Raw genomic sequence first — 144,179 nt, 5'->3', positions numbered from 1 at the left:
AATGCTTACAGCATCAATGTGCTGCGATAGTGCCACGCAAACCAACATGGGGTGCAAGGGCCCTCCATGAAAAACACGACCAAACCATAGCACCACTGCCTCCGAATTTTGCTGTTGGGGATAGACACGCTGGCAGATGACGTTCAGTTGATACTCCTCATACCCACACCCTGCCATCGGATCGCTACTTTGTGTACCGTTATTCGTCACTCCACACAATGTTTTTTCAATGTTGAATCACCCAGTATTTACGCTCCTTACCACAAGCGAGGCGTTGTTTGGCATTTACCGGCGTGACGAGTCACTTATGAGCAACCGCTCGACCATGAAATGCAAGTTTTCTCACCTCCCGCCTGACTGTCATAGTACTTGCATCGGATCCTGATGCAGTTTGGAATTCCTGTGTGACGGTCTGGATAGATGTCTGCCTATTACACATAACGATCCTCGTCAACTGTTGGCGGTGTCTGTCAGTCAACACACGAAGTCGGGCTGTACGCTTTTGTGCCGTACGTGTCCCTTCACGTTTCCGCTTCACTAACTCATCGGATATAGTGAACCTAGCGATGTTTAGAAGTATGGAAGTCTCGTGTACAGGCGTGTGACACAAGTGGCACCCAGTCACCAGACCAAGTTCGAAGCCCGTGAGTTCCACGGAGCGCCCCATTCTGCTCTGTCACTATATCTAATGACCACTGAGGTTGCTAATACGGAGTACCTGGCAGTATGTGGCAGCACAATGCACCTAATATCAAAAACGTATGTTTTTGGGGGCGTCCGGATACTTATTATCACATTGTAGGTGCAGATGTAGAACGTAACGTATCATCTCTATAGCTCCATTTTCTCATTGTTTGTAAAATCTTCAAAGACTACCAAGACTCAATTAAAGGGCTGTAAATCCAATTAGCTATCGTAATTTACACAGTTATAGAGTTACCATTATTTATCAACAGATAAATGTATGTACAGAAATGATCTTATTGCTGTTTCTTTGAATGTGGCAGTGCTTAATGAACACTTAAACTACGTTCTTGCAGCACTTTCGCGGCATCTGTGGCGTCGTATTGATAGCGTCGCACCGAAAGGAACATTTGCCACTAACACAACCATGTCATACCTATTGTTACACACTTTCATTTGAGGATGCGTGTACTCAAAACTTTTCTACCACACATTAGGCCTACAGTAACTGATAGCAATAATTACTTGAATGGAATCCATTGTACTCAGTTTTTTCCTTTCTTTTTCAACCTTTATTCGGAGTGCATGACACTTGCTCATCGTTCAGAACTGGAATCCATTAAAACACGACTAAAGACCTTGATGAGGTCACACATAACCCCGTTAGATCCGATTTACGCTTAATTACTTTTTTTCAGAGGTCGCATGGGACAATGTCCGAGCTGGCTGCTATGTGCTATGAGTCCTGGTGAAATACAAGAATCTTTCATTCTTGTTACCGAATGTTGTTCTATGAGTCCTGGTGAACCACAAAACAGGTTTTCTTTCTTCTTCAATTTCATACAAAAAAGGATTAATACAATGCTTTGTGAAATCGTATCAAGAGGAATGGCAGTTTATAAATTGTGGATGTGCTGCACATGAAAAATATACACATGCTTCATCTGCATCTCTATCAGAAACCTACCTTATGAATGGCAAATATTTCCCATTTCTTATACTTTAAATTCAAACTTAGTTAGCTATACGTTCCGTAGACTAACTGAGCGAATCTTTTAACGCAATGAAGTGGAATACGTCAATTTCTAAGGTGTGTATACAACATTAGTGTTAACATTAATGAACGCCTTATTTTCGTCCTTGGAATAGAAGGAGCTGCCCAGGAGAAATAATTTGAGGTCTATTAGACATTTTGTTTTTTTGTACAAATGACCAAAATGTTTGTTACTGCTTACTGAAATTCTTTCTGACCCACTGACATTTTTAAGTATAGGCAATAAACGTCATTTCTTCCGATAGTGTTGTACGTATGGAGATGACTGTTCTTCTCAAACTCTTATAGATTATTTTAGACGAATATCAACAGCGAATGTATTTACTGTGACGGTGCAGTTAAAATCCCTATCTCCTACAAGGGATACCTCCGTAACAACTGCCGGTGAACGCAACATATCATTGATACTGTTCGTCTTTGCGGAACCAATCCTTTCTCGGTAGTGAGTTGGCACAGAAAATTGCTCCATACCACATTATTCAGTGGAATACCGCTGAATGTGTTAGCAGGTTGGTATGTTTATTTCCAAGACTAGCCGTCACATAATATGCAGAAGTAGATGGACTTAATTGATTGAAATTTTCAGCAATATTTTTCCCCCAATTCAACTTTTTATCAGTATGTACAAACAAAATTGTGGAGCATTACACCTTATTTACTCATTACTTTTCACGTGTTACATCAGATGGAGGTATGGCTACATTTTTGTGCAGAACTGAGCAAACTGTGTTGTCTCAAAATTCTGGGATAGCCCATTTTCACGGCATCATTTAATAATTCTTAGAAAAACATCATTAAAAATTTCTTATGTTGCTTTCTATGTAATGGGAATTACTTTTATACTAGCATTGTCTCCAAATAGCACCAATTCTGGTTGATGAATGTTAAGCAGGAGCTCGCTTAACATATATAAGGATGAGAAGTGGACCAAAAATTGATGCCTCAGGGATTTACATTGTTATTTTTCCAAATCGGCAAAACTTTCTACCCATCCAGTAATTTTTGAATTTTTCAGAATCATTTTTAGCTTTATGCTTGTTAAGGGTAGTTAAAATCAGTAGTGTGAAAAGATATGTGTTCCACAAAACTTGAGTTTCTCCGAAAGAGTAATATGATCTGCACAAACAGCTTGGAAAGATCACAATAGATACCAATTGGCGATATTTTATTCAGTGTTTACATTATTTTTAGGAGTTTAAATTGGTTAACGTAGGGAAAAGTGGGTGAGTTTCCGATAATTGAATAACTGATAGACAATTTTAGAGAAGAGTGACTCAATGGTGATGACATTTGTCCTAAAATCACGAGAGAGTAAAGGTTATAAAACATTTTAGTTGGATCTGAAACTGTTGTACTGAATGTGCATTTTGTACACCAGAGTAGTAAATAACAGGTACGAAAGACAGTAATTATGCCAAAACTGTTCATGCAACGCAGGAACGAAAGTTAACTCCACCATTTATAGAACACAATCAATGTTATGAGATGCCTTAAAAATACACATTAATACAATTAAAAGCAGGATAAAAAAAGGATTAGATGTGAAAGCATGCTGGAGAAGATCTGTTTTTATATAGGGATAGCAGAGGAACAAGAGAAACATTTTTGGCCCGGCATGTACTATTGGCGAGAATAATGGATATGAATGGATGGACTTTTCTTACATTCGCTCAGTTAGAAAAATATTTTTGCAATGTGAACAGGCAGCTATTTTTTATAGCTATGAAGAAAACAGAAGTGGACAGGAAGAATACTGTATCAGAGCTTTAGCACAAGAAAACATTGATAAGATATAGGGACAGGCCAAAATTCGGATAGGTGTTTAAGAAAGATATGTTTCCCACTTCCGTATTTATTTAATGTACTCATTGAGGAATCACCACAGGAAAAGGTAAATGGAATAATAGTCAGTTGTGGTGGGATACGTTGTATAAGATTTACTGATGTTATTGTAATAGTTGCAGTCTCCGAAAATGGAATGAATAAAATGCTGGAAGTCCTGTCAGACAATTGCAAGCAATGGAAATCAAAAAAGAACAAAAGCAACACGAAAGTAATTGAACCATGGCAAAATATGTGAGAAATTTAAAGCGATTAAAAATTGATTACGACAGGACTGATCAGGTGAAACAATTATGTTATCATGATAGTTTAACAAAAACATAATAGACGCTTGAAGGAAGTGGACTGAATTGGCAAAACAGAAATTTATGATTGAGAAAAACATCTGTGTGAATATCGTTTGCAAAGTCTTATGTATGGAGTACACCGCCATAAGGAAGTGTAACTAGGACTTTGGGTAAATTGGAACAGAATCTGAGATATAGATACGGCAGAAAACGTCAATAAAGAGCTGGATGGAGGGAAAGCTAACCTGAAAGTTTTGAGGGAAGTCAGTAAAGAGAGAAGATTATTAAAAGGAAGTAGAGGAGAGAAAAATAAAATTTATGGAACATGTTATAACGTACATTTTCGATAGAGAAAGTACTGGGGAAAGAAGGCAGAGGACGACATAGGAAGACGTATTTGGAAGAACAGGATAACATGTGAACACTTGCGTGGAACTGAAACAAAGAACCAATTACAGAAGAGAGTTGGTACATCGACATTTGGACTGATCCCAAAAACATTAATTAGGAATAGTTTTACACTTCAACATCGATACGAAAGACGATGGTTAACAGAAACATCGTCAAAGACAGTACTGTTTATATCGCAAAGTTATTACATCATTCGAAGGAAATTTAGTTTCCGCTTCATAAATATCTCATAGTAATCGTCGCTAGGAACTATTAATACCTCCTCTCAGAAGCACAACGAACATCTAAGTTTTGAAGATTGCTATGTTTATGTAATTCTTGTCGTCGACCTCTTTCTCACATAACGTTACCTCTCAGATGACAATTGCATCCCACAATTCACCGTTCCGACCTGAGGCCGCTTCCTGTTGTATTTTGGTCACGGAGCGCGACGCTAAATGACTATCTGTGCGCCTCGGCGGTCGCTGCAATCTCTTCATCTCATTTCATTTAAGGTATAATGGGTGGCATCGATCGCCTCGGGAACGGCGTTCAGGGTCCGCTGCTAGTTGTGGGAGAAAGGCCTTAGGCGATGCTATCGCGTCTCCCCCTTCAGACTCATAAATGGAACGTTGCACCCACCTGTGGCAATACCAACTAAAGTAACAGCCCTTTCTGTGTGTAAATATTGTGGTTATAGCTTGGTAATATGATAGCCAGCTTCATGGATAGATGGTACACAATGGAAAGCCACAAATTTGTCTAACATTTTTTTACGTGTACATGCTTTGGAAAAAAAAGTATTTTGGATCAATATTAGATTCACAACAGTAAAGTAGATGACAACTGTGACTCATGAAAAGTATTTTATGAAAAAAAAATTGACAAATGCGTGAAAGAAAAATGAGAAAGATAGTTAAAAACTGTTGTTGTTGTGGTCTTCAGTCCTGAGACTGGTTTGATGCAGCTCTCCATGCTACTCTATCCTGTGCAAGCTTCTTCATCTCCCAGTACCTACTGCAACCTACATCCTTCTGAATCTGCTTAGTGTATTCATCTCTTGGTCTCCCTCTACGATTTTTACCCTCCACGTTGCCCTCCAATGCTAAAAACTAAGAACTTAAAATCTTCGAAGTAAATTAAAAACATTTGTGGTTTTGGTCATTCCTTCAAAGATAGTTTTACAGATAGTACGAGAACTTCATACTAACTTGATACTACAAAAACGTGCCACATTTCTGCATACAGCTGATCGAAACTAGTATATTTCTAATTACTAACATTTAATGTAAACTGTGTTTCGAATTACAAAGAACATTTTGAAACAGACGTAAAAGCGAAATGGAGATATTAAAAGCATGTGAGAGCGTCACATGTCCCCAAAGAATAACACTGTTGAGAATGATACGCAATCTGCGTAAATGTGAACTGCATCATCATTACCAGTACGTAGATAAAAACGTCAATACAATTGGATGAATAAACGTCTGCAGAAAAGTCGAAGAGAACACTCACATACCTGTAGCGAACGTGAAAGTGGACCCTTCTTACAAATATAAACTTACAGCTTTGAAAACAAAATTTCTGTATTTCTGCGGTCGTTTCCCTGTAAAAATTTCAACAACAATATTTAAAAGTGGTGAGATCTACATATAGTTTGTCTGAAATGGCATAAATGATAATCCCCACTAAGAACGTAGAACGCTAAATTCCGTACCCCTGTATCTATACCTACGCTGTGGTTGTTTGTAGTTCAGGAGATGACTGACGAGTCCTTCACTTTAAAAAATAAGTACGAAGACATTGATCAATATTTTGTTGTTTTGCCTCGAAAATGAAAACTAATGAGATTCACACAGCTGCGTCAATTCACCTCCTGGAAAAACATTTTCCTGGTTGACCTGATGGACTGAGAATATGTTTCTCTATGACACATTTACTGGAAAACTTTACACGCTGCTTGCCGACCTTGTATTTTCGAAAGGAATGATGCTCTAGCAGGCAACCTCAATATGGCATAATCTTTGACTGATCCAGTTTTCAAATACTACTGAATGTAGATGCAAAGGAAAAGAAATTCTTTCCCCTATAGCAAGTCAGGATGTTTAGTCTATAACCAGAGACCTGCCTGTGTTATGATCAACAATATCGAGCCGTATGAAAGGGCGACAAAATTTTAATTTCGTCTCCGACTAGAAGATTTTTTTATGGTTCGTTGCTGATGTTCTCAGTTGAACAGAATTTTTAGATGTTAGAACAATGATGAACGATAAGTTGTTGTAAACAAGACAAATTACCGAAACAGTTTGTTACTTAACCTATGATTAGACAAGTGAGAGCAGTGAGTCAGAGCAACACAACAAAGCGATGATTAATAAAATTTTATGTCTGATTTCGCTTAGATACAACAAACTGAAATGATTAAAATTTAAGAAGTATATTTTTACATCACGTTGGCGTTTACTTCCTCCCACAGACGTTGGTCACACTGAGACACGATAGACATTATTATACGCCGTACTGTGCATTTACCTCTCGCTATGTTGATGTAATGGTAAAACAGTATTTCTCAACTTTATTCAAACGTAGAATGAATTCTAATTGGCAATATGTAAAATACTTTCCGCGCTATTGACTACTTCAGAGCTGAAATGAATTTTTGTTTGAGATCTGTTCCTCAACGAATTTGGTGAATATGTATGAAAAGTCGTTTTGGGCAGCTCATTTTCTTTCAAGAAAAGAACAACAAATATACAGTGCGTCTGTATACGTAATGAACGATAGTGTTACTAGCGCCGAATGGATGACAGATATTTCACAACAAAGGGAAGGCAATTTAGAATGGAATGTGGAATATATTTTGCAAGTCAAAATGGCGTTTGAACAGTACGAAAGAGGATAACTAGCTTTTTAGCATCAAAGTACTTTCAGAACTTGGAGAAAGGTTTTTATTTCTAGGGAACAAGACTGGACAAACATGCTGGAGAGCAGTAAAATGATAAGGAATACGTGTGGTGTCCCAGAGTATCATGGTCTACGACAAAATGGTGTTAAAATTTTGTGAACACGCAAGATACATAACGTAGAAGTAACAGAATTTTACAGCATGGTTCATACCAGTCGGAAACGGTGTGCTCTATATGTAGGTTACAATACTGAAGGATGCCCATTCCTGAGAGCTTCCTCCCTTTCATTTTTGTAACTGTTAGGATGTTTAATGAAATTGGTTCAGAGAGATTGCGTACTATATGGCTCACCATCTAGTTGCAATATACACTACTGGCCATTAAAATTGCTACACCAAAAAGAAATGCCGATGATAAACGAGTATTCATTGGACAAATATATTATACTAGAACTGACATGTGGTTACATTTTCACGCAATTTGGGTGTATGGATCCTGAGAAATCAGTACCCAGAACAAGGACCTCTGGCCGAAATTACGGCCTTGATACGCCTGAGCATTGAGTCAAACGGAGCTTGGATGGCGTGTACAGGTACAGCTGCCCATGCAGCTTCAACACGATACCACAGATCGTCAAGCGTAGTGACTGGCGTATTGTGACGAGCCAGTTGCTAGGCCATCATTGACCAGAAGTTTTCAATTGGTGAGAGATCTAGAGTATGTGCTGGCCAGGGCAGTAGTCGAACATTTTCTGTATCCAGAAAGGCCCGTACAGGACCTAGAACATGCGGTCGTGCATTATCCTGCTGAAATATAGGGTTTCGCAGGGATCAAATGATGGGTAGAGCCACGGGTCGTAACACATCTGAAATGTAACGTCCACTGTTCAAAGTGCCGTCAATGCGAACAAGAGGTGACCGAGACGTGTAACCAATGACACCCCATACCATCATGACGGGTGATACGCCAGTATGACGATGACGACTACACGCTTGCAATGTGAGTTGACCGTGATGTCGCCAAACACGGATGCGACGATCATGATGCTGCAAAGAGAACCTGGATTCATCCGAAAAAAAATGACGTTTTGCCCTTCGTGCACCCAGGTTCGTCGTTGAGTACACCATCGCAGGCGCTCCTGTCTTTGATGCAGCGTCAATGGTAAGCGCAGCCATGGTCTCCGAGCTGATAGTACATTGTCTTGCAAACGCCCCGATCTGTTTAGTCAGGGATCGAGACGTGGACGCACGATCCGATACAGTCATGCGGATGAGATGCCTGTCATCTCGACTGATAGTGATACGAGGCTGTTGGGATCCAGTACGACGTTCCGTATTACCCTCCTGAACCCACCGATTCCATATTCTGCTAACAGTCATTGGATCTCGACCAACGCGAACAGCAATGTCGCGATACGATTAACCGCAATCGCGATAAGCTACAATTACACCTTTTTAAAAGTCGTAAACGTGATGGTACGCATTTCTCCTCCTTTCACGAGGCATCAAAACAACGTTTCACCAGGCAGCGCCGGTCAACTGCTGTTTGTGTGTGAGAAATCGGTTGGAAACTTTCCTTATGTTAGCACGTTGTAGGTGTCGCCACCGGCGCCAACCCTGTGTAAATGCTCTGAAAATCTAATCATTTGCAGATCACAGCTACTTCTTCTTGTCGGTTAAATTTCGCGTCTGTAGCATGTCACTTTCGTGGTGTAGCCATTTTAATGGCCAGTAGTGTATTAAATACTTTCTGCGCTATGAACTAAATCAGAGGTGACGGGTTTTCCCTTCTGATGACTAAGATTTTGTGATCTGTGCTGCGTTAAGGGGAAGAGACGCGCTGGTCGTAGTGCAGGACCGAGCAAGTGGGCTGGAGTTCTGCGAAGCCGGAAGCGGCTGGTTGCAGGTGGAATGGTACGCGGCGTGTAGGGGCTGGTGGCTGCTATTACTCACAGGGCGAGGTTTGTGCAAGGGCCGAGTCGACGAGGAGTCGCATGTCACCAGATGTGGCCCTCTGTTAACACAGTACGGTATATTGTTCCCATCGAATTTTACAGCCTTCAGGCCCTCTCTCTGGAAGGAGCGGCACTCTACAAATTGTTCCCCGTTGAGAGAAAAATCTTTTTCCGCATATGCAGGTTGTTTTTGGGCCAAATGACCGAGGACCTTATTCAGAGAACCGAATCTGCTATCATTGTAAAATGCTTCTCAGTCACAGATGGTCCCACACCACTGGCTGATCGACAATTTGTTGCAGGAGTATTGTTTGAGATGTTTTGGTTCACATGCTAAATGATTTCCTTGCACACTGAAAATAAGCTTTATGACTGGAAATAAGATAGTAACTTTACAAGATGTACCAAGGATGTTACTTATGGCGGCAAGTCTCTTCAGTGGGGAAGGTTTTTCTGCCGTCTCCTGGAAGGAGACGAAGCACAGACTTTCGACTACAAAATTTGCCTTAAGGAACTCCTGCCACGTGCAGTTAGCGGTTTCAGATTTTTCGAGATGCTTCACGGCAAGTGCTTTTTAGGAGATGTGGGGATGCCGATCTAGGGGGAGCTTTTTTCAGTTACGGCCTGGAATATAGACCACAGAGTTCACCTGGAAGCAGAGACTGAGGGTGAGTGCGACGTTCGAGTCTGAGGGCAGGCGCCTGGGTCGCAGACTGGCAGATTTCTGGACCACTGAGCACGGGGTTCATTAATGATGGCAGCTGTTTATGGTGAGAATATTTGTAGCTTCAGCACATCGGTAAGTTCCTGTGTTACTTTACACCTTCAGCAGCGTGTTATTTCCACCTGCAGAACCAGTTGTTTACTTAATGCACATAGAACAGCCGTACAATTTAGTGGTGCACCGTCACTGTCGTATAAGATAGAGTCATTGAGATAGCATTGACCTCCATACTCACAGAGGGACACAGCACATAGAGATATCCAAACCTTAAAGCCAACTTTTCCAGTCAACAACAACTACTAACGTACTTGTGATTTACTGGTGTTTTATTTGATATATGTTTCTTTTGAATTATCATGTTGGAACATCATACTCCATTCACGTTTATATTATAATAAATCGAGCTTTTCCATGAATAATCTTTCTCATTCAAATGGATTCCTTGACGGTCTTGTGGGGTACTTCATTTGTTTATTGTTTTATTACAACTTGACAATTTGTGTTTGACTCTTAGGGCTACATAGTATCAACGTGTATTCAGATAATTCACTGCACGTAGATTTTAGTAGTGCAGGATGGTTCTTTGTCAGTGGTCAATCAGGGCAGAAATTAATCACAGGTGTTTACCACGTTACCTTACAACTGGGTCCTCCTGTAATACATTTAACAAACTTGTGAACCATATGTTTCATGGAATGTGCTGCAAAAGGGAGAAAACAAATTCCACTTCACAATATTTCAAGTAAGTAGTGTCGAAAAGACGTCTCAAAACGGAATATCTAGTGCCTCAAAAGGTGTTTTTTTTCCTATCTTGCACTGTTGATATGGATATCTATACTTATAAATCATCCATTTCATTATATTCAATTATATAGGATTTGCACATTGTTTATACAAAAAACTTAAATAATTTCGTCTGTATACAAATCATACAGATAATTAATACATAAACATAAACAAATCACATAGACACAGTTACAAATAATGCAGGTAACGAAATAGATTAGGCAAAGAAATTCTGAGCTTACATTGTGCCCAGTATATCCCAAAACACATGGCTACCTTTCACTTGTCTTATGAATGACCTCGAATTTATAAAATTCATGTTCTCATCAACATTGTAAAAGGATGACTTATAAGCTGATATCTTCTTAATTCTTAAGGGAAGGATACTAAAAAGAATATTGGGATAGTATATTACACTACTATGTTACTGGGCTTCTTCTGTTCTGCGTCTAGTCTTGTAGTCATGTTCACCACTGTTCTAAGAAATGAAATGATGGGATTTCAAAAGTGTATACTTTCATAGATGTATACAGATGGAAGACTCATAACATGCAGTTCTTGGAAAATGTCCCTACAGGACTTCCTAGGTGTATCCCTTTTATAATTCTTATTGCTCATTTTTTAATAGTAAAAGAGTGTTTTGCTAGACTTGAAATACTCCAAAATAAGACACCACACAGCAGTACACTATGCATGAATGCATAATAGACACTCAGCACTGTTATTTCACTGCAGGAATTTTTGGGCATTCAAAATATGTAACAGAGTTTACAAGATACCTCATGTGGGAGGGAGAAAGAGGTGTGAATTTTATTTAGATTCTATAAATGAAATGCAAGGAGTGCTCTTGAACATATATGTGGTTTATTCAGTGAAACTGCATTAAACTGCATATGCAACCATTAATGAAATTTTAACAAATTCGTTAAACATACACTCACAAATCATTCAAATAATGATAAACAAAAATAAAAAAATTTGGGTCGCCTGATACGTAGAACTATATATATATATATATATATATATATATATATATATATATATATATATATATATAAATTTAATTGACACCATTAGCTCTTAACAAGTGAATTATAAAAGGTGCCTGCCCTGGTATTTGCCTTTTAACATGAGCATTGTATGACTTCATTCAAATTTAACATATAAATAAATTACACGAGACGGGTTGACCTGTTGTAATAAATGAGGAAGGAATAAAAAGAAAAAAAACAGCTGAACATATGACTCTCTTAGCGGGCAAACGGTGAATACTGTGGCTTGCGTCTTTATGAGCATCTAACACATTGCAAGGAAATTGAAGAAAGCGAAAGAAGAATGCGATGCTAGGAAAGGGGGCGTTTTCTGTGTTACCCTGTTCATAGCGTGGTCGGTGTGGCGGTGGAGTCGGCTCATTGCGTACGGCTGCAACAAGACTCTGCCGGCGACGTACTTGATAGCGTCTAACATGCCCTACACTGAAAATAGTGACCGAAACCTGCTACTGGACGTTATCGTTACTGGACGACGGTATGCGTCCACCTGCAATTGCAAACCTACTTGAAACTCCGTTAAAGTAAGCTCAAAACTGTTCTAACAGTACTACTGTCATCGGTCATGTAGTAAATCAAAATGTGATCCTGAGTGAAGCTCTTGGTAACGCACACAGTGAGTGGAGCTCGCCTGCTTGAATCCTACATACTTTGCTCTCTACGCTGTTTGCGTCGAATGCAAAGTGCATTGTCTCAGGGCAAGCGAGAAGAGAACCCTTGCGACACATCGGAAGCAGTCAAGAGTGAACAACAGCCTCCTCAGAAGCAATATTCGGAATACCCCGTACTAGTGCGCTCCTCGCACCTGGAGAGAGAGAGCCGCTCCCCTCCAGCGTCTTGTCTCCGCCCTGCCGCAAAGTACGTAGCTCGTATTATTTTTCAAAGCTAACATTAGATTCTTGCCAATGAAGATGTCCCTTTGAAAGTTTACTCCCTCGTTGCCGTCGCATTCCGCGAGGAAAAGAGAGCGATACTCTGTGTGAGACGGAGTATACACATAAACCAAGACTTCTCCTTTTAAGTATTGCCGCTACGTTTCCAGGTGTTCTGCTCGCGGGAAACGGCCAAAATTCCCCGGGCCACGTTAGATTCTTGGACACCCAAGTCGTGGTGTTGCTATTCAACTCGCCGCTCTGTCTGTGTTACCCAGAATCGTGAAAAAACTGTTTTTCGCTCTAAGTTTGTAGTTTCCGCTGCCTCGGGCAGAAGTGCAAATGTTCACGGCTTCCCTTCACAGCGTATTGATGTATGCCTGTCGCTAATCCTCTGGGGGGAGAAGAATCTTAGCCCCTTACGGACGCTTAATGACACAATAATTCACCTATATCACACTTCATGTATTGCAATAAACTAATGACTGATTTTAAAAGCAATTATCTCCTTTAGTTATAAACATGGAAAGCTTTGACGCTTTTCATCACACTCCCGTTTAAAGAATTTTTATGGGGAGTATGACTTACTTCATGTGTAGTAAGTCATACTTACGAATAAAAATTTTAAACCACCTATCTCTTAGTGTGTAAGACGAATTTCTATCACAGAACTGCTTTTTTTTTTGCGGATTTGGAAAGGATTTACATCTGGCCAACACCAGAATAAATAAATACCTACTCAGCTCCCACTCAAATACCGCATTCATACCTTTACAATGACATCCTATCAAAATTTTATTATGTGCCTAAATGATTCTATTGAATGTCTAACAGAAAAACATATGAAATTTCTTTAAAACTGGCAGAAATGCTTAAAAAATGTGAGCATCTAAAGCTTACTTCCTATCGTCACCAAGTCATAAGGAACTTCTATCCATATTTACGTTTGTATTAAAAACTGAGTTTCTTGGCCAATGCCTTAAGGAAAAAATATGATATGAAAAGCATGTCTATTATTGACTGACAAGAAAACTTTACCTTCTGCAAAAACATTAATATTCAAATTGCACTCTTCAGTGCTAATAAAGCCTAAATTGAAACTGAAGCAAACATAATAGAAATGCAGCAGACCGCCTAATATTGTATTTAACAGATTACGAACATCGTTATTAGTATTTACATACGATGACATGAGCAACACTTGTTGCATGTCGTACGCTTACAGCATCCATAACAACTCGGCATTCTGTTTGCAGTTATATATTAATTATAATTTTTTTTTCAGTGTAGACAATTAATCACATATACTACACCAAAACAAAAAACTTGAAAGGCCCCCTTTGAAAAATTGTACAAGACTTTGCTTAAACTGACACACAATATTTTTTAGCGCAACGCAATCTGACTTTCAAAAATCCCTACAAAAGAATGGCCCTGACTAACATTAACCTATACGTTTCACAAATCACTTACCCCATAAAAATCTTGGTTACTCGAACTACTGCAATACAGCGAGCGCCACTACTGCCAGCTAAATAAAAGATTCAAACTACGAAAGGCACTAACTACTGATAGGCATAGTTAGCAAATGAAAGATTTTAATAGAGAACAAACAATGTATTTACCTTAATAGTCATCAAACGTCATAATATATATAGCAGTTGATGACATCCAGTCTTACAAATTTCAAAACTCTGCCATTTCTCTCCCCACATCCACCACTGCTGGCGGCTCACCTCCAACTGCGCAACGCTACGCGCTGTTAACAGCCAACAGCCCAACACTACAATAGCCACCCACCCAGCCACAGACTGCACACAGCACAGCCAGCGATTTTCATACAGAGCGCTATGTGGCGTTACCAATATAAAAACTTAGACAGCCTACTTACATAGCCCCCATGCTCCCCACAAAAAATTTTACAAATTGTTTTGGGCAGTGGCTAATACATATTTGTTAAAAAAATTTTCACAATTGCAATAACAAAGAAATCATATGCACACACTTATTGATACAATGTTCGTCAAAAGCTAAAATTTTCTCACAGTCTATAAAGACAGTCCTGATCATTCATCACAGTGAAATAGCAGTGTTTTTCTCAAAGTCTGAGCAGTAAAAGAAAATGCACATGGAAGTAGTGGATTTCCATGCAGTCATGAAGAAGTAGTGTTGTCCTTCCAACGGAAAGACAGTGCTGACTCTCGACATGCTGACAGGTAATGGGCCACAACAGAGCAAACCCACAGCAGAGTCATTCGACGTTTTGAAGAATATTGGTAGGTAGGTCATCACAGAGCAGACCCACTGTAGTCCTGGTAGAGATTACCGTATTGGTGGGCCACCAGAGGTGCAGACCCACTGCAGTCCTTGTAGAAATAATGGTATTGGTGGGTCATCAAAGATGCAGACCCACTGTAGTCCTTGTAGAGGTGGCCAGCAGCCATCTGTTGTAACTGTGCAGGTGCTCAATCACAATTGAAGAGTCTTGCGGATAATATAGCAAGTCCATAACCACCACTTGTGCACTCACAAAGTTTTTGGATTTGTCCTTAGAACTAGCAATGCTGTTATCCAGTCCCTTGCTGAATTATTAACACACGTGCAAACACTAACAGTCCCAATTTCTCATCTATTGTGCATATACTATGACCAACAGAAACAGTGTGCAGTGAAATGCAACTTAATTTGATGATCTGGTGTCTATACAATTATAAATTTACAACATAAGGATACAATTACAAAGGTACAAAATACATAATTAAAAACATAATAATACAGATAACATTTGTAGTACAGGCTTTACAAAAGAATCGAAATAACATATACATCAGTGTTACAGGAATTATGACATGAGTACATACATAAAAGACCAGAATAACTTTCGAAACATCAACTTCACACATGAGCATTAAAACAGACCGGAATAAATAATGTCTAAACATCTTTACAAAGAAAATAACAAATCAGAAAAATTCTACAACATAACTCTTATTAGCCAAACACGTTAAGACAGGAAAAAGACAAATACACAAGAGTACACAAACACGTAGTGGGTTTACACAAGGAAAGGACAGGGTTTGTTTTACTGCAGTATTTTGCTGACAAAACTTTCTTTACTTCTTGGAGATCTATCTTCATTCTTCATTATTTCCAAAAAAGTCCTATCCAAACATGCTTTCTGTATTTTGTTCATATCCTCTTTCAAAAATAGTTTATCTCCACTGTACAGTACTTTTTTTTGCCAAACCATTTTCTTATAGCTTCTCAATGCATTTCTTCCAGTTCATTATAGTTAGTTTCTTATATAGTCTACCCCCTCCTAAGCTAATTTAAATCTACTGAGCTCAAATATATATACCAAGGGATGAGGCAATGCAGCAGCACATAACAAATTAACACAAACAGCAATGACAAACAAATTCAAATTGGCAAAGCAAGCAGCACTAAAATAAATTAGCAGGGCAATTGCAATATTACAACTAATATAAGGCAATGTGCAGCAAACAATAAAAATAAATCAGTAGTAAAACTGGCTTAACAGAGTAATACGAAGTCAAATTCAGTGACACTATGCCTGGCAACCTGCAGCAGCAAATGAAATAACTTATACCTAAACATGACAAAGCTCAAGCAGAAAAAATATTACACAAAAATGGCCATGTCTAATACCTATGTTACATCTTAACACTAGAGTGATGCATCACAAAAACTTACTCTGCAAGAAAGTTACCAAGTCATTAAAATAATTATTTATGCAATTCCTGTGAAGGGAAATGTCTATTTGTGCTCTCTTTCATAGGAAAGTACATCATAAACGTATTCTTTACTGGGTGTCTAGACAGAAAATAGTGATATTAGTACATCTATTAAATTTTATAATAACCAATGCTGCAGTGCAGCTAGAAACTAGATATTAAAGAAAATGAGCATATATGTACAAAGGAAGGCATGAAAGACCATTCATTAGCCATATGACATTTCATAAGATAGTAAAAAAATCTCCCAACTAGAAAGACAGTAGTCATAATCAGATGTGTAGACATAAAAATATTTCTCGTCATTTCATTAGGCATTTCAGTAAATATCATAAATTAAGAGCTCCACAGTGTTATCAAATGTTTTCAAGTTTGAGCGTGTTGTATTTGCGATGCTTTCTACAAAGGAATGTCAATGGCGAGGATAATGGCCCCCTTTTTTTTCTCCACCTGTGCCTCTGAAAGGCACACACACTAATGGCTTTTTTCCAGGCGACCGTTGCGCAGGTGGGTGCTTACAGTTACCTACCTTCCTTACCGAAATATTTACAACACCAGTTTGCACTACAGTAACAGTCTCATATAAAAAATTTCAAAGGTCGAGAATTTGCGTTGCAAATGTGTAGAAACAAAATCCTATGAATATAACAGTGTTCAAAAAGTTTTCGTCGGCATTGAGATACATTCGTACATTTACACACATTTCATAACTCTTGGTTTCCAACATCCTTTTCCACAAATCAGAGTCCCTAACCACTACTCATTATTCATATACATATTCGTCGACACTTCTTCAATATTTCATCAAAATAAATACGTAGCATAATCAGATTCCCCATTTACGGTAGCATCATCTTATTGATCATAAACATACCTCAACAGCATAATACACATCGTCATTGTAAAAATAACATCATAACACCTCAGTCAAATCTCAAGAACATCGTAGCTTTCTGCAATAATGTCAAAACTTAAAAATATTATCTGCTCATTTCAATAGTGTCATCTACCTCAAACGTACTATAAAATCATGCTCCCTTACCAAATGCATCATTCAAAGCTCTCATAGTATCACAGTGGCTCTGAAAAAATATGAACAGTTCACAAAGTACAGACAAAATACAATTTCGTAAGTGTGAAGTTACCCAACTGTGTAATTGCGTAAACATGTGTCACTGATGTAGTAAAAAAATGTTTATCTCTCAGTTAAATGATCAGATAGCTGCGTAATTTGTGTGTTAGAGAAATGTGATACCTATGTGTAAAGTTGTATACGCAAATACCATATTAACTAGGGCTCCTTGTGCTTGCCAAACACATGGTACACAAAGTAAGCGTGTACCTCCTGAGGATTAATGTAATTATACCCTCAGGTGTTATAGATTACAGCAATGGAATAAAATGTATCACGGAAAACTTTCTTTGCAATTCAAAAATCTTTAAAAGTAAATGTCTTAAGTACAAAATTAATCACTCAAATGCGTCTTCTGTAGCGCTAAACTGTGCTCTTGTTGTAAGATAATCTCTGTGGAAGTGTTGTAGTTATCGTCCTCCGAAAGCTAAGTTCTGCAGAAGTCAATGTACTTACCTCATGATAAACAAAAGTGAAATGCTTTGCATATAGATATCGTAGTTATTATGTACCTTACCGTGATCAAGAAAGTACTATAATGTAACGTATTGTTGTGCTATGGAAAAGGCTGTCTCACTGTAGCTATACCACAAAAGTTACTACTAAAACATGTTTTACTTTCCAAAAGAATTCAGAAAAACTGAGGAGATATAAAACAAATACACCGCAAAATCAACAATGTAAATCGTATCACATATTAGTAGCGTCATGATATAATCGTGTAGCTGTCAAAGAAACCAAATACTAAGTCATCGGTAATCTCACATAAAGTACTTCAAATAAAGAATGTCTTTTCAAGTAAACCAAAATGTTGCATTAAAATCTCATTAACAGTGTATGTTCTAAGTATGTAAGCCATATATTCGTTACATAATCATGCAACTAACAAGGAAGAATGTACAAATAACAACACTGTGTCGTCTGTTCACTATAACAATTCATTCGTAATTACTTGTCTAATTTCCCTAGGTTCTTGACTGGATATTTAACTTCAAACATTGTTGCATGTTAACAGAGCATACTAGTAACGTAAAGTGAAAAGTTATATGGCAAAGACAAAGTTAAAAAGCAGATTATCTTTGAATAAACGGTTTTACATGTGAAATGTGGTGCAATCCTTTACTCTTCACAGTACTCAGAGTTTCAACTTGAACGTAATTATCATGCAGTATACGTCGGTAAAGAATACTGGAATTTTTCTCAAGGTTAGCTATGTTACTTTTCTCTGAGCCAGCCGGCGCACGCGGCTGCCTGCGATGCGAGTCATTGTATGTTCCTTTGTTGGCGCTCGTCGTTATTGGGATTAGGAGACCTAACTTCTACAAATTCACCTTGTCGAGAGTGCCCTGCTCTGTTTGAATCTCGCCAGTTCTGATGCAATTCAGGTCTGTCGTTACGATTATATCGTCTGTCGTCGTGTCGGTAGATTCCATAATTTCTTTCTTGTTGGTCACATGGTGGAGAATGTCTCCCTGAATCGTAACTGCACTCTGAACTGTTGCGTCTGAAGTTATTCTGTCTCCCATGATAATAATTGTTTAGGTTCCCATATTGTCTGTTGCTGTGGTTACCTCTGTCATATTCATTACTACGGAAATGCGATCTTTCTCTGTAACTATTATTCTGCCAACGGTTGTCATACGGGTAGCGTCTGTTTTGGTCACGATTTACGTTGTAAGAATAGCTTTGTCGTGTCCAGTTATTATTTCTTTCGTCATGGAATTGTCATGGATGTGACCTGTAATTGTTGTGTTCCTGTTTTCGCGTCCTGCGATTGTCAGTATCGATTTCCAATTCTTGTAAGAGCCCCTGAAAAGCTTCAATGTCATCTTTGCAACGTCCTGCCAAAATAATATGTCGTAAATGTTCAGGTAGTTTGATTAAGCAAATGTGGATGAGTTCTGAGGGGCTGTGTGGGTTTGACAGGTACTGATTCTTGTGCAACATGTCTTCAAAATATTTCACAAGACTGGAAAATTCAGATAGTTCGAAATGTTTCATCATTAAGATGCTATGTTTTACTCGGTCTTGTGTAGCTTGAGACCAATATGCTGAGAGGAAGGCATGATAAAATTCTCCTTCACTGTGGCAATCATGAATGACCGATCGCATTCTTACAGCTGGTTCATCTCTAAATAGCCACACATAAATTCTAATCTGTGCCCTAATGACCAGTTGGGAGGAAAACAATGAGAGATTTGATGAAGCCACGCTTGTGGATGAATTTTGTTGCCGGAATTCTTAAATGTTTTGTATTTACATGTAGTAATGAACAGCTTATAGTCAAAATCATCGTGTCGGCGAGTAGCATATCGGTCATTGTTACGTCGTGTCGGCGGTTCCATCTCAAAATTCGGTGCACCTTGCCAATTTCTTTCATAATTTCGGAAATGCCCTGTGTTATTATTTTGTGGCTTTTCCGTATTTCTAAGTTCCTCTTCCCGCGTTGAAGCGCAAGTGTCCTCTGAAATATGTAATTTTTTTATTACTTGTGCCAACCGATAATGTACTTCCCGGATTTCTCTTTTGTACTGTGTATTGATTTGGTTTTGATTGTGTTTGAATTTTCTAATTTGTTCATACTCTTCAATGTCAGTGAAGGCTACAGGTCTTGTGTCATTCAGATCATCATCTACCTTTGTAGATAAGTTAGTGAGCTGAACTGAAAGTTCGGCTACTTTTTCTGATAGTGCATTAATTTCCTCCATGTGTCTTTTTTAACCAATTTTCAGAGTATCTACTGTGTCCTTTAAGTTTTCCTGAGTTTTTGCAAGTTGCGTGACCGAATCAGTAGATGCAACTGAGTCAATTTTAGCTTGCAAGGGCTCATGATTTTCATGAACAATAGTTTGCAGTTCTTTTATGGCTGCTTCGTGGTTCTGTAATGCATTTTCATGCCGCGAAAATATAGGTTGAAAATACTCACAAATTTGTGTTTTTACGTCATTACAGACTTTTTGAAATTTCTATTAAATGTTATGTAACTCAGTAGTTATAGCTTCACGTGTTTGTTCAAGCGTGGTGTCTAACTTCCGAAGATTTTTTTCCATTGTGTCTAACTTTTGAAGATTTTGTTCTATTGTGTCTAACTTTTGAAGCTTTTGCTGTGTTTGTTTTTGATTTTGTTCCATTGTGTCTAACTTTTGAAACTTTTGTCCCATTTGTTGCATTAATTGTGATAACAATGCACTGGTGTCTGAAACATGTTCCTCAGTGCTTTTCGGCAGTGAATTTGCACCGGCAACATTCACATTTTGACAAGCAGCAAATGTGTCTTGACTCATTTGAGAAATCGGTGAGAACCCGAAACCTGGGTCTACTGTATTTGCAATATTGTGTTCTGTCATTCCCGATTCCTGAGGCGAGCTGTTGCCGACCGATCGATCGATAATGCTTCCCTGTTCACTACCTGTTTCACTGTCTACACCATTATTTGACGCCCGCTCCATTTCCCTATGCACTGTTACCAAATTACTACTTTGAATGCCTGTTAATTCATTACACAGTGGTGTTGGTAAGCTACGCTCGTCGTCGCTATTATTTCTCAGTTTACTTTGGAGCCTAGTGTTACGTTTTTCACACGCCATTATTGTCACAATATTTCACAGTATAACATAGAAAAGCACAATTTGAAGAGAAAAATAAGAGATCGCATTAACATAACATTGAAAATAGTATCTCGTTAACTGCAAGCGCAGCTGCGAAATACTTTGTGCAAATCTACATGCATGCCACAACTGTTTTACTGTACAAGAGTGAAAAACTACAACTACAAAGGAAATTCTCTCTACAATTAGGCGGTAGCAATAAACAAAGGCTGCACTAATTGCACAAACTACAAGAAAAAATCAGAAGATTCCAGTGAGGTATCGTCGGCCAAGGGTCGACATATGAAACGTCCCCTTTGAACAATTATAAAAGACTGTGCTTAAACTGACACACAATATTTTTTAGCGCAACGCAATCTGACTTTCAAAAATCCTTACAAAAGAATGGCCCTGACTAACTGTAATCTCCCCACGGAAAATTACCCTCTACCACGCAATAATTAATAATGGTCAACCAAATCATCCACATGTATTTACGTTTGAAAAGTATCTGATCAGATTTTCTAGTAATATATGCGCCGACAGCTCGTCGACGCCAAGGTATTTTTCTAGTACGTTTATTCTTTGGAACAACGGAGGTACAGAAATGTATGCTCCATGGTTATTATAGAGAGAGAGAGGAACAGCTTCGGAAGTATCGGTTGGAAGATTGTCGGATTGCTAAAGGAGATTTATTTACTCTTCCTCGCGCTAAAGCGAGCTAGGAAAGTTTGTGCCGCTAGCGTGATAGATAAAGAGAAAGAAAAACCTGTAAAAGAAAATTACATGAGACCAACAGAAAACGGAACATGTACGGAAATGGATTCAATATACAATTTTCCTCAGAAATAAAGTTTGTGACCATTTTATTCTAGAGTGAATGACGAATGAGTTCTCTGTCTGAACCATTGATGATTGTCTGGGCCCTGTAATTAATTGGGAAGTTTCAGCTGTGACGAAGAGAGCCTGCAATCTCTGAGTTTTTTGAAATCGTCCAAAAAGGCTTCGTCCACATCTGAAATTTTAGATCTGTCGTAAACTGAACGAATTGTTCAAACGATCGATTTTCCCAACTGAATGCAGCGCTCAATAATAATAACAAATGTAAAGATCTTTTCTAGCAAGCCAGCCGCTGAATATTAAGACGAAGGGCTCCACCAGAGATTCTACTAGGCTGATTTCACGTAAATAATATATTTAAACTGTACACAGGTAAAGGACAGAGAGAGAGAGAGAGAGAGAGAGAGAGAGAGAGAGAGAGGGAGTGAGAGAATCCCCCATTAGCATAATTGTTTCTCTGTCTTTTCACGGGTCAGCCTAACTAGAAAACACGAAGCCCTGACTTTATTGTACCGATTTATGTGTGAGAGGGAAAGAGCGATAAAGGCGACAGATACACTTCTGTACAGACAAAACATTACACCAAGTTAGCGGCAAGCTGCATTCACATAGACTTTCATCATTTACAAAAGCAGAGTAGAATTCATTATAATGGCCAATCCGTGACCGGACACGTTTTTGGACGTTGTTAAAATAATTTTGTTCTCTGTTTCATGTGAACTACGACGAGACAACTTAACTTGGAAAAGAGAAGAAATACTCGCAGGCAAATTAAGTGGATCTACAAATAAAAGCAGCACGCTAGGCGCAGAAAAATGGCCAGATCTATTACTTTTATTAAAGCTTGCTAGTATTGAGTTCCTTGCCAGACGTAGTTTGATTGACCTGACCTAGTTGCATTTACCTGTATAAGTACCATAAGAAAGTAACCACAGAAGTATTCTTGTGTGAAGGGAGATATATACATATTGACTGTAGAACATTTATATGGTTTTAACTAGGGCAATGTTTAAGATGAGTCAAGCAGAGCAGAGCAACACGCAACAGCCTTCAGCTGTGAGCACGGATAATAGTGATGTAGTAAGAAGTGTTGTAGAACCGATCGCTACAGATAGTGCAATAGAACGCCCGGTAGACACGGCTGGAGATGTAGCAGCAAGTATGCAACATGGATTAGATCCATTAGTAATTATCATGAGACAGATGCAGATGATAACCGAGAGCATGAATAATATGAAAACCGACATTAATGCGAAGTTAGCCTCAGTTACCGAGGGGCAAAATGATTTGAATGCGAAATTAGCCTCAGTTACTGAGGACTTGTTGAAAAAGGAAAGCCTTACCAGAAAATATAATAGTGGGATCAGTGTGCAAGTAATCAGGACTGCACAAAATTCTAAACAGCACGTAAGTAGTGAGTTCCAAGTCAAAGGAGACTTCGGTCAATTAGTGTATGAGAAGTTAAATGAATCCGACTGCATTATTGAAGAGCAGAAGAAGCAGCTCAAAGAATTATTATTAGTGTATGAAAACGTGTTTGACGAAAGGCCAGGAGTTATTAAGGGATACATATGCCATCTCTACGTTAAGCCACACGAAACGTATTGTAGAACTTTCTATCCTGTTCCCTTGAGGTTAAAGGCTCAAGTTCAAAAAGAAATAGATCGCATGTTGAAATGGGGTTTGATCGAACCCTCTACAAGCCCATACTTCTCCCCATTGTTGGTCGTGCCAAAAGCAAATGGAACTGTGAGACTGGTACTCGACGCCAGGGAAATAAATAAAATCATAATTCCAGTGAGAACACATCCGGAAAACATAGACGAACTGATACAACGGTTCCAGGATGTCCAATATTTGACGAGCATCGATTTGCGGAGTTCGTATTGGCAGGTCAAGCTGGATGAGTTATCAAGGAAATATACAGCTTTCATTTATGCCGGAAGAAGATACCAATTTACTGTAGTTCCTTTCGGACTCAACAATAGTGCTGGAATCTTTATAGCAGCTCTAGATTATGCTCCAGGCCCAGAATTAAGAAGCAGGATAACAGTATTTGTTGATGATATGCTTATTGCATCGAAGACCTGGGAGGAGCATGTTACCTTACTGAGTCGGGTGTTGGACGTGTTCAAAACCATGGGAATAACTGCTAACCTACAGAAATCCCATTTTGCACTAAACAGAATCAAGTTCCTGGGGCATATAGTTGACGCAAAGGGAATTTTACCGACCAAGGAGAAGCTAATTGCGATTAGTAAATTTCCAACACCGAGAAATAGGAGGCAATTAAAAGGGTTTATGGGTCTTGCCTCATTTTTTAGAAGATTTATAACGAATCAGGCCATGAATGCAGCAGCTCTAAATAGTTTGCTGAAGAAGGATGTGCCCTGGCTCTGGACATTAGAGTGTCAAGAAGCATTTGAAGAGATAAAGAAGCAATTAGTAAATGCACCGCTTTTGTACCATACGGACATGCAAGAGGAATTCTACTTGTCAACAGATTCGTCAAATGTGGGTCTTGGAGTGTGCCTTTTCCAAGTACGCAAGATAAATGGACAGCTTAACTTTTGTCCTATTGCGTTTGCTAGTCGTGTTTTGTCCAACTGTGAACGAACGTACACGACGACAGAATTAGAGGCTCTTGCGGTCGTCTGGGGATTTAAAATTTTTTATTATTATTTATATGGGTCGAAGACTATCGTATATTGCGATCACCAATCATTAACGTTTTTACAAACGTGTAAACTGATACACCCCAGGCTGGCTAGATGGACGCTCGCTCTGCAACAATACCAGTTTAAGATCGTACATGTCTCAGGGCAGCAAAACATTATTGCTGACGCTCTATCAAGGTCACCACAGGGTTTAACAAAAGAGATTGAAGTAAATAATTCCTCAGAATTCCCTGAATTGCTGCTGCAGGAAAATCCATTTAAGACGTACTACGTCAATTTGTGTGTGCATATGACGAAAAAGGCTGATCAAAGAAAACAACAATATGACAAATTAATCAAAAGGGTACAGACATACCATGTCGGAGAGAAGGTACTAGTTAAACGATATACCAAATCATCCGTAATAAAGAAAAGTATAAAGAAATGGGAGTTACTATATACTGGACCATACATTATCCTACAAATTCCGAATCCGGGGGCGGGAATGGAGGGACGAATGGAGACGTGTCGTCTTCAGCGATGAGAGTCGCTTCTGCCTTGGTGCCAATGATGGTCGTATGCGTGTTTGGCGCCGTGCAGGTGAGCGACACAATCAGGACTGCATACGACCGAGGCACACAGGGCCAACACGCGGCATCATGGTGTGGGGAGCGATCTCCTACACTGGCCGTACACCCCTGTTGATCGTCGAGGGGACACTGAATAGTGCACGGTACATCCAAACCGTCATCGAACCCATCGTTCTACCATTCCTAGACCGGCAAGGGAACTTGCTGTTCCAACAGGACAATGCACGTCCGCATGTATCCCGTGCCACCCAACGTGCTCTAGAAGGTGTAAGTCAACTACCCTGGCCAGCAAGATCTCTGGATCTGTCCCCCATTGAGCATGTTTGGGACTGGATGAAGCGTCGTCTCACGCGGTCTGCACGTCCAGCACGAACGCTGGTCCAACTGAGGCGCCAGGTGGAAATGGCATGGCAAGCCGTTCCACAGGACTACATCCAGCATCTCTACGATCGCCTCCATGGGAGAATAGCAGCCTGCATTGCTGCGAAAGGTGGATATACACTGTACTAGTGCCGACATTGTGCATGCTCTGTTGCCTGTGTCTATGTGCCTGTGGTTCTGTCAGTGTGATCATGTGATGTATCTGACCCCAGGAATGTGTCAATAAAGTTTCCCGTTCCTGGGACAATGAATTCACGGTGTTCTTATTTCAATTTCCAGGAGTGTAGTTAATCAGTGACATAGAGTATAGAAATAGTGACTAACTATTATTATCGAGTGTTGTAAAGAAGATAGTGGAGATAGGCTTCACCTGTGGTTTGGGTGAACATAGAACTTTAGCATTGCTAATGTCATCAAGAATGATTAAGGATCTAACTGACCTTCAAGAAGAATGAAATGTTTCCCGCAAATGACGCGGAATAATCAAAAGAGGTTCCGAGTGAATATTCATATATAATCTCATGTGAACGCTTACATGTGTAAACGTGTGAAGGGATGTGTTGTGGTAGTGAATCGTGAGTGACGGTTAACGCCGCAAAGATAATTTCCCGCGCAAAGCAGTTGACGTCGGTGCGAGAATTAAAATCGATATAGACGATACAGATATGCTTTGTAAGAGACTCGCACCAAACGCGAGGATAAACTGATTCATGTTGAACTCTAAAAGGAATAGGTGTTATAATTAGAAGTTAAGAGTTTTTAATTTATTAATGAATGATTAAAGAAAGTAATATTCATAGATTCAGTAGTAATTTAATGGTTCGTGTTCGTTTGGGAATTTTGTGTGAAAAATCCATTTCCATATATGAGCATGGATGAACACCGTATGAATCAGAGAGTAATTGAAAGAAGCGAATCCGCATTCCTCAATGCTAATAACTTTTACATTTCAGCACTCAAGCGAAGAAATATATGTATTTTGAATAAAAAGTTTTGAGTATAGCTGAATTATATGACTTATCAAGGAAATATGGATGATGTCTTGGTATAAAATGAACTACACTTTCCATTATTCGATGATTTGAATCCAAAATCTATAGTAAGTTACATGAATCCTTTAAATTACGAAGAACAAATCAGTGATAGAAAATGTGTTAGAACTTTTGGACTTATAAGCACAAGTGGGGAGGCAAAGTCGAAAGGAGTATTCAAAAGGGAGTAAATCGGATGATGCTTTTGGCAACATCATTAGTTAATGGTTGAATTCCTTGAAGTGCGTCGTAACAAAAAGGATCCATGAAGCCATAAGGATTTTGCTTTCAAAAAGGAGAATCTTGGACGGTGCAACCTAATCAGTTCTCTTACAGGAAGAGTTTTCCTTTTGGTCATTGCTAATTCTTTTGGAATGAATGTTGCATGTGAATTCGAGTATCCCTGTTCCTTCTACTCTTCCCATTGCGGGCCGCCTAGAAGATCAACTACAGAGGGGGCCGCGTAGAAGACCGACTACAAATGTGGACGTCGGGTACATGCAAGACCCGGGGGAGTTTAGCACCGCAAGATATTGTACCAGGAGCAAGATTGTAAAACGAGAATTCACGTTATTTATTGTAAAACGTTTTTTTTTTTTTTTTTTGCTAGAGGCACAAACCACTCTTCTCCAAATCGTGATACAAATTGATCCCTGTCTTTCCTTTAGAGATCTATTTCAAAATTATATATTTTTTTCTTCTATAGGCTTTCCTATCTTCTATGTACCGTAGGCTGGGGGTCTAGGCTTAAGAGGTTTTCCAAGGTTTCCCTGCTTAAGAAAGTTCCCGAATGGGTAGACCCTGACATCAGTTCATGAAAGATCATCTTCCTTGGTAGTGCACAGCAAATATAACACCTAGATGCACATAAAAGCAATACAGCCGCGGTACCGGTCTCTTCATTTCGTCTGTCTTCAACATTTCTTTTCTTCGTCTGTCTCAAATATAATATTCTTTTTCAGTCGGAGGACTGACAATCATCACTTCCGGGTTATCCACGCTAATAGATAGCTCGCGAAGTGTGTTCGGTGAATCAAAATTGAGCTCACAAACTTCGCTCGCTGCGAGGGGCATTGTAATCTCCCCACGGAAAATTACCCTCTACCACGCAATAATTAATAATGGTCAACCAAATCATCCACATGTATTTACGTTTGAAAAGTATCTGATCAGATTTTCTAGTAATATATGCGCCGACAGCTCGTCGACGCCAAAGTATTTTTCTAGTACGTTTATTCTTTGGAACAACAGAGGTACAGAAATGTATGCTCCATGGTTATTATAGAGAGAGAGAGGAACAGCTTCGGAAGTATCGGTTGGAAGATTGTCGGATTGCTAAAGGAGATTTATTTACTCTTCTTCGCGCTAAAGCGAGCTAGGAAAGTTTGTGCCGCTAGCGTGATAGATAAAGAGAAAGAAAAACATGTAAAAGAAAATTACATGAGACTTGGAACCAACAGAAAACGGAACATGTACGGAAATGGATTCAATATACAATTTTCCTCAGAAATAAGGTTTGTGACCATTTTATTCTAGAGTGAATGACGAATGAGTTCTCTGTCTGAACCATTGATGATTGTCAGGGCCCTGTAATTAATTGGGAAGTTTCAGCTGTGACGAAGAGAGCCTGCAATCTCTGAGTTTTTTGAAATCGTCCAAAAAGGCTTCGTCCACATCTGAAATTTTAGAACTGTCGTAAACTGAACGAATTGTTCAAACGATCGATTTTCCCAACTGAATGCAGTGCTTAATAATAATAACAAATGTAAAGATCTTTTCTAGCAAGCCAGCCGCTGAATATTAAGACGAAGGGCTCCACCAGAGATTCTACTAGGCTGATTTCACGTAAATAATATATTTAAACTGTACACAGATAAAGGACAGAGAGAGAGAGAGAGAGAGAGAGAGAGAGAGAGAGAGAGAGTGAGAGAATCCCCCATTAGCATAATTGCTTCTCTGTCTTTTCACGGATCAGCCTAACTAGAAAACACGAAGCCCTGACTTTATTGTACCGATTTATGTGTGAGAGGGAAAGAGCGATAAAGGCGACAGATACACTTCTGTACAGACAAAACATTACACCAAGTTAGCGGCAAGCTGCATTCACATAGACTTTCATCATTTACAAAAGCAGAGTAGAATTCATTATATAACATTAACCTATACGTTTCACAAACCACTTACCTCACAAAAATCTTGGTTGCTCGAACTACTGCAATACAGCTAGCCACTACTGCCAGCTAAATAAAAGATTCAAACTACGGAAGGCACCAACTACTGATAGGCATAGTTAGCAAATGAAATATTTTAATAGAGAACAAACAATGTATTTACCTTAATAGTCATCAAAAGTCGTAATATATATAGCAGTTGATTACATCCAGTCTTACAAATTTCAAAATTCCGCCATTTCTCTCCCCACATCCACCACTGCTGGCGGCTCACCTCCAACTGCGCAACGCTACGCGCTGTTAGCAGCCAACAGCCCAACACTACAATAGCGAGTATTTCAACAATGCCACCCAGCCACAGACTGCACACAGCACAGCCAGTGATTTTCATACAGAGCGCTACGTGGCGTTACCAATATAAAAACCTAGACAGCCTACTTACAAACTCTGCACCTCACTTTTAACTATCAGTAGAACATACAAAAACATCATATTTATGAAAGAAAACTCTTAGCTAAACACATAAAACATATGGAAAACATAGTAGGCATCAATTACATATAAACACATAATCGTCATAAAAGGAACATCTTAACTAACACAGGAACACATAGAAAGAGAACACACAAACAAATTAATGCAAAACTCCATGTTGGCAGTCCTATTTGTTGCCTTAAGTGTGGTTCTTTGGGTTCTTTGATACCTCTGTGTGTAACTGTAGTGCACATATGAAAAAAAATGTGTTCTCATATTTATTTCACTTTTAACGGTCACCTGGTGCTGGTTGCACTAATCAGGGATCACTGTTTAGAGGGAGAGGGCCATGAAGCAATTGCAGACTGCTAGGTAATGGTGCAGTTGGTTTTCTGCATCGATGGTACGCCACTCAACTCTCCTGTGGCTCGCTGAATGTTGAATTACTTTGCCTGGCCTCTTGATAGACAAGCCAAAAGCATGGTGACGTTGTACTGCTATGATTGGCCTCTTGATAGACAAGTCAAGTCATTGGGACGCGCCCAGGATGGCAGGTATACCAGCCTGTGCTGTCCGCAGCTGTACGACATCTAAGTGTCACCATCATGCCTGTTTTCCACGCTCTTCTTTTCTTCTTGTTGACGCCCATAGTATGGCGTGAATTGGGCGTTTTCTTGATGCGTGAGAGGACAATATGGTAGGCGCCGATTGTTCCCACTTGCGCGGTATGGCGCGCGAAAGGTACATGGGATTTATCGCATGGTTCAAGATTTCCGATGGCAGATAGGAATACAGGTGAGGTTTTCGCTTTCCAGTTCCCCTGTGACGTTGTTCTGTGCCTTCGCCAAGAATTCCTTGGACAGTGACGTGCGTCAGCTGTGTTTGTCTGTCTGGAGCGTTGAACTGGCTGCGCGTGGCTGGGCAATGCCCCCATCGGCGTCGCCCATTGTGCTATGCCTTCGCGGTAACCGGATTACAAGGTATTTACTTGCCACCGCTCGACACTTCTGCCCAGGCTCTGCGAAGTCTTCCTCGTTTGTCAGTCTCGTCCTTTGTGACCAGTAAGCTCCCCTTTCTATCTCTATGTTGTGTTCAACCTCCCAAAGTTCCTTGTCGTTTCTGCGTACAGAACTCTAAAGTACATTTTAGAAACAAATACGAATCTCCCCTACTTACATTCATTTATATGTTGTACAGTTAAGCCCTTGTTGTTGGTCACCTCCCGTGACCTTTCCATACATTACAATTTACTGTGGAACTTGTCAATCGTTTCATCGTTATTCTCATTTAAAAGGACTCAGTTACTTTACTCAGTTCAGTTATAAAAGATACATCCACTGTTATTACATTAATAAACAAAACAATATAAGACACGAAGAAGAGGAGTAAAAAAACAGGAAAACATACAACCAATCCCAACCTAATTACGTAGTGCTTTGTATTACAAAACTAAATATCTTTCTATGAAAATATACATTTACACTCTTCTTTTTTTAACAATAATATTCCAGCTGGAATATCGTTTTACGTTATTTTCTATCTTAGTTTTGCGTTTGGGACAAGTGGGTGTGCTGACGGATGGAGGTTGTTGGTATTCTAATTACATACCATGGCATTCTACCATCTAGCGCTAACTACAATTTACTTTCCCCCTGCACCTAACTGCCTTCTACTTACTACTTTCTACGTAAACCTGGTAGTTCCGTTGCCCTTATTCCCGTTCTTCTGTGTTCTTCCCTGTAAATTGGTGGAAATACATGTAGGTTTGATGTCGCTTCCAGTCCACTGCAGACTGGAACGAAATTTTCGACTCTCCGTTTCTCGCTGCGATATGGGGCTGTTATTAAAAGACAATTACAACAATTGGCGCTGTTGTTTGGCTGCAGTACTCGGGTTATTCTGTAACTAAATGTTCTTTGTCTCACGGCTGTAACATTAGAATACATTCAATGGATAGTACCTCAGTGCGTCTTTTTACTTACATCCGTGTGTTTACACTCTGCAGTTTATGTTACCATTTTCTCTAGATTTAGGCTTTCTTTATCAGTCCTTCCTTACGTATCTTTTGGTCCGATTTTGTCTTCCGTTGATCTTCTTTGTCGTTAAATATCCCTTCTTTCGTTCCCTATCCTAGACATAAAAAAAAGAATATTTAATTATTAAAGCTAACTACTTTAACCTAGCAACGATTTTCCATCGCGTAACTTGGACGTTGTTACACATCCTAGAATTATTGTTCGCCACGTTGAAGGTTTGCCCTACAATCCATTCCTCCCCACACATTACGTGCTCCTGAAATCTATCTTTCGAGCCTCAAAACTCGCCCTTGGCGAACGTCACAGAGCCGTGACCAAAAATCTCTCTCTGTCGGCGACCGATAAAACTCACAAAACTTCGTCCTTCAACGCATGTCTGCGCGGACCACTCAAAAACGCGCCCCTTCAACGCCGCTAAAGCAAGGCTCCACTTCTTCCCGACTGGAAAAAAAAAAAACAAAAACAAAAACAAGAAAAACAAACGATATTTCATTTCGCGAACGCATCATCCTTTACTTGGCTCAGTAGGACGCTTTCAACCACTCTACATCCCATAAGCTGACTCTGCACACGCTTAGGCGGTTAAATATCTTCCTTATCATTGCTCCTCCGTTTTCTTTGTCGGAACGTACTTTTCCGTTGCGGAACAATCTTTTACGAAACATGCCCTGTTACAAATTTACCATTGAACAATCTGCTGATCTCTTGTATCGAAGACAAGACACAAAATAAGACACTACGCAAAACATGAAATACCTGATACACTAAATCCTAGTCATTTCAGAACTTATTACTAACGCAGCCGGCCGGAGTGGCCGTGCGGTTCTAGGCGCTACAGTCTGGAACCGCGTGGTCGCTACAGTCGTAGGTTCGAATCCTGCCTCGGGCATGGATGTGTGTGATGTCCTTAGGTTAGTTAGGTTTAATTAGTTCTAAGTTCTAGGCGACTGATGACCTCAGAAGTTAAGTCGCATAGTGTTCAGAGCCATTTGAACCATTTGAACTAACGCAACACAAGAAACACAAAGGCAAACAAATTACCATTTCTAACCAATAAAAGGTTTCATATGATGTAACCCTAATGATAGTTTACTCTTAATGTACTGTAACTGGTATGAGTTCGGGTGGGCCGCCCTTCTTACTCTGAATGGTCCATCACAAGCAGAGAAACATTGCTGGCAGAGCCCTTTTTGCTTGCATGACAGTCGTTGCGATTTCAATAGGACTTTCTGTCCAACCTCAAAGTGTCTGACCTTCGCCCCTCTGTCTGCGAACCTTTTGCGTTTTTCTGCCGCCGCTTTTCCAGTGGCGTGCTTGGTCACCCTTGTACCATTCGAAGGCTGCCTCTGCAACAGCCAAGAGCTGACTTCCGCTATCTACCGGGTGTAGGTCATTCGTGGTGTTTTGTTCGTTTTCTGTAAGCAAATCTTCAGTCACGTCCACATAGTCCAGCATGTGCGTGCACTTTGCACCGAGTTTCTGCGCGGCTGTTTTAGAGTTCTGTTCCGCGCGAGCCACCCGTCACTGTCGGGACGACTCCGGTTCTCTGTCCTGTGGTCTCGGATTCGCCGGTCGTACCTCGACAATTTCGATTTCCTGTTGTCTCCGGTCATTGTTTCCCCCTTGATAACGGCCGCCATTTCGACCATTATTACGATCGTCGTCGCCGTCTTACGACTGACGCCATTGCCTGCCGTTGTTCCGATACGATGGTCCGTTCCTACCATTGCCTCCATTGCCGTCGTAATTGCTATTACGCCTGTACGGCTGTTAGCGCGGACCTCCTCCGCTAGAATTATTATAATTGTTGTTGTCACGCCCACGGTTCCTGCGCTGCTCTCTTCCCGTTTGCTCAGCCTGACTGTTCGCCTGTACTTGTTGCCTTCTGCGGTTTCTGCCTATCTCTCTCTCTAATGCAAACTCTAATTCTCTGAGAAGGTTTTTAAACTCCTCAATATCACTGCCGCATCGTTCTATCAGCTACTGTTGGTAATTCAATGGCAGTTATCACTACATGGTGCATCGAGGAAGACATTACTTTTAGTTAGAACCACGAAGAACTTGACCGGGCTTGTGAATCCCAAGTTCTCAAAGTCTTTACAGAGAATAATCTCCTGCTTGATACGTTCTTGGGTCGCCTTTGACCAATAAGTGCCTAAGAAGATCTCCTTCAATTCCTCACAGGAGGTGCAATTATCTGCGGCGCCTCGCGTTCGCTCGGCTACGCTACCCTTTAAAAATCCGCAAATAAAAGATAGCTTAAATTTGATGGGCCAATTTCATGGCATTGGCACTTCAAATTGCTGTAAAAAGGCCCGGGGATGCAGAACGTTTCCACTATCTTTATAGTGGTGCAAGTTCTGCACAGAGAGCAGGTTTTGGTAATCCATGTCGGTGATCACTTGCGCTCCCGAATTCGATTTCGCGCTGACTACAGTGGTTTACTTTCCTTGTGGCGTGTTGCACGTTTGGCTTGCAATAACCAGATTGGCCATTTCGCCGACAGTCCGCCTACTATCATCGTTGCAATTCTTGCCTGCTTGGCGGCGCAGGTTGCAAACTGATGTCCCGCTCGCTGCTGGAATGACTTGCCATCTCCTTCTCGCTAAGGTGTTTACTAATTAATTCCTGCACGGTTTCCGTGGTTAAGCGATCGCGCACTTCTGTCGTCACTTCCACAGCCGCCTCAGTCGTCAAATTTGCCTCCTTCTGCAGGCGCTGCAGCTTCGTTTCGATCGACCTTTTATTGCTCTCTTTGAGCTTGACCTTTGCGTCTTTTTGTTCTTTTCTCTAGGTTTTTCTCGATTTCTTTTATTTTTGTACGCTCTCTTTCATGCCCTTGACGGTCTTAGTTACCTCCGCCTGCAATACCGGAAGTTGCTCTACGGATACCGCTAATTTAGAGATTTTTTCATTTTTCGTAGTCTGACCGGCGACCTACTCAATTTTCCCACGCAGTTTATTATACATGTTTTCCTGAGAGTCCTTGATCTCCTTAGTGGAATTGTTTAACCGACTTTCCAGATCCTTCTTAATGCTTTCTATGCTTTCATTCTGTTCCTTCATTTGACGTTCATTACCTTCCTGGATGTTCTTTATATCGCTTTTGATTTTCCTTCCCAGGCTTTCGTTATTTTCCTTCATTTGACCTTCAATGCCTTCTCTCACATGCCTTATTTTGTTTTTGATTTGACTTGTTAGTTCATCTTTGATTTCCGGCATACATTTCAACAGCATTATAAATTTATCTGTTTTTTTCTGGCACTGCTCCAAGATTGTCTAATTGGACACCTATGTGGTGCTGTTGTGGCGACACTGCCCTATTTCTTTCTTCCTCGCTGCCTTCTTCCTCGTAATTCACAAAATTAACGACAGCCTCAACGTGTTGTGGGGCCCCCGTTTCAACGTCTTCATTCTGAAGTTGCGGAGCGCCTATCGGGGCCGAGATGTCGACATTCGTGTTTTGTGCGTTTTGATTTTTCATTTGTTCGAGCTCAGCCGTCGTTAGCGGCTCATGACCTATTAATATGAGTTAATTTACGTCACCCGTTTCTGACATATCGAAAGAAGAATTTGTTACGTTATTAGCCAGAAGTTTAGCCTTGCCTCTAGTGAACATTGACTAATTTCCGCATGCATTTACCCCCAAAATACGAAACAAAACCTATCTCGAATATATAAAAGTTGCCTGATTTGCACACAGTGAAACAACTTACTTACAACCTCAACGCTGGAAAACAACCTATTGTAGGACAGAACCTACAACAGTCCAGACTGAAAGAGAAGATTTTAGAGTTATTACACAGCGCTAAGAGATTAACAGAGAGAGAGTAATTCACCGTTGTCGCTGAATTAATTTCTTTAGAATAAATGATAACTCACGTAAAAACAAACAATTTGTGGATAACAGAAATCCGACTACGTCACAATGGAACCACGTAATTTCGTATCCTCGCAGGGTGGTACATTTTCTTGCAAGATACCACGTATGGGAGGGAGAAAGAGGTGTGAATTCTATTTAGATTTTTATAAATGTAATGCAAGGAGTGCTGTTCAACATATAAGTGGTTTATTCAGTGAAACTGCATTAAACTGCATATGCAATAATTATTGAAATATTATCAAATTCATTAAACATTAACTCACAAATTATTCAAATAATAATCAACAAAAAAAAAAATTCGGGTCGCCAGATACTGTAGAAAGTATAAAAAAACTAACAACAAATAGAATTGAATTGACACCAAGAGCTCACAACAAGTGAATTATATAAGGTGCCTGCCCTGGTATTTGCGTTTTAACATGAGCGTTGTATGACATCATTCTCCTTTAACATATAAATAAATTACACGAGACGGGTTGACCTGGTGCAATAAATGAGGAAGGAATAAAAAGGAAAAAAAGAAACCAGGTGAACATATGACTCTCGTAGTGGGCAAACGGTGAATACTGTGCCTTGCGTCTTTATGAGCACCTAACACATTGCAAAGAAATTGAAGAAAGCGAAAGAAGAATGCGCAGCTAGGACTGTGGGCGTTTTCTGTGTTACCATGTTCATAGTGTGCTCAGCGTGGCGGTGGAGTCGGCTGATTGCGTGCGGCTGCATCAAGACTCTGCCGGCGAGGTAGTTGATAGCGTCTTACATGCCCTACACTGAAAATAGTGACCGAAACCTGCTACTGGAAGTTGTCGTTACTGGACGACGGTATGCGTCCATCTGCAAGTGCAAACCTACGTGAAACTGCATTAAACTAAGCTCAAAACTGTTGTAACAGTACTACTTTCATAGGACATGTAATAAATCAAAATGTGATCCTGAGTGAAGCTCTTGGTAACGCACACAGTGAGTGAAGCTAGCCTGCTTGGATCTAACAAACTTTGCTCTCTACGCTGTTTGCGACGAATACAAAGTGCATTGTCTCATGCCAAGCGATAAGAGATCCCTTGCGACACATCGGAAGCAGTCAAGAGTGAACTCCTGCCTCCTCAGAACCAATATTCGGAATGACCAATACTTGTGCGCTCCTTGCACCTGGAGAGAGAGAGCTGCTCCTCTCCAGCGCCTTGTCTCCACCCTTCCGTAAAGTACGTAGCTCGTGCTATTTTTCAAAGCCAACGTTAGATTCTTGCCAATGAAGAAGTCCCTTTGAAAGTTTACTCCCTCGTTGCCGTCGCATTCCGCGAGGAAAAGAGATCCATACCCTGTGTGAGACAGAGTACAAAAATAAACCGAGACTCCTCCCTTTGAGTATTGCCGCTACGTTCCCAGGTGTTCTGCTCGCGGGAAACGGCCAAAATTCCCCGAGGCACTTGAGATTCTTGGCCAGCCAAGTCGTGCTGTTGCTATTCAACTCGCCGCTCTGTCCGTGTTACATACACTCGCGGCAAAGCTGTTTTTTCGCTCTAAGTTTATAGTCTCCGCTGCCTCCGGCACACGTGCAAATGTCCACAGCTTCCCTTGGCAGCGTGTTGGTGTATGCAGCGTCGTCGCCTGCCGCTAATCCTCTGGGGGCCTGCCCTCTGTGAAGCGTGCAGACATGGGCGCGCGACCACCGCTCGCCCGTGGGCCCACTACCTATGTCCACCTGGTCGCCGGGCTTCCCAGCTAGGAACGAGTGAGAAGAATTCCCTTCATGCACAAAGTGTACCAAGTTTGCAAAGAGAAGAATCTTCGCCCTTTACCGGCGCTTTACGACACAATAATTCACCTACATCACACTTCATATTTTGCAATAACTAATGACTGATTTTAAAAGCAATTATCTCCCTTAATTTTAAACATGGAAAGCTTTGACGCTTATAATTGCGTATTTTAAATTAATGGAGTTCATATGACATGCACACGTACTATTACATTCATATGTTTACTCATAGTAGGGATGCATGACAGCGAGGGCGACGAGATTGTCGGCCACATGGATGACTCTGGCATTAAATGCAACATTACATCCGAAGTAATGGAAAGAAAAAGCAAGTAAATGGAGCTGTCGGGTACTGTGTTTGGCCGTAATAGTTATTGTTTTAATACTGATAAAGATGTGAGTAGAAACGTCACAACAAATTCTCAGACTTGCGCAAAAAGCAAACGCAGAGAATCTCATGACTACGACCCTACAATGACGAGGCCCCTGCCCTTCTGCGCTCGGTGAACCACAGTTCCACTACACATGATCACATAACTTCCTTTGCAGACTGTATCGTCGAAAACAATGAGAAAAGTGGGAGGCATTCATCTCTACTTCCTAAGAAAAAAAAAATACGAAAAGAACTTTTCGTTTTGGAAACGAAATCAGAAACGGAAGATCTAAAGTGTTGTGCCATTGCATCCCTAGCTGCCTGCCAGATCCAAACAATGGCAAACCGTTCCTCCTGTGCTTCAAATTAACAGATAAGCTTGTTGATCTGGTGATTCTTTAATTTTTTCTTAACGTTAAGCTTTCTTTTATTTATGATTTATCATTACGGCTACACGTGTTGTGAATACCGAAATGAAACATACTTTCTTCCGCATTCTTGACCTGTTTATTGTAAATATTCTGAATCTACCAAACGTTTTGTTCTCCACGGTGAGCCTTGTAAGGAATCTTAGCTGGTTTTCAGCCAGATATTAGCTGACAGTTTTAAACTGCATCCTCGCTGTAGCACATTGCCAGCACATCTGGTTCTGATGCTTTTAGAACAACACTACCGATCCCACACGCATTTCACCTACAACCGGAGCTGCGCCCAAGCCAGCAGCGATCACTTTCGTAAGGCAGAAAGTTCCATGGGCGAGCCTGCAGCATGAACACACGCCTCTAATTTAATCTTTCAGGGATTTCATCACAGCCTCATTAAAATTCGCCTTTTGTGTTCAATTTTTGTAATGACTGAAGTCTGCAGAGACTTTTATGAGTTTTAGATTTTGAATATCAAGTGCTGAGAGTGGCGCAGCTACTTTTTTTAGGTGAATATTACTTGCAGGAGCAGTACTGTTTGACTTAAATACACTTGCCTATTCTCACAATAAAATATAAAATAGTTAACCAAAAACCGTACTTTATAAAAGTCTAGCTTTTTTTATAAGTAGCGTTACGCAAATTTGTCTTCCCAGGCTACACGTTCGTTATCAGTAGTAAGGTAATTCACACAGGTTTCTCGGAAAGTTCTTGCATCAGAACTGGCGTTTCATGGAGTTCTTTGAAGACCGAGAACTCGCAAGATACTCCCAACATCTGTTCTCCATTTTCCTGATATTACTCTTCTTTCTCCGGAATTTTCACAGGAAGGTAGTAGAGATGTGACGAACCTACACTTCTTCGAAGGAATTTGTGTAGAGAAACATACCTATCGATATGTCCAGGATACAGGTGACTAAGCTACATTTCTTCGAAATAAGTTATGTGGGGAAACACATACGCGCGAAATAAGCTCTGTTGTATCAGTATTCACATTCCTTGGTTTTATAAAAGCTCTCCATTCAGATGTTAAACGCCGTACGTGTTCGCTTCTATACACCGTGCTCTTGACTGTAACTGTACACACGCCATGGCGACCCTGTATTCAATTCACCTGACAAAATGGGTCGCGGAAAGGTATCACCTACGATGAATACATACGGTACTGAGTCAGTACGTCCTGGAAGAGACCCTTTCTCAGGGATATTTAACTATCCACTTCCAAAAGCGGTGGGTAGTGACGCCTGGAAAATTATCCCACCATCAGACGTTTGGCCTGGAAACGTACGTTTACGTACCGAAACAAGCAGTTTGCGTCGAAGAAAGGAAAAAAAATTCTAAAATGTTGCTTATAGCTGAAATAGCAGACTCCAGCTTTATGTGGGGACTATAGACCCACATGTTTGCCGTCCAAAGCCCCAAAGAGTGTGGAAAATTAAAAAAAAAAATGGTTCAAATGGCTCTGAGCACCATGGGACTCAACTGCTGTGGTCATAAGTCCCCTAGAACTTAGAACTACTTAAACCTAACTAACCTAAGGACATCACACACATCCATGCCCGAGGCAGGATTCGAACCTGCGACCGTAGCGGTCGTGCGGTTCCAGACTGTAGCGCCTTTAACCGCTCGGCCACTCCGGCCGGCCGTGTGGAAAATTACACTTCATTTCAAAATCTGACACGTCTTCCAACCGCTCATCTGCGTTTGGAAGCTGAAAGTTAAGAAGCAAAAAAGACAACCGTTCCTCCCTCCACACACACATACGCACACTCACACAGACACACCCACACCCACACCCACCCACACACACACACAAACAAACAAACACGCGCGCGCGCGCATCCCACCACTACTGATGGAATTTTACTGATGAATATATAAATAGAAGTGTATAATCCTTTCAGCAGAAATAATAACATATTGGCGTTTTCTTATCAGCAGACGTTAAGCATCAACTAAATTGTTCGTTTTTCAGAGAAACAAACGTGAAGTAGCCGTCAACTTACCTTAATGTATTTTTCTAGCGATTTCACCTGAGCCTTGCAAACGTCTGGTATTACGCTACAGATGGATGCAGTAGAGATCTTCAACTGGAACATTAAACTGGGATAATTGTCCCCAGTAGCAAGAAACCGAATGTTGTGGCTATTGGTATAGCCTCTCTATATTTCGTACAGTCCTTCGCAATGAATGGCCCAACAAAACGTAGTATTACCTCTAAATCACTCGATGACATAACACTGAAGTTTTTAAACGTGACATAACTTGTCACTTGTATTTATTCCACCCACACTCAAGCAAACATTGCGACGCAAAACGTATTCGTTAATCCAACATTTGCACTTATTTCTGCGGTTTCATCGTTTTGCCAAAATTATTCCGGCTGCAGCGGTAGCTGCTGCTAGCAAAGCACACATCTTGTCACGCCAGTAGCGTGTGAAAGCAATCACGCATCAGCATGTGTCCAGAAAGAGGTTTGCACCAACAGCTGTCTGTTTCACGTATTTTTACTTACAGTCCATCTGGCTTACAAGAACTCTGTAGAAATCGGATTTTTATAACTTTTTAAGTTTATTGTACTTGACGTTCAAAAGCAAACATCAGTTTCCAAAGCAGTTCGATGCAATTCTGAAAAATTCTGGAGAAAATAGACTTTGAAGTTTTCCGAAGACCTTCAACTTTAATTCTCTAAAATGAACGTGGTATGCATGACAGACACCGTAGCTCATTCGCTAGCGTCGGATGGTGGTAAACTGGTAACCCGTGGATCGGTGGTTTGAATTTTACTGAGGTTTTCTTCCCATTTTATTGTTTTTCCCCATTCACGTCGAATACCTCCATCATTTTTTATAAAATTCATCAAATATGTGCTTAATAACAAATATATCTTCATTATTTTTATGAATAATGTCCTTCTTCTTTTTATATCACACGCAAAATTCTAATTTTAATTATCGTTATCAAATCTTAATTAGTATGTAAAAGATTCTTTATAAATGTTGTCAGAATAAAAAAAACACAATTCTTTTTTCACAATCTTTCATAAAATGTCGATAATTAAGAATTTGTCTTTGCATTGAAATCTGAAATTTTGTATTTGAAATCTAATTAGAAAGAAGAAGACGTTCATTTTTCATAAGAGTGACGATTATATCTGCGTTAATTAGCATATGTTTGATGACCTGTATACAAAATTATTACGATATTCGAACTGAACGAAAAGAAAATCCTGTAAAAAGCTATATACTTACTTATGATGCTGTGTATATCAGTTTCGCATATTAACGACGTTCCAAAAGAGTCTTCTTTTTTTGTGCTGCTTTTGCCCAAAATTCGTTTTGATATCTTGAACCGTTTATGAAATATGTTGGATTTATGAATGATTCACTATAGTTGTGTCGTTCCTTGGATAGGCATAAGAAAGTGTTTTTTGGACAACATGGTTGTGGAGAGAAGCAGCGATTAGTATGATTAATCAATAATTCAAGAACAGTCTTAATCGCATTTATTATTGTTATTATACCACCGACCGGTTTAAGCCAGACGTAGGGGTCATCCTCTGGGCGTTTATACCGTGAAATTATAGATATCCGTCAGAAAGGCTCTATTATACAACAGCTAAAATTCCGTAAATATGTTACCCATTGGTCGACTGCTGGTGGTGTCACTCCTGTCTACATAACGGCAGCAAACTATGCGAGTCTAACCCTTCGTATGGGCTTAAATAGCGTACTGAGATCACGTAATAATTTTTAAGCCTATAAAGAACAGAATAACTACTGAGTAGTTTCCGTAATATCGTTTGAGAAAGATTTTCGAGCAGCCGATGTGCGCTCGCCTTCATTCTGCGAGAGTGGCCCGCTGAAGGGAGCAAAGAATCTGGACATACACATATACAAAGATCTTTATTGTAACTCTGTACTCCTTGTGAATGAGCGATCACTCGAAACCAATAGCAGAAAACAAAATACAAGAAAGTGCCCTGACGGATATTATAACCATTGTTTGCATTTCATCGGGTGTTTGAAGCATTCTTCGTATCAGTGAAATAACAAATGCGAAGGCACGTAATTTGGACGATTCTGAGGTCCTCGCACATAGCCTAATTTACGTGATGCCCACAGCTTATACTGATCACCAAGTTTATTTCGGCAGTATGAGAGGTACACCATGTCTTCTAAATCTGTATTGTTCCTATTCTTTCTTAACAACAAACAAGCAACAAACGCAAACATAAAATTTAAAAAAAATTATTTGGTACAGCGTGAATTAAGTTTTGTTTATAATATTAGGTTTGAGCACACTACAATCACAAAAATGACACTGTTTTATCTCAGCAGTTTTTCCATCGCCGACTCGTGTAGTCATTGTTTCTCTTCAGTACTAAAATTAACGTCTACATAAAATTTCGAACTTATTTATGTTTTAGGCAGCGCTTTGGCTTACTACACCATTATTCTCTTACTGAAATATACCGTTTATTTTGCTTATTTCTTAGTAAGTAACTCCTAGTGTTCAAGAACATCATATACCTTGTTTTTAGTTCTGGTTTCGTTACGTTTCTGTGGTCCTACACTGAAGCGCCCAATAAACTAGTATGGCACATTCAAATAGAGAGATATGTAAAGAGGCAGAATACGGCGCTGCGGTCGGCATAACCTATATAAGACAAGTGTGTGGTGTAGTTGTTAGATCGGTTACTGCGGCTGCAACGGTAAGATCTGAAGATCTGAATTTGAACGTGGTTTTATAGTCGACGCACGAGCGATGGGACAGAGCATCTCCGAGGTAGCGATGAAGGGGGGGGGGGGCATTTTCCCGTACGACCATTTCACGAGTGTACTGAGAATATCAGGAATCCGATAAAACATCAAATCTCAGACATCGCTGCGGCCGGAAAGAGATCTAGCAAAGAACGGGACCAACGACGACTGCATAGAATCGTTCGAAGTGATACAACTGCAACCCTTCGCAAATTGCTACAGATTTAAATGCTGGGCCGTCAACAAAATGTCAGGGTGCGAACCATTCAACGAAACATCATCGATATGATCTTTCGGAACCGAAGGCCCAGTCGTGTACCCTTGTCGAGTGCACGACACAAAGCTACGCTCCTCGCCTGGGTCCTTCAACACCGACATTGGGCTTTTGACGACTGGAAATATTTTCCTGGTCGGACGAGTCTCTTTTCTTGTTCTTTCGAGCAGATGGACGTGTACGCGTATCGAGACAACCTCATGAATCCATGGACCCTGCATGTCATCATCGACTGTTTAAGCTGGTGGAGGCTCCGTAATTGTGTAATACGTCTAGATACCCTCTGACTGGTGATATGTACGTAAGCGTGCTGCATCTATTCATGTCCATTGTGCATTCCGGCAGACTTGGACAAATTCAGCGGGATAATGCGACACCCCTCACGTTCATAATTGCTACAGAGGGCTCCAGGAACACTCTTCTGTGTTTGAACAATTTCTCTGGCCACCAACTACCCAGACGTGAACATTACTGGTTATCTCTGGGACGCCTTGCAACGAGCTGTTCAGAAGAGATATCCACCTCTTCGTACTCTTGCGGGTTTATGGACAGCCCTGCAGGATAGCCAACCGGAATGGCCGAGCGGTTCTAGGCGCTGCAGTCTGGAACCGCGCGACCGCTAAGGTCGCAGGTTCGAATCCTGCCTCGGGAATGGATGTGTGTGATGTTCTTAGGCTAGTTAGGTTTATGTAGTTCTAAGTTCTAGGGGACTGATGACCTCAGAAGCTAAGTCCCATAGTGCTCAGAGTCATTTGAACCATTTTTGAACCCTGCAGGATCCATGGTGTCATTTCCCTCCATTTCTGCTTCAGTCATCAGTCGAGTCCATGCCACGTCGTTTTGTAGCGCTTCTGCGTGTTCGCAATTGCCTGTACGGTACTAGGCAGGTACACCAGTTTCTTCACTCTTCAGTGTTTAAAATGATGGCCAGGTAAATTATCAGTCGAAGATCTATCGTTGCACAATAACATCTTTTCCTTCACATTTTTTTTCTGTAAAACTTTGTTTCATTCTAACTAAACAGATATATTTATAGCAAGTCTCTCCTTTCCACTATTGACAGAAGCAAGTTTTTCTTTTCTTTTTTTTTGGTTTCATATATCTCGTGCACTTAACGCGAGTGAATTACGCGTCTAGTGTATTCCAGAAAAGAATGTTAACGCAAAGAGAACTATCACTGGAAATTCCTGGGGTGCAGATCCTCGTATTCTTTTGATCATGTACTATTATGCACAACAAAACCCGAACGACCCGAACTGCGTTCCGCCTATTTTGCATGCAACCCACATAACAGAACATGCTTGAAGGTCCTCTGATCTCTTTTCGGTAGAGCTGTTTGATCCTAAGAAATAGTTAGTAAGGGAAGGAACACTATGGCTTAATGTCCCGTCGACTTCGAGAACTTTAGAGACGAAGCCCAAGCTGGAAATGTTCGAAGAGTGGGGTAGGAAATCGGCCGCGCTCTTTAGGGGAAACATCACGGCATTTATCTGGGACCATGTAGAAAACTCACGAGAAACTTAAGTGTGGTAATGTTCTGACGAGAGAGCGCTGAGTAATAACGCTCTGTGTTGGTGTTAGTGTACATGAAAATTAAAAACCACAATATTGCAGTACCAGGAAGCACGTTATTAGAGATGACACAGTCTTCAGCAGTTGTAAACGCAACGTAGTAGCAACAAACTATTTTTCAGGAAGGTGGCACATACTTGAAATTACTTGGTACAGATTTTCGTACTAGACCACGACCCAGGACTCCTGTCCAGCATCTATTCTCCACGTCAAATTTCGCTTGTATATAAACTTGAAAAGGCATGACGTGAAGTTTGTGTTGGACGGGGATTCGACCCAGTACCTAATGTAACTGTTAAATAAACACAGTCGATTGATAGATATCGAATTTATTGGCCAGTAGTGAGACGACTGAAACTAATATGACGAGACGAAAAAGTTTCGCTTTACCAGCATTCGAATCCAGCAGTTTTCGTCATTGTTTCTAGTCACGAATATAAATTAAAAATCGGTTTAATTCACTAACAGCGAGATTTGTGAATGTCTGAACAGGAAACAACGAACCGCAAACTTCTGTACTGGATAGGGATCGAACCCCATCATTGTGCACATGATGGACTTTAACTATGGAATTCATTGTCACCAGTAACAGGAAATGAAGTGTTTGGCACCTGTCAGTATTGATCACAGCGCTCGAAGTCATTTTAAAAAATTATAATGACTTTTATGTATGTAGCTTGGTGTGAAGAGACATTCTAAAGCATGAAATGACATGGCGAAAATAAGTGTGCGGGACTAGGATTCAAACCCAGACATTCACCTTTCGTGGAGACCCTGACGGGTATGGAATCATGGAATAAAACGGAACGATGCTCGTCTCGAAGCTGTCAGATCTAGCGAAACGGGAGATTTGTTTTGAATCAAATACCAGCATTAATGTTTCCAACATCTCAGGTTTCGGATACAACAAGAAATATGTCTCCCTGCTACCTTATCAAAGACTGGTTCAGTAATAAAATTAGATTTGTGATGAAATACAGCTTACTAGTGATAGAGTTTCTCTTTGCCGCGAGTACCGCCTGTGTCATGTCGTAGCCTACATGTCCTGTCCTTCAGTCAGTAGAGAGGAGACGTCACGTTTCGTGTGGACGTGGAAGCACAAAGAAACCCTGTTGCTCAGTTGACGTTACCAGTGGTGAAGAAGGTCTCTACAGGTTTCTTGAAATAGTCGCCGAAAATGTGGGTTAAACACCGACCTTAAGCCTTTGGAATTAGAATCTTCCCAACAGACCACCAAACTACATATATGACTAGTTCCTCATGTTGTCGTAGGAAGGATGCTCCAGACTGAGAATTCTATGTCCCTTGGGGTAGATTACAATGCCGCCATTCATCGGCTGCCTGGGCTATCAATGTTTACTGTTTACCTGATTTTGTAGGCACGCAAATAAAATCACATAATGTCCATCAGCACGAACTGGTACCAATCTGGGATGCAGAAGTTTCTACAGGAACCATTGCTTTGATGTTAGGGTGTTGCGGTGCTGTGTATACAGTGTATAATGACTACACGTGCAGGTATTTCTATTGGTGAATGACGACTATTTACGTATTAATAATTATACCTATTACAAGTTGCATGTTGTTAGGTTGGTAGTACGCCCAAGTATATGTGGCAACACCAAGCCATAATGCTTATTTTCCCTCGGGTAGCAGGTGAGGTTTTGAGGTATGGATACGTACACACGATATAAAGTAGTGGGTGTACACTGACCGATGTAGTCCACTTAGTGGTGTAGTATGCGGAAAACATGAGTTTGTGAAGCTAATGGGAAGACCGTTCGATGCAGGGAGAAAACAACCCACACATTGATGTGTGTACATGTTAACGTACCACACAAAAATAATCTGCGCTTATATCCGTTACATCCTCTATTAGCACTCAAACGGCAAATGTGGTAAATGTGTTGGTCTCAGGTTCTAAAACGGTTCAAGTGATGACATACTGAATGTTACACACTTGAAGGTTAAGAGGATTGTTGATTAAGTGTTAGAAAACAGAGCGTGAAACGGAAAAATTCTGTTATTTGTGACGGTTTGGTCTCTCTGGATTTAATAGAGACCTGCAAGTAGTGGAGGGAGTTGGAAATATTTGTACCGTTTACAGGGTAAGTGCATCGAAGGAATCACGTTAGAAAATAGTATCTCACTTTAGGTAAGATCGTTTCGACCGAATTATTTCCCAGACACAAGAAGACCAATGAGCACTGATGCAGAGCTAACTTGATTATTGGCAAACATGATAAATTCCGACAATTTAACATACGTGAGACCCTTTCTTTCAGTGAGCCATGTGCGAGATAATTGGTAAGAAGGATGATTAGATTATTAGAGACGAAGCAAGAGATAGGACTCGGAAGAATGGGGACGGGAATCGACTGTGCTACTTCGAAGGAAACATCGCAGCATTTGCCCTGATCTATTTAGTGAAAGATCGGAAAACCTAAATCAGGATGACCACATTGGGCTTTGAACCACCGTGCGTTAAGTAATAATAAGAAAATAATGGTTGGTTCAAGAAAAAACATATCTGAATCAAATTCCGGTGTGAGTTCTTAAATGTTGCGCATCTGGTGGCACAAAGATGTTTTGTGTTACGAACTGCTGCGCAGGGGAGTGGCCATCGAAACTGGCATCTGTTGCCAGCAACTGAGATGTGTTGCAGCTGCAGTGTAAGGAAGTCGGTAGAGGGGACAGGCTCAAGTATTGTTACAGTGTGATTACGAATGTCCGCATTCAGTTGATATCTCTAAGGAATCTATTCGGGATCATAACAGGAAAGATGTGCCTCATTCATTCTTCTAATCTTGCGTCCTCAAACATTTACCTTTCTCGCTACTTATAGAACAATAAAATGTTCAAATGTGTGTGAAACTTATGGGACTTAACTGCGAAGGTCATCAGTCCCTAAGCTTACAAACTACTTAACCTAAATTATCCTGAGGACAAACACACACACCCATGCCCGAGAGAGGACCCAAACCTCCGCCGGGATCAGCCGCACAGTCCACGACTGCAGCGCCTTTAGACCGCTCGGCTAATCCCGCGCGGCACTAGTAGAACAATCAATCTATGTGGGCAGATAAGTACTTAAAGTTGGACTGACAACACTTTTACCTCTGAGCCAATTGCTTGCTACAGGCGTAAAATCAAATAACTACCTGAGCATCATCACAAATGTTTTAGGTAATTTTAGAGAATATAAGGTTGATGATTAATTTATCTCTTATGTTACTATTTTATTTTCAAGAAACCAAAGAGGAATTACAGAAAAATGTGTACTGCTCTAATACAAGTGAATTACATATTACTATGATAACTTTACTACAAGACCCTATCTCAACAAACAAAATGTATCCATAATACGAGCCTGTCCAAAACATCATGCATTACGCTCGTTGAACCTTAATACGGTCTTTGTCTGTGCGAAGTCCTGGGTCATACCCAAGAAGCGTTACGGTACTGCCAAGAAAAGGTATAAACCGGACAGTTGGAGTTGTGTCGGAAACAAACCCATCTAAATTAGTCAGTGCCACACATAACTCTATCAAACGTTACACTGACAACAAACCGAAAATTCTTTGGTTATAAACATATAAATATTATTTTTAATAATAGTGGAATGTCACAATTTCTTATATTTTCACCTTTATATTTAGTGGGTACTAAATAAAGAGCGTGACGAGAGTTAGACTTAAGATGGAGAAATTAAGATTGACTTACTGGTTTTAAATCTGGAAGGATGCAGCCCGGTAAGCATATTGTGGTGTCACCGCCAGACACCACACTTGCTAGGTGCTGGCCTTTAAATCGGCCGCGGTCCGTTAGTATACGTCGGACCTGCGTGTCGCCACTGTCAGTGATTGCAGACCGAGCGCCGCCACACGGCAGGTCTAGAGAGACTTTCTAGCACTCGTCCCAGCTGTACAGCCGACTTTGCTAGCGATGGTTCACTGACAAAATACGTTCTCATTTGCCGAGACGATAGTTAGCATAGCCTTCAGCTACGTCATTTGCTACGGCCTAGCAAGGCGCTATTATCAGTTGTTAGTGATTTTGTAATTCATGTATCGTCAAGAGCGATGTTCACCAATTATGCGTTAAAGTTAAATATTCCAGAAGCTACGTTTTTCTAAGTTCTCATTTCCGTGTCCTGTTCCAGACCCCACGCCAGCCTGCGTGAGCTTAAACACGTGCCTTTCGGCTTCCTCTCATAGTGGTTTGGCGCTCTTGCCAATCCACTACACATATAACAAAGCCTGTGCGTTTCCAGCAATATTAGAACCAAGAACTAATACAACTTCTGTGTCACAAAAGAGACACATTTCCTTCCAGCTAGCGAGCTATCACAGCACACTCTCACTGCCATAGTAATAAATAACACCGGTAATTCGCAACGTCAATTATGAGAGAGAATAGTTATATTTATTGGAAATAACAAGAAATTATAGGTAGAGAATTTAGCAGGATAATTCTGAACGACTCCAGGAAGTAAACCGACGCTTATATAGCTGCCAAATCTAGCTTACAACTTTACCGATTTCCCGTTACACTAATGACAGGAAGAACTGGTTTTCTCAGCCAATGGCTAGCAACTGGGAAACTCACGCTTCGAAGACATAGCACCTTCAGCTGCGACTGTATCGACTGAGAGCCAGTACTATACTGAAGTCTAGGCCATTGAGTTTTATTTTCATTTCAGTCAATATGATCTGGATCTGTAGTTACGAATAACATCCAGCTGAACCAACTGCAACCAAAACATCGGAAGCAAATAGGAAGTCGATCGGTTTGGCAGCCTGCTACATCAGTAGCTGCGGCTACTATCTTCCTTTTCCTGTCTTAAGTGTACTGCAAACCAAAACTGCCGTTCACTGGACGTGAGGCGCTTGTTTAGCACCACCGGGCGCTATTAATTCTAGCAATAAACAATATTCTATTCAATATTATGCATTTAAAACAGATTTTTTTTAAAGAACGGCTTTATTGTCACCATCCCTAATATTTAGTGTTACAATGAAAAGACAGTCAATTTCCTTAACCACCCTTCCCAATATTATTTTCTGCCTCATCGCGGATGTATCTCAGGAAGGGTAGAAGGCCACAGTTCATCACTATTCGCCACTTTTGTTGGTAGGCCACTAATATACGTGGTGAATAAACCAAAATTTGTAGCACAAATATTGCGGAAATGAAAAATGCTATTGATGTATGGTTTTCACAGAATGGGTTGGTAATCAGAGGCTTCTTTTGTTAGACAATCAATGGATTATAATACTACTTAGAAACTGTAGTTTTTGTGTAAACATACGCTTTTTTAAGTGGAACAATTTCTAATGACATTAACAGGCGAAACGTACGGTGAATTAGAACGTCAGTGGTGTTTGCCGCAAAATAGTATTGCGAGTCGTTTACGAGACATTGTATTTTGAGAAGCTCCCAAGCCGACACTTCGACAATATATGTGGTAACTATAGAGCAAGACAAGTGCATACACCAGTTATGTGGATTCTGATCAGTAACGAGACAACTGACCATCACAGGTTTCGTTCAAAACGACCACCGGCAGCGGCAATACACTGTTCGAGACCGGACGTGCTAGCATTTCAGCGGAGATGTCGGAGAAGGGTGCAATGATACGTTGTTCGCGTCATCGGATGTAGATGGTATGACCTTTTAGACATCACCTTTCAGCTTCCTAAAAAGAAAAAATGTCTACTGGCGTCATATCTGGGGAACGGGCCTGCCAATGTATAGGTCCTCTGTATCCAATTCCACAATTTGGAAACAATTCGTGAAGACTGAAACGTCCCCTTGGAAAAATTAGCCAATTACTGTGCTGGTAAATCCCTTACGTTATTTGATTTTCAAACAGTTGAGCAGAACTGAACGTACTCAGACATTTCGCTCTTTACCTATTCTGGACAACACTAAACTGACACACAATATTTTTAGCGCAACGCAATCTGACTTTCAAAGATCCCTACAAAAGAATAGCCCTGACTAACATTAACCTATACGTTTCACAAATCACTTACCTCACAGAAATCTTCGTTACTTGAACTACTGCAATACAGCGAGCGCCACTACTGCCAGCTATATAAAAGATTCAAACTACTAAAGGCACTATCTACTGATAGGCATAGTTAGCAAATGAAAGATTTTAATAGAGAACAAACAATTTATTTACCTTAATAGTCATCAAAAGTCATAATATATACAGCAGTTCATGACATCCATTCTTACAAATGTACTGTTTCTGATGGACACACGTCCAAATCATCCGCTCTCAAAAATCCGCCATCTCACTTCCCCACATCCACCACTGCTGGCGGGTCACCTCCAACTGCGCAACGCTATGCGCTGTTAACAGCCAACTGCCCATCACTACAGTAGCCAACAACAATGCAAACGAGCCACAGACTGCACGCAGCACAGCCAGTGATTTTCATACAGAGCGCTACGTGGCGGTGGCGTTACCAATATAAGAACCTAAACAGCCTACTTACATAGTAAAATTGCAGTCTTTTTCTCAAAGACTGAGTAGTAAAAGAAAATGCACACGGAATTAGTGGATTTCATTGCAGTCTTGAAGAAGTAGTGTTGTCCTTCTAACGGAAAGACAGTGCTGACTCTTGGCATGGACACAGGTAATGGGCCACAACAGAGCAAACCCACAGCAGAGTCATTCGAAGTTTTCAAGAATATTGGTAGGTAGGTCATGAGAGAGCAGATCACTGTAGTCCTGTTAGAGATTACGGTATTGGTGGGCCGCCAGAGGTGCAGACCCACTGCAGTCCTTGTAGAAATAATGGTATTGGTGAGTCATCAAAGATGTAGACCCACTGTAGTCCTTGTAGAGATGGCCAGCAGCCATCTGCTGTGACTGTGCAAGTGCACATTCTTCATCGAACAGTCTTGCGAACAATATAGCAAGTCCATAAACCACCACTTGTGTACTCACCAAACTTTCTGAAATGTCCTTAGAACCAGCAATACTGTTAACCAGTCCCTTGCTGAATTATCAACACACGTGCAAACACTAACGGTCCCAATTCCTCACATATTGTGCATATACTATGACCGACAGAAACGTGTGCACTGAAATGAATGCTTACAAGTTACTTAATTTGCTGAACTGGTGTCCATTACAACTTTATAAAATGAGAATACAATTACAGAGATACAGAAAACAACATGAAAACATAATAATACAGATAACATTTGTGGTAATACAGGCTTTACAAAAGAATAGAAATAAACATGTACATCAGTGTTACAGCAATTATGACATAAGTAAATATATAAAATAATGAGAATAGTTTTCGAAACATTAATTTCACACATGAGCATTAAAACAGAACAGAATAAATAATGTCTAATCATCTTTACAAAGAAACTAACATATTATAAATGCAAATTATATTTGAGGATAACAGTATTCCTCATCATAGTGAATGTAGCTTAGTACTAGAAAAATTCTACAACATAAATCTTATTAGCTAAACATATAAAGACAGGAAAAACGCAAATACACAAGAGTACACAAACACATAGCAGAATAACACAGGAGGAAAGGACAGGGTTTGTTTTCAGTGTAACATTTGGCACTGCAGTCCAACCCAAAACTTCATTTCATAGATCTTTCGTCTTATTTCAAGATTTGTTTCCACCAAAAAAATCCTATCCAAGCATGCTTTCTGTATTTATATGTTCACATATTTCTTACGTCATTATTTATTTTCCATTATGTTACCTCATCATTTATTTCCAAGAAAATCCTACCTAAACCTGTTGTCCCTAAATCCTACTTTTTTGTTCTTATCCTCTTTCAAAATACTTTTTTGACCAAACCATTTTCTTATAGCTTCTGTATGCATTTCTTCCAATTCATCACCACTCGTTCTCTTATATAGCTTACCCCATCTTAAGCTAACTTAAATCTACTGAGCTCAGATGCGTAAACTAAGGGACGAGGCAATGCAGTAGCACAAAACGATTAAAACAAACAGCAATGAAAAAAATGCAAATTGGCAAAGCTAGCAGCAGTAAATTTAAATAAGCAAAGCAAATCCAACATAACAACTAATATGAGCCAATGTGCAGCAACAAGAAAAATAAATCAGTAGTAAGACTGGCTTAACAGAGTAATACAAAGTCAAACAGTAGCACTATGCCTGGCAAACAGCAGCAGCAAATGCGATAACTTATATCTAAACATGACATAGCTCAAGCAAAAAAAATAGTACACTAAAGACAACAATGCAGATAAGGGAAATATATATTCACATCTTAATGTATATGTAATTAAAGTGGTGCACAACAAGAAGTTATTCTACCAAAAAAATTACAAAGTAGTTGAAAAGAAAATTATGTATGCAGTAACTGTTATTAATCCCTTCTTATTGTTCTTTCCTTTCCAAGTGCTCCTTTTTCGAAGAATGTGGATCATAAAATTATTATTTAATAGATCTCTTGATAGAAAGTGTTCACATTAGCAAATGCATTTAATTTTATTTTATAAAACCAATGCTGCAACACAGCTAGAAACCGAAATCGTAACTGCGCGGGGGACCGTTGCGTCTGACGTTATTCTGCCTGCCTTGATAATAATTATTTTGGTTTCCATATTGTCTGTGTCTCTGATTAACTCTGTCATAGTCATTACTGCAGAGAGGTGATCTTCCCTGTAATTATTACTAGTCTGCCAACGGTTGTCATATGGGTGGGGTCTGTTTTGGTCACAATTTACGTTGTAAGAATAGCCTTGTCGTGTCCAGTTATTGTCGTCTCGGAATTGTGACGGATGTGATCTGTAATGACTGTTTTCCTGTTTTCGCGTCCCGCGATTGTCCGTGTCAATTTCGAATTATTGTAAGAGTCCCTGAAAAGCTTCAATGTCGTCTTTGCAACGTCCTGCCATAATAATGTGTCGGATGTGTTCAGGCAGTTTGATTAAGCAAATGCGGATGAGTTCTGAGGGGCTGTAAGGGTTTGACAGGTACTGATTCTTGTGCAACATGTCTTCAAAATATTTCACAATACTGGAAAATTCAGATTGTTTTACTCGGTCTTCTGTGGCTTGAGACCAATATGCTGAGAGGAAGGCATGGTAAAATTCTCCTTCACTGTGGCAATCGTGAATGACCGATAGCATTCTTATAGCTGGTTCATTCTCTAAGTAGCCACACATAAATTCTAATCTGTGCTCTAATGACCAGTTGGGAGGAAAACAATGAGAGAATTGATGAAGCCGCGCTTGTGGATGAATGTAGTTGCCGGAATTCTTAAATGTTTTGAATTTATGTGAAGTAATAAACAGTTTATAGTCAAAATCATCGTGTCGGCGAGTCGCATGTCGGTCATTGTTACGTCGTTTGGGCGGTTCCATCTCAAAATTCGGCGTACCTTGCACATTTCTTTCATAATTTCCGAAGTGCCCTGTGTTATTATTTAGTGGCTGTTCCGTATTTCTATGTCCCTCATCCCGTATTGGAGCGCTAGTGTCCTCTGAAACATGTAATTCTTCTATTACCTGTGTCAACTGATCTTGTACTTCCCGGATTTCTCTTTGGAGATGCGTATTAATTTGATTCTGATTTTGTTTAAATTTCCTAATTTGTTCGTACTCTTCTGTGTCAGTGAAGGCTACATGTCTTGTGCCATTCAGATCATCATCCACCTTTGTAGATAAGTTAGTGAACTGATCCGAAAGTTCGGCTAGTTTCTCTGATAGTGAACTTATTTCCTGAGTGTGTTTTTCTGAACCAAGTTTCAGAGTGTCCATTTGTGTTCAAATCGTATATAATGTGTCCTTTAAGTTTTCTTGAGTTTTTGCAAGTTGCATAACCGAATCGATAGATGCTAATGAGTCAAGGTCTCATGATTTTCATGAACAATAGTTTGCAGTTCTTTTATGGCTGCTTCATGATTCTGTAATGTATGTTCATGCCGCGAAAAAATAGGTTGGAAATGCTCAAAAATTTGTGTTTTTACGTCATTACAGACTTTCTGACATTTCGATTCGATTTTATGTAACTCAGTAGTTAAATCTTCACATGTTTGTTCAAGTGTGGTGACTAACCTTTGAAGATTTTGTTCCATTGTGTCTAACTTTCGAAGATTGTGTTCCATTGTGACTAACTTTTGAAGCTTTTGCTATGTTTGTCCCATTTGTTGTATTAATTGTGATAACAATGCACTGGTGTCTGAAGTATGTTCCTCAGTGCTTTTCGGCAGTGAATTTGCACCGGCAACATTCACATTTTGACAAGCAGAAAATGTGTCTTGACTTATTTGAGGAAACGGTGAGGACCCAAAACCTGAATCTACAGTATTTGCGAGATTGTGTCCTGTCATTTCGGATTCCTCAGGCGAACTGTTGCCGACCGATCGATCGATAATGTTTCTGTTCGCTAATTGTTTCACTGTCTACGCCATTATTTGCCACCCACTCCATTTCCCTATGCACAATTACCGAATTACCACTTTGAATGTCTGTTAATTCATTACACAGTGGTGCTGATAAGCTACGCTCGTCGTTACTATTATTCCTCAGTTTATTTTGGAGCCTAGTGTTACGTTTCTCACACACCATTATTGTCACAATATTTCATACGATAACACAGAAAAGCACAATTTGAAGAGCAAAATAAGAAATCACATTAACAGAACAGTGAAAATAATATCCAGTTAATTGCAAGCGCTGCTGCGAAATACTTGGTGCAAATCTACATGCATGCCACAACTGTTTTACTGTACGAGAATGAAAGACTGCCACTACAAAGGAAATTCTCACTATGATTACGCGCTGGCAATAAACAATAGCTACACTAATTACACAAGCTACAAGAAAAAATCAGAAGATTCCAGTGAGGTATCCTCGGCTAAGGGTCGACATATGAAACGTCCCCTTAGAAAAATTATTGAATTACTGTGCTGATAAATCTCTTACATTATTTGATTTTCAAACAGCTGAGCAGAACTGAACGTACTCAGACATTTCGCTTTTTACCTATTCTGATCAACACTAAACTGACACACAATATTTTTAGCGCAACGCAATCTGACTTTCAAAAATCCCTACAAAAGTATGGCCCTGATTAACATTAACCTATACCTTTCACAAATCACTTACCTCACAGAAATCTTCGTTACTCGAACTACCGCAATACAGCGAGCGCCACTACTGCCAGCTAAATAAAAGATTCAAACTACTGAAGGCACTAAATACTAATAGGCATAGTTAACAAATGAAAGGTTTTGATAGAGAACAAACAATTTATTTACCTTAATAGTGTTGAAAAGTCATAATATATACAGCAGTTCATGACATCCATTCTTACAAATGTACTGTTTCTGATGGACACACGTCCAAATCATCCGCTCTCAAAAATCCGCCATCTCGCTTCCCCACATCCACCACTGCTGGCGGCTCACCTCCAACTGCGCAACGCTACGCGCTGTTATCAGCCAACAGCCCAACACTACAGTAGCCAACAACAATGCAAACGAGCCACAGACTGCACGCAGCACAGCCAGTGATTTTCATACAGAGCGCTACGTGGCGGTGGTGTTACCAATATAAGAACTTAAAAAGCCTATTTACAAGATGTGCTGTAATAGTTCGTTCACCATGGGCTGGATAACCATCATGTTGGTACCACAGGTTCCTCCTAGTCTGCACTGGAACGTCTGTGGAAGATTTTCTTTTAGGAGGCTGCGATACTTATGGGCGTTCATTGTTTTGACCTTGGAAAACGGGTCTTTGAGATGAGGGTTCTCTGTCGCACAGTATACGTTAACACATTATGGACGCTGACATTCCACCTGAAGAAGTCAACGGGGATTGTCAACAGACCAATAGTGCATGTTCCGTATTTTACATGACCGTAATTGCGAAATGTGGCTTCATCACTAACCAAGATACATTATATATCTATCGCAACACCAATCTACAGGAGTTAACGTGATTCTCATAATCGCTTCCATATCGCTCTTGATGGAGGGAGACGTGATAGGGACGGAACCGACTTCGGTGGAAAAATTGACTCCTGCCACTTCCCCGTGCGACTCTGCGGGAGCTAACGTGCGGATCAACTGCAACAGAAACAAGACCGTTAAATTTCCCCTCTCCTGTCATTGTTTCCTTCTGTTACTTTGCCTAGTCGTTGTACTACCATTTTCACTTAACTGGTTAAAGAAGTTGATAAATACACTCCTGGAAATTGAAATAAGAACACTGTGAATTCATTGTCCCAGGAACGGGAAACTTTATTGACACATTCCTGGGGTCAGATACATCACATGATCACACTGACAGAACCACAGGCACATAGACACAGGCAACAGAGCATGCACAATGTCGGCACTAGTACAGTTTATATCCACCTTTCGCAGCAATGCAGGCTGCTATTCTCCCATGGAGACGATCGTAGAGATGCTGGATGTAGTCCTGTGGAACGGCTTGCCATGCCATTTCCACCTGGCGCCTCAGTTGGACCAGCGTTCGTGCTGGACGTGCAGACCGCGTGAGACGACGCTTCATCCAGTCCCAAACATGCTCAATGGGGGACAGATCCGGAGATCTTGCTGGCCAGGGTAGTTGACTTACACCTTCTAGAGCACGTTGGGTGGCACGGGATACATGCGGACGTGCATTGTCCTGTTGGAACAGCAAGTTCTCTTGCCGGTCTAGGAATGGTAGAACGATGGGTTCGATGACGGTTTGGATGTACCGTGCACTATTCAGTGTCCCCTCGACGATCACCAGTGGTGTACGGCAAGTGTAAGAGATCGCTCCCCACACCATGATGCCGGGTGTTGGCCCTGTGTGCCTCGGTCGTATGCAGTCCTGATTGTGGCGCTCACCTGCACGGCGCCAAACACGCATACGACCATCATTGGCACCAAGGCAGAAGCGACTCTCATCGCTGAAGACGACACGTCTCCATTCGTCCCTCCATTCACGCCTGTCGCGACACCACTGGAGGCGGGCTGCACGATGTTGGGGCGTGAGCGGAAGACGGCCTAACGGTGTGCGGGACCGTAGCCCAGCTTCATGGAGACGATTGCGAATGGTCCTCGCCGATACCCCAGGAGCAACAGTGTCCCTAATTTGCTGGGAAGTGGCGGTGCGGTCCCCTACGGCACTGCGTAGGATCCTACGGTCTTGGCGTGCATCCGTGCGTCGCTGCGGTCCGGTCCCAGGTCGACGGGCACGTGCACCTTCCGCCGACCACTGGCGACAACATCGATGTACTGTGGAGACCTCACGCCCCACGTGTTGAGCAATTCGGCGGTACGTCCACCCGGCCTCCCGCATGCCCACTATACGCCCTCGCTCAAAGTCCGTCAACTGCACATACGTTTCACGTCCACGCTGTCGCGGCATGCTACCAGTGTTAAAGACTGCGATGGAGCTCCGTATGCCACGGCAAACTGGCTGACACTGACGGCGGCGGTGCACAAATGCTGCGCAGCTAGCGCCATTCGACGGCCAACACCACGGATCCTGGTGTGTCCGCTGTGCCGTGCGTGTGATCATTGCTTGTACATTCCTCTCGCAGTGTCCGGAGCAAGTATGGTGGGTCTGACACACCGGTGTCAATGTGTTCTTTTTTCCATTTCCAGGAGTGTAATTACCGAGATGATTAACCTCTGTTGGGATATCTTGCAGCAAACACCGTACAAGATCGAACTTCTTTCTTCTTACACTCTTCCTACACCATGAGCATCATGAATTTTTCTCCATTGATAAATCTCACCCTCCACTCACGACCTTTTACTTGGACTTTCCCCCACTAATTGACAAGTAAGTCACAGTGCACTCGAAAACACACAAGACTTTACAAGAAAATGTAACGACATCGAACCAAGCAACTACGCAGCTTGAATGCCACAGTCAAGAGTCGCTATGGAAACTTGTCATGATACGATATTTCACGAATGACTCGTTATAGAATCCTGCAACAAACAACTCTGAGGTTCTAATTCAGCCTACTCTTAGTTGTTAGTGTCAATAGGCATCGTTTCATGTAAAAACTGTAAGTTTGTGCAAAATTACACTTTCTAGGTATTATTGCAATCTGTTGATTGGCTAACAATGCAAGCCCCTGACTGCCAATCCATTCTGTGAAAACCACACATCAATAGCATTTTCCGGTTCCGCCATGTTCGCGGTGTAAGGTTTAGGTGATTCGCCCTGTACATAGCACCACAACAGCTTAACTTGACAGCTATAGTTCCTGTAGCAACTTCCGCATCATACCGCATTCCTAGTTCATAAAGACGCCAGTTGTGAGATTTTGGTGATCACTAGGTCAAGCAGAAAGTACGCATTATGGTATCCTTCTGTACTGTCTGGAGGAGAGTCAGTGTGGGTTAGGAAACTAGAGAGGCAGCAGTCGCGGCAGGAAGAAACTCTGTAACCAGTAAGCTGTCTTACATCATAAATTCCATTTTATTACTGAACCAATCCTCATATTAGCTCAGAGAACACTTATTTATTATTCTATATGAAAGTGAGGTGTTAAAAATATTGGTGCTGGACTGCGATTCGAAGTCAGATTTCCACTTCATTGGGATTTGAACCCGTCGGGAATACAGTTGAGTCGCTTCGTTATTTTCCCAAGATTTCAATCTCTTAAACGTCTCCACGAAAGGTGCGTGTCTGTATTCAATTCCTAATCAAGCGCAAGTATCTTAGTCGTCTCATCTGAAGCTCTAGCAGGACTCTTCGTGCATTTTCAGGAATAGCGACAGCTGTTTCGACACATATTTTATTCACGTCGCGTCTCAGGTCCAAACGTGCCATACCTAGCTATGGTGAAATTACGGGGTTCCTCTCCCAGTCACCATAGAACTTTTCGTCGTGTCATTTCCTGTTCAGACATGCCACACATCTCGCTATTCGTGGAACAAACCGGTATTTAAGTTCTATTTGTCGCTATGAACAGAGGCGATAGGTGACAGGTTCGAATCCCGAAAAGGAAATAACTTTTTAAACTCGTCATTTCACTTTTCATGCTGTCATCTCGCTACCGGTGAACTTGCGCTACATCTAACACTTTATTATTATTTTTTAACAGTTCTGTCTGGTACGGGGCCGAATCTCCGTTATATACAAACTCTGCGTCACGTCATGTTAAGTTAAAACATGTGAAAGCTTTGTTACTTGTAATTGGAACCGTATTTAAGGTTTTATGAGGTCAGGTAACAAGAAGTATAGTTGATGGATAGGAGTAGCATATCTTGATCGAATAAAAATTTTCGTCTTGTAATTTCGAATATAAACTTGGTTTTTGAAATTTCATTTATTGTAATGAAATGGCGTTTGTAAGCGTTAAAGACGGTGTGATCTCTAATAAAGTGTTTCCTCATACGTGAATTACTCGTGTCATGTTATCAGTGTGCGTCAGGGCTGATTGCCGTACAGAGCATTATTCTCTATTGCTCTCTTTTGGTAACCGCTTTGTATAGTGAAACGGCTGTACCGAGACGAGATTAGAGGACCTGCATGAAACTTACATTATGTGAGTTACTTACAAATCATTTGGAATGCAGTTCAAGTCGTTAAGATACTTCTGAGTGTGACAGTACAAAACCTTGTTCTCTCAGTGATCTATTATAGGAGCTTCTTATATCACAACCCTGCTAAATGTGCAGTGCATAAACTTGATATGCTGCAACTCCGATGCCTTGGTGTATGCCTTGGAGCAAAGCGATCGACTCTGACAAGCACCTCATTAGCAGTGGCTGCGGAAACTCCGTAATACGTTTCCATTCAGTACTTGGTTTGCCACAACAGTTAGCAGCGTAATAATAGATTAATCAACTTCCTACTCCGAATGAGAGATAATCTCCAGAGCATAAGGTCTGCATTGGACATGCGAAACCTTTGCCACCTGCTAGTCGCAACATTAGTCTCACTGCGTAGCATCGACACTTCGATTCAAACAGATATCTGCACACCTCCGTCTGGCATTCCATTCCGTTATCAGTTGCAAAAACTCGACATTCACTATAGCAGTCTTATAAGAAAAAGCTTCGGCACACTCACCTTAAATTTCAGAGCATTATTCTCTATTGCTCTCTTGTGGTAACCATTTTGTATAGTGAAACGGCTGTACCGAGACGAGATTAGAGGATCTGCATGAAACTTACATTATGCGACTTACTTACAAATCATTTGGAATGCACCATTTATTCGTCCCACTTTGTTCGTGTGTATAATTAGACTAGGAAACGAGACACTTAAGGAGTAGATCATTTTTGTTATTTTGGCTGCAAAATAACGGACGATGACAGAAGTAGAAAAGATATAAAATGTGGACTGGCAATGGCAAGAAAATCGTCTGTGAAGAAGTTGAATTTGTTAACATCTAATACAGATTTAAGTGTTAGGAAGTCTTTTTCCGAATGTTTTGTGCGGAGTATAGCCGTGTATGGAAGTGAATCGTAGACGATACACAGTTTAGTCAGAAAAGAACAGAAGCTTTTCCGACTTGGTGCTACAGAAGAATGCTCAGGATTAGATGCGTAGATCACGTAACTAATGAGAAGGTACTGACAGAATTGGGGAGAAAAGAAGTGTGGGCAGTGAAAATTGTAGAGGGATACCAAGAGATAAATACAGCAAGCTTATTCAGAAGGATGTAAGTGGCAGTAGTTATTCGGAGGTGAAGAGGCTTACATCGGATAGAGTAGCATGGAGAGCTGCATCTAACTAGCCTTCGGATTGAAGACTCCAATAAAAACACATTTCCAACTCTCGACATTAGAACACTTCACAAGTAGGATATGCATTTCATGTCTCCAAGCACAAATGTTCCAAGCAATTTATATGCCACCATATTGGTAAAGTTTTACCGTTGAACCTATATTGATTCGATTGGTGCTCAAATTCGGTCCCTATACTGCAGAAACTACCCGTATTATAGCACTCAGAAATGTATGTTCAAATACTGGAAATTATTCAATCATAATAGCTAAGTAAATGAGAAGGTACGAGAATCTGGTTTCTATGTACTCCGGCCCATTTAGGATTGTTTTACAATGACAGGATCGACCTGCTGGGATAGAAGGCCAAAGATTCTGGCCCTGTAGTGAATTTCAGTCTAGCATCCTCCGATTTCAAGTTATGGATTCAGAAACTGTACGAGGAAGAACGGGCGTGGGTTAGTACCTTTGAATCTGCCATAATGACTACGCGGCTAGCCAACGTATAATTCGAAAATTTCTGGCGCGCAGGAAGCCGATAACTGTCTATTCTATAGATAATATGTAAAGATTCCTTAGCTATAAGTATTCGACATGTGTGAAATTGTATAATAACTTTAAATCATTATTGTAACTATGTATGTTGTGATTCCTCTGTAAAGATAATTTTCAATTTGTTCCAAGTTGTTTGCAGTGAGGCTCAGTAAACTCAAGCCAAATTAAAAACAAATAAGTTAAAAGAAGCAAATATATTTACCTTGCGACCTTCTTCGTATTGGTTGTGTGGGTAGATTTCACGGTGTATGGCACGGCGGAAGTCACTTGCGTGGTATCGTTTAGAAAATGCGACATCTCAGGCATCCACCCGGCGGCAGCTAGTCTGAAAGCATCACGAGAGACGTGAGGCGCCGGGTATTAGACGGGTTGGTCGCTGAAAGGGCAGCTTCGCAGTACATTCGACCATTCACCTGCAGCAAGTCTGAGTACGCGCTGGAAAGGCACTCTGGTACTTACACGTGCGTCTGCGTGGAACTCGCTTTAAATAGAATTCATAGAACTATTTCCAGTTTCTGACGTGGTGATACTTGTGAAATACGAATTACTGTGAGCTGTGTAAAGAGCTGTCCCCTCCTAGCATGCACCGTGGAATTTGATTCTCGCCACCGGGAGATTTAGTGAGTAATGCGCAAATTCTATCGACTGCACTATTATCTGGCCAAGTGAGATTAACTACTGAAAGACATACCGTGAACAATTGAAATATTTCATTGGTGTTAGGACCAGGAAGTTCATTACGTTTTTTCAACGCTGTGGTCATGAGACGTTTCCACTCTGGTTAATACATTCACTGTTTCCATCAAACTCGCACTTCATGGATTAGGCACACTGTCTTACGAGGATAAATTGAGCATCCAATGCAAAGAATTTTTTAAAAAAATCGCGATTGTTAATTCAAAAATCAAATATTATCGTTAATTGCTAGGAAATCCAAACAGCTAATGATACCATTTATGTGCCCTTGAGACAAATTTCTGTATGGTTTCATTGTTCCTGAAATATTATCTGAGACTTTTTATATTACTCACTAAAAACATATAGATATTATGTTAAAATTATTTTCTTCTCCATTAAGTTCTTCAACCTCGATTCCAGTATAATGGGAAAACATTTTTAACACTCACATCACAATTATCTGTTAATTTTTTGTTATATTTCACAACACGAACTTTTAGTAATCAGAAGGCTTACTTTTCAAACTACCGCCCTTCGTTAGGAAGTATTTGGAACAAAAATATGGCATTTACAGCGTCAGTATGATTACTAAATGTATTCGTACATATGTTTATCGCCTTTAACCGTGTCACCTGTACTCACAAGGAGAAAAAGTACTATTTAACATAGATGCTAATTACATTCGTCCGTAATAATGTATTTAGTACTATGACACTTCTCTTACTAGGACAAAAAAATTGTCTGTCTAGAATACTAGAGGTCACACTCTCAGTGTATAAACAGGCATTTATAACAGTTTATCAATGATGTTGTAGCAACGTTACTCCACGAGGCATTTAGTACTTTAATCTGCATGTCCTAAGATTGACACAACCAATAACCTTTATCCATTTACTTAATATGATACTCTGTAACGTTGTAATTTCACAATAGAGAGTATTATCTGTCTACAGTTAAATTTCTACATTCACTTAAGGAAAAATAATAATTCAACTGTCAAAATACAACGAAAATTACTATGACTATTACTATATGCATTATTACCGCCATGAATGTCAGTATTAGTACTGCAACTACTGCATCTGCTGCTACTCTTAGTACTACTTCTACTACTACAAGCGTCATACAGAAAGTGAGTTACACATCACTATGGCAGGGTAAGTACCTTCTACCGAGCGTATGCCTCAAATTCAAGGTGAGAAACGCAGATATCTGCTTGATAATATGGCCTTTAGCTTAATGGAATTTATTCCTTCAACGTATAGAATTTACTAACTGTAAAGCTGATCGCATTGCGTGAATTGTATGTCGCGTCCTCTTATTAATAAGTCAAAAACCATCGACACCGGCTAACCCCACGCAAGATTAACATAGGACTGGATATAAGAAATAGAAACCTTTAGTGCCTAACAGCATGTCAATTTCACAGGGAAAACTACTTACATAAACTTTTTGCTTCTCGTCAATTAAATCAAGTGAAAATTACGCTCTTTTGGTCTAGCACTTTGACACAGATTAAGCTACAAGCTAGGTTAGCGATGTAATTTACTACCTATGCTGACTTCATTTAACTCGCGTTTATGGAAATAAATTTGACTTTCTCTGCATTTCATACCTTTCCAGTATGGAACTCACTTGTAATATTAGTGATTTGAGTAGATAATGTGAAGCTATGCTTTTTTTACTTAATTTATATTAATAATAATTTCCTTGCTCTTTCCTAGTATGTAATCGTAATTAAACTCTTTATGTCAACATCATAGCAGTTACGCCTATCAACCAAATATTCAGTATCTTTGCTTCATTTGATATGAATTTTTCATGTTCTTATTTTCTTAAGACTTCACTCATTTTTTTTTTTTCAAAACACAGATCAAGAAGGGCGATTTGTTTGAAATTATAGGGCGGGATTTGGTATTTTTTTGAAAACTTTGACTTTATTATTTCACCTTTCACCTCGAAATCAGTACAGCCAATCAGCGTAGGTGAACGAGTGCCGCCACAAGTCTAAATTCCCTCCAACTGACACCAATTATAAATATAAAGTAACAGAAAACCTAGGTACCACAGCCACTTTAATCCATACTATTAAACATTTTGAACGAAGCTCATGGACTTTTAGTCTGTTAGCATAAGATGTTGCACGAAAATTACTAATTTAAATTGTCACTCGACACAATTAATGATAAGCTGTAGCTATGTTGAACGTTTGCTTTTCTAGAATGGTTCCTTAAACAATCGTGGCATATCTTTAATAATTTCAGGGAAGTTCTTTACTAAAACACGGGTAAAACGCCACTGTATCCCTTTCAGCCTGAATTTTATTTGTAGAGGAAGGAAAATTTTTCCTTATGTGGCAATGCTGTTGGATGATTTTTTAATGATTTTATATGCCAGATTTATACAAAAATATGTACTCGTTTTAAAAACATACTTTGTACACTTGCCTTCATTTTATGAACTAAAACAATCAATCACAAAAACTACTGTGTTTTAATAAACAGTAAGATGACCATTAAATAACTATCATGCAAATTAACCATAGTAATATTTAATTATATTGTGAAATATAGCGAAACAAGCACTTGTGTGTATTCTGGAGGTCACGAGCTGCTGCACAGTGCTGTACACTGCTGTGCATTGTTGCACTGATTTGCTGATATTTTCATTGTCATGCCAAACAATAGGCAACAATTGCAAGTTCAAAAATTGCACTCCAGGATTCCATCTGAAAAAATACTTTTGTCTCACATAGGTTACAGTAAGTAAAAGTTAATGTATTCAATGTAGACAGAGGGTCTGAAAGAGGTAGGAACAAGCCCAACTTTCGTATACACGTACTATGAAGTTTTACAGTAAATAAAACGGTCTTGAAGACTTGGAGTCCTCGCTCAAGGCCCAAATCTACTAATCCATCATCTGAGAGTGTAACAGGCAACAATATCGCCATGACTACATTCCCTCTGAGTGTAATTACTAAACTGTTAGATGTAAACCATGGAACCATATGGGTAGGCGTATGAAATCATCAGACAAAACTCACAACCGCAATCACCAAGCCTTGTTGTTCATAGCTCTGTGTCAACCTTAGGACATACACATTAACATAGTAAATGCCTTTCGGAGTAACATTGCTAAAACAGCATTGATAAACTCTTATAAATGGGTGTTTGTATACTAACAGTGTGACCTCTAGTATTCTAGACAGACAATTCTTTGCCCTAATAAGACTGTCAATTTCATCATCATGATTATCATCTACCTTCGTAGATAAATTATCTAGCTAATCCGAAAGCTCAGCTACTTTCTCTCATAATGAACTAATTTCCTCCATGTGTCTTTCTGAACCAATTTGCAGAGTATCTACTGTGTTCTTTAAGTTTTACTGAGTTTTTGCAAGTTGCGTAACCGAATCGGTAGTTGCAACTGAGTCAATTTTAGCTTACAAGGTGTCATGATTTTCATGAACTATAGTTTGCAGTTCCCTTATGGCTCCTTCGTGATTCTGTAATGCATTTTCATGACACGAAAAAATAGGTTGAAAATGCTCACAAATCTGTGTTTTACATCATTACAGACTTTGTGACATTTCGATTCAATGTTATGTAACTCAGTAGTTAAATCTTCACGTGTTTGTTCAAATGTGGTGTCTAACTTTTGAAGCTTTTGCTGTGTTTGTCTCTGATTTTGTTCCACTGTTTCTACCTTTTGAAGATTTTGTTCCATTGTGTCTAACTTTTGAAGTTTTTGTTCCATCTTTTGCATTAATTGTAATAACAATGCACTGGTGTCTGAAACATGTTCCTCAGTGCTATTCGGCAATGCATTTGAACCGGCTATATTCGCAGTTTGAAAAGCAGAAAATGTGTCTTGACTTATTTGAGAAAACGGTGAGGACGCAAAGCCTGAATCTACAGTATTTGCAAGATTGTGTCCTGTCATTTCGGATTCCTGAGGCAAGCTGTTGCCGACCGATCGATCTATAATGCTTCCCTGTTCACTAATTGTTTCACTGCCTACACCATTGTTTGCAGCCCGCTCCATTTCCGTATGCACAATTACCAAATTACTACTTTGAACATTAGTTAATTCATTACATGGTGGCGCTAACACACTGCTTTCGTCTTCACTGTCATTTCTCAGTTTACTTTGGACCCTAGTATTACGTTTTTCACACGCCATTATTATCACAATATTTCACACAACAACACAGAAAAACACAATTTGAAGAGGAAAAATAAGAAAACACATTAACATAGCACTGAAAATAATATCTAGTTAGTCGCAAGCGCAGCTGCATAATACTTGGTGCAAATCTACATGCATGCCACAACTGTTTTACTGTACAACAATGAAAGACTGCAACTACAATGGAGATTCTCTCTACAATTACGCGCTAGCTATAAACAAAAGCTACACTAATTACACAAATTACAAGAAAAAATCAGAAGATTCCAGTGAGGTATCCTCAGCTAAGGGTCGACATATGAAATGTCCCCTTTGAACAATTATACAGGACTGTGCTTAAACTGACACAGAACATGTCTCAGCTTAACGCTATCTGACTTTCAAAAATCCCTACAAAAAGAAATTGCCCTGACTAACATTAACCTATACGTTTCACAAATCGCTTACCTCACAAAAATCTTGGTTACTCGAACTACTGCAATACCGCAAGCGCCACTACTGCCAGCTAAATAAAAGATTCGAACTACGAAAGGCACTAACTACTAATAGGGATAGTTAGCAAATGAAAGATTTTAATAAAGAACAAATAATGTATTTACCTTAATAGTCATAATATATATCGCAGTTCATGACATCCAGTCTTACAAATTTCAAAACTCCGCCATTTCTCTCCCCACATCCACCACTGCTGGCGGCTTACCTCCAACTGCACAACTCTACGCGCTGTTCACATCCATCTGCCCAACACTACAATAGCAGACAACAATGCACACTTGCCACAGACTGCACACAGCACAGCCAGTGACTTTCGTACAGAGCGCTACGTAACGTTGCCAACAAGAAAACATAAACAGCCTACTTACAATGTCAATGGGTTACAATGTACGTGATGGGAAACAAGCAAACCTTCCTTATGCGTGTCAGACTTGACGATACATATCCCTGCAGTCACGTTACTATTCAGTCCAACATAAGGCTATTGTCACATCCAAACGCCCCTCATGAATCGACCTCCCACCCAAGTGGAGACAGACAATGAGGACCGTTTCGAACTCTGCATGAGCTGATGCAAGTACCCTGTTTATATGTTTTTATGTTGGCAGCGCTGTAGACTGCATTAATATCACTGACAGCGCTGTGCGCACTCGCTAAGAGACTCTGTGGTTGGACGGTCTCGCAGTAGGACGTTAGTAACAGTGATGGAGGTTATCAGTGATACCGCGAGCGGATCATTCGATCGTGTGTCCTTCACGGAGATTTAGTGTTGGTGGGAAATGTATTGTAAAATGAAGATTGATGTATCTGCTAATGTTTGGATAATGGAATTATTGATGATTATGTAATTTTAGGAACTGGATGTCACAAGATTAAGGTAAAATTTGTTAAACATATTGTTTGCTCTGCAACAAAATGTTTCCTTTCCTAAAATTTTTTGTGAGGTAAGTGACTTAGGAAATATATGGGCTATTGTTACGAGTTCTTCTAATTCACGGCCATTCTTTGGTATTAATTATTTGCAGTCAGATTGCGTTGCCTTGTACACTGTGGATCGTAAAAGAATAGGATAAGTTTGTGTTGTATTTGTCAGGGAAAATTCTGCAGTCCCGTGTGCAGTGTTACGTGGCTTTATGCTTAATTACATACTTACTATTTTATCAGTTGATTTGTTTTCACCACGTAACGCCCTCTGTGTACGTCCTTCTTCGTTTCTGAGCGATGTATCACTTTTCGTTCTGGCGCCGCAACTCTTCCTTTCCTATATCTTTACCACTTTTTATCCATATAAATGATGAACTATTGGTTATGCCGTTTAACAACTTTTAATAACTGTGGAAGTATTACAGGCATCGGGTCCCACCTAATGTCTCACCCGCCTATACGTTTTACATGAACCTTTCAAGACTCGATCGATCTGTTTACAAAGAGAAAACAGAATATCTTTTCCTTTGACGTCGTCCAACAACGACCTAGGAAGCTCGACGTCCTCGCGGCCCAGGCTTTTCCATGGCTCGCGGTAGTTTGCAGCATTCTTTTTATTCCTTGCCCACTTACTGCTTCGTCGAACTTTCGTGGTGATCGTTGTGTAACGTCTTCCACGTTATATGCAACATAAATAAACTTTCCTCCCACAGTATTTCTGAAAACCCAAAAACAAACTTAAAGAACATAATAAAAATAACTGTTCTTACAATCATTGGTATAAGTCTTGGTCGATTTAATGAGGGGTGGGACAGGCCTAAGCCTTGTGACACCACACGTGTTGAAATGATAAAAACAGTAAAGCATTCAGCAGTTTCAGCAGGTTCAGTTTAATTCAGGAGTTTCAGACTTAAACATAGTAGTTTCACTGATAACGCTGTCTCACGCTGGTACACAGAATCTCCGTATCTTCCAGAGTGACCACTCAAAACTCTGGCGATATTCACGCCCCTTATACACCAGGGTTAGTAACAGCGCTAAGCATGGACAACACTTGTGCACAGTGGTGGCCGTTCCATTTCCTACGGGTAATCTCCAATCATTTACATAACCGCTGATGGTGCGTATGTTTATGAAGTTACATTGAAATACCCCCACGTCGTCCACATGCTTCCCTTTTTCCGGCCATGTAGCGCACATACAAACTGAAATCACCAAAGTTTTGTATACAGCATTGTCACTGTTAACACAGTGATTACTGTTAACTGTGGTAACACCAGTTCCCTCCAGAGTACCGAATTGAAGCACAATCAGGCATGCCTAGCACTTTGCTGAGGCACCGTCCGGGTCTCCCGAGTGCTGTAGGAAAGTGGGGTGCCGCTTGAGAGGACAGCTGAGGAGCTAGTTGACTGGAAGTAACGGCAGCGGTTACGAAAGCTGACAATGGCCGGTAGAGTGGTGAGCTGTCAACATGGCCCTTCGCAATCGCTTCTGGTGACGCTTAAGAGCTGACGAAGACACGGCTGCCGGTCGGTACCGATGGGTCGTCAAGGCCTGAACAGATTCATTGAATTTAAAGTTTTGAGCATGACAACATATTCTGCATTAACTTATATGTAATTTGAAATTAATATTTTTGTTACATACTAATCTTCCCTGTGTTAACTTTCGTCATTCAGTTTTACGGTACGAGTATGTCAATAACACAATGTAAGTGCTTCAGTCGTCTTCAGTTACAGGGCTTCCAACGCCAATGGTTAATTATTTTATAGAAAGAACTGGCTTTAAAAACATTCCGAAGATTGTATGCTTGTTGTTGTTGTTGTTGTGGTCTTCAGTCCTGAGACTGGTTTGATGCAGCTCTCCATGCTACCCTATCCTGTGCAAGCTTCTCCATCTCCCAGTACTTCGCTGCAACCTATATCCTTCTTAATCGGCTTAGTGTATTTATCTCTTGGTCTCACTCTACGATTTTTACCCTCCACGCTGCCCTCCAATGCTAAATTTGTGATCCCTTGATGTCTCAGAACATGTCCTACCAACCGGTCCCTTCTTCTTGTCAAGTTGTGCCACAATCTCCTTTTCTCCCAAATTCTGTTCAGTGCCTCCTCATTAGTAATGTGATCTAACCATCTAATCTTCAGCATTCTTCTGTAGCACCACATTTCGAAACCTTCTATTCACTTCTTGTCCAAACTATTTATCGTCCATGTTTCACTTCCATACATGGCTACACTCCATACAAATACTTTCAGAAACGACTTCCTGACACTTAAATCTATACCCACTGTTAACAAAATTCTCTTCTTCAGAAACGCTTTCCTTGCCATTGCCATACATTTTATATCTTCTCTACTTCGACCATCATCAGTTATTTTGCTCCCCATATAACAAAACTCCTTTACTACTTTAAATGTCTCATTTCCTAATCTAATTCCCTCAGCATCACCCGATTGAATTCGACTACATTCCATTATCCTCGTTTTGCTTTTGCTGATGTTCATCTTATATCCTCCTTTCAAGACACTGCGTACTAAATCATTTTTACATGATGAACATTTGGCTACATGATTTCACAGTGATTTTTAGTAACTTCCATTGAAACACTCTCCGTATTTTCTACAAAGTTTGAGTTACATGAACACTCGACTAGAGCTTGAGCATGTGACAGTCTCGAAGAGCTCACACAGTATGTAGGGCTGCACGATCTGAAGTCCTCCAGTGCTTTGGACAGACAGTAACGCTGAAGAAACTTGCACCCTACGTCTAACAACAGTTTAGTTAATTTCTGCTCTAATAATCACAACTTCTGCAACTACGGTATTTAACGTTTAATATTCATCCCCTCAGAGTTTGTATTTAAAAGTATTGAAATGATTGAACATGAACATGTAATCACAAAATTTCGGGTCGTACCGAATGTTAATACTGTATATGTAAAGAGGTTATGACCGTTTCTAGTATTATCTATAAATTGCTTCAATTTCTATTAAACGATAATTATTGTGTCTGAGAGACAGAAATACTATCGTAAAGTACACAACATAATAAACATTACAATGTACGGTACACTTAAACTGAAGCGTCTACAGGCTACCCCTGTATGAAAATTTAGAGCTGTTACTTTGCAGAAGGAATTTCGCTAAGAGGTGAAGTTATAAGTTTCAATGCTATTGTCGTGTATTTAAGAGACGCATCATATTTAAGGTATTTCTGGCGGAAATATAACGTGGATTTCATTCTCCATCTGCTGCCATCTAAAAGGCCCCGAATCTTCTTGTAGTTTGTGTCTGTACATCTATGTAAATCAACGTGTCATGTTATCTCAAAGTTGACGAGAGGAACGTACTTTGATCCCGGTGAGTTCTAGTTCAAATACTATGCGATCCGACCATGTGTCGTTGTCCGACCTGCGTGTCATTCCCTGAAAATGACGTCTTTCGGATGGGCTGTGAAGGGGTATGGTGTCAGTACAACACTCCCTCCCATTCTCTGTCAGCTTTCCAGAACTTAGAGCCGCTACTTATCACTCAAGTAGCTCCTGAGTTGGCAACACGAAGCCGTCTGCAGACCAGATCCTCCAAAGATAGATCCCTAAGGATACCTGATTTCCTCCACACGTCAGGCAGACACCCTCACCGCTCCGTTGCGGAGGCGGACAAGTTCTGGTAAAGAGAAATTTAGTGAGATGTTAACTCATTATCAATACCATTACGTAGTTATCACAACGCAAACAATTGCTGTTAAGCATTCAATAGCCTGCGAAATTATAGAGCTATACCGTTTTTTTATCGTTGCCTACGTCGCCAAAGCGTGACTGGAGAGAAATTCGATGCGGTAGCTTAGGCCATTAGCCAATTACGCGCTGGAAATAAGTGACAGCGTGGCTGTCTGTCAGCGATGATTAATCATCATGGTGGGCGAGTTACAGCGTACGGAAGTCCAAAAGGTATACTACAAGTTGCCAAGAACACTGCCGCATAGGTTAGTCACACAGTTTACAATATTGGTAACGATTATGTTGCTGATAACAACATTGTCATTATGGTTTTCTGTCTTTTATTTCTACGATTTCTTCCACATAGAAATATTCAACTGCTTTCCGCACAAACAGTTGCATATTCGTTTGTACATTGCGTTCGGAAAATCTCCTAAAGCAATGTGAAACTAATAAGTTGTACATCAGCAGTTAAAAGCTATCTACTTCTCTAAAGTAAACTAACTACAAGTTATGGCTAGCATTAATCAACCCAAACTAACAACAGTGCCAAGTACTTCTAGATTACGTTTAACGAATAATTTCAAACCTCTTATTTTCCCGACGGCAACAAAACGTTATACACGACCGAGAAACCCTTTTCAAACCTATTAATTTCTTTATTGTGAAGCGAAATATTCTATCTTAAAAATTTGTACAACGTTACATTTTTTCCTGTATCTTTCATTTTTCACAAAAACGGATTTTTTTTTTCAAGATGGAATACGCGTTGCCCACTTTAGGCTTTTCAGTGCGCTACTGTGTCAAATTGGCTGATAGTTGCTCTAAGGATACATCACCAATATACTAACTAGAATAACTCCGAAAGTATGATAGTAGCCGAAACGTTTGTGGGGAAAATGTTGCATAGGACAACGAGGGCCACAATATGACGTTGGTTTTTTGTTGCTAGGTGGGGCCACGTCAGAGATATGAACGTCAGCTTTGTTTTCTTAAATGGGATGCTATAGTTTGGTACTTATTTTCTGATACTGGCTATCGAGACGAATTCAGTGATGTGTAACAGTAAGTTCTTTGAAGGTCAATGAAGGTCAAAAAGGTGGCATGAACGTATATTTACAGAAGGTGTTCGAAATGACGACCATTGGTATAAACGCAGTACTGCAATCTTCTTACCATGGACTAAGTGGTATTCTTTATCATTTCGGCACTTACCGAAGCACATGCTCTGATATTTCTCCCACATATATCGTGCAAATAGTAAATATACACCGAATACGGCGTATCCATCTAATGTGCCATTGGCATGTAAACACCATCCAACGGTTTCGCGGTACAACACTAATAGGAACGGTAAGACTAGTATCGTCGAGTCAACCGAATTTGAATGATGTATTCCTCCGAACAACAAGTCGATATGCTTCTCATTTATGGAGAATACCAACGAAATTCAGTGAGAGCTAGAGACTTATACGCTGAAGGATATCCTCAACATAGTCATCCTACACGTTGTACATTTCAGCATATGTGCGATAAATTGAGAACAACTGGATCTTTAACGCATCAGAAACATATTCGGTAAAGGAAGGTCACTAACGAGGAAGTGGAAATCGGTACTCTTGCCACTGTAGTTCAAGATGCTTGTGTTAGTTCGCGTCATATAGCAAGGGAATCTGACATGAGCCAGAGTAGTATTGTTCGTGATCTGCATCGCCATTAATACCATCCTTACCATATCAGTCTCCACTAAGAATTAACTGGTGCGGATTGTATGCGTCGCATTGAATTCTGCCGATGGGTTCAACTTCAGATTCAGTGGGAGGACACGCTTATAAATTTTATTTTATATACTGACGAGGCTGTAGTCACGAACCGTGGAAATATTAATTTGCATACCATACATTATTGGGCAACTGAAAATCAAAGTTTGCTGCGCCAATTTCACACCAAAAACTGTGATCGGAGAATGTATGATGCGGGATTCTGGAGGACAGAATTATAGGCCCCTATTTCATCTAAGGAAATCTTAATTGTAGGAACTTCACCACATTCCTGCAAGAAACATTAGGTCTATTACTGGAAGAAATACCTTTAGGAACAAGGATCAGAATGTGGAATCAACACGATAGATGTGCGGCACAGTTTTCGCAGATAGCTAGAGACAATTCCCAAATCGTTGGATTGGACACGGTGGAGATGTGTCGTGGCCGGCTGGTGCGCCAGACTTGACGCCTCTGGAGTTTTCCTTCTGGGGATTCGTAAAAGACATTGTTTATAAAAGGTTCGAGCTACATCTGAAGATATGAGAGGGACAATTGCGAGAGCATGTGCTTCGATACGTGCCAATGTGATAAGGAATACCACTCAGTTCACGATAAGAAGATAGCTGCACTGCACTGATAACAATGGTCATCACTTCGAACACCTTCTGTAAATGGACGTCCATGCCTCCTTTGTGACCTTCGTTGAGCTTCAAGGACCTTACTATTACACGTCATTGGATCCGTCTCGATAGCAGCTATCAGAAAAGAAGTTCCAAACTATAACACCCCATTTAAAAAAAATGATAAAACAAAAAAAGTTGCGCCTCATATTTGAACGACGCCACCTAGCAACAAAAGACCAACGTTATATTATGGCCCCCATTGTCCCATGTATTTTTGTACCACAAACGTTTCAGCTCCTATCATACTTTCGGAGTTGGTGGCAGTAGTTTTTGACTCAACGTGTAGTGTCTATTTCAGAGTAGACACGCCGATGTAATGAGATCATTACACGTTCCGATAGAGTTACATAAATATAGTTATTAGTTTATTACTCTTTGATACAGGTATTTATATAAGATTAGTAGTTGATTTGAAACGAACAATAAGTAAAATCGTCTCTGTGCGGATAGTTCGTGGAAATCCTATTGAATCTTACGTTGGTGCAGCTTCTTTCATTTAATACACAGCAAGCAGATTTAGTTTTTTTGCAGAGGAAGTGATCATTACAGCCTACCCCAAATCCACACTGAAATTGTAGCTAAAATCTTGAAACAAGCAATCCAGAACATGGTTAAGTTCTAACAACTCGGGTAGAACCTTAAATGGTTTTGGATATACGAACTGATAAAGATAACGCTGCCATCATCATAAATACACTACTGGCCATTAAAATTGCTACACCAAGAAGAAATGCAGATGATAAACGTGTATTCATTGGACAAATGTACTAGAACTGGTATGTGATTACAGTTTCACGCCATTTGAGTGCATAGATCCGGAGAAATCAGTACCCAGAACAACCACCTCTGGCAGTAATAACGGCCTTGATACGCCTGGGCATTAGGTCAAACAGAGCTTGGAATGCGTGTACAGGTACAGCTGCCCATGCAGCTTCAACTCGATACCACAGTTCATCAAGAGTAGTGACTGGAGTATTGTGACGAGCCAGTTGCTTGGCCACCATTGACCAGGCGATTTCAACTGGTGAGGGATCTGGAGAATGTGATGGTCAGGGGAGCAGTCGAACATTTTCTGTATGCAGAAAGGCCTGCACAGGACTGAAACATGCGGTCGTGGATTATCCTGCTGAAATGTAGGGTTTCGCAGGGATCGAATGATGGGTAGAGCCACGGGTCGTAACACATCTGAAATGTAACGTCCACTGTTCAGAGTGCCGTCAATGCGAATAAGAGGTGACCGAGACGTGTAACCAGTGGTACCCCATCCCATCACGCCGGATGATACGCCAGTATGGTTATGACGAATACATGCTTCCAATTTGCGTTCACTGCGATGTCGCCAGATACGGATGCGAACATCATGATGCTGTAAACAGAACCTGGATTCATCCGAAAATATGACGTTTTGCCATTCGTGCACCCAGGTTCGTCGTTGAGAACACCATCGCAGGCGCTCCTGTCTGTGATGCAGCGTCAAGGGTAACCGCAGTCATCGTCTCCGAGTTCATAGTCCACGGTGCTGCAAACGTCGTCGAACTGTTCGTGCAGATGGTTGTTCTCTTGCAAACGTCACCATCTGTTGACCCTTGGATCGAGACGTGGCTGCATGATCCGTTACAGCCATGCGGATAAGATGCCTGTCATCTCGACTGCTAGTGATACGAGGCCGTTGGGATCCAGCACGGCGTTCCGTATTACCCTCCTGAACCTACCGATTCCATATTCTGCTAACATTCATTGGAACTCGACCAGCGCGAACAGCAATGTCGCGATACCATAAACCGCAATCGCGAAAGGCTACAATCCGACCTTTATCAAAGACGGAAACGTGATGGTACGCATTTCTCCTCCCTACACGAGGCATCAAAACAACGTTTCACCAGGCAACGCCGGTCAACTGCTGTTTCTGTATGGGAAATCGGTTGGAAACTTTCCTCATGTCAGCACGTTGTAGATGTCGCCACCGGCGCCAACCTTATGTGAATGCTCTGGAAAGCTAATCATTTGCATATCACAGCATCTTCTTCCTGTCGACTAAATTTCGCGTCTGTAGCACGTCATCTTCGTGGTGTAACAATTTCAATGGCCAGCAGTGTATTTCTTTGAACACACCATGTTCTACTAGGTATGGTCCTGTTGGAGTAGTATGTCGTCGCCTAGCCCCTCTGATCTATGGACTAAGCTAGACAGCCAGAGGGGAATCGACACCTTAATAGTACCTCGAAATCACCGTCAAACACGGCACTTTTTATGTTACCAAACATTGCTACGAGGAGGAGATAAATGAAGAGGATAAAATCGTTGCGCTAGATGTTGTTTGAACACTGTGACATTCGATTTGCTATCTGGCGTTTAACCACTCAGTAGCCTAAGGAAGAAACGCAGCCTGTTGTGTTTGGACTCAATTCTGCCGCTTCAGTTTCATTCCACGAATCAGTAACCATTTAATAAAGAAATATAATGGTGAGTTTGCATAGCTTAAGTCGGAAGTACCTCAGGTCAATGTTTTCAGGGATAACGCAGGTTTAAAGCAGATGTTTTCCACGTTACTGAAACGTTCGGTTAAAATAATACGCTGTGGTTAACCATGGTTACAGCGTAACCAACTTCTTCATAAGGAAACTTCAGCTAATAAAGGAAGTGAATAAAGTTGCATTTCCTTGTCATGTAAAGTGTCGGGCAGGTTGCAGTTTCAAAGCACTATCAGAAAGCTTTTTTCTGTACAACGTGAAAGTTTTTATTTAGATACACGGAGTTTATATGTTAATTACAAAGTTGTAATATACTGAGAATTTTAAACTGTGCCTGTACAGCGAAAATGAACGAAACAGCCCTAGACAGGTAAAGGCAGGCAACGAGTTTACACCCCTTCGATGCCAGCTGTCTGCCTGTCGGCGTCTAGGACTATTTCACAGGTATTCTCTGTAAAGGCACAGTTATAAAACTCTCAATAAATGTAGGTGTGTGCCGCTGAGGGTATTGACGAACTGGTGGGGAGAGGGGGGGGGGGGGGTGGCATCTTAGAGGTACCCTTTGCCATTGTATTCACATTTACGTCAATGATTTCCAACATTCCCTAGTGGTTCCAGACTGTATACAACAGCAAAACCTACAGTCGCGCTGCACTCCAAAGAAGTTCGTTCACATTCAGTGGGGAAGCAGCCCCACAGCGTCCTGAGAGAGGAGTTGAAACATCTGAGAGTATCTTCAGTGTCAAATGTTGTAAAGAACGTACTCCTGTTGCCCGTCACACTAAAAACTGTCGTTTCCGCCCGCGAAATGTGCCGCAATAGAAACCTCATAGGAAAGGGATGGTTTCATTGACCCCACTTATGCTACCCCCTGAGGCCTTTTTGGGTCATTTCTGAGCGGTGGTGATTTTGAAGTCTTTTCCTCGGTACGAGAAGGTGTGACGACCTTCTCGTGGTGTGACACGTCCACATTAACGCACTTTACTCGTCACGTGACCTTCTGAACTCGACACCTTTCAGTTTGAAGCGTCGTCAAGCCCAGTGGTGACGATGAAGGACACCACGCATTACAGAGGAAGGTTTTAGGCCCCTCTGAGATGAATTTCAATCTTCTGGATCGCAACGGATGACAGTTGCGGGGTTTCTAAAAAGTGATCCTTTTATTCTGTACGCAGTGCAGTATCAAAGCAGTGGTGTACGTGGTAAGACTCCTTGTGAAACAATTCTAAATTACTTCTATGAAACCTATGTAGTTAGTTCGGAAACCCACTTCTCGTGGAAGCATATTTGAGCCAATGGCAACAAGTAGACCAGACCTGTTTAATGATATGTACATTGAAACTATAATGCATTTGTAGCAAGACTAATTACCAAAGTACACGGTGCTGCCTAGACAATTAGAAGGATTTACATCTTCAGTAAACTAAACAGAGATGCAGTAGTGCAATATCTCAGTGATAAAATTGAAACATGCCACAAGTTCAAAAAATACTTGACCATGCACTGGATCGATATGGCCCTAGTGGGATAGCTCATAAGAGACAATTATGATATGCACTCATTGTATAGAAAGTTCTAAGGAAACAGAGATAATGTCATAATACATTAAATGTATTCACAATTGCTAGTATGGACAGACGTCAGCTGTAGAATGGAATGACGACAGTGAAAATTTGTGCAGGACCGGGACTCCCGCTTATCGCGAGCAGTTGCCTTACCATTTGGTTATCCGTGCACGACTCACCTGTATGCGTACATCCATTATGTATATTCCCATACAGGTGAGACATTTTAGCCCAATGACGGCTGATAAATGCAATATTTCAGTGCCTGTGTTACTCTGAATTACGATGCAAAGTTCCTTGAGACATGCATGCATTTCCAGAGGAACTACACGTCTAATTCAGAATAATACAAACACATACCGTATATACGTCACAACAGGTTTAAAACGAAATATATCAGGCATTAGACAGAGATATGATAAATCAAACACGTTTGGTTGTCAGGAGAGCATTGCGTTGAGCCTTGATAGACATGCTTAACCATGGAAACTCAACAGCCGACCGTTGACTGGTAACGAAGATTTGTCGACATAGTGTCCAGGAATGGCTTTCCTCCGTCAAGTTACCAGACTGGTAACTAGACCAGGGTCCAGGAAAGGACCCACATGTATTCGGAGTATTCACCGAACAATTCAGACACATTTGGCCATCTGATTGGTGGTGCATTCTCTTGGTGAGGCTACAGGTTTGTTGTACTTCAGAGAATGTTAACAGACTGGAGCAACTGCTCATTCTCTTAGTCTGCCTCCCCTCTAGGACCGATTGGACTGAACTATACCCCACATTTTACGGTGGCTGAGCACACTGATAATGGCTACCAAAATATTTCATGGAATTTAAGGTAGGCAGCTCAACTTACATCATCCGCACTTGAGGCAAATAATGTAGACTAGGTTGCCTATCATAAAATTCATAAAATATTTTCCTGGTCAGTTTTACGTTATGAGACAAACAAAAAGCCATGCGTCACTAAGGAATTATCCGAATTGGACGGATATCGTTAGATGTGTTGTACGTGTACAGACGACCAAACAAGTACAGTTTCAGAAAAATTGGATGATACATCCAAGACAAAGAGCTTCACAAATTGAGCAACTCAATGATGTGTTGGTCCACCTCTGACCATTATGGAAGCAGTTATTCGGCGTGGCATTAATTGATGGAGTTGTTGGGTGTCCTCCTAAAGGATTGCATGCCAGATTATGTCCAATTGGCGCGTTAGATAGCTAAAATCCGAGCTGGTTCGAGGGCTCTGCCCACAGTGTTCGAAGCGTTCTCAATTCGAGAGACATCCTGCGACCATACTGTCCAAGACAGGGTTTGGCAAGCACGAAGACCAGCGGTATAAACTTTCATTGTTTTTGTGCGGGCATTATCTTGATGAAGTGTGAGCCCAGGATTGTTTGTCATGAAGGGCAACAAAACGGGGTGCAGAATATTGTCGATGAACAGATGTGCTGTATGGGTGTCTCGGATGACAACCAAGGAGGTCCTACTATTGAAAAAAAAAGAAAGAAAAAAAAAGAAAGCATCCTGGGCAACCAGTACTGGTTGTCGCGTCGTATTGCGGGCGACAGTCGCGTCGGTACCCCACCGCTATCCGGGGCGTCTCCAGATCGTCTTCCCTGGTCACCAGGGATCAGTTCAAAGCGGGACTCATCACTGAAGGCTCATCACTCAAGACAATTCTACTCCAGCCAATGAGAATCCAGCTGGACAGAATTTGGCACAATATCCCTAGGAAGGGCATCCAACAACTCTTTCAATCAATGCCAATTCGAATAAATGCTTCACGAACTACGAGCTCTGAACAGAAGGAGGAGCTACTAACTTACAAAAGTGGAAGGGTTGACATGCCAAAATGAAAGCAAAATCCGTCAAAAGAGGAATTACTCATATAATTAAAAAATAATACATGTGTGGCAGTCGAGTCAACGAAACATGATGGGTCACACCCACGAGTAACAAATGCGTTGGATTCGAACAAAAATGAACCCAATAAACAAACCAAAATTAACACGATAAACAAACAGGAAAGAAAACAATAACAAGTGAGTAACTGAATTCACGAGTAGGATCGGCAATTGGGTGTCCTTCTCGACAGCGGACACGGAAATGACAAGTGCGGATTGCCAGAAAGTCAGCTGACCGCGTAAGCGAAAGCAGCTGACGTAGGAACCAGTGTGGTGGGAACGGAAACAGATGACCGAAAATGTACGAGAAACAGGAGCTGAGGGCACTGCCCACTTGCGTAATTGTGTTTCACAAGCTCGATAAAAAAATTAAACTAAAACTACGAATATGAATATAATAGCCTATAAACATAAGTAAAAATGCCTAAACCCGATCATGAGAGAACGCATAACAATAAAATGATAAAACATAAAAATGTAAACATGGGTACGGATAACATGTAAAATCCTTTCAGGACTGAGTGGCCTGATTACGAAATACTTATGTTACCATAATTGTACAATTAACACCTATTTTCGCGGCTTTACCTCTCATTTTGGTACGTCAACCCGATGGGTCTTGTAAGCTTCTCCTCGTGTTCCCAGTTGGTGACACCTGAAGACGAAGCTTCGGACTTCGAAACAGGTCGTGAAACAGATAAGAGTTTATTAGCAGTTCAAGCGTGTTTTTGTTCCATTAACCCTACAGCCCTTTGAATTCCTTTCGGTCTCTTAAATGTTTCATTTTGTTACTCTGGTATACCACAGAGATTGCCTTTTCACTAGATCTCACTTTCATAACCTAAATATTTAAGCTTTTTTCACTACTCATGAAACATCCACCTAATTTCAGGTAACAATTTTCCTTAAGGTATCATATTAATGTATTTATATCATGATATTCGTTACATAGTTCCCTTTTCACGTCGTATTTTAATTTTTTCGTTAAGCCTCCCAACTAAAATCGCTTTTTAGCTGTGAGTTCCTTCAATTTTCATTAAACGTTGCACTTCAGTTATTTTTAATTCTGCGTTGGATAGCTTTATGCCTATGCATTATACACCAATAAGCGACGTCGTGTAACTGTTATGACACTGAACTCATGTTCAGGAGGATCACACTTTCAATCTCCATATGGTCATCCAGATTTACGTTCATTCGCCATAACCCTAAATCGCCCCATAAAAATGCCTTTGACAAGGCACAGCCGATTTCTTTACCCATCCTTTTTAATGCGAGTTAGCGCTTCTTGTCTAACGACCTTGCTGTTGGCAGGGTATTAAACTCCAATCTTCTATTGACACTATGGCCAGAAATATGGAATAGTATAAGAGTTCTAATCCACACTTAAGATGGAACAACCACAAGTTATTAAGGTATTTTTCATTTTACAGGTCTTTAGATGGTGGTGTAAGGTGGCAAGATTATGTTACTATACATGAATTATTTTGACGATACATAATTCATACTTAATTAGTAATGGGTTGCATTTTAGGCGTCATTATCGATTTAATAATCATTTATTGATTGATACAGGGCATGCTCATACTAACATTTCTTTAGGTTTGCATGCTTGGAAAGTAATTTCAGGGTGGTTGGGACAGCATGGAGAAGCCTAGGGCCTCAACGGTCTTCGAAACACACACAAGTTGAGAGAAATAGCGCTGAAGGTAGTGCAGTTTTCATGGCTCTAAAAATAATAGGACGAGCTCCTTGCGGTGGCCCATGCCATTCCAGAAAAGAGTTGGGGTTGAATCAGTGACTGAAGCTTGGGATCGTAGATATCTTACAAGCTTCACTACCAGCCCTTTTAGCAAAAGAAAAATCTGGGGAACCCCTGCGCAGATGCGAGCTAATGTCCGCAGAAATTCTCATGCAAGATGCAAAGTCGTAGTCGTGCCACAAGACAGAGAAACGAATCTGGTTGGTAGAATTTGTAATTATAGAAGGAGACAGAATTTTACAGGGAGTTTTACCGAACTATGTATGGATTGAAGGTGGTTGGCGGACAGCTTCGTCACTCGTATGGTGGGAGGCATTCCATTTGTAATGGACACGGCGACTGGCCGCATGGAGAATGCACGCTTACGATGGCAGGTTTGCTCTAAACTGGAGCACGACATGTCGGGGGAATTTTCTGGGGGGGGGGGGGGGGAGTCGATAGGACACACATTTCTGGAGAGCGTGTAGAGACTCTACTGTAAAGGTGCCAGGGAATAGCCTCACTATTAGCTTTCATGAATTGACAATTTCACAACAAGGAGCAGAGTCAACATGCTTCCGTCAGCAAAGAATCGAACCTGTGCTTCTTTGTGGAGACTGAGGTGTCCTCTGCCACGACATGATTGACTCAAATCTCAGCTCATGGCTTATGAGCAGGCAGAATTCTTGATACTTGTCCAGGAGCGTACTGAAGTGCTTTCCGAGCCTAGCAGTTTGCGGACGCTGTTTCACCTCCTCTGTGTAGTCAGGGCAACGCAACTCACTTCGCCCTGCACGACGGCGTGCAGCAATAAGCAGGTGGGCGCTGCAAAATTGCTCTTTCTTGTACTCAATTGTGTGATTTACGGACCACGGCTCGACACATAGCAAATGTGTTAAGTAGCATTTGCTTGATCTCCGAGATTTTTACCGGCCATGTTAGTCAGGGTGGAGGCTTTCTTATGTTTGCTACAAATCACCGATCATCCACTTTGTGTTTCCGCTGAATTAACGGGGGCACGATTCCGAGGCAAGTCATAGATGTTTTGCTGATCTATAATTTAGATTAATATCTGTTCCGTTTCCATTTTTGAGTGTCTTTTTTATAATAAATATCTTCACACAACCCAGTTGTTCTACTTTTTTTGGGATTAGATCGCGAGCACTGATCCTGATTAAGTTAGAGTATTATCACAACATCAGGGACTTATTCACATGTTTTTCCCGGTGCAGGTTATCAATGGCAGGGCCTATTTAATTGAATTTGGTGTATGAGAATTTCATTGGGAACACAACCATGAAAATTATGACACATGCACACTCCACGCGTAAAGGTATTCAAGGAGTAACCTTGGAGTGAAGTAAAGTAAACTGTTCAACACAGTTAAAGTTTTCAAATGAACACACTGCTATTTGACTGTATAGTTTTTATTTAATTACGACACAGGTTTCGGCCATTTATACCATTTTCAAGCTACTGAGTTGATATCATAAACATATATTGCATGACATCAAGCACAAAATTGGCCTCAAATTAAGAAAAATATTGGCTCTCCACAAAATGCCAGATGTAAAATCACCATATTGTGAAAAGATCAATAAATACTAGCAGTTTCTTACTAAATATGACATCTTCCACTACTATTTACCAAATAATAGTTTCTTACTGATTAGTAGTTTTACTAAATGCTAGCTTTCTTACTAAATATGACGGGCTCCGCTAGTATTTATGGATATTTTTACAAGACAGTGATTTTTTATCTGGCATTTCGTGGGGAGCCAATATTTTTTCTTAATTTAAGGCCAATTTTGAGCCAGATGTCCTCTAATATATGTTAATGACATAAATTAAATCACTTGAAAATGGCATAAAATGCCGAAATCTGGGTCGTAACCAAATAAACAAGAATACAGTCAAATTTGTTTATTTAAAAGTTATTGTCTGACTGTCGCTCAGCAACATAAAAAACTGTTTACAATAAAAATTGGCCATCTTTTTGAAACCCTGTAACTTTCTCCCATCGCTACACTTAAGTTCGAAGTTTCCCTCGAATGTGGCTACAACTTTCCTCCATAATTGTGCAGTAGCATGGCACCCTGTGATATCAACCTTGGGCTTGGCGACACTCAAACAGCAAGGTGTCGACATATGCAAATAAAAAACTAGATCACAAATGTTCATGTGAGGTTTAATGTGGGTTAATGATGTTACACTGACGGAACATTTTACCACACCACTGTGGAAGTTTCATAACATTCATGTATCTGCGACCGACGCCAAAACTTCCATGCACAACAAGGAAATCAAACCGTTGTCTTACAAGAAGTAGACACTTTTCCCCACAATCGTTACAAAAAGGCTCAAAAGCTGCCATAATGGCGTAAATGAAAAAGAAAAATCGCCTTTTCCGTTGGGGTGTTCATTTTCACACCTTCAGAAGTCGAAGACAACAGTTTGCAGTGCGATATGCAACAGGAAGACATTTCTGATAACCTTCATGCTGCTGACAACGCCCGGAGAACTCAACTTTTGCCTAAGGTCATCGTGGGTCTTCAAGCCGACTGAATGTGACCTCAACGCTTTGGAGTGTATTACGAGTGCAATTTATGTTGGGGTATACAGAGTACTACCACCAGGCAGCGCTAGAAACCATTTAACAAAATTTGAACGTGATCCGAAGCCGAATAGTATTTTATACGTTTTCATCCACTCTTTTTTGCGCTTTTCTGTGGTGAATGCTCATAGTGGTGCGACATTGACACACACAGGACTAGAATGCAACGAATCATTCTAAGACACCCCAGTATGGCACTATGTTAGGCACTTTAAAATGTATGTGTGCAAAGACACCGATTAGCCAATTGCCAGGTACTGGCGAGATAGACAACTCTTTCCCCGCATATGAGATTCTGCATACGGCGAGCAAGCGCTAGTACAGCGGTGTAGCGCTACAAGTCGCAGTTTTCGAGTTAGGCAAGAGAAACGTAAGGAGTGACCTTCATACACAACCCCATTCCCACATTCAGCCCTCCCCTTCATCGGCCAGAATATCTAGTATGGCTCTCCCTACCACCACTGTATCGTAATTTGCTACGGCACGAACTATTTCACGCAATCGACAGTGTTTGGCCTTCACAGAGTAGCCTTATTATGCGCCAGCGTCTTAGTCGAACACAAACAGATTATAAAATTGACATTTGTGTAAATTTTACCTGACTGTTTTGTTAATTTTAGCTGCATAAAATAAAGAATTTCAACGTTTTATTTGTCAGGCCTTCTGAATACGAAACTAATTTGCTTGTAATGCTAAAGTTTCGTCGAATTGTTAACGTAACCAGTTTTAACGTAGGGCTTACAAATGTCTTTTTCCTTATGTTACCCTCACGGCCACGTTTCAACTAGTACTGTTAACGAAATAGCCGAATACCCTGGTGACGCAATAGTCCAATCAATAGAGGGCAAAAAAGGTTTAATATCGGTAAAAGTGCGTGTAGCTCGAAATTTCCGTCCATGGAGTGCCACGGACAACATGCTAGACATCCTGACTGGTAAGGGATGGTGTAGCAGTGGGGGTGGGTGTGGGGATGCGTTTGAAAGTAAGTTTCGTATTTTTTTTAACAACTCGGAAACTGTGGCCTCCGGCGAAAACGAATCCCCGTTAAAAATTAACTACACTATATCTGCTACGAAAAGGTACAGATTGGGAGTGTTATGTCATCAAAATTGGTGCCAGAGACACGGAATCGTGTGGCATTGTCCTGGATGTCCAGTCCGAAAATTACCTTGAGCAGATAGTTAGAGAACCAATTCGAGAGGGTAACGTCTTAGACCTCCTGCCAGCAAACAGACCTGAACTTATCGAATCAGTTAACGTATAGAAAGGTATCAGTGATCATAAGGCTGTGACAGCATCTATGACAAAAGGTCCTGCAATGAATGTTACGACAGGTAAGAAGATATTATACATTCAGCAACGGTGACAAGATTCAAATTTCAGAATATACCAGCAGGTAGCATCAAATACTCGATGATGACACCCAAGATGTGAAAAACAAATAGAAAAAATTGCAAGGCATCGTTCAATATGTTTTAGACAAGTATATTCCAACTATGGTGTTAATGGATGGGAAAGATCCACCATGGTTTAATACGATGTTAGAAAACTGTTACGTATACGAAGAGCACTTTATCTCAGATTCAAGAGAAATAAAACTTAGCTGACAAACAAAAGCTGAACGATGCGAAAATGAGCATAAGGAGAGGAATGAGAGAACAGTTCAATGATTTTGAAAGTAAGATGCTGTCAACCGATCTGAGTAAATACTCTAAAAGATTTTGGTTGGATGTAAAATCGATAAGTGGGTCAAAATCATCATTTCATTCTCTCAGCGACCACACTGGCACCGAAACGGAATATAGCAGAGAGAAGGCCGAAATACTGAATTGGGACTTCTGAAAGTATTTCACCATGGAAGATTGTAACACTGTCCCTCCTTTCAATCGTCGTATGAACGTCGAAATGGCAGATATTGAGATTACCGATCAAGGAATTGAAAAGCAGCTAAAATCGCTTAGTAGTAGAAAGGCTTCAGGACCAAATGAGATACCTGTAAGATTCTATAAAGAATATACAAAAGAACTTTCTCCACTTCTATCAGTAATTTATCGTAGACCGCTTGAGCAATGAAAGGTACCTTGAGAGATTGCGCAGCACTCTCACTTCTGATTCGGTGTTATGCCGCTTCATATTCTTAGGGAATATGATCTTTATTGCAATTTTGACTTCATACATCATGATGATGGTGGGCAGTAGTTAATTCTCTTGCTTGCATGCTCTAGGGAAGAAATAACTGTAAGCTTTACCTGTTTTCAAAGGAATAGGGTACCGATTTAAACGATTGCAGTAAAAGAGCACGGCGACGGTAGGCCAAGGGGAAAGCGTTTTTTCTGCGGAACCTGCGTGGAAACATTTCCAGACGCCCAAGTTCCGCAGTCTCATTGTGCAGACACATTGGTTGGCACTGATCAGTAGGCAGCCATGTCCAGGTAGACTGACTAGCTCCGAGAAGTCGCAGCTGCAACGGCCAGCGCATTGTAGACCGGCAATAAAGCAGAGGGGGTGCCCTTGTTAGGCAGGAAGCTGGCGAAACAACTGTGAGCATTCTGCGAACTTCCATGGGACAGGGTCATTGGCGCCCAGATGTCCAGACGTTGTTACAAAACATATTTGTGAAAGCATGAGGCTTTTAGCGAGTTTAAGGCCGTTCTTTGGAAACTTTGTAATGCACACAACAGGGGAGATAACAAGCTTTTTAAGAAGGGGAGTAGTTCCATCCTGGTCATGTTATTAGCAAAAGACATAACGTAAACGTGAGGAAAAGAGGCCGCACAGCTGAATCCTTTTTACCTTTTCCTCAGTTAACTTTAAAGTCTCTGATTGGTCAAATCGGTGTACGCAGAGCAAGGACCGCTCTCCCAGCTTCGAATGCCAGGCTCCAGCTTGTGATTGGCTCGTGCTAAAGTGGGAAAAGTCTAAGACGTAAATGTGCTTTGCTACCAAGCTGAGGAGGAAACAGACAAAAAGAGAACAGATCTCACTCTTGGACTGGCCTTTCGCTAGTAAAGAACTGCAGGTCTCTGCCTAAATGGTGAGACTTGTGTCCTTTGCTAGTGTGCCACTTAGAGTCTGTGCCAGCCACTTTCTGGACCATCAGAGATACTGCTTCTAGCATCACACACAGAATGAGTGATGCGCGTGTGTATTTGTGTCGGCCGTCTAAACATTTGACATATTCCGTCACGCATAGTCGTGGCACGGCGTCAGATTGGTTTGGCAGACGGGCAAACGGGTTCACAAAAATGGCTCTGAGCACTATGGGACTTAACATCTTAGGTCATCAGTCCCCTAGAACTTAGAACTACTTAAACCTAACTAACCTAAGGACATCACACACATCCATGCCCGAGGCAGGATTCGAACCTGCGACGTAGCAGTCCCACGGTTCCGGACTGCAGCGCCTAGAACCGCACGGCCACCACGGCCGGCAAACGGGTTCACCTGCACACTGGAATCCACCGGGGTTTGAGAGGCTCATAGGAAAGTACCTGCGTTCCGAATTAAAGTGAGACCTCGAGACCGTGTACTTGCACTTTTCGGGCGTGCGCCATTAATAATAGATTGCGGCCGTCCATGACTTTAGTCGCCGACCGCATCGTGGTATGCCGCCGTGACCAGCAGGAGGTTAAGGTATTCTCTACTACGGCGTAGGGCTCCAATATATGTTTGTCACCACCCTGTTCTTTTGAATCATAGTATTCTTTTTGGAATAGTAGAATATAGATGCTTGATGGTGGCGTAGGTTTGTGCCATAATCCAGATTCACGTGTATGAAGTCAGACAAAGCGATTAGTCTTCTGGTTAGTGTCGTGTGTCGATCCCCAGCTGATCACTTTGTCCATCATAGACCCCATGATATTGGAAGCGTTAGTCAAATAAAAATTTTTGTGGGACGTTTCTTTAGTCATTTTTGATGTCTTGTGATGCTAAGGATGAATAAATCTGTTGTCATTTAGATCATAACTTCTCCCTGAGTTATGATTAACAGTACCTTCCCATTTTATTATCAAAGTCTAGATTTTAAACGTAAGTAGAAGGCTTTCAGCCTAACGACAGGTAAAAGCGCAGGTCATTCCCGTTTTTAAGAAAGGCAGTAAGACAGATCCGTACAATTATAGACCTATATCGTTGACGTCCATCTTTTGTAGAATTATGGAACACGTTTTGTGCTCAAGAATCATGACATTTTGGATACTGAACATATCCTCTACAAGAACCAACACGGATTCCTCAGAGTTCCTGCGCAGCTCAGCTCGCTCTGTTCCTCCATGAGATCCACAGAGCAGTCGACAATGCCGCTCAGGTTGATGCCATGTTCCTTGAATTCAGTAAGGCATTTGGCACTGCCTTCATTGCCGTTAGTGAGTAAATACGAGCTTACGGAGTATCGGAGTGATTTGATTCACGACTTTCTTGCAGATAGAATTCAACACATCGCTCTTAACGGAATTAAATTGACAGATGTGAAGGTAATATCTGGACTATCACGGAGAAGTGTGATAGGAGCGTTGCTGTTTACAATATATATAAATGATGTAATAGAAAGCGTCAGATACTCTTTAAGGCTATTCGCAGTTGATGCAGTTGTCTATACCGAAGTAGCAACGCCAGAGGATAGTAAGAATTTGCAGAACGACGAGCAGAGAATTGATGAATGGTGCAGACTTTGGCACTTGATCCTGAACGTAAATAAATGTAACATATTGCAGATACATAGGAAAAGAAATCTACTACTATACAATTACACTACTGATTATAAATAGCTGGAGACAGCATCTGACGTAAAATATGTAGGCTTAACTATCCAGAGCGAACTTAAGTGGAATGACAATATCAAACAGATAATTGGGAAAAGCAGTCACCAGACTCAGATTCATTGGAATTATCTTAAGGAAATGTAACTTATCCACGAAAGAGGTAACTTACAAGGCGCTTGTTAGCCCGATTCTTGGGTATTGTTCACCTACCTGGGGTCCCTATTTGGCAGGACTGAGAGAAGATCCAACGAAGAGCGGCGCGTTGCGTCACGGGATCGTTTAGCTGGCCAGGACAGTTACGGAGATGCTAAACAAACTCCACTGGCAGATGTTATAACAGAGGCGTTGTGCATCACTGACAGGTTTACAATTGAAGTTTCGGGATAGCACTTTTCAGGAGGAGTTGGACAACATATTACTTCCTGCCACATACATCTCTCGTATTGACCACAAGCAGGAAGTTCGAGAAATTGGAGCCGATACTGAGGCTTGGTGAGAATCATTCTTCCCACGCACTATTAACGAGTGGAACAGGGCTGAAAGGATCAGATAGTGGTACGGAAAGTAACCTCCGCCACACAACATTAGGTGGCTTGCCGAGTATGATCTAGATGTAAATGTAGAGCAGCTTACTTCTTTTCGCATATTTATTCCTAGTATTTACTTCTGCCCTATTTTGATGAGTGTATGTAGAACAACATTAAAATGTAGTGTCGATAAGCACACATCCTATCCCTCATCTTTGTTTATTTCAAAAGTGTTCGCCCATTAAATATGCCTCCTAAATTTACTGTCAACTTTTTGTTTTACAAACACATTGAGTAACTTCTCTCATCTATGTGTGAAAAATTATATCCCCCGTATGACAACACAGGGAAGCGGGGCATCGAGCACTGCGTTCATTCAAGTTTTCGATGACGGGTTCACAACATCTGATGTGATGCCTTTAATAACCATTTTAATTTCGTCCTTCAATTTATGTATTGTTTGTGGTACGTTAACGTGAACTTTTGATTTCATAAATCCTCACGAAAGAAAGTCACAAGGCATAATATCGCATTATCTGGGAGGCCCTTCCTGGTTTCCACCCAAAGAGATCAATTTTTGAGAAAACTTTTCGTTCAGCAGAGTAATCGTTTCACGGGATGAGTGACATGTCGCACCATGTTATTGAATCCGAAAGTCGTCATTCTCATCAACAAATGGGAAAACCCAATCAGAAAGCATTTTTCGGTAACGGTCGCCGTTCACAGTAGCGGCGGCTCCCTCATTGTTTTCAAAGAGTGCGTGCGGACAACTCCTACTGACCAGAACCCAACACCACACAGTCGTGCGTTGTGGACGCATCTCGTCTCCAGCAGTCACTCGCGGATTTTCGTTACCACAAATACTGCAGTTCTTCTTACTGACGTACCCACTGACGTGGAAGTGCGTCTTATCGGAGAAAATTATTCTTTACTTGTTCTCGTCCTCCGCTTGTCGAACCAAGACTCTCTGAGCAAATCGAAGTCTCTTTCCTTAATCTGTAGGCCTTAAATCTTTTGTAAGTTGAATCTTGTAAGCAAGCATTTTCAGATCTTTTGAAAGGATTTCATGCAGTTAACTGGGTGGTTAATTCAATTGTTCAGCTCGTCGGCGAACCGATTTTCTCGAGCTTACGGTCACATTGTTACGCACGATAGCAACGTTTTCATGTGTTCTAACAGAACGCGGTCGTCCTGTTTTCTTAACGTTTGAACCAGGAAACCGTGGTCTCAAACTTCTTTATCAACTTCCGAACTGATGATCCTGTTGGAGTAGCATTACTTCCAAGTGTCACCCTCAGTTCACCAACGGCTTTCGTGGGACATTCACTGTTTCTGTAATAACGTTTTGTCACTTGGATGCGTTGCTCAGTTCTCATGTGCTCCATGACGAAAATAACTATCGAACATGAATGGTTACCGCACAAAGACTATCAGCTACCAACGGGAAGGGTCGTATATAACAAACATGAAAAAAACCACTGCTGCCAACCGTCATATGACAAAATGGCGCAAAATTCAAATGCTTCCTTACTTCCCGGCCGCCCGTTGTGTAGAAAGCAAGGTTCATCTCCGAATTTTCCTGTCTGTATGTTCAGGCTAATCTCAGAAAATACTCTAGCGATCGCGATAACGCTTTCAGCAAGATTTTTGTACTTCAGTACATATTAAAGCCATGTCGTCCGGAAGTAGATGCTTAATACTACCTGTGTAAAATGGGGGCTAGTGTAGTGTTTTAAACAGTCATTTTGTCATTCGAGAATCAAGATTCAATGTTTGTTCTGCACAAAGTGGTTTTGTAAACCATCCCACATCCCCCCTTGGCCCCCTTTTTAGAATTCCGTTGCCTGTCCCATTACGGCAATGAGGATACGAGAGAATATTGTGTAGAAGACTGGTTGTAGTCAAATGCCTCAGCAGTCGTTCGTGCTAGTCTTGTGACCTATTTCTTCAAGAGCGTGATTAAAATAATTTTCGAGTCTGTAGTTATAACTTCGCTTACCCATACATTCATAATTATGGCTTGCATTCTGCCAGTCATGAGTTTCGCTCCACAACAAACCAAGATTTACGGTAACTTCTTGGGATTACGGAAACTGGCGACACCAGCAGTTGTGCCAATTTTCGTATATGAAGTATCCGATTCATGCTTTTACATAAATACTAAATACATTAGCATACTTCCAAAGTTTTGTGTTGTTCGAAGGTGGTAGATTACGTAGTAATAATTGCACATGATACTGTGTTGTGCTACGAAAATTTGTCCTCCTTAAATTTCGTGGTAAAGTGCTAAAAACAATCTTATTTTCTTTTCTTCTTTATGAAATTGGTATATTATCATTGAAAACAAATGCCACTTATCGATGATTAATCTGCAAAATCGATGTATCATATCTTGGAACATTATCTAATTTATTTTCGTTACTCTATAAACACCTTTGGTTTGCATCACATTTTGGAAGGTTTTGGATTCATAAAAGTATAATTTGTTGTAATATGAATTTAATAATGAAAACTGAAATAATGCTCATGGGTATTTCGACTAACAAAAACATTTGCAGTGTTTCTCGAAGGAACTGTATTCATTCGTTTTAGCTCGACACTTCAGGTCTCTCTTTGTAAGTTCTTAGACGGAGGAGATACTGTACAATTAGTCTTTACCTGAACATATAGTGAACATGAAAATGTTTCTGTTATGTTAAAATACTGATTCTGAAAGTGTTCGCCTCGATAGGTGAGCAGTCAGCTGTGCAAAGCGGCCCGGGTTCGATTCCCGGCGGGGTCGGAGATTTTCTCCGCTAAGGCACTGTGCGTTTTGTTTTCTTCATCATCATCATCATCATCATCATATCATCCCCATTGATGCGCAAGTCGCCGAAGTGGTGTCAACTCAAAAGACTTGTACCAGGTGACCGGTCTTCCCGACGGGAGGCCCTAGCCTCACAGCATTTCATCTCATTTCAGTTGTGAAAACTGAGATGAGTGGACTAAAATTAAAAACCATTTAGTACCAGGAATTCGGCGTTGATGTTCAGTTTTATCAAAGAAAACAACCTGCACCTATCACTTTATGAAGGTTTTTAAATGGAAGCCAACCTTGGACGCTGACACCATATTCGAAGCTAATACTGATATGTAATGTTTTTTCTTAGAACAGCACAACATATATTGCAAAATTGGTGTGTATCACTAGATTGCAACAAAACTTAAATAACACATTTATGGGGGAGACTATACCTTTCATCACCTCCCATCTTGACTGAGCAAAATGGTTTGATTTATGAGGCATGTGACAGCAGGTACGTTTAATAAAGTTGCAACCTGAGGATTTGATGTGCAAGCCACTGAAGGCTTGTACGTAGTTCATTCCATTCCTTTGTCCCTATACTGCAAACAGCTAATACACTTCTCAACCAATGCATCAATTTAGTTGACCTTACATACGTGGCGCAGCCTTCTGTGCTGCACGAAAGAAAGTCCTGACGTTTACGAATTCGGGAACAGTTGATTCCCGTTAAACTCTCAGAGGCAGAACAAGAACCTGAAGTTACTCTTGTTACGTGAACGGAAGTGGAGCCAACTCTTTAAAGAGAGTTTCACAAAATGAAGCACAAGTCACGTTCGGCGACGCTTCTTCCGAGAGACGCCATCCACCAAAGAGCGGAAGAGCGGAGTGCAGTACCTGCCTTTTCACGGCCGTTCGTCCGGAATAAGAGCCCGTTCCGCTCGACAGCGCGTGAAGTCGCGAGGAAAAGGCCACCAACTCCGACAGACAGCTGTTGCCCCCATCTACTCGTCCGGTATAGGTATATGGGAAACGGCGGTCGTGGCACCTAGGATTTGCGACCTAGCGAGCGCAGTGAAATTACCAGGAGAAGCTGAAGCGCGTGAGGACTTTGTTGTGTAAAAAAAAAAGAAAAAGGAAACGAAGACCTCATCATATAAAAGTTTTCTGACGCAGTGTCCTAGCTGTAAGCGGAGCGTCCCAGGTAACTTACAGAACATTGATTTTCTTTTAGGATATTTCTGTGTTTTTCCGTTCATTGTTTCCATTATCCATAACGGTTTGAAATACAATTTCGTAAAGATAAAGCAAATAGTCCTGCAAGTAAATTACAGAATTCTTTCTAGTTACCTATTAACCTATTGGAGAATCAAGTCGATATGGGATCACTGGCCAGCATTCCGGAAAGAGAGATAGTGTATACAACAAATTTTCAAGCTCAACTAGGTAATCCTACACAACACATTAAAAAACAGAAATGTGTCATTACTTTCTTTCTTCAACAGAAGAATATAGTTCTATTGGCAAGTCAACAGAAGAATATAGTTCTATTGGCAAGTCAGCTCTGCCCCCCACGCTCCATGCTGAAGAGAAATTGGCAATGTTGTTCAAATAATCCCTCCCAAACACTAAATATTACTCAACAACATTTGGGAACCACAGAAATAAGAAAAGGATTGAGTTATTTAGAGTACAAAAAATACATTTATTTCACTTACGTACACTACACTTTATTAATAACACTTGATGTGGCCACGTCTCTATACACGCCTTATAGTCCATTTTAATTTCTTCCTTACATTATCGGTTGTGCAGAACTCCGAACACAGCTGCTTGCTGCAGCTATTTGTACAAAAATTCTAATCACCTACTGCGGTTTTTGTAGTCGGCGTGCTTTATGTTGTGATTAATATCGTATTTTACGTACTTTGCAGCGATCACTGTGGTGGTAGCCGTGCACCAAATGTACTTCGACGTGATTTTAGACTTCCCTAGCTGAACTACAGAAATGGGCACCCTGGGCTCGAAAGGCATCAAGGTGGCGTGACTGTAGAGATACACAATGTGATCATAAGTATCGGGACACCTGGTTGAAAATCACTTCCAAGTTCGTGGCGCCTTCCATCGGTAATGGTCGAATTCAGTATGGTGTTGGCCCACCATTAGCCTTGATGACAGCTTCCACTATCACAGGCATACGTTTAATCAGGTGCTGGAAGTTTTCTTGGGGAATGGCAGCCCATTCTTCACGAAGCGCTGCACTGAGGAGAGGTATCAAAGTCGGTCGGTGAGGCTTGGCATAATGTCGGCGTTCCAAAACATCCAAAGATGTTCTACAGGTTTCAGGTCAGGACTCTGTTTCGGCCACTCCATTACAGTGATTTTATTGTCGTGTAACCAATGCGCCATAGTCCGTGCATTGTGAACAGGTGTTGAAAGATGAAATCGCCTTCCCCGAATTGCTCTTCAACAGTGGGAAGGAAGAAGGTGCTTAAAACGTCAGTGTAGGCCTGTGCTGTGATAGTGCCACGCAAAACAACAAGAGTTGCAAGCCCCGTCCATGACATACACGACCACACCATAACACCACCGCCTCCGAATTTTGCTGTTGGTACTGCACGTACCACTGTTCAATCATCCAATATTTACGCTCCTTACACCAAGTGAGGCGTCGTTTGGCATTTACCGTCTTATGAGCAGCTGTTCGACTATGAAATCCAAGTTTTCTCACCTCACGCTTAACTGTCACAGTACTGGCAGTGGATCCTGACGCAATTTGGAATTCCTGTGTGATGGTCTGGATTGATGTCTGCCTATTACACAAACGACCATCATCAACGGTCGACGGTCTCTGTCAGTCAACAGACGAGGTCGGCCTGTATGCTTTTGTGCTGTACGTGTCCCTTCACTTTTACACTTCACTATCACATCGGGAACAGCAGACCTAGGAATGTTTAGAAGTGTGGAAATCTCGCGTACAGAGTATGACACCCAATCACCTGACCACGTTCGAAGTCCGTGAGTTCCGCGGAGCCCCCCATTCTGCTCTCTCACAATGTCTAGTGAGTACTGAGGTCGCTGATATGAAGTACCTGCCAGTAGGCGGAAGTACAATGCACCTAATACGAAAAACATTCACTTTTGATAATATAGAGTATCTATCAGATTGGTCGGTAGTCAAGCGTCCCCATTTCTGTTAACCATAGACCCACGACTGCACAGTGGTCGAGCTTGTGCTCGGAAGAAGGTAAACTCGTGAAGTCTCGACATTCGTTGATAAAGTTAAGAATGCTGGGACGTTTACTTCGTCTTCCGCCATCTACTGCCGTAGGTCTTCCCTTGCAAGTACCAACGCTATTGTCCATGCTGTTTGAGACGAAAACTACTTAAATTGTGAAGTTGTCAAATGTCATCAAAGGCATGACGTTAATATGTCAGATTCTCATGTAAATTAACTCAGTACCACTCCTACGAAGAACGTTAAACGAGTAACGTCACATCAAAATAGCTGGAAACTGTCATACACGTGGATCAAAAATGTTATTGGTCTATGTCATAAGGTCCGACGTTCCAAATGTGTGTATGTGAATTCTCTGTATCTCATGGCGATGAGTCAGATTACAAGCAGAAACCTAGAACTGAAACGTACAAAGGAAATACAAGATCACAAAATAAAACGAAAAACCTGGATTCGCATTTTTCTGACCTCTCAGTCAAAGGAAGATAAAGTAACAGCAGCAGAATAACTACAGTGACTCACAGTGTAAGACATACAATCACGCCTGCATGGATTGCTCCAATGAACTGATGCCTCATACTTTGGGACATTCCATTTGAGCAGTGGGTGGCTCGTGCTATGCTGATTAAACCTTCGTTGCGATTCTGTGTTTAGTCTCCAGCGGTTATCGCGATTATGCTGTTATGCTCTCCTTCCGCGGGTGGCAGCAGCGGTGTGTATCGGTGTTCCCACCTCGGACTTTGACCTGGCGCTTATAGTTTCCGGCTGGCCGGTGTGCGACCAGTCGGTCGATTGGCGTGGAGCAGCGAGGAATTCTCCGTGGGGCGCAGTTTGCCCAGGGCCGCTGGCGGTCTCTACGCAGTGTCGGACTGTGTGGGGCTGTTTCCATTGCTGCGAGGCCCGTGGCTCACTGACGCTGGACAAGAAAGTTGAGTTTTGATTTAATCTACCAGCAAGTCAAGATTGTTCACATTGTGTCGTTTGGAGTTCGTTGTCAGCTGTTGGGGTACTCCCACGAGCAACAACGTCGTTTTCAAGTTGGAAAATTCTAGCCACCTTCCAGTGGAGTTTCACTGTATTTGGATATCTGAATTGAAGTGCACCAGCGGAATCTTCTTCCTTGTGGCCGTTAACGTTCCGATTACCTGCCCTGGCCGTTGACGTAAATTTCAGGAAGTGTAGTTTCCCCATCGTGTTATTGCTGTCCAGCATCGTGTGTAGATTGACAGCTCCATGATAATTGGTTGTGGGCGCCAATATCTTCTACGTTGTTTCGTTGAGCTTTTGTTGTGGCCTGGTCGGGTGAAGTGAAGTTATCTTGTCGGTGGGTCCGTTGACTGTCGGTTGGTAGGGTTGCCGTCGGATAGTGAATGGTTGGCCCGACTGCCTCTCTCACCTAAGCGAGCGTTAGTGTTTGGATTCCAAAAAAATGGTTCAAATGGCTCTGAGCACTATGGGACTAAACTTCTGAGGTCATCAGTCTTCTAGAACTTAGATCTACTTAAACCTATCTAACCTATGGACATCACACACATCCACGCCCGAGGCAGGATTCGAACCTGCGACCGCAGCGGTCGTGCGGTTCCAGACTGCAGCGCCGGCCGGTCTTTGGATTCCAGGCCGAACCTGGAACATCTGAGAGCCCTTGGGTGTATTGCAATTTTTCGTTTGTACTTGTATGGCTTCTAACCGATTTTTTGCTTTTTTGAATTAAGGTTATTTTGCCCTTAAGGACTAAGACTGTTCAGGCCTTCAGCCTAATTTAAAAAAACTGTTTCACGTAAGACCTTTGGCATTTTAAAGGTTTTAATGTTGTTGAATTTTAAATAATTGTTGGGCATTCAGCCGATTTTGAGTTTGTTGTTTTCCTCTTAAGACCTTCAACCTCACTAAATAACTGTTTTAAGATAAGGCTTTGCCTTTCAAGTTTCTGTTTTGGTTTAGTGGTCCTAATTAAGAACTGTTTTACGTAAGGCCTTAATTTTTTTAAAATTTAATGTTGTTTACTATGAAAAACAGCCTTCATTATGATTTATTTATTAGTGTGACCGGTTTCGACCACTACTGTGGTCATCTTCAGACCAATGAGTGTGATTCTCCAGCAGAAGGAGGTTCTCACTCATTGATCTGAAGATGACCACAGTAGTGGTCGAAACTGGTCACCACAAATAAATTATGATGAAGGCTGTTTTTGATAGTAAATATTAGTAACACATTGATCACTGTCACTCCCACCATATATTCTAATGTAGTTAATGGCGTTTAGCCTGAAGTGTTGGGCTTTCAGCCGATTTTAGAATCAAATTGTTTGCTCTAAAAATCTCAGATTATTTGGGCCTTCAGCCTAAATACAGAACTGTTCTAAGGTAAGGCTTGCCTTTTAAATTTCTGATTATGCTTGGGTTTTAATTTATTGGCCTTCAGCCGTTTTTAAATTAAAGTGGCTTTCAGCCAGCAATTAAGTCCCAAAGATCAAACCTGGGGCTCTTGTACTGTTTGATCAAATAAAAAAGTTCTATGTTCGAGTGTAACTGACAGCCCTTTGTTTTGGCCCCTTTCCACAATTTAAACTACGTGTCCTGTCCTGCGGGTTAAGCAGGTAGCTAATAGTGGGAGAACGAAGGGTTAAATTTCGGTGCAACATATATTGGCTCCAAAATCTCTAAAAGATATTTTGAACGAACTTGTTTCTAAACACTATTTCTTTTCAGTAAAATAGGTGCCAGCAGTAAAGGTAATTGTATAGCATTTCCTCTCTATAAGATACTTCACAGCTACAGTTTGTGTACAAACCACTTTACTGGTGCCAATGAAACTGCAAGTTCACTGCGTGATTGTTTCATTAGGGTAGTTAATGAAAGTGGTCTGTCTCCAGACAATATTTCTGCCTATATTGTAGATAACAATTATGTCATTTACGGTGATACAGTTCTGGTTTTAGCTGCTTCTTGATCCACTTTACAGTATTTCAAATTGTTGAATGTATGTTGTCCATTACATCATGGGGCATGCATATCATTGGCTTGTTATAGACACAGAAAATTTTGAAAGTACATGGTCAGTTTTCCTTGTTCTTGAAGCGCCGTAATGACCAGGAGAAAAATTTTGAGTTTGTAGATGTTGAATGGATGGAGATATTGAGACAAGTTACAGCTCGCTGGCTTTCAAGAGAACATGCAGTATGAAGATTAATCCACGACTGCCTTGTCATCAAAAACTACTTGAAATCACTGGGACAGTACTATTCCAAAGTTCTGAAGAAGTATTTTGATTTTGTGGAGATATTGTTAGAAACCCATTTACTGCTCTTCAGCAGTGTAGCTAAGATTTTTGTTCGGTGCATCAAGATCTTAGAGAGACACACTATTTGTATGGCTGAAGCTTACGATGAAATTTACCTAGTGAAGAGGAAACTGGAACAAAGGAAAATTTCTTCGGAAATGCAGTTAAAAATGCCATGGAAGTTCTGTCTTTTACAGAAAGAACGAAACTGGGTAGATGTTTTATATAGTTCTATCAAAAAGTCTTAAACTACCTTCAAAAATGGTACCCTTCTTTCGTTCAAACAGATGAACAGATTTTCCTTCCCTGGATGGTGCAGCGGAATCTCTCCAAATAACTGAAATAATAGATATGGAGGAACTGTAAAGAGACTTTTGTGTTGCTGAGAACATTCCTGCAGTATTTTTGAGAGTACAGAAGATGCCTCAAAGTTGTCGGTGTTTGCTAGTCACAAAGGAGAACAGGAATTAATCAGAAAACCTTGTGTCTTTTGTAATGAGCATTGCTGTGTCAAATGCATTTGTTGAACACATATTTCTCTTTATGTCTTACAAGTGGTCAGACTGTAGAAACAAGTGTTCAGTAGATCTGATTGAAAGTTAAGTACTAATTACTATAAAGATGAACATATCTTGTAGAGAGTTCCATTGCATGATAAAGTTAGGCAGTGGAATTTTGAAGCCAGCTGTGTCAAATGTGAAGTACAGATGGAGAAGAAAGGTAATAGCATTAAGGTTTTCTCTGTATGTTTTGTCATACCTAATGCATTTACCGTGAAGGTGGTGTAAGTTAGTTTCTTTTACAAATTTAAATAATCATCTCTTTCTATTAACGTAACTAATTGTAGTGTGGTTGATACTGTGTGTAACGTTTGATTTCCCAGTAATTATGAACTGTCTCTTATTTTTGTGAAAAACTGTATATTTTTAGATAAATGTCCCTAATTTCTTACCTATAACTATGTGGAAACCCTAAAATTAACGCACCCTTTCTTTTATAGTGTGGACTTACGTGATGCCACTTTCATTGATTTGAGCCTGTATGATATATTAACATCAACCAGAAATGCAAACAAAATACTTTCTGCAATGCATTGTAAATCTTTTCTTTGAGGGTGTGTTGAGAGTAAGCCTAATTAAGTCTGGCTATTTGCCTGCTTTGTTAACTCTCATTTTTCTGCTGTTATAAGCCTGGTCAGGGTAGTTTTACATCTAATTTCTAGGCCTAATTTCTAAAATGTCAACTACTAGTAGGAATTAAAATATACCATTGGGGTTCATACTTCTGAATTTTTAGCTCTAATTTGGCGAATATGTGTATACATGAAAATTAACTCATACTTTCTTTTACATTGCAGGCATTTTTTATAATACTGTGACATTAAACAACGTTTGTCACGTATTAACCTCAACAAGCAATGTAAACATTGCACATTGTCGAACTGCTGATTTATTTTATATATATTTTAGAGTTATTTCAACATCTCAGGTGTATAAAATAATTAATTTGGAACTCTGTTGAAGTCTATAACAATGCAACAATATGTGGGTGGCAGTATGAAATTGTGTTCTAAAACTTGAACTTCCACTCAACTATCTATATAACAGCAAAATTGTGACGTGTCATTAACTGCTTTGAGTCTTACAGCGTTTTATATGTATTAACCTGGATACTCTGTGAAAATATTGCACTTTTTGTGTTACCAAAGTATTTTGCAGACATTTTAGAATGTTGATCTCCTTAGCTGTGGAAAAGTAATTAATTTACGATTGAGTTGTGGTTTTTACTGTAGAGCGATCGATTAGTAAGAGTCCAGAACTACTTACCCATCATACAATGGACTACCTAAGGATTACTTTTAACAATGGAGCTATTTGGGATACAAAGATTGAAGTAATAACAATTTTCAGTGCAATCCTCTACTGGCGACAGGAGGAACTGCGATGATTTGCTATTTTTTGTATCTTCTATGTTCGTGGGGAGGTGCGTAACATAAAACCCATGTGCAACAAATACGAATTTCTAATTTGTTATTTAAATTTTGAAAGCAAGTGTTGGTTTTTAATTACCTATAAAGGAATATCGATTTTTCAGTGCATCCACACGCTGGTGACAGGATCACGTAGGATGTGGAAGTGGATTTGTCTGTGTGTGCCTTTTCGGATCTTGTGAGATAGTATTTAAGGCGAAAAAGTAGTTTTCAACAAATAAGAATTCCTATTTCGTTTTTCTATTTTATTATAAAATGTTGGATTTTCGTTATTTATAGAGAAATAAGCTATCTACTTGTTTCAACGCTTTATGGCGAATGGAAAATGGCGTACAGCTTCACATCAAAGATATCAGTGTTAGGACTGGTCAACTAGTCCTTAATTGAATTTTTGGAAGTGCAGTAATGCAAACGTAGTTGCAGACTGGTGGTACATGGTGACATGGGCATGTAGTGCATGGGGTACAGGGTACTTCATGCAATATTTGGGTAAGTAAAGGGCACTGAGGGAGCAGGTGCTGATGTTTGCAATATATGGCATGCATGCAGACAGCAGTCGAGTCTCACTCCCAAGAATGCATAGCAGGGGTGCGGAAGCTTTGGGGTGGGGGGTGCTTCATGCGAAATTTAAAGTAGTGGGGAGGAGGGTTTTCGAGGCCCTGCCAATCTTGACCTTGTCACGTGGCAAGATGTCATTATTCCTCGAACTACCTTGGAGATAAGGAAGTGCTGTTACATATCGAAATATGATATGTACAATTGTCTCGGGTATAATACAACACCGCAGATATAAATAACTTACGCTGATGTTTGCAATATTCTGCCCAGAACCAGATTATTCGTTTCTGCTCACAAGGTTGTTGCATCAGGTAAGGCTATGAACCCATTCCATGTAATTTCAGTGTGGACAAAAGAGTTATTTGATTTTGAAGACATTGATGTAACAGTTCAGCAAATGTAGCCAATGTAGAATTCCAGATTAGGAGCGCTCATCACGACCCATACTCCTCCATCTCAAATAGCTGTATAAAAAATCTTACTGTAAAACGGTGTAATAAAAGAGTGTCAGTGTATCAGAAGACCCATGGCTGACATATGCCAAGTTGTACTTCATCGGAGAGATGGTACATGTTTGCCGGCTATAAAGCAGAAAGACCTTTTGATGATGTTGCCATTTCTTCCTTAAAGGTACAGTGAGTTTTACAGTAAACTATGCGACACGTAATATCAACAATAGAGTTGCTCTAGATTCCTAGATTTACATAATGTGTCTGAGTTCGTGCTTCACTGCAGACAGTTAACAAAGGTCCATGCACACGGATTGTGAGAAGACAGAAGACTTTTTAATAATAGAACCCAGTACGTTGTTCTCTACAGCGAGTGTTCATCAGAGACATAGGTATTGTCAGGAGTGTCCCAGGGAAGTGTGATAGGACTGCTGTTATTATCTATACACATTAATGGTCTTGTGCACGGAGCAAACAGCAATTTATCCCTGTTCACTGGTGCCGCTGTGGTGTAAAGAAAGGTGTCATCGTTGAGTGACCTGGAGGGTACAAGGTGATTTACACAGAATTTCACGTCCGTCCAAGTGTGCAGTTTGTGTAAGTTCATCACACTGCCTCATCGGTGAAGAGGACGCTTGATGTGAAGCTTCGGTCTGCAGTGGTGGTTGATATGATGAATGGCAGCTTACTTTAAATGCAGAGAAAAGTAAGTTGATGAAGGAAAGTAGCAAAGGCAAAACTGTAACGTTCGAATACGGTACCAGCAGCGTGCTCCTTGTTGACACAGTCACATCAATTAACTGTGAAGCTTTAACGCTGCAAAGCGATTTGAAATGGTGCGATCACGTCATGTTAGAAGTAGAGAAGACGAATGTTCGATTTCGTTTTGTTGGGAGTATTTTGGGAACGTGTAGCTCATCTATGAAAGAGACGGCGTGTAGATCGCTACTGCCTCCTAATCCTGAATGTAGTTCCAGTATTTGGGATCCCTACCAGGTCGGGTTGTGGGAAGAAATCGATCCTATTCAGGAGGTTATGCTGCTAGATTTGTTACTGGTAAGTTCGATCATTACACAAGTATTATGGAGCCATTTCGAGAACTCAAACAGGAATGCCGGTAGGGAAGACAACGCTCTTTTCGCGGGGTACTACTGCGAAAATTTAGTGAAACTGCATTTAAGACCGATTGGAGAATAATTGTACTGCCGCCTTTGTGCATATCGCATAGGGATCAAAAGACAAGCAGTGAGAAACTAGGGCCCTTACGGAGGCTTATAGACAGTCGTGTTTCCACCACTCTGTTTGCGATTGAAACAGAAATGGAAATGAACAGTATGTGGTACGTGGTAGCCTCCACCATGCACCATACGGCTGCTTTCGGGGTAGTTATGCGTATATATAACATTATGAATAATGTGAACAACTGAAATGATTGTCAACCCTGTCATGTATGACCTTCTTCTCAACAAATCTGGCAGTTTTCTTACAAAAATACTTCTGCTCCGTTGCGTCTGAAACCACTTACCAGCGAAAGTGCAGGATACTGCCCTACCTCGCTTCTGCTTTCCTTCCAGTCCTCGGCAGGACACACGGCAGCTAGCCAGCCCCTGAGCGAAACACGTCATCACCACAGAACCAGCGACCATTCGTTCCAACCCACGGCAAGCTTTCGCCCTGTGGGAGCACTCTCTTATTCCGGAGATGGCCCACAGCAAACTCGTTTTTTATCCTGCGTTGTTTATAGTGCACTCTGACTCACAGTACTGTACTCTATATCCGGACTTCCAAATAATATTAGTGTCCTAATGCTCCAGCACCGAGAACAGGCCGGTATTTACAAGAGTGTATTCGTATTTTTCTTTGCGTTGTATGAGCTTCCGGCTAGCTGTTGCAGTGTAGCCAAAGTGAAGGAAAAGTAGGAATGGACAGTTTATTTAAATGTGAGATTGCAACTATAATTCAAATACCAAAATTTTTTCACTGCAGTAACGGTACTGAATCACACAGCTAATTCCGAGTGAAATACGAATCCAACAATCTTTTCGTCGTCCTCCTAGAGCACACGAGTTGAACAAGAGCAATTAATTAATTTCTGTATCTTGTAAGAAGTAGTTCCAGCTGTAATATTGAAAATTATTCTCTTCCATTTTTCCAGATTTTGCTACTAGACAGTCCTTCTTTCTGCAATTTCTGATCCTATTTTGCCTTGAGCTTCATCAATACAGATATAAAGCTGCAGAAACATTAATCCACTCATACTTATCACAGCCATTGTTGTATACGAATGTGTCATAGCATTCATCGATTGCCCAAACGACTTTGTCTTTTGTTCGCTCGATATGATAAAGTGCGGTTTGCCCTAAAGATGACTGATTGACTTCATACCCAGCATTTCAAGGGATAAGATGATGCTTTCCCTATACATAAACTACAAATTTCTCTATAGCATTACTTATTAATGACATCTCTATAGGTTTAAATTAAGTAAACATTGTAAGTATGCTATTTTCTTTTCCATATAATTTCGTGCAGCTGTGTAAACAGGGAAAACAGTTTCTTAGATATTCCACTGTAGTGTGATACCGAATATCACGAGCGGTTCTAAATCTTTTTCCTTTCAAAATTTTGTCTGTTTCATTTTGGCGTATATGTCTTAATTTCTTTGAATTTTTTTTGTTTTCCACAATTTTCATTCAGATTTTAGGAAAAGAAACTGGTTTTGCACACTTCTTAACTTTAAGCGCATTCTCTGTCGTTCGTTTAACCAAAAAAGTTTCATACATTTTTTATCACTAAAAGATACTACTGTACATGTTTACTTTGATGAAGGAAGGCATTGTATTTTTGTTCTCGAGTTTAATTATCACAATAATAATAATCATTAGCACAATAATAATCATTTCACAGAATCGTCAAAGTTATTCCCTATTTCTTCTAATGTTTACACAGTTTCTAACGAAACGTCTGCGCCATCGAATTATTTTCGAGAAACTTTCTAACAGATTACAATATGTTGCTCTTTATCAGAAGTAGTTGATTTCGATTGTGTACCACATTCTTCAAGCTCCAACTTTGTAATGTCTGAAACATTACTGGATTCCACATTACTGTGAAATTCTGTGACTTGCACAAGACATATCCTATTTGCAAGCACATAAGAAGAAAACACAAACAAAGTTAATTTCATTACATCTCCATTGTTAACACTTGACAAAATCGCATATGAAGTTGTTAATTATTATGGGTATTAAATGAGTTGTGAATTCTAGTGAACATTAACTGTGAACAATTATGACAGACCAACTGTCACTGAACTCTGAAATTCACTTTACAAATTACGATCCCGTATGCCGTGTTATTTGTTTACCGACATGCCAACAACCAAGAATAAGCGGATACCATGTTGAACATGCACTGTGTGCTACGAGCCGCCTGGTGGGCTACGAATTTGGCAATTTTCAATTCTTTTTTTAATACCTGCAGTGTGTCTTACCAGCAAAAATTTTGAGATTGCGTTTTCTTCGGTGTATTCTTCCTGTATATAAAAGTTCATGGCATGATTTGACTTTTCGGATTGGACGAGTCGCTTGTCAGGTCACTAACGACAGACAATACTAAAACGTACTGTGTATGGTGTAGTGTGCCTGGGAAGTTTCTAAAAAAGTTCATTGCCGCTGTCTCATCTCTGTCTCTTTTTCTGTTGGGAACAAAGATTTTTTAAGTTTTTTAAAGAGTTTAAATATGTGACCTTTGGTTAGTATATGACACATTATTAAATTATTATCTCCCTTGTCGGCAGCATGGACTGTGTGGTTATTGTGACTGGCTATGGCAGTTCTGTTTGGGTATTATATCTAAATGTATTTTTGTGTTCCCTAAATACAGTTAATACCTCTGTGCGGTCTCACACATATAGTGTAGTACACACTCATTACACATTACTTGGAAAATTTGCCTTTAATATATCGCACGCTATGTTACAGTACATTATTTAATTTATCGTCTGGAGGAAAATGCACCTCTTATATTATATGATCTCAATACATTAGCAACATTCTGTGAAATGCCACCATAGTATGGAATATATGTTGTTTTGGTGTCTGTCTGGTTGTTGTTCTTAATTTGTTTACATCTATTCCTTGCTCAAATTCCTTGGACGTCTTCTATAGTAGTGCAGGTTGAGTGCCATTTGTGACCGTTATTTGTCTAATTCAGTGTGAAGCATTTCACTGTTCAGTAGCACTGCGTGTTTGCTGTGGAACGTCAATCCACAAACTACAAATCTGTGTTTGTGTGAGGCTGCCGTGTAGATACGTCGATGTTCATATTAGTAGTAGTACGTTTTCTGTAGATGCTAACATTACAAGTATGTTCACAGCTTTTCCTTGTGTGGTGAAAAAAAGGAAGTTCATGGAATTCTGACATTCATGTTATTTCGTGAAGGGAATGTTCTTGTATATGCTGTTGAATGATTGAATTAGTGCACCCACCTTTCGCTTTTTCCGCCTCTGTTATTAATAATATTAATAAAGCGTCTCCACAGAGTATCTGTAAAACGTAATATCATGTAAATATGGTATGCTAATGTTCAATATATGTACAACTTTTTAATGCAGGGTTCCTCTCAACACTGTCTTTAGCTTTTACTACAGCTGATACCTATGCTTACGATCCGACCACCACTTCTACCTGCAAACACCTTATATTTCTAAATTTCTGCCTGATTAGATTATATCTTTGCGTGTGTGTGTGTGTGTGTGTGTGTGTGTGTGTGTGTGTGTGTGTGCGTGTGCTGTCGTTTAAGCTGCTGCTTGCTCTGAATTATTTGATTTTCATGTGTACCTACGTTGCTTCCATAGGCCCCTACGCTCATTCCACCTATTCACTGGTATCTTTTGATTAATGTTAACACGTTAGTAATGCTTACTAATAAGTGATTATTTCAGTTGACTGCATAGTTCCACGTAGGTTAATTTTCCCCTGTTTCTGTTTGCAAATCACTTCACCCACTAATAACCATATAACTTAATTACTGTTTGCGTAACGTCTAATAAGGTCTCATTTCTTACATTATTTTCACGGGAAAGCTTAATTCAATAATGCTAACGAAACAGACGAGTAAGACTTTGTCATGGCAGGGCTAGAGGCTTTTGAAAATCTTGCGTGGCGCGAATGCGCTATAGCTTATGTGGTTTTTGTTGGGCCAGTTTGAGTGTGTTTACCGGCGAGATAGACCTCCAGTATCATTACGGATTAAATTACCTGGATTGCTTTCAAGAGGAGTGAGTATCGTCGATGTCACAGGAAGAACTACGGCTACAGATTCAAAAATACTTTTACCATATCTGTAGACACGTTCCCCGCAAATAAAAAATAAAATAAAATAAAATAAAAATAAAAAATCTAGTAGCCATTTACACTTTAAGAGCTGTGAGGACTTGTTCATCTTCGATACCGTGAAACATCTCGTCTACTGCAATCTCTCTGCACTCCATGTTTTTGGAGCACGTAGTATGGACCAGAACAAGAAAAATATCAATAGTAAAAATACGGTCCCTAAAACGCATACACTAAGAGTCATGAGGACTTGTTCTGTAAAAGATGTCTTTCATAGTAGCGAAGATGAATAGCTGCTTACAGCTCTCAGGTTATGCATTTTACCTCCCATGTTATCTATACGTTTTCTTCTGGTTTGGTGAAAGGAACCCGTCTGCAAAGTTTGTGAATATACTTTGAAGCACCCCGTATAAGGACAGATGCAGCAAGCACACGGCGGTCATTTACCATTGGACGTAGAGCTCTTGACGTGGCTGGAAGACAGAGAAGCTTTTGGTTAGTGGTATCACCGTATCATCATACATGCGAGAGGCCGCATTTCTCATATACTGCCATACACTCACACTGAGAAGAAGGCTAATAAATTTCAAGCTGTCTGCAAAACTATTGAGAGAACTTCGGGAAGAAAAACTTGAGAAGAAACACGAATTAAATTCTATAAAGTCATGGATTTATCTACTCTTGTATATAGTCCAGAATAATGAACAATAAAAGAAAAGGAAAAATCGCGTACACGTGTAGCAGAGATGACGTTCACGAGATATGTGAGAAGCTCTAGTAAAATAGATAAAATAAGGAAAGAAACAATAAGATCAGATTTTAAAAAAAATTCAGCTGTCGACAAGACAGAAGAGAATACAAGAAATCGGAAGGAATCATTTAGACGGAATGACAGAAAATATCGACGAACTAGGAAGAGCGAACTAGGTAGACCACATGAGGATGGACATTAGAGACCGGATCAGATGACTACAACACCTAATCCTTGGAAGGAGATGATGATGATGATGATGATGAAGGTACTGTCATACGCCTTTGCAATCACTATGGAACATCCTCTCCGAGTTAATAGTGTTGTACATGTGCTCGATATTGACAGCATGTTCGTAACGCATGGAAGAACAGAGTTATTGAGATTTCATGAAACTCTGATGTAACTGTGTGAATTTACCGAGTTGAAAGGTCATTGTATTTCGCCCTCCTCTCCCTGCGGCGTGTTCTACTAACTTGATCCTGAGGCGCACTTGGCATTCTGGCTGCGCGACAGCCTAGACGGCTCTGCCCCGGGGCGCCGCAGATGAACAAAGTTGGCATCAGGTGATTCCCCGCCCTCGCCGCTCAGGGCTGCCAACTCCGCCGGCGTCTTCTGAAACCAACGTCTAGCAGCATATCATGGCTGAGAGGGGGAGGGTATTCCAGCCAGGTAACATCTCGAAACAACTTGCCGTCCCTTTAATGGCGTACTTGAGATCTTTACCGATGCGTTTCGGCTCTGTGCAAATCCAACAAAGTTCTATACCAATACCGGATTACAAGACAATAGTTACGGAAACTTGTCCCTCGGACCGCTCTCCACACATGCCTTCCATGTTTCAGCAGAAGGCGGAGCGATGCACAAGGGAAGTACGAGAAATACAACCACAGCAGTCGATGGAGCTCCGCATCCTCTTGCCAATAAGGGTGGTAGTAACACACGTTGAAAATTGGTAGTAACTCACTCCTGAGGAAAAGTATTCACACAGCTTTGGAACGACGTGTTACAATGATTCTGCGTAGCGCAGATTCGACAAGCCCTTGGTACGTTTCTGAAGTTATGTGGCGTACGATGTTTATACGCAGGTCACGCGGTCCCCTCACATTAAGCGCCGTGGGGTTGCGTTCTATCGTGATCAAATTAGGCAAATTTTGTGGCCAATATAACAACGTTAGTTAGTTCACTATCACACAGCTCAGACCATTGTAGTGCGATTCTTCCCTTTGTGACATTTGCCGCTTCCATGCCGGAAGATGCCTTCACAGTCAGAATATTTAAGACAAAGAATCGGCGCACTCGAAAGAGTCATGAAAATTGGTCACAAATTCACACAGGTATCGACGGAAAACGCGGAACTGTAAACTTTGGAGGCCGATAGACGAATGTGTCACCCGTAGCGCAGTTTCGTCGTACAGCCGGCAGGGATGGTAAACAAGGAACGTGTCGAATGCACGGAAGAAAGACTTCGCGAATTTAATTACGTGGTCTCAGTTAGATAGTACGTACAAATCGCAAGCAGGTTCGTAAACACTATATGGGGATATCATCATTTGGTCTCAAAGAAGGTGGTTTGAGTAATCGGTAAATCACTAAGAATTTGAATAGGAGTGATGTGACCGCTCGATGACTTTTGTAGGAATAGGCGAACCACGGCCGCAGTCAAGGTAGAGAGGCAACAGAAGGTAAAGACTGAGCAATCGTAAGAGAGTCACTTAGATTTCCGGTTTCATCATTATCAACGATACGATGTAGAACTTGTACTTCAGTCACCAAGTCAGTCACCAAGAGGACCATTAATAGGCGTCTCACCAAAAGGGGACTGAGTTCCCGGCTTCCCTTGGATCTACTACCATTGACCTACGTACACAAACACACTGTGGTGTAACGCATATTCAGTCTGGAATTTCATAGACTGAAGTAGAATTGCCTTCAGTGCTGAGTCCCTCTTCGAAATGAGCCCCGATGGCCTGCGAAGACGATTTGGAGCCTCCCTGGACAGCAGTGGGGTAAAAAACAGAACGTGACACTCCATACGACTCAACAAGCAGGAGTAATGGTTTGGGATGCCATTTTATAGCACTTTTGTTATCATCCTTACAGCAAAGTGATACATTGACGATATCCCAAGCCTCGTTTGGTTTCCCCTCATATCAAGTCGCCCTGGCCTTATATTTCAGCAACATAATGCCCGTCCGCGCATGACAACAGTTTCTACTGCTTGTCTTCCTACTTGTCTAACCCCTTATTTAGCCAGCAAGGTAGCCACGTCTCTCCCCAACTGAGAACTCTGGAGCATTATGGGTAGAGCTCCCCACGATAGAGACTTCCCCCCAGCTCGGGATATTTATTGAAGGGATGCAGCTGGTCCGAAATAATGTTCACATTGTCCACAGCTATTATTGTATTTTCGATTAGTACACCAGGTTTCATAGAATCCTAGGTGAGTGTCCTTCAAAGCATAATACTGCCCTACAGGCTGCGTCCGTGGTTCGGTAGATGTTTCGAGAAGTCATTCACGTGGGTAACGACGTATAAGGACACGACTATCGATCTGGTGTATTTATCCAACCAGGGGACAATTCTTGCACGGTCGAAATTCGTTCATACTGTGCCCACAGCAGTCGTAACTGACGATGTCGATGGGTCAACTTAGAAACACACAGTAGTCCTCTGTCCTCACTCCCTATAAGCTTGCGACGGACCTGTGTCCCCCACCGCCTCCTCCGCGGTATCACCCCAGCTATGTTTTCTCATCCACCGCTGAGGTTAATTGGAACCTGTCGGTCATGACACAGCTCTCCTAGCTAACTGCTGAAGAAATGAACTAGCTTGCACATTAGAATTGCAAAGAAAGAAGGGTAATACCAGCAATCACCACACATCGTCGCAGATAATATAGCTGTTTCTTGTATATTTGGTTTACGGAAGAAATTGTCTGGTCATACCTTCATGAATGTAATTTGTTTGATAAAAAGAGGATGAAAAACGAAGCTGCCTACAGCTTGACGTATTTCGAGGTCCCCATGCTCAAAAGTGTGTGCTGAGCAATGTGATACGGAACACTTGTGCTTGACTAGCACTGTGCTCTGTCGTCACATCTGCCTCTCATCTCCGCCGAACCAGCTGCACGAAGCAGCAGTCTTCTGACCTCCGTGTTCTGTGATGACGTGCACGTCCAACAACTTCTCTCGTACTCATTGTTTCACCGTCCTTCAACTGGTTTCCATAGATATTCACGATAGTAGCAGCAGAGCAGACGACAACTTTCGTTGTTCCAGAGATGCTCGTTGCCATGGGTAGGACATAACAAACTGTCCTTCGTTAAACCCTCTTATGTCAGTGGATTTCTCCATCTGCGGCCTTATCGTCGACAGAGTGATTTCCTATCAATCTTGTCTTCTATGATATACTTTCCACACAACGTCACGTGTTGTCGAAACCACCTGTGACGTTTATCTCCTAGTGGGCATTGGTCTTAACATAACGTTACAGTTCGTGAGCTTGTTGCGCCGATAATACCGGTTTATTGCTCTGAATGGGTCTCGTGCCACATGTAGAGGGCGAATCTGAACTGCACTGACAGAATTTCGGGGGTTACTCAGAGTGGTTTTCAAAGCATTTTGCTCATTTTGCTAAAAGGGACCAGCGGTCTTCGGTACCTCTGACAGAGTAATTCCATTTCGTTTGATTTCCTACCCGCGTTTGTTTGTCTGTATTGTAGTACAGTGCATCCGTGGTCTAGGGGTAGCGTCTTTGACTAGCAATCAAAACGTCCTCGATACCGGATTTGAGACCCGCCAATGCTTGAATTTTGATTAATAATCACCACTAGCGGCCTAGGACTTCCGGCATAAAAAATCACCCTCATTCTGCCAACACCCTTGTCAAAGAGGGAGGAGGAGCGGACAGCAGTTCGAGGCACTCTCTTCTTCTTTGGGTGGGAAACTACCCCTAAACGTAGAAGAATCAACAATTTAAAATGGCTCTGAGCACTATGGGACTTAACATCTACGGTCATCAGTCCCCTAGAACTTAGAACTACTTAAACCTAACTAACCTAAGGACATCACAAAACACCCAGCCATCACGAGGCAGAGAAAATCCCTGACCCCGCCGGGAATCGAACCCGGGCGCGGGAAGCGAGAACGCTACCGCACGACCACGAGATGCGGGCAAGAATCAACAATGATCAACGGCATGAGGATGCGGAAGGCAATGCATTAAAGACACATAACGTGTATCCACTGGATCTGTAGTCTGTAATTGAAAAAGTGTAATGAGGAACTCTCCATTGGTAAAAGATTCCCTATTAATCCACCATTAGGATCTCCATGGAGGGGGCGGGGGGGAGGATTGCCGATGGGGAGGATATCATTAGAAAAAGACCGAATATTCGTGGAAGGATAGCGTTCTACGAGTCGAGTGGAGGAGGGGGGGGGGCAGGGGTGGAATGTCAGGACCTTGAAGGTGTAGGGAAGCTAGAAAATCTGGAAACGGAAATGTAAAGGCACAAGCTAGATATAGTAGGGGCCAGTGAAGTGAAATGGAAAGAATACAAGGATTTCACGTCAAATAAGAACAGGGTAATATCAACAGCAGCAGAAAATGGTACAGCAGTTGTAGGATTCGTTACGATTAGGAAGGTGGGGCAGAGAGTGTGTTACTGTGAACAGTTCAGTGATAGGGTTCGTCTAATCAGAATCGACAGCAAACCAACATCAACAATGATAGTTCAGGTATACATACCCATGTCGCAATCTCAAGATTAAGACATAGAGAAAGTGTGTGAGTGTAGTGAAAGGGTAATGCAGTACGCAAAGGGAAATGAAATTCTAGTAGTCATACAGGACTGAAATGCAGTTGAAGGGAAAAGTGTAGAAGAAATGGTTACAGGCGAATATGAGCTTGTGACAAGAAATGAGATAGGGCAGAGGCTTATTGAGTTGTGTAATAAATTTCAGCTAGTAATAGCGAATATTCTGTGCAGGAATCACAAGAGGATGTGGTATATTTTGAAAGAGCCAGGATACAGAGGTTCGGAAACTGAATTGTAAGGCGTATCCAGGAGTAGATATAGATTCAGATCGCAATGTAGTAGTGATGAAGAGTAGGCTGAAGTTTAAGGGATTAAACTGGAAGAATCAATACGCAAAGAAGTGGATACGGAAGAACTAAGGAATGACGAGATACCCTTGAAGTTCTCTAAGGCTGTAGATACAGCAATAAGAAATTCTCAGTTGAAGAGCAATAGACATCTTTGAAAAGGACAACCGCGTAAGTTGGAAAGAAAAGCGTAAGGGCAAAGAAGGTTATTGCGAAGAAATCATGGGTAACAGAAGAAATACTGCAGTCGATCAGTTAAAGAAGGAACTCGAAAAATGTTGAGGCAAATTCAGTAATACAGTAATACAAGTCGCTTGGGAACGAAATAAATAAGATGCTAAGAAGAGGCTAAGAAGAAATGGCTGCTGAAAAATGTGAAGAAATCTAAAAAGAAATGATTGTTGGAAGAATTGACACCGCATATAGGAAAAAAACCATCGGTGAAATTAAAAGCAGGGGTGTTAACATTAAGAATTCTTCGCGAATGCCACTGTTAAAGGCAGAGGAGAGAGCGATTAGGTGGACGCCTTTGCGACGAAGGACACTTGTCTGATGTGATGGAAGAAGAAACAAGAATCGATTAAGAAGACATAGGGAATCCAGTATTCGAATCAGAATTTAAGAAAACTTTAGGGATCATAAGATCGAATAAGGCAGAAGGGACAGATAACATTCCGTCACAACTTTTGAAATCATTCTTGAAGATAGCAACAAAACCACTATCCACTTTGGTGGGTACAATGTATGATTCTGACGGGATACTATCTGTCCTTAGGAAAAATATCATCCGCAGATTGTTGAAGACTGCAAGAGCTAACAAGTGCGAGAATTATGTCACAATCAGTTATCAACTCATGCATCCAAGCTGCTTACAAGAAAAATGGAAAAGGAAATTCAGAATGACGATCAGTTTGGCTATAGGAGAAGTAAAGGAACCAGAGAGGCAATTATGACGTTCCGGTTGATAATGGAAGCAAGATTAAAGAAAAATCAAGACACGTTTACAGGATTAGTCGGCCTGGAAAAGGCATTCGACAGTCTTAAGTGATGTGAGGTCTTCGAAATTCTGAGAAAAATAGGTGTAAGCTATAGGATGAGACGGGTAATATACACTATTTTCAAGAGCCGAAGGGTAATAATACGAGTGGACCAACAAGAACGAAGTGCTCGTATTAAAAAGTGTGTAGGACAGGGCTGCATTCTTTCGCCTGTACTGTTCAATCTGTGCATCGAAGAAGCAATGGCCTCGGGCATGGATGTGTATGATGTCCTTAGGTTCAAATGGTTCAAATGGCTCTGAGCACTATGGGACTCAACTGCTGAGGTCATTAGTCCCCTGATGTCCTTAGGTTGCTTAGGTTTAAGTAGTTCTAAGTTCTAGGGGACCGCAGAAGTTAAGTCCCATAGTGCTCAGAGCCATTTGAACCATTTGAAGAAGCAATGACGGAAATAAAGGAAAGGTTCAGGAGTCGGACTAAACTTCAAGGTGGAAGGATATCAACGATAGGATTCGGTGATGACATTGCTATTCTGAATGAAAGTGACGAAGAATTACATGATCTGCTGAATAGAATGAACAGCCTAATTAGACATTACTAAAGTAATGAGTAGTACAAGAAAAGAAACAGCGGGAAACTTAACACCAGGACTGATGGTCACGAAGTAGATGAAGTTAATGCCGTTTAATTAAAAAAAAAAAAAAAGGAGCTCACGGAGTTTCGTAGCAGACATGAGATTGGATTCAAGACTTCCTTGCAGATAGAACTCAATACATCGCTCTTAACGGATCAAAATCGACAGATGTAATATCCAGATCACCACAGGGAAGTGTTATAGAAACGTTGCTGTTGACAATATATATATATATATATATATATATATATATATATATATATATATATATATATATATATATGATCTAGCAGGAAACGTCGGCTGCTCTTTAAGGCTACTCGGAGTTGATGCAGTTGTCTATACCAAAGTAGCAACGCGAGAAGGCAGTAAGAATCTGTAGAACGACCTGCATTGAATTGATGATTGGTGCAGGCTCTGGCAGTTGGCCCTGAACATAAATAAATCTCACATATTGCGCATACATAGGAAAAGAAACCCACTACTGTACAGCTACACTATTGATGACAAACAGCTGGAGACAGCGTCTGCCGTAAAATATCTAGTCGTAACTAGCCAGAGTGACCTTAAGTGGAACGACCATATAAAACAGTGGGAAAAGTAGACACCAGACTCAGATTCACCGGAAGAGTCTTAAGGAAATATAACTCATCCACGAAAGAAGTGGCTTATAAGGCGCTTGTTCACCCGATTCTTCAGTATTGTTCGTCTGTCTGGGATTCCTATCAGGTAGGACTATCAGAGGAGATAGAGAAGATCCAACGAAGTGAGGAGCGTTTCGTCACGGAATCGTTTAGCTGGCGAGGGAACGTAAGGGAGATGCTAAACAAACTCCACTGGCAGACGTTACAAGACAGGCGTTGTGCATCACGGAGAGATTTGCTATTGAAATTTCGGGACAGCACTTTTCAGGGCGAGTCGAACAACATATTGCTTCCCCCCCCCCCCACATACCTCTGTCGTATTGACCACGAGGAGAAAATTCGAGAAATTAGAGCGAATACAGAGGCTTACTGACAATTATTCTTCCCAAGCACTGTTCGCGTGTGGAACAGGGTTGGAAGGATCAGATAGTGGTCCGAAAGTACCCTCCACCACGCACCATTAGGTGGCTTGCGGAGTATGATGTGGATGCAGATGCAGATTCAGATGTCTTAACAGATGTCTTTACACCCTGTCCCTCCTCCTAGTCATTGTTTTCCACATATTCCTTCCTCTCCGATTCTGCACAGTACCTCCTTATTCCTTATCTTATCTGTCCACCTACTTTACCATTCGCCTGTAGCACTACATCTCAAATGCTTCGATCCTCTTCTGTTCCGGTTTTCCCACAGTTCACGTTTCACTGCCACATAATGCTGTGCTTCAACCGTACATTCTCAGAAATTTCTTCCTCAAATTAAGATCTAGGTTTGATACTAATAGATAGCTCTTGGAGTCTTCGGAATTGTGTAGATGACGTTTTTCCGGAAGTCAGATGTTATATCGCAAGACTTAAATTCTGCACACCAACGTGAACTGTCGTTTTGTTGCCACTTCCCCAAAGATTTTAAAAATTCTGATGGAATGTTATACATCCGTGTCTTACTTGACCTTAAGTTTTGTAAAACTCTTTTAAATTCTCGTTCTAATACTGGATCCCCTGTCTTTTCTACATCGGTTCCTGTTTCTTCTTCTATCACATCACACAAATCTACCCACTCGTAAAGGCGTTCAGTGTACTCTTTCCACTACCCGCTGTCTCCTCTGGATTTAACAGTGGCATTCACGCAGCATTCTTATTACCACATGTGCTTTTAATTTCACCGAAGACTGTTTTGTCTATCCTATATGCTGAGTCAGTCCTTCCGACAATCATCTCTTTGTCGATTTTTTCACATTTTTCATGCAGCCATTTCGTATTAGCCAAGTTGCACATCTTATTTGTTTGCTCAGCGACTTGTATTACTGTATTCCTGAATTTGCCTCAACGTTTTTGTAGTTCCTTCATTCCTCGATCAACTAAAGTGTTTCTCCTGTTACCCATTGTTCCTTTTCAGTTACCTTCTTTGTTCCTATGTTTTTCCTGGCAACTTCTGTGATTGCCCTCTTTAGAGATGTCTGTTCCTCTTCAACTGTACTGCCTATTGGGCTATTCCGTACTGCAGTATCTGTAGCCTTAGAGAACTTCAAGCGTATCTGTTCATTCCTTAGTACATACGTATGCACTTCTTCGCGGATTGATTCTTCCTGATCAATTTCTTAAGCTTCAGCCTACTCTGCTCTGCATCACCACTGCATTGTTGTCTCAGTCAATATCTGCTCGTGGGTACACCTTAAAATGGAGTATCTCATTTCGGAATCTCTGTGTCCCGGCCTTTTCCTAGTATACCTCCTCCTCTTGTGACTCCAGCACTGAGTATTCGCTGTTACTAACTGAAATATATTATACAGCTCCATTAGTCGTTCTTCTCTCCAACCAAGCCGGTATTCCTTCATAACCCTTTCTTTTACTCCCTACTTTAAGACCTCTTTCCAGTTCCCATTGACTATTAGATTTTCATCTCCATTTACATACTGCATTACCCGTTCAATATCCTAATATACTTTCTCTGTCTCTTCCTCTTCAGCTTGAGACGTCGGCTTGTATACCTGAACTATCGTCGGTGCTGGTTTGCTGTAGATTCTGATGAGTGCAACGCCATCGCGTGAACTGTTCACTGTAACACTCTCTGCCCTGCCTTCCTATTTATAACGAATCTTACTCCCGTCATACCACTTTCTAGTTCTGTAGATATTACCTTACATTTATCTGATCTTGTCTTATTTCCATTTCACTTCAATGAGCTCCACTGTATACAGATCGTGCTTTTGCAGATTTTCTAGCTGTCTTACCTCATTCAAGCTTCTGATCTTCCACGCCCCGACTCCTAGTAGAACGTCATCCTTTCGTTGGTAATTCAGTCTTTTTCTCAGGATCACCTCTCCCTTGTCAGTCCCCTCCCGAATTGCTGGCTATTCTGGAATCTTTTGCCAATGGAGAGATCATCATGACACTTTTCGAAATACAGGCCACATGTCCTGTGAATACAGATAATTGTCTTTAATAGCTGATCTTTAATTGCTGATTCTTCCTCTTTTAGTGGTAGGTTTCCGCCCCTTGAGCAAGAGACTGCTCTGAACCTCTGTCCGCTCCTCCGCCCTCTTTGACAAGGCCGTTGACAGAGTGAGGGTGACTTCCTATACCGGAAGGCTTCGGGCGCCAATGCCGACTATTATTCAGAATTTCAGCGGTGGTCAGTTTCCAGCCCGAGACGGAGAACTTTTTGACTACTAATGAAAGACGCGGTCCCATTCCCTTAAATTAATCTTACAAGTTATTTGCTGTGTGTTACTAAATGACAATGCTATCATCAGATCTCTATGTACTTGTTACTTCTTCCTGAACTTCAACTCGCTTTCCGGAATATAGCATGGCTATGCGATGGAACGATACTTAATTTACATCAACATTATCACTCAACAATTCAAAATTAGGGGGTTCGCAGTGGGTACATCGGGCCACTTTCAAGCTATTTCTGTAACGTTCCACTTTCGATTAGCGCGCGGGGGGAATGTACTATTAGATCTTTTCATGAGAACTCTCTTATTGTATTATGATGATCATTCCTCCTTATGTAAGTGGCTTCCAAATTGTTATTTCCCACTCTAATGGCAAAGTTACTGCTTCAAATTTAATGACGAGATCCTTGAGAATGTAACTGTGGAAACGGAAGAATAAGTGGAGTAAGATCAGATGGATAATTCAACATCCGAAAAGAATTTGAAAGAGTACTTAGAGTACACGAAATACCGTGAGAGTATAAGTTCTCTGGGAGGTCCAGCTATATCATAACTATTCCACCTTGTTTGCAAGATATATGAAGCAAGCAAAAGAGCGATGTTCTCCGGAAGTAATGTGATAATTGCAGTTACAAAGAAGTGAAGTGCAGAGAGGAGTCAATATTGCCGGTCCATAGGATTTAGTAAGTCAGGGTTGAAAAGTATTTCCACGAATTAAGCGCATAAAAAATGAAGTACATAAAAAAGGAAAACAAACATGTAGAAGCTGACCTTCGGGTTCGTTATTTAGGGTTTTAGGTGAATGTATGACCGCAGGAGCCACTACCTGTCGTACAATTTTTCTTAATAGATAGACTCAAAAAAGGCAAGATTTCGTTAATATCATTTGGAGTACACTCTTTCAGGAGCAACTGATAAGAGAGTGAGAAAGAGTTTTAACCCATCCCCGATGTTATTCAACATGCAGACCAAGGAATTACTAAAAGAAATGGAGGAGATTTTGGAAAGGAAATTGAAACTGAGAGAGAAGTAACTAGTACGTTGAAACTTGCCGATGACATTGACATTTAGTAACAAACAGTAAAAAATTGGGAGATCAGTTTAAGGGAACGAATATTGCCTTGAAAAGACGTTACGTGATGAATAGCAACAAAATAGGAATTCAGTGGAATATAATCAGGTGGTGCTGAAGGCATCTGCGTGGGAAATGAAGCACTGAAATTTGTGGACTAACCTTTCCGTTTGACGATCAGGAGGGAGAGGCGAATAACAGATGAAGGCAGAAATAAAGAGATTATAAAATGTAGATAAGCAATAGTAACAAAAGAGAAGTCAAGTACTACCATGTCTGTTCTGATATATTTATTAATTGTGTTGAAGCGTACGCAAGTGGCCGAATGCTAAGACACACAGTGCAGAGTGAATGTATGAGACTACAACTAGACCCAAAAACAGTAAAGACACAATATATTAGAGACTGCTAACAAAAATATGACGTCCACACAAAAAAATACCATCTGAGAGCCTGACAAGGAAGTATTATATATAATCCAACCTAGAAAACGGTATATAGGACGGCCTTTTGTCCACTTACTTTGCTTTCGGAACGGGCCAACAGCCGCTCCTTCAAATGGAAAAACATGAAGGAGGCCGAGAAGGAAACTTTTGGGGTTACAAACTGTAGAGGGAGACCAAGGCGTGATTGCAGCAAGCAGATTACAGTGTCTGTAGGTTGGAGTAACTAGGCACGCCAGCGCACATGAAGAGATTTGCACATATCTGGCTAGATTTGGGAGATGCACCGAACTAATTTTCGAACTGAAGACAATACACGCAGTAGCAACAGATTTCGCTTGGCATCTTACTGTTTGTTATTGCGTTTAGTGGTTTTGGAAATTGCTTTTCCGCCCCTGCACTCTACGTAGTTGGCTATTACCACAAAGGACGCACGTAATTGGTACAACGACTGAAACATGTGTTCATCCTCAGAACAGCAGTAACGTCTCTTAATTATTAAATGCAGGCAAGCTACGTGCAGAAACGAAATGTATTAACAACAGTTTCATCCGAAATTAAAATTGTACATTAGAACAAAATAGTTAACAATAGCGAAGTGTAACAAATAAAATAAAGCAATTAGTTTCGCAAAACCAAAATTGTAGATTACAGAGGGTAATTTTATCAAAGGTAGTTACCCAAGCAGCAGAAGATGATAAAGATATCAAAACAGCAACAGGAATTTAAAAAGAAATATCAACTGTCATGAAGCAATTCTGGGAGAGAGCGTAAGAAGTATTAAACAGTTAGTAAGATGAGGTATATGACCGTCAACATGTATCAGCAGCTGGAGTGACTGACACTTCAGCGATTTAAAAAGCAACCAGAGAATTACAGCAATGATACTACAGCGGTTCCGGGTCATTGCAGCCCTAATACGCGGTATAAAGAGGCCACTCTCACAGCTATGTTATTTATAGTCCAAACGGAATCTGAAAGGTGCTTAAAAATCTATTGATTTTCGATGTGACAGAATAGCAAGTCCGTGAAGCAGAAAGAGAGACTGAAGGATTGTTACATGATGTTTGTTTCTGGGGCAAATTTTAATTGACGAATGTAGCGACAGTGTTTTTTTTTAGTTCATAAATCTGTTGTACTGACTGTCGGTAGTGTGTTTTTTGATGTGATATTTCAGAAACACCGCAGTTTGGTACGGATGAAACAGTTGAGTTGTGTATTGGAAAACTTTGCAAAAAGTGATGGGGAAGAAATAGTGTTGAAGACTGGTGTGAAAATTTGTACTTAACAAATACTTGTATCATTTCAAATTTTGCTTGCAGTATTATATTTTTAGGGATACCTCTTAAGCTACCGATAAAGATACTAAAAACAGTCTGTCCTCTCCTGAAGACTGCTTGTCTGAAAGGTTACATCGCTCCATAGTTTTGTATAGAACATCACAAAGCTTATAGGCATCGGACTGCTTTCCTTCTGTGCTGATAGGCACCGTGGTATCCGCTCATCGGCAGCTACATGGTGTCGTTCACTGGCTGATCCCCTTCACACTCCCCTGCATCATCAAAAATGTTTGATACCGTTATGGAACGAAAAGCATTCGTTCTTATTTCACTACTACTCCACAAATGTTAATGAACGCAGTTAAAATAAAAATTACTTTGTAGTCATTAAAGTAGGACGCTCGGATAGAAAAGTAGTCTAGGGCGCCTTACAGCGGTTGGCGCAGTTTCCTTCCCCCGTCGGAAGTTCGAGTCCTCCCTCAGGCATGGGTGTGCGTGTTGTCTTCAGTGTAAGTTAGTTTAAATTAGATTAAGTAGTGTGTAAACCTAGGGACCGATTACCTCAGCAGTTTGGTCCCATAGGACTTTTTCCGATTTTCTCCCATTATCATGCGTTTCCATATTCTCATAAAGGCAACTGCGAATACATTCCTCTGATGCATGCTTGCATAAAATGCACTGTAAATGTTCTTGCTACCTGATACAAGTGTCTCGTCAGTTTGAGGCGCTGTATCACTGTAAAGATGTACAGAGGCGACCGCGTGTGCCGGGGCCTTGTCCCACTTCACTACTACCAGCGCACGTCAACATTACGCGCCTGAGCTTAACATACAAAGGGTTGAACCACAATTTTACAAACTTTGTCAGTGTTTGCTTAAGTATATTAATGTTAACTTGTAAATTCTCAGTATGATCAAGTAAATATGTTACCCAAAATATACACTCCTGGAAATGGAAAAAGGAACACATTGACACCGGTGTGTCAGACCCACCATACTTGCTCCGGACACTGCGAGAGGGCTGTACAAGCAATGATCACACGCACGGCACAGCGGACACACCAGGAACCGCGGTGTTGGCCGTCGAATGGCGCTAGCTGCGCAGCATTTGTGCACCGCCGCCTTCAGTGTCAGCCAGTTTGCCGTGGCATACGGAGCTCCATCGCAGTCTTTAGCACTGGTAGCATGCCGCGACAGCGTGGACGTGAAGCGTATGTGCAGTTGACGGACTTTGAGCGAGGGCGTATAGTGGGCATGCGGGAGGCCGGGTGGACGTACCGCCGAATTGCTCAACACGTGGGGCGTGAGGTCTCCACAGTACATCGATGTTGTCGCCAGTAGTCGGCGGAAGGTGCACGTGCCCGTCGACCTGGGACCGGACCGCAGCGGCGCACGGATGCACGCCAAGACCGTAGGATCCTACGCAGTGCCGTTGGGGACCGCACCGCCACTTCCCAGCAAATTAGGGACACTGTTGCTCCTGGGGTATCGGCGAGGACCATTCGCAACCGTCTCCATGAAGCTGGGCTACGGTCCCGCACACCGTTAGGCCGTCTTCCGCTCACGCCCCAACATCGTGCAGCCCGCCTCCAGTGGTGTCGCGACAGGCGTGAATGGAGGGACGAATGGAGACGTGTCGTCTTCAGCGGTGAGAGTCGCTTCTGCCTTGGTGCCAATGATGGTCGTATGCGTGTTTGGCGCCGTGCAGGTGAGCGCCACAATCAGGACTGCATACGACCGAGGCACACAGGGCCAACACCCGGCATCATGGTGTGGGGAGCGATCTCCTACACTGGCCGTACACAACTGGTGATCGTCGAGGGGACACTGAATAGTGCACGGTACATCCAAACCGTCATCGAACCCATCGTTCTACCATTCCTAGACCGGCAAGGGAACTGGCTGTTCCAACAGGACAATGCACGTCCGCATGTATCCCGTGCCACCCAACGTGCTCTAGAAGGTGTAAGTCAACTACCCTGGCCAGCAGGATCTCCGGATCTGTCCCCCATTGAGCATGTTTGGGACTGGATGAAGCGTCGTCTCACGCGGTCTGCACGTCCAGCACGAACGCTGGTCCAACTGAGGCGCCAGGTGGAAATGGCATGGCAAGCCGTTCCACAGGACTACATCCAGCATCTCTACGATCGTCTCCATGGGAGAATAGCAGCCTGCATTGCTGCGAAAGGTGGATATACACTGTACTAGTGCCGACATTGTCCATGTTCTGTTGCCTGTGTCTATGTGCCTGTGGTTCTGTCAGTGTGATCATGTGATGTATCTGACCCCAGGAACGTGTCAATAAAGTTTCCCCTTCCTGGGACAATGAATTCACGGTGTTCTCATTTCAATTTCCAGGAGTGTATTATCTTAAGAAAAACATACGTGACGCTGAAAACTAAAACTGGAAACCTAAATATTGGTCAGAATATGGAAATGTATGTCAGAATTAAAAGTTAAAAGAGAAATATTTTAGTTAAAATCAGCGATTTTAGGACATCATGAAGCAGCTAAATATTAGACTCAGAAAGCTGAAAATTTGTATGTAGCCTCAGCTACACGCAAAAACATTAATTATGTGACACCAAGAATCTACCTTACCAGTTTTCAAGTTATTTATAACGAAAATCTCCCAATTCATGGTAGATTAAATATCACTTGTATTCGTAATAGAAAGTTATAATTGTAATACTCCACTACATTCATGTCATTGTACAGCCATACCAATCTTCAAGACATATTGTGAATAACAATGATGACAAGGAATCTTAAAGAGGCAGTTCAGAAGTAATGTTCCACTGTCGGTTCTGTTCTAAAAATTCTAACAGACAAAGTTTGAATGCAATCGGGCTAAAACCTTTTCAGCACCTAAAGCAAATTTCACTCTATTTATATAAAAATTAAGAAGAGTCTAGATTGTTAAACGAATAGCTATTAATTAATAAGTGTGCAAGAAAGGGGCCATTTGCGTATTGCTTTACGTGCCCAGAGCGGTTGATAGCAGATTTTTCAGTTTGGCGGTCCGCTGCACTCATACATACGAGTAAATTGTTAGAGAGGCAGTAAGAGGACACACTATACCGATTTATCAATCGTTCTGATAAGTGAAACGCCTGCTCGAATGAGGTCAGAATTAGGCAGACTTTAATGCCTTTTCGGTAAAACTAGGGAGTGAACTTGCGAAGACTGTATACTGCCCTGGATTGCTTTGATTTCTCGGAAGTAACCGTTTTTTCATGGTGGCCGTAACACTGACAAAAAGAATGAAAGAACACGTTGGGGACATACAGACAGACGGAACTGTCGGTGCAATTTAGCAATCTGTGCAAAATATCCATAGAAATTCCCCGAAAGAAAACGTGGATGGTGCTTTGATACCGGCAGCGTTAGTAATTCGACTGGTAAATTCGATAAGAGCGAATCAGAATGATAGATTGATTGTGGTGGGGTATAGCAGTGGTGAGGACATTTGCACATGTTGAGAGCAGGAAGGCTATCACGTTATGTCCGGGAGAAAGACTGGATTGCCGGCCGGGGTGGCCGAGCGGTTCCAGGCGCTACAGTCTGGAACAGCGCGACCGCTACGGTCGCAGGTTCGAATCCTGCCTCCGGCATGGATGTGTGTGATGTCCTTAGGTTAGTTAGGTTTAATTATTTCTAAGTTCTAGGGGACTGATGACCTTAGAAGTTAAGTCCCATAGTGCTCAGAGCCATTTTTTCGAAGACTGGATTCGGCGATATTTTCGTAAACAGGTTCTGTTAGGGTAGGAATTTTCGCGCATCCAAGCTGAGACGACAAGAAAACGAGGGTTAACTATTTCTAGGGCACTATAAAGTTACGAAGAGCTGGACTTGGCTGATTTTTTTTCCCACAAAGCCATGTGACGTATGAGTAACACTGAGAATATATTAGATGGTGAGGTGTCAGTCACGCTGGGGGCGAATACGCGCGGCTAAACGAGTGTGTCAACTCGCTCTGTGCTATTCAGACTTCAATGGTAAAGATAAGTGGCGCCTGGAGATGCCTCGAATATGAGACGGCGATAATGCGCTTCGGAATGCTATGAAGTCGGTATGACCGTCACTGTATAGAGGCATGCGACTTTCACTGGTGTTCGACGACGCCAGCTCGGGGACTGTGACAGAGCGGGCGGGACCCGAGCTGCGGCTACCTCACTTCGCGGGGGCTGTGGCGTGCGGCCCTAACCGGACGTCTGTGAGTGCTTTGGCAGCTGACGGCTGCGTCGACTGTACGTCTGATCGCATCATCATCAGTGTCTAGGAATTTCTCAGGTGTTACATATGAATGGCGATGCCGCCACTTCATGCTTGCGGAAGCGTAGGAGGGCCCTGTGTGCTGTTTGACATCTGGGGGATGCGTCACTTATCGCTACCTCCTGTGTACTCCAATGGACAGTGGGCAGTGGACTGTGCTCGTTCATTGCATTATTTAGCTAGCGGGTCTGTAGGCCGTGATATGATTTATTTGGACAGTTTACGAGTAATCAGCATGTCTACACATAGGTGTAAAGAATTATTTAGGAGCAGTTTGCTAATGTGTACTGAAATTAGGAGTTGGTTGCGTGTGTGTGGGCTGTATAACATGGCCCCAGGTACATCAGGGTGGATGTTTTGTATCAGTGTGATACATAAACTCTATCTCTAAATAAGGTGTTTCAAAATAAATGGAGTGCCGAGTCGTTTTCAAACCATTTACCCTCACCATTTTGTTTACGTCATGAAACGGACTACAGCGTCCTCTGCTGGTGGTACTGATTACTAGATCTCGTGGAGAACAGACTGTTTGCCACCAGCATGGATAACTGTACTTGCGTCATCATCTGGTGTCGCAGAGGCGTCCTCTGGCGTCGAAGAAATGTACTAAGACAGATGGGGTCTGGTGGTCGTGGTGAACCCACTTGGTGGTGCCATCTTAGATTACTACAGCGTCTTCTAGTGGCATCGATATCAACTATGTCAGTTGGGCTCTGGACTCAGTGGCAAATACGCTGGGTGGTGGTGCTGCCTCTAATTGTGTAAATAAAGGCTGGTGTATGATTTCGACAGTTGACGATTAGGAAGGAGAGTCTTTTATATGGATTATTATTTTGACAATTTAGGAGTTGTTTGGCTATCTGGACGTAAATGTATTGCACCATTATGAGTGGTTCGCATGTCTGTAGGGTGAGCAATGCGTTATTTCTGATGGTTTACAATTAGCAATCGTGTGTGTAGAGCCTTGTACATGAGTTGTGTAGCAGTAGTTTGCAGGTCTGTATGCTGTGGGGCATGTCAGAGCGTGTGTTCTGTGATACATATACTCCATACCCAAATAAAATTATTCCAAATAAATAAAGTACATTCCTTCCAATTTTGTTAGGTTGGTACGGAAAGAGCCAGTGACCTTTCTTTAGTGCCAGAATTCAAACTCGGCGCCAGTTCCTAGGAAAAGGTGGCGGTCTGGTCCTTGGTAAGTAGTTGAAACTAGGTAGTTGGAAGTATAGTGAACCCCTTTTCTTATCTACATGAAAAGTAGTTGAAACTAAGGGGTGGCGGTCTGATCCTTGGTAAGTAGTTGAAACTAGGTAGATGGAAGTATAGTTAACTCGCGGTCTGATCCTTGGTAAGTAGTAGAAACTAGGTAGTTGGAAGTATAGTGAACACCTTTTCTTATCTATATGAAAAGTAGTTGAAACTAGGTAGTTCCAAGCGTAGTGAACCCCTTTTCTTACCTATGTGAATGTCTATAGTTAAATTATTTGCTTAAATTATGAGTTGTTTGTGTGTCTGCAGACTGTGTATTGTGAGCGCAAGGATAAGATGGAGACCATTTTGCCTCAATGAGACAAATATATTCGATCTATAAATAAAATGTTCGAATGTAAATAAAGTGGACTCTTTCCTTACAAGCCTAACGCAGCTTGAGTAATTTTGGCATAATTCTCGCCACTACAGACCACCATTATGTCATAGCAGGGATTACAGTGTGATCTGATTGCATTAATGTGTACTATGTCAGTTGGACAGTAAACCTCGTGGTGGAGACATCACTTGCAAAAAATGATGTGTGTTCAGGTCTGTTTTCCCGTCATTTCGGCATACAGTCTTGGATGATGTCATGTGGTACCGTGTACTAACGTACACGGTAGTACAGGTTAGTGCACATTAGTGCAGGTTAATACTGGTTAGTGTCCGTTAGTGCACGTTAGCTGGCCATCATGGGCAGGTAAGGGGGCGTGGTGCTGTGTTGACGATCATGGTGGAGACTTTAACTATTTGGTTCCAAGTCCAGGAGGGCGTGGAATTGGTGCAAATTGATTCCAAGTCCTAGGTTCTATGAAGACGAATCACGTGACTAATTCAAAAAGCCAATAGGAGTGCAGCATTTTAGGTGTGGGGTGTGCTAGGTCATGAATGAACATCGCACTGATAGTGGGAAAATGTGGAACTTCTCATTTGATCGTTGAATATTGAAATTTTAAACTGACTTATTGAATATGATTAAAATTGAAGTGGAATTAAGTACTTAGGCAACTGATAGGTTAGATGAGTGATATGAGTGTTACTTTAGTTAGCATATTTACAGAAGACTGTGTCCAGCACGAGCATGGAGGTGGCAGCCAAGGGTGTGTGATGTAAGTGGTCGGACGCCCGCAGGCCGGTTGCGCAGCGCAAGAGAGAGCAGAGGAACTTGTGTCATCACTCGACTTCACGTTAGCACCCTCTGGTGGTCACGATATGAACTAAGTCAGTTGGGCTCTGGAGCTCATGGTGAACACACATGCTTGAAAGTGGTTAAATAATTAAGAGAAGTCCTTTTTTCTGGACATTTTCCTTACTTAGTAGAGATAAGTGAGTTGTGGTGCATTATTATGCTGGAATTTGAACTTCGCACCATTTTTTATGGGCGAGTGGGGCATGGCACTTTCCTGCCAAAATTCAAACTCCCTGCCGAAATCCGCCTTCTTGATTGACGTCATCATCGCCATCTTGGATCACGTCATCGCCGCCATCTTGGATTACAGTACTTTGCGGTGGAACCAGCCTAGCACCTATACTATCGTTTTCCACTTTAAAGACAAGAAATTAACTTTTGGTGATTAGAAGGCGTGGCGATAGACAATTTTACTTTGAATTTCCCGAAGAGGTCACCTCTGAACTATTAATAGTGCTATTTCTGAAAGGCTATTATTATTATTATTATTATTATGTTCCGATAGAATTTTGGAATGGTGAACACTTCACTCCAGGTCTGCAGCAATTAAAGAGTTATGTAAAAAGCGAGCTTTATGGCTGTCACATCTGATAGAATGGATCAACCCAGAAATGATTATCATAGGACTAGAAGGTACCCTATCTTGGTACTGGCAGAAAAATATCATTTCTCTAGAGACAATATGGATAGGTTCATTATCTGGAGCAAGTGGAAAGAGTATCTTGCTGTTGAGGAACAGGTGCAGAATAAAAACATGTTCTCTTACAGTCATATGAACAGCCTATATAATGACAGTGGAACGTGAATGTTAGAACTATGGCTGTTCGGAATACATGATCTAATTATCGTGGTGAAGGTCGTGGAACAGGAAGACGAGGTAGGTAATCACCGTGCTTTTGCAATAGTTGAGATGACGAGCATATGGACTATCAGACCAATTGTGTGATTTGATTGAAGAGTTCCTAGATAACAGAAAGCCGCATGTCATTTTCAATGGAGAGAAGTCTTCCGAAGTAAGAGTGATTTCAGGTGTGCCGCAGGGGAGTATCGTAGGACCGTTGCTATTCACAATATACATAAATGACCTTGTGGATGACATCGGAAGTTCACTGAGGCTTTTGGCGGATGTATATCGAGAGGTTGTAACAATGGAAAATTGTACCGAAATGCAGGTGGATCTGCAGCGAATTGACGCATGGTGCAAGGAACGGCAATTGAATCTCAGTGTAGGCAAGTGTAATGTGCTGCGAATACATAGAAAGAAAGATCCCTTATCATTTAGCTACAAAACAGCAGGTCAGCAACTGGAAGCAGTTAATGCCATAAACTACCTGGGAGTACGCATTTCGAGTGATTTAAAATGGAATGATCATATAAAGTTGATCGTCGTTAAAACAGATGCCAGACTGAGATTCATTGGAAGAATCCTAAGGAAATGCAATCCGGAAACAAAGGAAGTAGGTTACAGTACGCTTGTTCGCCCGTTGCTTGAATATTGTTCAGCAGTGTGGGATCCGTACCTGGTAGGGTTGATAGAAGAGATAGAGAAGATCCAACGGAGAGCAGCGCGCTTCGTTACAGGATCATTTAGTAATCGCGAAAGTGTTACGGATTTGATAGATAAACTCCAGTGGAAAACTCTGCAGGAGAGACGCTCAGTAGCTCGGTACGGGCTTTTGTTGAAGTTTCGAGAACGTACCTTCACCGAAGAGTCAAGCAGTATATTGCTCCCTCCTACGTATATCTCGCGAAGAGACCATGAGGGTAAAATCAGAGAGATTAGAGCCCACACAGAGGCATACCGACAATCCTTCTTTCTACGAACAATACGAGACAGTAATAGAGGGGAGAACCGATAGAGGTACTCAAGGTACCCTCCGCCACACACCGTCAGCTGGCTTGCGGAGTATGGATGTAGATGTAGACGAAGTCCGAGATATAAGTAGGGTGCCATTGATACAAGACGAAGAGCAGAATGCTATCCGATCTCATTCTGAATCGAATTAGCACAATAGACCGCGGGTGGGAAAGTAAGTCCCGTCTATAAGGAAACTGGTACTTAATAGACAAAAACACTAATACAGCCAGTAACAAAAACGGAGACCATAGTCAGTCAGCACACGCAAACCGATAACAGAAATGATGAAATAGCAACAGACAGTACCAATAATGTGCTAAGCCACTCTCATTGTCTAGTTGACAGTATTTTTGACACATTAGCAAAATGGGACACGAAGGGAAAAACAACTGCTACAGGTAGTACGTAAAAACAAGTAAACTGCTTAGAATCAGACAAGAAAGAAGATGAAGTAAAGGCTTACATCTTCGACAATGATGACAGTCTGATGTTTCCGTGGAGGATGCAGAGTCAGTGTCGCAAGGTTTTGAGGAGGAGGAGTCGTTAGATGAATGGGGTAGCAATAACAGTGAGGTCAGGGAACGTATTAGCTCTATTGACTTGTCTCAAACTGCTGAAGCAGACGACAGTATTATAGATAACAATGTTGCGCAGAGAGGTAGTTGCTCACAAGTAGAGAGTGTTTTGGTTGATGTGCAGCAAACGAAAGTAGAGGAAGTCGTCAACTGCTTTGATTTGGAACTGGTGGACAGGTTGTAAAGTCAGCTGTGGATGCAGAGCTTGATGATCTCATGAATTTGAGTGTAAATGTACTTGCAAATAAACAAAATTAGTTTACTTGGAGACAGACTCAGAAAGATTTATTAGAAGACTTTCATGAGGAACCTGTTCAAACTTGATTATCTCACCCTGTTATAAAAATTAACATCTCAGGAATACCAGTGCGTCGTCTTCTTGATACTGGTAGAGAAGCAAATGCTTTGTCTCAAGAATTCTTTCATTCTATTCCTATTAAGAGTGAGTTAACCGTCATGAAAGAAGTGGTTTAAGAATATTAGGTGCTACTTGAAAAGTTTTTAGACGATTACAGTATGAAGTTTTCATACCAATTTCATGGGTAACATAGTAATAGAACATCCTTGTTTAATTGTGCCCGTGTTAAGTGTCGTAATCTTGATTGGTAGAGATCTTTTAACTAAATATCAAGGATAAACTGACTTTTATCAGACCTACTTGTGTTTCCCAGATTCTGGAGTAATTACGGAGCCGTTCATTTGTGACACCGTCACATCACCGAAGTTCACAGCCGTCGGGCTTGCCTAAAACTTTGATGGGTTTCCATTCGAGTCTGCGGATGCTGTTGGCAATCGGGGTGCACTCAGCCCTTGTGAGACCAGTTGAGTAGCTGCATGGTTGAGAAGTAGCGACACCGGTCACGAAAAGGAATCAGACAACGGTCAGTGAACGGTGTGCTGACTACATGCACCACCGTGTCCGCAAACGGAGACGCCTAATGGTTGAGGATGACACGGCGGCCTGTCGGTACCATTGGTCTTTCAAGGCGTGTTCGGACGGTGTTCCTTTTTCTTTGCTTTAGTGCCATGATAGAAATTCTTCAGGCCTTCGATGTACTTCTTTTCACTTCAGCAGTGGGGCTGCATCTTTAAGGCAACTGGAATCTGTCGGGAAAGAAAGGAATTCAGAAGGAGTCGGCTGTGGCCTACAGTAAGGCACCAACACCAGCATCCGCCTAAATTGAAAATGGGAAACCGCAGAAACGCATTTTCACGGTTGCCGCAGGTGGATTCGAACCACCTCGACTCCGGAATCCAAGGATTGTTAGTTCAGCGCCTTAAAGTGCACAGCTACCCTGATTAATGAAGAATATGGAATAATTGGTTGTTTCACTTTCCTTTAAAATAAAATAAAACGCAGCAGAACAAAAGAAGGAATTCTTATATTGCATCTTTCTTGTTTACCCATGCATGTCTGGTCAGCTGATAGTACTTCAAAGCGTGCACATTGTAAGATTTAATTGTGCGTGGACCTCCAACCTTCAATTATTATAGCATTACAAGAGCGTAATCAGATTTGGGGGTGGAGATTCAGTCGGAAGAATTCAAGCAGCCCACTGAAAAAGTCTTTTAGAAACGGAAGAACTATAGAATGTCGTATCATCTCTTCCACTCCCTAAAAATCCCTCCTCATCGTTCCGTATCAGGTTTTCTTAAATGAGGATGACCAGATTGCGCGATATTTTATTTGGCTACTAACGACAGAATTTTGGCCCAATTTTGTAAGTAGATGGAACCACCGATGTTTCAGCGATGTTTTCATCTGTCAACGTGATATTTAGGGGTACATACGCAAATCGAAGTGTCTTTGCTTCGACTGATTTTAATATAATCTAATTTTTAATGTTGTCAACCGCTCTACTGCCTTGTGAAACATTGTAATATTGCAACCCCAAAGTTATACCAAATAACCACTCCAGTTCTAACACGGAGCATCTGTAGATACGTAATTAGGCTGCTATAGTAGTGTGTAAATATTTTCTCATAACTCTAGCTGACGAAGCAAAATCGATATTGTTAGAAAATCGGTATTCGCCCTCTTATTTGTTATAAGCATATCCATAATTAGAACCTATCATATCATCACACAGCACAAGAACAGTAAAGGGCAGCACTTACATTAAATTCAGCTGCAAGTCAGAACTGACCTTATTAACAAAAAAATAGAGCTCAAGTAGGAATGAGCGGTGCTCGACAGTACTATAGATATACCAGTAGTTTAAATCTATCGATTGCCTTATTGACTATCGATAGCGCATACACCGGTTTCGTTTTGTGGCCGAAAATGAAAATATCTTCTAGCTAGACTACACGGCAACTAGGTCGTGTGGAATTTCATTTAGGTGATCGGGGGGGGGGGGGGGGTGGGGGGGGGTGGCTCCACTGGATCCCCATACCTTCCCCCCAACACCTGCATCTCCAGATAGATTACGTGGGTCTACCATACGGCCATTATAGAGCCAGGAAGTGCATTGCTAAATTAAGCGAAAAGTTTATTTTCGACAACATGCATCGTAGAGTAGCAAGAAAGCTACCACCCTGTGTTGTGTGACAGAAGTTACGCGCAGTAAATAGTATAGTGCAAGGAGATACGCACTATGTAGAACCAAGTCAAAAACTCGAATTATTTGCAGCCGAGTTCTTTGGTCTCCTCCTGATATGTATAGGAGGATGTACATATATTTTTTGTGGTGACTGTTTTAGCAAATATATCAAACTATATCCCGTAAAGAAAGCTAACGGTGAAACGCAGTAGACAATGTGGAAAAAGACTATTTTGTAAAGATTGGCAAGCCTAAGAGTGTCTTCAAGGTTAATGGTCCGCAATTTGTTCCTTAGAGATTTGAGGCATGTTTATAACATGCCGGGATTCGTACATATATGGATTTCGGTTTGTTTTCTCAAGGGAAATATGAGCGAGAGGGTTACAGGGGGGTTAAGCAGATTTTGTTTAACTTAATGTGCCAGGAAGCATTCATCTTGGGCCGCTGATATCAAAGAGTCTCAAGTAATCATCAACAAATTTAAACGTGATTCAACTGGTTTTACTCACTGTGGACAAATGCTGAACCAGGAACCCCATAACATACTTTCAAACATGGCTGATTTTTCCAGTCCTATCTCAGAACTCCATAGATGAAAATAAAGCACAGGCGACAGCAAACTAGAGCAAAAAAGGCTTGGACAGAACAAAATGGTATGACGCAAAGTATTCCACCACTAATTTTAACAGTGGTGAAATAGTGTTGGTCAAAAATATCGAAGAAAATTTCAGCGGAAACAAAGAAATTTATGCATGTTTATCAAGGACCATTCCTGATATAGGTAAAGCCTCATACAAACTCATATTGAGTGGAACACCGGAAAAGTAACAGAGAACTAGGTCTACAAATATCGTAAATCTGAAACATTTCACAACTGCCAGTAATTCACTAGGCAGCCTGTCATTCTTCAGCGGATACACAGTTAGGTGTACTGTGCGACTCCAGCTGAATGATACTTTATTTCCCGTTCAGGTTTCATTCTCTTCTTCTGCTCCATCTCGTGTAATTAAGGAATTATGCCCCAATTTTGTAGATAGGCTATTAGTTTAAAATATATTCCTAGTAGGTAACAATGAGTCTTGAAAGTGGCTACACCCAAATAACGGCTTATAAAAGGATATGAGAGGTAGTCTGAAACAGTAAATTCTAAATGTTAAAATAACAATGGGTAACTTATGAACACCAATGATAGAAAAATAATGGCTAAAGTAAACAAAAAAGATTAGCAATAACGATACTTTGCCTTAAGAGAAGTAACTGATGCTGAAAATTCGTAAAATCTGTAAGATTAAACACTGTATAAACTAATAATTTTCATATTGGAGTGTCTATAGATAATAGACAATAATAACAATAATAATATGGTGTAAATAATGAAGAAGAATGGGCGAAATAAACGTCGAAGTATGTAGGAAGATGAAATAAACGAATAAACGACTATCGCGCGAAATAACAGTAATGAAATCATTACGCTGACATCTAAGGTTAAATTATGGAATATTGGTGTGTTAATTCCCTCACGTCTCGTAAAAAGGGTTGAGAAGGCCGCAATCTCGTTTAAGGCAGCTAGTGAATTAACAGATAAATCTAGACAAATATAGACAACAATACAGATAAAAGAATGTGTTAGGGAATGTAGATAGCACAGTATTGGTATGGCATAGTAAAAACAGCTTTTCAATTATGTGTGTAACAAAGTAAAATAACATCTGTCAAATGAATAACTTCCTTAGCATACTAACCCGTATGGTTATTCTTGTCATTTGAAGATAGAGCTTACGAAGGTTATTCGATTATCTAAGAAAAGCTACATCTAAGGTAATGAAGTGAATTGCAAACTAGCCCAAAATGTGCCTATTTTAATAACTTGTGTTGATGTTCAAAACATAACAGGTATGGATTATAAAAAGCTATGAAGTTAGAGATACAAGCTTAATAAAGAGGTAACTAAATGTTCAAATGTGTGTGAATTCCTAAGGGACCAAAGTGCCGAGGTCATCGGTTCCTGGACTTGCACACTACTTCAACTAACTTATGCTAAAAACAAAAACACACACTCATGCCGGAGGGAGGAAGTAACGAAATAAAGTGAGCTATAGTAACATCAAGATTTTATGAAGCGGTCTATTGCCAATCATCATTTTGAAAAACTTAATAATGGTTATCCAATTAATAAATTTCAAAGAGAAAATTAAATCATAGAAGGAAAATTGAGTATAGAATGTGTTTTGTCCTTCCTTAAATATAAACTGAGAACGGAGGCTTAGGCTATGTTACCTGTTTCTCAGGGAGAAGGAGGCTTAATGAAAGGCAGCCTGCAAGATGGGTGGAGAAGGAAGTGGGAAGGACATCAGTCACAGTAACTCCTCTTGTTCCCCTTTTTGTAACAGGTGTCGAGAAGGACACCAACCATAGTGACTTCCCATCCTCTACCTTAAATGTTTCAGTGAAAGTGGTTTGCAAGGACAAACACCACAGTGCATACGATTGTGTCTAAATGAGTGAGCACTGAAAAGCAATAAAAGAGCGACATGTTTTGTGAGTTCCCCTTTCTGGTAAGGAGCGAAAATTTTAAAGCACGAAATTAATTTTGTAATAATAGTGAATTTTATTTCATGTTTTTATTTTATTTTATGTACAAGATTTGTAAAAATCCGCTATATATAACATTAATAAGCATACACTGACAAAATTTAGAAAACTTGTTTAATTTTTAATTTCACTCTTAACTTGTGGTGTAGTCCTTTCTATGCCAAGCACAGGCGCGTCATGAAGACCTAGCGCTGATTATAGTGAACTGGGATACGCCCCGGCGCATTCGCTCGCCCTTGGACGCCTTACAACGGTACAGCGCTTGTTACGCCTCATCACCCTGTACTTATATATATATGTGTATATATATTGTGTGTGTGTCAAGGCCTCCCACAAGACAGGTATTATATCACAAACGCGTACCAGCGCCGCGCAGCGTAACCGCAGCGTCGGTGTCCATGTGAACGCTGGTGTCACGCCGGTGTGAAGCTGATATTTCCGTTGGGTTAGACGAATAACAACGGTGGGAGGGAGCTGGATTCACATCGTACGATCTCTCCCTCTGCTATCTCTATTCCTCTCCCTCCCGCCCCCGCCCCTCCCCACTCTTCGGTTACCCTGCCATGTGCTGACAGTGGCCTTTACCATGACGTACACAGATGTAATACGAAACCAGTCAAAAGATGCTGACGGATACTGACGCAGCGAATATGTCCAGACTGAACAGTGCCCTCCTACTGTTGCAGCCTATCGACAGGACCTTCTGCAGAAAGTACCATAATGATGAAGCGAAGTTAATTTTCGTGTAATAAGTTGACTGAAATCTGTAAAGCAGTTTCTCGTAATAGTGGAACATACAGGGTGGTCAGGAAAGCAGTTTCTCTTAACAGTGGAACATACAGGGTGGTCAGGAACAATGTGACAAACTTGTAGGTGTGTAACAGGGTAGGTTGTTCTCAGAACTAATTGTTAAGAATAAAATCCGGTATGTTAGGTCGTCTCCAAGTTAATAAGCATTGTAATTAGCCAAACAGTCCACTGCGAGCCCAAAACCAATCGGCCCACCAGATAAATTAGTGCCTGTTATGCTTGTAGCGTAGATGAGAGTGCATGAGACTGCTCAGCCCTTGGATAGGGTTCGATCCTCATTACCGCCATGTGTCCAATTTTTCTCGCGCTCTCTTGTTCGGTTTTAAGAAATGAAATGATCACGTGTGGCGACACCATCTTTTGGCAGGTGGCTTGAATTTCCTCGCAACGAACTCGTTGCTTAACTCCAACACTAATTAACTCGAAAACAGAGCAGGTTACCGAATTTCTTTGTTAATAATTATTTCTGAGCAAAACATACCCTGCAACATCCATACCGAGCGAGGTGGCGCAATGTTAACAGACTGGACTCTTATTCAAGAGATCGACGGTTCAAATCCGCGTCCAGCCATCCTGATTTAGGTTTTTCGTGATTTCCGTATATCGCTTCAAGCAAATGCCGGGATGGTTCCTTTGAATGGGCGTGGCCGACTTCTTTTCACATCCTTCCCTAAACTGATGGGACCGATGACCTCGCTGTTCGGTCCTCTACTTCTTGCAATTTTCTCAGACTGTTTCTACCACCCTGTATAATTTTTGTAAAAACTCCATGCACTCCCAAAATATTTTGGTTTATAAAAATCTGTACACCATATACTCTCTTGATAGAGGAGCAACGTAGTAGAGGATCTATCCACGGCAGCCTACTAGATTATGCCCGCTTGTCGCCTGAAGATGGCAAGAAGGCAATCTCTCGAAACTCTGCAGTCACTCGGATAATAACTCGAGAACATTCCATCAGTGCAATACTAGGATGCAGCCTGACTGCTCCTAAAAGAAACACTAATACATTAGTGTGTTAAACAGGCGGCTAGGGAATCTGACACTATTCTTCGTGCCTAAGTGGCAGCCGGAAAGCTGCACCGCTGGCGCAGTCTGCTCCGCGTATTCTGCGCTCTGGCGCTCCCTGCGGTCTGCGGTTGCGACTGGGAATGCACTCCATTCGCGGGACCGGTGCACGCATGGGTGCATAGTCTCCATTCTAGCATTCCGCACCACCGCAGACATTCTGTTCTCATGCTTTTTGTTGGTGAAGAACCGCACGGCTCTGCCGGAGAGCTTGCTAGCTTCCGTGCCACACCACAGACACAGCCATGGCGCTGCTGTCGTCGGAAGTACCGTAGGGTATATAACGGCCCGTGTGACAAAGATAACTTATGAGCTAGTATCTATGATATCTGCCTCGCTGTCGGACTGCAGCTGTCTGCATACAGGCATGAATTACTTCACTGACAATGCCGTATACAGTATCGTTGCTATCACTGAAGTCAGAACTTTGGAATACAGATAAGGCGGCAAGCGCAAAGGACATGTAAGCAGATGATTGTTTACTGAAAAAAAAACAGTCGTAAGGAATGGGAATAAATTGATACATTTACGTTACCTTTAGAGCTTTGACATATGGTCAATACATGAGTCGTGTATGGCTGTAATTTGTTGCTTTTGTGCTGTATATAAGACTAGATAACAGCATTACATTTTGTCTCATCTAAAATACCGTCAGCGTTTAAATACTTTTATATATTTCAAGGGGCTTAATAATCTAGTATTAACAGCCGACGCTCAATGATGTGTTTTTAACTTGAGTAACTTTGGCGTTTATTTGAATAGTATGCCCGTTATCAAGGCGCTCCTACAAGTAGATTGTGCTATATGTCGTTGTAACAATTATCTCTATTCATTTGAGTTTTGTATCTAAAACTGCCGTCTCCTCTGAACGTGTATAAATGTAACTTACTGCTCTGCTTATAACTCGATTCTACAATGTACGAGTGAAACTGAACTAGTATGCAAATATTTGCTCAGCTGGAGAACTTCCTTACAAAACCTCGTGGAGCTCAAACGACATTTCGTTTCAGGAACCCGTATTAATACTATACACGAACTTCCCGTCGCCACTACCTTACTTCACCAAATATCAGGCTTCAGTGAAACCTGCATCTTTGCCAGTCCAGTAATACGTATATATCTGAGTGTCTGCGCAGGTCTGGCGTATCACCTCTCGCTTGACAACAACATGGAGCCCACGAACCTGCATTACTAACGAGTCATCCATTAATTACGTGAGGGTTTTTCTTTAAAATTTAGACTTTTCCTTCCCCAATGGAGAGATTTAGTGTGACGTCGTGGGACCTCCCTCCATATATTTTATTAATAAGGCGTATAAAACAGCATTTTCAACAAGTGATTAGTGAGAAGTACGTACTTGGATGCACAGACAGACAGACATAGACAGACAAAAAGGTATTAACCATTTTCAAACGTCCATAAAATATTGACATTTTATTGGTGTTTTATATACATTAAATGTCACTGAAACTTCAGTTACTTTGCAGATGAAAGAAAACACTGTTTTTACTTTCCTTTGAGCCAAACGCAGCTTTCCAATCTGTTGATTTGTATGATCACTACAAGAATTTTTGAAGGTGAACTTCAGCTTAGCTTCTTTCCACAACGAATTAACTTCTTGATCGCAAGTGTCTTTGGACTTGTCGGCAAGCCGCTTAACATACGCATGTGTAAGTGTCGATACAATTTCAATTTGAACTCCGGGACATCGGCTTTATATACGTTGTAGAATTTACGGCTGCTTCACTGATGGCATACAGTGATTTAGACCGGCACGGCAGGGAACTCCTTGAATGAAATCTAACACTCGTGCAGCAGTTGTTTCAAAGTGAACAATTCCCGGCATGCGCACGTGTTTCGCTCATTTCAGTGCTGAGGGGTCGTAAAGATTGGCTGGGTGCTTTAATCGTTACAGCGCGATTTTTGGTGGGTGGAGGAGCTCGGTTAGATTTCATTGAAGGAGTTCCCTGTCGTGCCGGTCTAAATCACTGTATGCCAGTCAGTGAAGCAGTCGTAATATTCTACAACGTATATACAGCCGATGTCCCGGAGTTCAACGTGAAGTTGTATCGACACTTACACATGCGTATGTTAAGCGGCTTGCCGACAAGTCCAAAGACACTTGCGATCATCGGTTGATATTTGAGCTACGAAAAGGAGGTATAAAGGTTTTAGTTTATCCCGGAATAGCGGCTATTTGTGTAGCCATTTGAACATCTGTCTTACTGTAGCTATGATACAGTATATTATGCAAGGTTTGAACGAAGAAGCGGAGATGGTGCTACGGCTAACTGTGCGAAGCGATTAATTACCTTTTAAAAAAAAAATTAATAGTGCTGAAACTCTGGTTCAGCTAATGCCACCATCTGTATGCGACCCGTGCAAATACATGAAAAAATCCCACGTTCTCATGGGAGGTTCTCGAAGCGCGCCTTTTCTCTATTTCAACCTCGTGCGAATCGGTTTGGATTTGTAAAATTGTAGACAAATACAGGTATGGGTGTAATTAACGGTCGTCCTGTTGTTTTGTGAAAACTTTATCCGTTGCAGCGATGTAAGCAAGATAGTTCGAAAGACACTAAACGAAGCTGTGCTGTATGAGTCGTCACCCGAGTCAACAAATATCTACATCGGTTGTCCAACTATGGTGGTATAACGTCAAAATCGTAGACTAAAATTTGAGAACGAAAGTGAAAAATGCTCCTATTACAGCACAAAACAGGGCACTATATCCCGACAGATTTTGGGATGTAAAAGAAGGAAACTATCTATTCAGCTAACCTGACAGCTTCAAAGATATTTCAATCAAAACATCTTGACGTACTCGTGCATTTTACTTCCACAGCACGAAACGTGTCGGCGTACCTACACCTTGAAATTTATAGCCTAGGGTCTCTGATGCTGTGCTCCAACTCCAGAATTCGCCAGACATAGTGAACATGATTTGATCGCATGCGTCATATTATACGACACGGCATGTGTGTTTGGTGCTTACGGGTCCTCATCGACGATGATATCGGCGCGACCTGTCATCGTGCTACTTATCTTGACACTACCCATTGTATTACATGACATGGGTGCTAATACTAAGAAGTAAAATGGCGCTCATATGTCAAGATGTTTGATTTAAATGCCATAGAAGCTTCCAGTTAAGTCGAAAAGCTAGTTCCCTTCTTTCACGTCACTAACACAACGCAGGGGACACATTCGCCTTTTTCTGTGCTATCATAAAAAGCGTTTTTCATTCTGATTATTGTCTATACCCGGTATTAATAATATAAAATAAAATCATTTCTCTTAAAATAATTTATGTTCTCAGCATTAAAAAGTTGACGTGAGATTTTCATTCTCCCTTAATCCCCTGCAAATGTAGCTAGGTTAGATTTTGCCGGACCTTTACTCCACCCATTATTAGCACACGTAGTTCATGGAAGTCACCACTGTCAATTATTCCCAGTTGCGTGTTGCCTACCTAACGAAAAAGAAAATTCACTACCATTATCGGGCAAATTTCAAAATTTTAAATCCTGTCACAATCTCGCCATGAAAAAGTATAATCTCACGTTAAGAATTCAACACAATAAGTCAGGTATAATGTCAGATACTGTGCATATATCTTCAAGTAGTGCTAATCAAGGAGCGCAAATTACCCATACTACAGTCGTACAGTGTTTGGGAACGGGAGAACTTACCGAATTACATCAAACTTTATTCACAGTTGCAAACCTTGCGGAATTCTTTTCTCGCTGAGACTTCCTGTAAAATGATGAAAGAAAGACAAATTTACCGATTACTACATTTTTCACTACTCATTCGGTAAAGCTTCAGCATGAGGCATTACGTTTTAATTTATCTCCTCTTTACTATCAACTCCAGTCGCAATGCGTTTTACGCCCCTAGCCAAAGTTTATTATATTTTCGTAAATCATTTTTAAATGATGGCATTCACTAGTAATGTGCCGCTGTCTTTTTCTGATATTACATAAATGACTGCAGAAAACTGAGGCTTTTCCAAATGTATTTAAGTGTTACGAGGTACAATATGGCCATGTACCTAACAATAAATATTCCACTGGAACTTAAAAGCGTCTACCTATTACATTATTATTCTGCCAAACAATAATAATCAGTTGGTTGGTATGGGGAGGGAAACCAGATAGCGTGGACATCGGTCTCATCGGATTAGGGAAGGATGGGGAAGGAAGTCGGCCGTGCCCTTTCAGAGGAACCATCCCGGCATTTGCCTGGAGTGATTTAGGGAAATCACGGAAAACCTAAATCAGGATGGCCGGATGCGGGATTGAACCGTCGTCCTCCCGAATGCGAGTCCAGTGTCTAACCACTGCGCCACCTGGCTCGGTAATAATCAGTACGAGAAACTAAATGAAGTAGAAGTATTATCGAAAACAATTTACAAATAAAATGCCTTTTGAACAACACTGTCCAATCACACTGATGTGACCACCTGGAGAGCTGCAGGACTCGCAGGAAGGGAGTCAGTGATGTTCTGGAAGGTAGCGACAGGCATGTGGGGCCGTGCCGACTCCAGAGCAGTGGCCAGCTGCTCTGTGTTTCTCGGTTGAGGATCCATGACACGAAGAGTCCGATCGATGTCTTCCCATTGATTGTCGACTGCGTTTAAATCCGCAGTGTCTGGTGGCCAGGTGAGTACAGTAAACTCACCCGGGTGCTCTAGGAGCAGCTCACATACATTGGGTGCGTTATCCTGCTGGTAAATGTCATTGTGCTGAAGAAAAACAAACTGCATGCATCTCTCACCAAGGACAGGTGTGTTGATCCATTGTACTTTCCAGAATGACGTTGCCCGGATGGTAACTCTACCTTCTCTCACCTAAAGCCTTCGGACAGTTGTTGCATGGTATCTATTTCCAGACGTTTCATGCTATATGCGCCAACCGCCACCTGTCCACAGGAGCATAAAACGTGACTCATCTCAACAATCCACGTGTCACCACTCAGTCGACGTCCAATTGCGGTACTGGAGTCCACACAACAGCGTTCATCGCCGACGAAGATCATGGGATCATGAGATAAGCGCCTGCTGCGAAGGCCCACATGCAGCAACGTCTGCTGAGTAGTCGTTAAGGAGACACTGTTGGTATCTCCTTGTTTCATCCAGGCGCTCAGTTGCTCGACAACTGCACGCCTGTTCACCCGTTCACATCTCTGCAGCTGTCCTTCACCCCCATTATCTATTTCCAATGGAGCAACACAGTTCCATCGGCGCTGGTTATGGATAGTGCGCTTTTGCCATGCACGGTATACTACAACAACACCGTCAAGCGAACAGTTTACAAAAGTAGCCGTTTCGAAAATGCACCCACCCTTGCCCGAAAGCCAATATTCATACCCTTTTACGCGTCAGATAAATCGCTCTGTTTCGCATTACGACAACGACTGCACCATTCCTGCGTCCTCCCGACGCGCTTTATTTGCTAGTAACTGCTAGTGCTGCCATGCGTCGTCTGTGAGAGGTTATTTCACGTTGACGTCAGATATAGCTGGTAGCAGCATTAATGTGACTGGGCCGTGTAGAAGCTACTGAAAAATAAAAACCTCCATTTTCAGGGCAGGCGCAATTACTGAAACACTGAGGAAACACAATTCATTTGCAAGTACCACATTTCCCATGGTAACAGACTTTCTTCTGTTTCGAGGTACGTGATGCTACACGACCGACGAATTGAGGCTGGATTGCTCACTTGTTATATAAATACTTCCAAATATATATTGCACTTTTTTCACGATACAATACTGTACCTAGAAACTTAGCAGTGTATTCCTAATAGCCTTAGTATACTCTGAAGAGCCAAAGCAACTGGTACACCTGCCTATTACCTTGTAGGGCCCAGTGAGCACGCAGAAGTGTCGCAACGCGACATGGCATAGACTCGACTAATGTCTGAAGTAGTGCTGCAGGGAACTGGTACTATAAATCCTAGAGAGATGTCCATACATTCGTAAGAGTACGACGGGGTGGAGGCCTCTTCCGAACAGCACTTCGCAAGTTATCCCAGATATGCTGAATAATGTTCATGTCTGGGGACTTTGGTAGCTGGTGCAAGAGTTTTAACTCAGAAGCGTTCAAAGTCTGCAAAAATTCGGGACGTGGGGGGGTGTCGCATTCTCCTGCTGGAATTGTCCAATTCTGTCGGTATGCACAATGAACATGAATGGATGAAGGTAATCAGATAAGATGCTTACGTACATGCCATATCACTCCAACTGCACGCGCCCCACACCATTACAGACCCTCAACAAGCTTGGAACACTCCCCTGCTGACATGCAGGGTTCATGGATTCACGAGGTTGTCTCCATACCTGTGCACGTCCATCCACTCGATGCAATCTTAAACGAGACTCGTCCGACCAGGCAAGTTGTTTCCAGTCATCAACAGTCCATTGTCGGTGTTAACGGTCCCAGGCTACGCGTAAAGCCTTGTGTCAAGCAGTCATCAAGGGTACACGAGTGGGCCTATGGCTCCTTAAAGCACTGTCGATGATCTTTCGTCGAATGGTTCGGACGCTAACATTTGTTGATGGCCCAGCATTGAAATCTGCAGTAATTTGCGGAAGGGTTCCTCTCCTGTCGCGTTGAACGATTCGCTTCAGTCATCGTTATTCCCGTTCCTGCTGGATCTTTTTCCGGCCACAGCGATGTTGGAGATTTGATGTTTTACTGGATTCCTGATGTTCACGGCACACTCGTGAAATGGTCGTACAGGAAGTTCCCACTTTGTAGCTACCTTGGAGATGCCGTGTCCCATCGCTCGTGCGCCGACTATAACACCACGTTCAAACTCACTATAATCTTAATAACCTGCCATTGTAGCAGCAGTAACCGATCTAACGACTGTGTCAGACACTTGTCTTATACAGGCGTTGTCGAAACACAGCGCCGTAATCTGCCTGCTGACATATCTCTCTATTTGAATAAGCGTGCTTATACCTTTAACTTTGGCTCTTCAGTGTATAATAAAGCACTTAAATATTCATGACGCGCTATATTTACAAATGCTGCACAAAACACAACCTTACGTCGAACAACAACAAGAACCATAGGAAACGGCAGTAAGTGCTTATGGTGATCTCTAGCGCTCACTCATTCGTGTGATTAAAAGATCGGTCACTCGACTGAAGCATCGACAAATAATTATCATATGTTCCTAAATACACTGCTCTCTAGGTACATTCT

This window comes from Schistocerca americana, chromosome 3, assembly GCF_021461395.2.
Source record: "Schistocerca americana isolate TAMUIC-IGC-003095 chromosome 3, iqSchAmer2.1, whole genome shotgun sequence".
Taxonomy (NCBI): domain Eukaryota; kingdom Metazoa; phylum Arthropoda; class Insecta; order Orthoptera; family Acrididae; genus Schistocerca; species Schistocerca americana.
This window is presented reverse-complemented; position numbering follows the sequence as displayed.